The sequence below is a fragment of the Pagrus pagrus genome, assembly GCF_965226575.1.
Source record: "Pagrus pagrus genome assembly, chromosome: 1".
In the NCBI taxonomy this organism is placed as follows: domain Eukaryota; kingdom Metazoa; phylum Chordata; class Actinopteri; order Spariformes; family Sparidae; genus Pagrus; species Pagrus pagrus.
The window spans coordinates 6175649-6304894 of record NC_140185.1 but is presented as its reverse complement, the minus strand read 5'-3'; the positions used below and the strand labels follow the sequence as shown (position 1 = coordinate 6304894).

The 129246-nt window shown below is 40.5% G+C and overlaps 2 protein-coding genes across 6 annotated transcripts; one reads left to right on the top strand and one right to left on the bottom strand.

The window, feature by feature from the left end:
- Nucleotides 1-15475: 15475 nt before the first annotated feature.
- On the bottom strand, nucleotides 15476-51154 carry ctxnd1 (cortexin domain containing 1). Its single transcript, XM_084352816.1, has 2 exons — nucleotides 50922-51154; nucleotides 15476-19484 (listed from the first exon to the last, which is right to left on the bottom strand). Exon 2 carries the CDS (start codon nucleotides 19413-19415, stop codon nucleotides 19233-19235), a length of 183 nt encoding a protein of 60 aa, XP_084208942.1. The 5' UTR covers nucleotides 19416-19484; nucleotides 50922-51154; the 3' UTR covers nucleotides 15476-19232.
- An 8243-nt stretch (nucleotides 51155-59397) lies between these two features.
- Nucleotides 59398-127777, top strand: arnt2 (aryl-hydrocarbon receptor nuclear translocator 2). Of its 5 annotated transcripts, none has more exons than XM_084354169.1 (20): nucleotides 59398-59693; nucleotides 69613-69724; nucleotides 75716-75763; nucleotides 77340-77387; nucleotides 78568-78769; nucleotides 80170-80383; nucleotides 85561-85663; nucleotides 92107-92172; nucleotides 93282-93367; nucleotides 99551-99627; nucleotides 100910-101044; nucleotides 102903-102977; nucleotides 107720-107871; nucleotides 113580-113655; nucleotides 115160-115283; nucleotides 115444-115546; nucleotides 115681-115819; nucleotides 117661-117811; nucleotides 124503-124648; nucleotides 124782-127777. In XM_084354169.1, exons 1-20 carry the CDS (start codon nucleotides 59663-59665, stop codon nucleotides 124878-124880), a joined length of 2187 nt encoding a protein of 728 aa, XP_084210295.1. In that variant the 5' UTR covers nucleotides 59398-59662; the 3' UTR covers nucleotides 124881-127777. The 5 variants fall into 5 exon arrangements, with proteins under 5 accessions (XP_084210295.1, XP_084210294.1, XP_084210298.1 ...); XM_084354168.1 differs by having other exon boundaries at nucleotides 78556-78769; XM_084354170.1 differs by lacking the exon at nucleotides 59398-59693 and adding an exon at nucleotides 59840-60324 and having other exon boundaries at nucleotides 78556-78769.
- Nucleotides 127778-129246: the final 1469 nt, after the last annotated feature.

Below are 129246 nucleotides of genomic sequence, written 5' to 3'. Positions count from 1 at the left end.
CACACTGCTTTGTCACAACATGGTTGTACATCCATTGTCCTCGGTTTTCTGGTTTACCTTTGAACGATGTATATAGACTACTGCCACCTGGTGGTATGGGGAGGTATTTCTTCACACACAGTCGGTGTTGGTTGTAGTCTTTGTTGTGTGTTCAAGTGCAGCTTTTTGACACAGGCACATGAGACAACGGAACAGAACAGACGGCTTTCATTGCTGCTGGTTCTTTGAGATTATTCCGGCTGCAGTAATGATGCAGATGCAAAGCAACAGGCTGACTTACGTTTAAATAGTTACGAGATGATGAATAAATATTCACAATAATCACTGCCTGTGAAATTTGATGGAACTCTTCTTACTGAGGAGGCTGAGTTTTTCTGGCTCTACGTTATGGATACAGATGTGCTGTGATGAACTGTGAACTTACTAAAAGTCATCAGTGCTCCAAATGCAAATGTTATTGCTTCATCAGCCCAGTGAGAAGATAGTAGAGATGTATTTGCATGCATGTCTGAGTGCGTCAGGACCTTATTTGTATGTTCTCACTGCTTCCTGTCGGTATGGTACCGACATAAAAAGAGAATCTTTCAACTCAAATAATTCTGATCACCACTGTGTTATCTCACCACTACATCTGGAGAGTTGATGTTATAAATGGGACAGGTTTCATATTACATTTAGAGATAAACTACTACACTACGCTAAAATATACCAAGCCTGTCTCTGCAGCTGCAGTGTGGTGATGGCCATAAAAAGTTCCTAATTTTTGGACACAGAGTGTCACAAGTCCAGCCATAACACATTCATTTTGGCCATAGTTTTATTCTCTCTGCCAAACGAACTCCCATGATGTCCCAGATGCAGCCATCCCTCCTGCCCTACAGGAACACTTTTCCCACTGTTTCTACCACATGACCTTCCCCGCCCGCTCATCAACAGCTTTTCATTTCCCTTAATCAGCCCAGTAGTACATGTACAGTTTAATTGCATTAGCACTCCATCAGATTGTGTAGTTTGCATCTGCCCTAGCTTTCTTGGCCTTTCTATGATTCTGCCTACCTTCCTGAACTCCTGTTTCCTGGTTAGGTATATGTATGTATGGATGGATGGATGGATGTGTATGTAGTATATGTGTATATGTGTATGTCTGTGCGTGTGTATATATATATATATATATATACACGTCACAAACTGGCATGGTTCATCACGGCCCAGGAGAGCTTGCTTTACAGCGGGTGATTAAAACCACCAGAACATCACTGGTACCATATGCTGCCACCTGACAACAGATACAGAAGTATCTGCTGCCGTACCACCAGACTACAGAGCAGCTTCACTCCCCATGCTGAGACTCCTGAACTCATCCTCAACACTCCAAATAGATATCGCAGGACTCAAGGACTAAACCTTCATTTAATTTTTTAAACACCATTTGAAAATCTACCTTGGACTTTGTTTCATTCATTCACATAGTCACACACTTCAGCACAGGCACCAGGAACCATTTGGGGTTCAGGGCTGGGGATCGAACCACGACCTTCTGAGCCACGGCCGCCCAGATGGGCCTCCAGTAATATCAACACAGTGAAAGTGATTATAGCTCGCTAGCTGCCCATCTCATATCATTGTTAATCTGACATTGATTTAGCTAAGTTAGCTCTTACCTGACATGAAGTGGCAACAAGCACGCCCTGGATGACATAATGCCGATCTGATCTATGGTTACAAACAAACAAACAAACAAATGATGCTGACTGTGGTTTTGAAATGGGAAGGGAACAACAGTCCCTCATGTTGAAGTGTGATGTTTGCTGACTCCTCAGTCCAGTTACTGTGGCTGCTACAGAGCTTTGTCACTTGCTGCAACAACTGATGCTGTTTCGTTTCTTTAAAATAGTTCATAAAAAACTGCTCAAAATAATGTTGATACATCATCCTAAGTAACAAAAACTACTTCTTTTACACTTCATCTCTGTTATAAACTCCTGCAGACAGATAGACAAACATTTTTCCTACTGTTCCTGAATGAGTCTCTTCCTCACGTTTTCCTCTTTAGCAGTCCTGTTTCACAGCTCAGCAGGCTGCTTTGATGTCAGCATGCTGCCTGATGTTGTGGATGTTAACAGTGTATTTAATAATGTGTGCGCATTAAAAAGAGGTGAACTTTAAACTTCACCGGTGAATACTGGACCTGGTGCTGAAGTGCCTTAGCAGGCTTCCACACCAGACGTGCAGTGTGTGTATGTGTGTGTGTTTGTGAACGACAGCAGGTGGAATTCCCACTGTGAAGTGAAGCTGGCTCCCTGCAGGCTGTGAAGGTCGACAGGGGCAGAGGAGTGTGGGACGGAGGTAGAGATAAAAGCAGGAGTAAAACTCATTGAATTGGTAAAATGAGTCCTCTAAGATCAGCCTGCTGACTCTGGGTTGCTCTGTCAGCTGGTATTTGGATTATCTCATCCAACTGGCAAGGGAGAAGAACAACCATGTCTTATTGATGCAGCAGATAAGACACAAATCCACAGCTGATTTGGTGAGTCAGTGCCTTTACAGTTTCTTGGTTTTTTTTTCAAGGTTTTTAAAGGCATGTTCCATACTTTTAGTTATGGCTATGGTTCACTCTCATCACTCTCATAAACCTATTTTCCATTCACAGCTTTTAGTCATAAAGCTGTCATAAGCCCCTGTACAACAGACAAAGTTAGCAACTAGCTGGTGAACATATGTGGAGCATTTAGCAGCTACAGAGCCAGTCGAGCTAAAAGGAGAACGTATCCAAGACTTATTTTACTGATACATGAATGCTAATGTTGCTCTGACCTCATTTGCAACTTGCCACTTTGCCCATTAGCAAACAAAAAAACATGTATTAATGCAACCAAGAAGCTTTGACACCCAATTCAATTCAATTCAATTCAATTCAATTCAATTCAAAGGGGCTTTATTGGCATGAAAGTTTAACAATAATGTAGCCAAAGCATCTGTCCGACATAGCATAACAAAGAACAACACAAACACAACACCAAGATTGATTTACATTAATTATATATACAGTATATTCAGTGTGTGTGTGTTTGTGTGTGTGTGTGTGTGTGTGTGTGTGTGTGTGTGTGTGTGTGTGCGTGCGTGCGTGCGTGTGCGTGTGCCTGCCTGTGTGTGTGTGTGTGTGTGTGTGTGTTGGTCATTCACCTTCCCTCAGGTTGTGGCATGTTGACACATATTGGGCAGCAAGACATGCCCTGTCTCCTTCTCCCAGGAGTATTTTTAATTTTGATATGTCATTTAGTTCTTTGAAGTCTGAGATTACAGAGTTGAACTTGTTAAAATAAATGTTCCTCGTTTCGTTGAATGTTTTACATTGTAGGAGAAAGTGCATCTCTGTCTCAACCTCACCTGTCGAGCAGTGACCACATGTTCTGTTTTCTTTTGGTTGCCATGATTGTTTGTGTCTTCCTGTTTGGATTGTCAGTTTGTGGTCACTGAGCCTGTACTTAGTGAGGATCTGTCTCTGCTTTCTACCTCTGACGGTAGGGAGATATTCTGCTAATTCATAATCTCTTTTTAGGGCTAGATAACATTCTCATCTACTGTACTTTTAGTTTCTTCTTTCCAATGTTCCAGGTAGGTTTCTTGTGTTATAATTTGCTTTACTCTGATTGGTGTTTGGAGAGCAGTGTTGTTGTGAGGCTGGTCAGACTGTGTCTGAGAGGGGGCAGTTAGTCTCAGTACCAACTGACATAGGGGACTCTTTTCTGGGCTCAGCTCTTGAGTTTGGAGGGCTTTGGAGTGGAGGGTGTCTCAGGGGCTGGATTTCAGGTGGTAAAAAAAGTTGAGCGTTCTCTTTTGAATGTTAATTATCAGTTGGTTATCTGCCTAATTCTGCTCTACATGCATTTGTTGGTGTGTTTCTGTGTACGTGTAAAATGTATCTGCAGAATTCTGCATGTAAAGACTCTGTTGGATGTTTGTCCCAGTGGGTAGAGCTCTGATGACTGAGTGGACCCCATACTTCACTACTGTACAGCACAATGGGCTGGATGACACTATCACATATTTTAAGCCAGATTTTGACTGGAATTTGGAAATTCTAAAATTTTCTCTTAATTGCATGTAGGGCTCTTCGAGCTTTTTCTTTTAGTGCATTCACTGCCATGTTGAAACTCCCTGATGCTGTAATGGTTATACTAAGGTAGGTATAACTCATGCTACTGTATGTTCAATGATATGATTATTTATGGTAAATTGGTGTTTGTTCTCCTGACATCTGGGGCATTTTTGAAAGATCAGGACATTAGTTTTCTTCATGTTTACTGCCAGGGCCCAGTTCTGACAGCACTTATCTACTATGTCCAGCTGCTGCTGTAGTCCTTGTTCAGTAGGAGACAGTAGAACAAGGTCATCAGCATAAAACAGAGACTTCACCTCTTTCAAGGAGGGAGAGGCCAGGAGCAGCACATTGATCCAACTCAACAGCAAGTTCATTTATATACACGTTAAATAAAGTCGTACTGAAATTGCAACCCTGGCGTACACCTCTTCTTCATATTTTCCAAATACATTGATTTAACCAGATCGTATATTTTGCCCCCTATACCACAGTGTAGAAGCCTGTAATAGAGCCCTTCATGCCAAATAGAGTCGAAAGCTTTCTTGAAATCAATGAAACAAGTGAATATCTTACCATTTTTTGTTTGGTGTACGTTTGTTAATTAAAGTGTGGAGGGTATATACATGGTCGGTGGTGTGGTGTTTTGGGGGGAAGCCAATTTGACTTTTACTCAAGATGGAGTGTTCCTCAAGGAAATCTAGTATTCTTTTATTCAGAATACTACAGAATAATTTACCTAGACAGCTGCTGGCACATATGCCACGGTAATTATTAGGGTCTGATTTGTCCCCACTCTTATGAATGGGGAAACCCCGTCACCTCCTTGTGAGGCGGAGATGTTGAAAAAATGTAAATGCATTTGTCTCTCAAAGACCCTTCTTTAAACAATCGATGGCAAAGAAACACAGATTACTATCCTCTGCCACAGCGCCTTACTGAGTCCACATGATAACAACTCAGCCAGTTCCATTCAATGAGCTCAGAAAATCTAGTAAATGGACCTCAGATTGAGATTATTTTGTCATACTTACTGATTTCCACAGTCAAGAATGAACTTCCATGCTTGAATGTATTTCACCTGGTAGTGACAGTCTGTCCTGAAAACAGTGGAAGAGAAAGGTGAAGTGAGGAGAAGGTGAGAGCTCTACGCATGGTTACTGTACTGTGGCGGCAGCATCCTGCAGGTAATCGATGCTGTCCACTTGTTTGTGGACACAGAGAGGAGAGATTCAGTGTGAGGCTCTCTCTGAGGGCAGATCTGCTGATGCAGGAGCAACCTCAAAATATCTGATTAGAGAGTATTGATTTCCATTAATAACAGCAGAGAGGCCGGGGGTGGGCAGTGACCCAGGAGCGTTCTGAGGCTTAGCCCATAAGTGTTTGAATGAGTCTGGGGTCATGTGTCCATCAATAAATAATGTAATCTGAATGAAGTGCTATATGAAGACATTATTATTATTATTACTTCAAACACAATGTTAACTGTAAGAAACAGCTCTTGCCTCCTTTAAAATATATGAAACTAAAGTTTAAAGAACTATGTTTAATTATAACTACTATCAAAAGGTCATACTAGCCTGCAATCTTTTTTTTTTTTTGCTCCAAGTCTTTTTATTGATATTTATACATAGAGAGATAGTGTACAAAGTCAGAAGCATAGGTGGATAGAAATAATACAGTATAAGTATAAACATCACCCCCACCCCCTCGCTCCAACAGAGCCCCATCCCAGCAACAATATTACTGTACCATTCAACAACCTAGTATTGATTGAACTTGTATGCAACCACTTGTATTACATGCATCACTTACGTATCAAAATTACATATACAAAAAAAATGTATTAAAACAAAACAGTATGATACATAAGTAAATTAAAAAATCAGTAAGTAATCAAGAATGGTCCTTATGGGTTTCAATTTATACATAATACAGGATCAGTCATATAAAACACCAATATTAGTGACATCTAATTTCTCTATATAACTTAAAAAAGGTTTCCATGTATCATAAAATGTTTGAATACATCCTCTTGTAGAATAGCGAATCTTCTCTAATACCAAATGGTGTAGAAGGTCATTGATCCACATCTTAAAACTTAAGTAGTATTAATCGCCTAGCTATGAGAGATGCAAAAGCTATCATATTCTTTGCCTGGCGGTTAAGGTGCGTGTCTTGTGGAGTTATTCCAAATATGGCTGTGACGGCAGAAGGTTCTATAGGTACTTGTAAGACATCTGAAAAAGTTTTAATATTGACTGCCAGAAATTGTCTAGTTTCGAACAAAACCAGAACATATGTGAGAGGGTGGCTGGCATTTGCCTGCACCAGTCACAAATAGGATTGATGCTAGGTGTGAACTTTGCTAGTCTCACTTTAGACCAGTGAAGGCGATGCATAACCTTGAACTGGATAACTGTGTGTCGTAAGCAGATTGAAGAGGAATGTATTCTATCTAAAGCTCTTTCCCAGATCTCCTCAGGAAGTACGAACCCCAAGTCACCCTCCCATTGAATCTTTAATGATGTCAAAGGCTCCAGATTATATGTATTTAGTAAGGAGTATATTTTCCCAATAGTCCCTCTGGAACCTGAATTAAGCTTCAGAATGGAATTTAAGAGGGAGTTGGGTGGCTGGGACGGGAAGTGAATAAATAATGTTGATATAAAACTACGGAGCTGCAAAAATCTAAAAAAAAATGAGAATTAGGGATGTTAAATTTAAGCATTAATTGATCAAAGGATGCAAATGTATTATCATTCTCTATTGTGGCAACTCCTCTATTAGCCCATTCATGGAAAGCGCCGTCTATAATTGACGGCATGAAATGGTGATTTTTTTATTATAGGAGCACAAGTGGGCAGACCCCTGAGAGAAAAAGCTCGTCTGACCTGTGTCAGAATTCTAAAAGAGTGTTTCACAATTGGATTTAAGGTGAATTAAGATATAGATTCCAAAAGAGGAAGTTTTGAGCAAAGTAATGAAGGTAAAGAAGTATGAAGACAAGAGGAGCTTTCCATTCGTAACCACTCAGGGGTACTAGCCTGCAATTTGAATAAATTAAATTATCATTTTATTTCACTTCAATGATTTCAGCTAGCATACCTTTACTGACTAATATATTCAACCAGTAAAGCCAACAAAATTAGAAAAAAGTCACCAAGACTCACATTAGGATAGGTGAATTTAGTGAAGACTACAAAAGTTTAACCCAGCAAAATGTTCCATTCATTTAAACACATGTCTCACTTACAGTATACTGTTTTTCAGTTACATCGGTCAGCCTGACTCGGCACGGATTTGCATCTCCACCACAACTGGGCTTCCTGCTTGAATGTGTGTTTTAAACCAATGATGCACTTGTTCTGATATCGAAGAATCACCACTGACAAAGTGGCTCCGCTGATTCACTTACAAACACGTTTCATTTACGATAACTTCTTCACAATAAAAGCCCCTGTTATTTAGTCATTTAAAAGCTTTTATTATGAAGCAGCATTACAGGAAACATTATGTTTTCAGCAGCAGTGACTAAACATGGCTCCTAAAAACAGCTGAAAGTGAACACAATGAAACAGTCAAACACAGCAGATGTTTGAAAGAACAAACAGGAAGAGAGAAACTGAAGAGTTTCAGTTAGAAGCTACACACAAGCGCTGAACACACCGACTTTTAGAAACATCTTTCTCTCAGGTTTCCTGCACAGACATGAGTTGAGTTTCAATTACATATCCCAGTTCACTTTAAACCTACCAACACACTGAGGCAGAAACTTGTCCATCCCGAGGACAAAACACCCAGACATAAACAGAGTAATGTAGTTTATGCTGTTCAATGCAGCCAGGACTGCACAGATTTGTACATTGGGGAGACAAAACAAAACTTCTCCATAAACGAATGGCACAACACAGGAAGGCCAACTCCTCAGGTCAAGACTCTGCTGTAAACTTACATCTGAAGGAGAAAAATCATTCCTTTGAGGACAACAATGTGAACATCTTGTCCAGAGAAGACAGATGGTTTGAAAGAGGAGTAAAAGAATCAATCTATGTCAAACTGGAACAACCGTCTTTAAAAAGTTGAGGTGGCCGATGACATTATATAACACCCATCTACAATGCAGTACTGAGTTCCCTCTCCAGACATCTTAACAACCATTCACACCTGGGCTCACCTAGACTTAGCAACCCACATGACGACCGGTTGGGTCAGTGACCCACAATTGACCACAACAACTCTGAAGCTCAGAGTTCTGTCCTCTGTAAGGACACTCCCACACAGAGTTGAAAAGCCTGCAACTCCCCTCCAGTTAGTTAGAACTGAAGAAGCCTCTTGGATGAGAGGTGAACGTCTTCAAGAAACTGAAACACGTCCAGTTGCCAACGAAACAGCACCTAGATCTACCATGACATGGATGACTGAGAACCTTCATCAACATAGTCTAGTTTATGTTTTGTTGCTGTCATGTCTTTGTCTTTAGATTAGCAAATAAATGTTTCACTATAGAGTTGTTGTTTGTGGTTTCTGTACATTTTACAGTTCAGTAACTGAATTTAGTCACGCGATTTTGCTAATGCTTTACTTAAATTACAAATAATTATTCCCTCTGAATTAATATGTGTGTTAATAGACCCACTCTTACCTGATCAGCAAGAGGTTTCACTGTACTATTGTACTGACTATGAGTCATATCGCTGGTCGAGAGACTAACCTTGGACCTGAAGTATTTCAGTAATGCACAGAGAGGAAATTGATATTGATCTAAAAGGCAACTGACGTATTTTCCCGAAATGTCACAGAGTTTGTAGAAGTGGATGTTTAGACCCTCAGCCTTTACTTTAGTTAAGCTGTTTCAAAGCTTTGAAGAAGCCTTGCCAGTATAATCATCATGCACTTTCTCCTCTCCGAGACCCACAGGGATTTTAGACTTCACCCTTCCCTTCCTCCTGTTCTCCAGCACTCTCAGTGATTTGCTGTGGAGAATTTGAGAGGACAATTTCACACCTGAGAGGGAACCATGTGACAGATATCTTTGAGATAACAGCGGCAAGGCTCCTGAGTCACTGTGGCCTTGTCATTCACATTGAAGGGAGAGGTTTTCTAAGCCTTGATGGTGCAGAGTAAGTCAACCACACATCTGACATTCAAATCCATCATGGCATTCCAGAGGTGACTGTGGAAGTGACTGTGTCTAACACAACCACAAATTGTGAATGCAGACATTTAGCATCCATTTTACTTGGCCTACTTCCTGTGTTTAGCATGAAGCTTGTTAGATCCCAGTGTCCATCTTACAGTGAATGTAGTTAACTGGAACGAGTAAGTGCAAGTCCAACAACAGTAGGTGCAAGTCCAACAACACAAAAACCAAAAACAAAAGCTTAACAAAGTACAACCAAAAGCAACATTAAAACCAGTAAAAACACGAGGGGGACCTTTATCTGGTCTGTGTTCCAGATATAAATATGGTTTATTGGGCGCTCACACAGCAGCAAAGCTAACACTATTGATCCACACAGTGGAGAAGCTGAAATCAGCTTGTGATGAGCACAGAGAAAGGCAAGCAGCTATCAATACTTTTCAGTGTTCAGACGCAGCACATAAATGGGACTCTGCAATGAGAGCAGCTTTAAGCTTGTAATACACGCTATTAATAACTACAGTAGTATCTGTGTGTCCATGGATGAATGCCAATGGCCGCTGTAGCGTACTATCAGTGTTATGAAGGATGCTGTTCTCTGCATCATAGCGGAGGAAACAGCAGAGTAGTCGAAAGTGGGGCTCGGCAGCGGTCTATTTCTTCCTGTGGAAAATTCCTCATTTCTGAAGGGATGAGAGGGTGGGCTGCGCAGCATCTTCTCCCGATCAAAAAAGTGTTTACTGAGACATGACAGTCTGTGACTTGTCCAGCGAGGTTGAAGACTCTGGCCTAGGTTAAGTTTTAAACAAAATCTTTGTATGCTGCTTTTTAGCAACAACTGCACTGTAGGAAGCAGGTGCTCCCTGCTGCAACATGTTACAATGGGAAGAGCAACAAAAAGCAAAATGGAGCGGCACGTAAACTCTGACATCATGGCTCTTCCACCGGAGCTGAGGTGCTTTCAGGTGCGGCTCGTTAGGACACAGTTGTGCATTTTTTTTCTACATTTTTGACGGGGTGAATGTGAACAGCGGCAACAAGATGGTGATGATAATGCAGCTGGCATCATCACATTAAAAGTTCAACATCCACCTCACCTGGCCCCACTATAGTCCTGCACACTGTCGGCTCAGAACACAGTCTGCCTGTTGAGTTTGATCTGGGATCTCTGTAAAGATGTGGGCACAACAGTCTGCGAGTCCCATTTTGTCCATTTCCTTGTCCTGTGACCAGACATGAGCCAGGAGCAGCCTTAAACTAAGCTGTATCATCAAAGCTCTTATTCCGACTCTTTTCCTCCCTGGGGCGGTCTAGCAGGTCAGGTAGGCTGGTCGAAAGATGCTGTGGGCAGTGATGGTCTCAAAGTCCACTACTCAATCCAAAACACTTGCTTTCTTCTCCAATGCTGATGAATGCCATAGGCAGTACGTGTTTGAGTTTGTTTTCCAAGTGTAGGACTCCGTCAGGGCTGCCCCTTCTCTCCGATCCTGGTTGTGAAATTCATGGACGGGATCTCAAGGGGTAGTCATGGTAAGGAGAGTGTTCGGTTCGGGAATTTCATAATTGCATCACAGCCATGTGTGAAGTGGTCAGAAGGAGGGTCAGCAGCTCTAACCCCTTGATTCCACTGGGCACGTCTAGGCCACGGAGTTAGATCATTTCATCATTTGTCTGCTTTATGTGTGTTTATTGTTAATATTTCCGACCTTGTTGTGCTGTAGAGCCCGACTTGGCACACTGCTTTTATTTAGAAAATTGGCCGGACACTGCCTGTTCGCTGTCTGACTTCCTGTCTGGCTTGATCTGCTCTGTGCTAATTGACTCGGTTGTGGTCCACTTACTTCAAAAATAGACTTGGCACATATTCTCCCAGAGCAGAGCTGGGAGCCGCTTCTGGGACGCTGCTGAGACGTGCCATGGTGCAGTCAACAGAAACACAAGCATTGTCTAGAACAGCCACTATCAGCTCCGACAACCATATTGCAGCTGTTACGTGGCCATGACAGTCCCGGTGTAATCTGGGGGTAAGTCTGAGGCCATGGTTCTCTGCCGGAAAATGGTGGACTGCCCAGTCCAGTTGGGGGGTGAGCTCCTGCCCCAGGTGAAGGAGTTTAAATATCTTGGGGTCTTGTTCAGGAGTAATGGGAAAGTGGAGCATGAGATGGACGAGCTGTTTGGTGCGACGTCAGTAGTACTGCAGGCATTGCGCTGGACCGTCATGGCGAAGAGGGAGCTGAGCCAGAAGGCAAAACCTTTGATTTACCAGTCATCTACGTTTCAATCCTCACCTATGGTAATGACTGTGTGAATGTGCCTAATGGTGATGAACCTTTTCTTTGTTAAGGTGTTTGTCCCAGGTTTGATAACTGTGCTGGTTTTTTTCTGGATGAGGACAGTTGTAGCGCTGTACAGAATAATGGTTAAGTGTCTGAAAAAAATTACACAATCGTGTTGACACACTTTGGCAAGGTCTCTCTCTCTCTCTCTCTCTCTCTGGAGTGTCGTGAGATGACTTTTGTTGTGAATTGGTGCTATACAAATAAAGATTGATTGATTGAACTCCCATGATACCAACACTACGTACATTTTTTGTTTTGTCTTGATTGAGAGACCCCTAGAGGAAGAACTCACATGCTGAAATTGAAAAGTCATTATATTCAGGGAGTGTCGTCATCTTGTGTCATACAGTATTATACTGGACTACAAACAGCTGCATCATGCCATATTCATCAAAGTTGGTTTAACTAGAGAAGTCTCCACCACACACACACACACACACACACACACACACACTGACAGTTTCAGTAGGACAGGAATTCAGCCAATCATCACTTTCCTCAGACTTTTCAGTCAGTGGTCTCGGCTGCTGTTAAAGCACACTTTAACTAGACTTAGACTGTAAACTGTGCCACTGGTCAGATGATGCACAGCAACTTGTGTGGCCCTGCATCCCTGTTGAAGCACAGACCCAACCAACAGCCACAAATATCTGATACAGTGAGCACACATTTTTCAGAGTACCTTTCAAGAAAAAAAGCACAAACATAAATAACATGACAACAGAGCTGGCTACTTTTATACAGTATTCTAGCAAGCTAGTTTGCAACCATATTTATTTGAAAATCATTCACTGAATCATGTTGCCTCAGTTTCCTCCCTACCAATAAAAATGATAAAAATACATAACGGGACTGTGTGGCTGTTAATCCGAGGCCAGGAGGAAAGCAGTGGTTGTAACACAGTCAATAATTGACCAACTCTTCAGATGAAAATGAGAATTGATTTTGATGTTCTGCAGTTTAAATGATTTAATACAAGCATTACTTTAATGGCTGGCAGGCACATCTTTGATTTTCCTTTTAAACAACGTGACAGAAAAATGTGAAACAATAAATAATTTACAGATAAACAACAAGATGAATCAGAGTCCATTTATATTCGTCTCACAGACACAAAATGGCTAACTGTGATTTGCATATTAAAACAGCAAAGGAATAATGTCATGAATGACCTTATATAAACACAATGATATTCACAGCCTCTTTACTGAGCACATCTCAGAATAAATGAACACTAATCACACTCAGCTTCTGGATCTTTTTCCTAACACTTTCTGAAATGTGTCAAAAGGTTTAAAGGTACCACGTAGCACTATAGGTCATATGACACCTGTTTGGTTAGTATCTCATGCACACCTGATCATGCGGGTAACATGATACATGGTCTGGTCTATGGTTTCAAGACTGTAAAACTGATTTACACTTGGTGGTAGTAACATGCAAAGAATTGCAGCAATGCACCAACTAAGGCAGTGAAGGAGAAGTAAATGTTTTATAAAAAGTGAAATCCTGACTGGAAACATCACAAAGTGGCATGGTTCGTCACAGCCCAGGACAGGAAGGCTCAGACCAGAACATCACTGGTACCATCTACAGAGCATCAGTGACATCATTGAAGTGAGATGTCTGCACAGAGCCCAAAGATACTAAAAGACAACACCCACCCAGCCACAGTCTGTTCACCCTGCTGCCATCTGACAACAGGTACAGAAGTATCTGCTGCTGTACCACCAGACTACAGAGCAGCTTCACTCGCCACATTGTGAGACTTGTACAACCCTGTGTTGGAGGATGGTGAATAAACTGAACCTTGAAATCAGTCAACATGTTTATTAGGTCTTAAAGGCACACATACTGCATTTTGGTGAGAGAAAATGAATGTAAAATGTGTTAACAAAAATCTCTATTAAACCCATGCAGGAGAAGAACTGGACATCTGGAAGTCCCAGTAGTTTTCCTCAAGGACTATTTTAAAAAAACGGCACTCAGTAGAGCGCATACCTTCACCAAGGCTCAACAGTCCCCTTTAATTTAATATGGTCTAATCCAACATCAAACTCTAAAGCCCTGGAGCACTTGAAATTTTAAACCACCCATAACTGCTTAACCATGTGGTCAGGTGTTTTCGTTGACACAAGTGATGGAACTGTAATGCCACTGGCACACTGGCATATTAAGATTTGATGTGCTTGGTCTGGAGGCTTATTATTGACCTTGGAAATAACAGTATGACAAAAACTGATTTATCGAACAGAAGGCCCACTTACTGTAAGACTTGTGGAGCTGTCAGCTACATCTTGTGGGTTCATATGGTGATGGAGTTTGAGTAGTTGTCATTGAGATGGTTCAGCTGTTATCACATGACCAGCCCTGACATCAGAATAACATTTTGGCAATTTCCGTTTCTCCACAGAAGCTGATATTTCTCTCTCTCTCTCTCTCTCTTTCTCTCTCTCTCTCTCTCTCTCTCTGTATATGTATATATATGTATACATGTATATATATATATATATATATATATATATTCTCTCTATGGCTCTCTTCATGGAGATCAGGACTTGCAGTGAAATATTCACTCGGAGAGTGAGCAGCAAGATGTAAATGCCAGAGAGGTGTTAGTAGGCAGCACTCAAACACCCAGATGCATACTGAATGCTGTAAACGGTGCCCTGCGCCCCCTGGAGCATGCTCAACATGAGAGGAGGCCGACCTTTTAATAGACAGCAGGCTGCCAGCACAGAGCCAAGGTGAAGAAAGGAGAGAAACGGGACACACTTTAACTGTCGGGGCAAATTAAATCACTGTTTTACATTCCCACAATGTAGAACTCATTATCATAATATACTTTATGTACCTTGAACTTGACCTTCAAAGCCCTGTGGATGGGTGAATGTGGAGAATATGCCCTTGACTCTAAGCACAACTAGAGATTTTCATCTCTGTATCAACTGGCCTATTATGTGAGACAGAAGTTGATTTGAAAAGGCCTTGGGGCTGGCACACTGTTCCCTGTGGATCATCGCTGAATAAAATTTCATCAGGCTTTTGGTGTGACCCAATTACATTTCCAAAATAATGTGAGATTAGCTTCCAGTTTCATTCATGTTCTGCTAAAAAGCACACAGAAGACAGGTACTGTTTTGTAATTCACAACCATCTTTATTGTCCTGTAGTCCAGTCTGTTTTAGATGTGAAGCACCTCAAGGATCGAAAAAAGTCCTTACTCATCCACTCGTTTATTCATGTTACACAAGAAACATAGGCTGCAGATGAGACACTGAACACATGCTGCTGAATGCTTTACGTTGCCACTGAGTGCAGCAGGGTCGCGGTTACAATATGGCTACAAAGCAGCTCAGTCCTCTAAAATGAGGGTCTGTTCCTCAGCAGATACACTTCTAGCAGTATAAATATGTGTTTAAAGCTCATTTAGATGTGGGAACAGATGATTTGTAACCACAGTTTATTCAGTTAAAGGGTAACTCCACCAATTTTACACATTGAAGTGTGCTTACAGGTGTTGTAGAGTACTACTGCATATGTGAATAAAGTAGTATAAAGTCTTTTGTGGCTCCAGAGGAAGCTGCATGTAATCTGATAAACTGTCTCCAGTGATGTCACTCAGTAGCTAAGTTGCATTGTGGGTAATGTAGGCACCAGGTTATTAAAAGCAGTCCACTGGTTTAACATTACAGTCCTATGACACTGTTGGCTCGTCATGGACAGTTTAAAGCGGAGCACAGATATCCCCTTTTAAATCCACACATTCTTCTTTCTTTCCAAAGCCTGCTGCCTACATTACCCACAATACAACTTAGCCACTGAGTGACATCACTGGAGGCAATATATCAGATTACATTCAGCTTCCTCTGGAGCCACAAAAGGCTTTATACTAATATTTTCACATGTGCAGTATGTTTTTAAACACACCTGTAAACACTACCTTGTGAGGTAGCCGGATTTTAGAGATCATGTGATCTTGCAAATCCATCTCACCAGGCTTCAAGCTATGTGCTTGTGGCTGAATACACTGGCAGTGAGCCAATCAGCGTCCTTTAGGGAGGAGCTTTGTTTACAAGTGACGACCAGTGAGAGAAGTGACTGTTCGTTCGAAAACAAAAATGGCGGCTCCCCAAGAGCTTAGCACAGATGCTGCTACCGTCTTTTATCAGAACTGGAGAGTCTATTCTCTTAAAAGATCAAAAAACAGCAAAGAAGGCTTTTCTCCGTGGAGAGATGTTTTTTTCTTTTCTCGTCACTGACTTCTGTAAGAGTTTGATTTACCATCTGGCTCTGCTGGTGGTAGCACTGATCTGACTGGTTGAAGTCAGTCCATGACAGAGATAGATTTAGATAGATGAGTTATCCAATCACCTGCCAAGTATTTTTTGAAAATGTCTGTGCTTTTCCAAACAGCTTCTAGTGGTGCCTTCATTGTGAAACAAAACACAAACAAACAATTTTCACACTTTAATGTGAAAATTTGATGAAGTTTTCCTTTAAAAACTCGATCACACACTACTGTGAGCAGATCCGGTTTCTAACACATCATTCTCTCTCTGCTGCTAATAGCTGGAAACAAATAGCACTTGAAATGGTGATGCTACTAATGGTTTTTTACTCGCTCCATAATGGCAACTAAATTGTGAGTTCAGCTGTATGTGATGTACTCCTTCCAAGATGTTGACTGTAAAATGCAATTTTATCTTTTGACAAAACCTAAAGAGGATGAAGAGAAAGATATATTAGCAGTAACAGCAACCGAGCAGTAGTAGTACTCTGTCAAGACAATGTCAGTTACAAATTAAACAAATCAAAAAGGGATTTATATTCACAGTGGATTTGAGGCTTAAAAAACACAAGCTGCTCCAGCTAGAACGTAGACAGAGCATCAGAATAGTGTAGAGGAGAACAGAGCTGTGCAGGTAACCAGACTGTGGTGCAGCTGCGTCCAGAGGACATTACTTTTTACCCTTCTACAATCTGTGGTCCTGCTGAACTATACAGGGTGCTTCACCTCATTGTTATACAGCATATTAATCAGGTTATTTCACAGCCGCCACTCAATTTTTAAATCAAACGTATCAGTAATCTGCTGACTTCCACACTGACCCCCAGTCATCAACTTCCCTGTTGTTCCTTGATATCTGAAATCATTGGAATGGACTAAGCTATCTAACCCTGCTGCCTTCAGAGAAGCATAATGTGCCTTTTCCCATCCAAAATATTCATTTGTCCAAGGAAGGTAAGGGAAAGGGACCTGGGGGCTGATGTGGAACTCAGCACTGTGCCAAATGGCTCCGTGATTCGCTGTAAGCATAGGCACTTCATAACATGCAACTGACAGTCATTTCATAACTGATAAATGCTGTCTATGCAGATACATAAGTCAGACAGGTTCGATAACAGCAACAAGAACACTTCAGTTTGTTCCAGACTAATGACTGAGACAGGCAAAGCAAACAAGGCCCATTTATGTGTGTGTGTGTGTGTGTGAGAGAGAGAGAGAGAGCATTTTTTTTAACAACAGGAGACGACATGCTGTGTCAGTGGCTCATAATCAAGCATGAGTGCTACTGTAAAGGCTAGGAGGCTATAGATTGTCTGAGCGATAATGCTCAATAGGTATACTTAGACACTGAATCTCAAGCAAATAAAAGTCAATCAGGTCCTATAAGAAAGTCATAATTCTTTATAAAACATACAAAATCTGCCTTTGTGGCCTATAATGAAATCAACTGACAGACCTCCCTACATTTTAATGATATCACATGTGAATTAAAGGGACACTCCAGTAATTTGGTATCGCAGTGCCATGAACAGTAGCAGAGGCTCATATCCTGACTTTTAAACCCTAATATGGATCATGCTCCAAAATCCTCCCATAATGCAACTCAAAAGGGTCTATGGTGGGCCTATTTTCTCTGGTAAACCTTTCAAGCCCGTCCTCATCAGAAAAACAACTATTAGGTTGACTAGCTAGTGGGTAGCTGCTAGCTTCAGTGTGCCATTGAACTTTGGCTCTCTGTACAACTATTTTCAAAGTCTGTCTTCCACTCCTAACTGATTTTGACATGTAGAATCAGTGGAGCGCCCCTTTAAACTTGTCATGTCTTATGGCAATCATCAAGTTTTGCTTTTTGCAATAGTTAAGTGATGACAACACTGACCTATTCGAGTCTGATTGATGCCTCTGTTTCTTGTTGAGGCTTCATGCTAGCATGTTAGCATACACTGTGTGGTGTCTCCAGTTGTACAATAACACGCTCATGTATTTGTCTACACATACCGGCTAACTTGATCAAACAGGCCAAAGCATATGTAAATTCCATTAGAGGATAATTCTGGTTTCTCACAACTTGGCTGTATTTTAGTAGTGTTGGTCACCATTACTCTTCATATGAGCGCACCAATAACAAAAATGGTGGTGGTTCTTGTAGAAATGTCATGACAAGGTCTAACACGACAAGAAACACAAAGAATTAGGCGATCAGTCAGGTTTTAACAAGCTTCACCCAATTATCAAAACCTGTAAGGTCACTACAGAACTGAACCAGGAAGTCATTTTATCATTATTTTGTGTGATTCAGCATCTCTCCAGATCTCTGCAGTTAACTTGGTGTGTATGCTAATACTACTGAGCAGAGTAATAACCAAAACTAGGTTGTAATAAACCAGAATTATGTTTAAAGTCAGGCTAAAAAGTCACACCAACAATTTCAGACTACACATGACAACCTTTTTTTTTTTTTACTAATTTTCTCATGACAGGTTGTTGCCATATGGTCTGCTTGTAATTCTTTTTTTCCATTTTTATGTTCATCTTCTTCCAATTTGTCAGTCCGGTGTGTACGGATGTAAAGGGAAAGTGCGATCAGTAGAGGATGGCGCCAACTTGGTATTTCTGATTGTGTCAATTTGTCCGACGGGAATGTAAGGCGGCCATGGGGCTCCTGAAGACATCTCTAGGTAGATACAAAAAGCTTCTGTGCTTTACTCTGTAGTTGTAATAGTGTCACTCCATCAATGGCTTTGTTGGCAGACTGAATTCCAGCAGCTCCACACTTTCTTTCTCCTCCTCATCACACCATGTGTGGATAAAGCAATCCTTATGTGTCCATAGGTGTTGTATGTCCTCCTAATGTACATCTTACAAAATATGTAGGTTTCATGTTCATGCCTGGCTTGTTTGTATGTATGTCTCTCATCTGAACAAAAATGTTCTGCATAGTACCAGAGAGGGGTTTTCTACCTTCACCACAGCAGAGTGGTCTTTGGTACTATAAAGAACCCTTTCGCAGTATATTCACTGAAATGCTGTTTAAGAAAATATCAGGAGATGACTCTTCAAGCTGTACCGTAGAAAACCACTTTGCAATGTGTATTAAAACAGTATACATTTTGTGCCAGGAAAAGACATGTAGTCTTAAAGTGCTTCTTCATCATTTTAGAATAACTGAAGTGCTCTAAAGTGGTACTATTAAAAGACTATATTTATTTATTTGTTTTTTGGAAATTGAAATTGTGGGCTCATTAATTTTTCAAACCCTCGAAGAATCCTCCTTTTCTGTGTAGAGACTGCACTGATATGTCTTGTATGATTGCCTGGGGGAACGCATGTATACATGTAATGCATGTATGTTAGAGTGTGTCAGTCATCCAGGTGTTGTTCCTCCCATGTGGATGTTGGGATGGCGCTGTAGGGGTCCATGATGACCTTGGCGCAGCGGATGATCATTGCCACCAGCAGCAGGCAGAGGAAGGCGATGCAGGCCAGAGTCAGGCCCTGGTCCACGTCAACGAAGGCTGGCTCTGTAGTGCTCTCCACCTCCATGACTGCTGCTTTCTGCTGCTGCTGTCCTCAGACACGCCCACACACCCTGTTACCATCCTGAAGATCCGACTGGAGACACACACAGAGGAAGAGGATGGATGAGTTCAGTCATACATAAAAACACAAAACCCTCCTTCACCATAACAATAACCATCCATACCACCTGAAACTAAAAGGACTGTTCTTATGACTAATGAGATACTGCTCAGAAATGGATGAATTCAAACACAAGGCAGATGAGATGAAAACAAGATTCTATGAAAGAAATGACCAGCCATCTGCAATAGATAAAGCCTACAACTATACATTCACATCATCAAGAGCTGAGAAACTGAAACCTTAAGCCGCATCTGAAATAACCTTTACAATTGAATACAGTCACTCTCACCAGAAACTCCAGGACATAATCAACAAACACTGGCAGTGCAGAACCATCACTGTGTGAGATCACCAAATGTCCCCCATCCTAACACTTCGACGAGCATCATCAGAAACAACCTTGAACAGAGTTTACAACCTCCAAAACCTAATTACACTCTCTACAAAGAAAAAAGCCAGATGTGGAAAACACAGCCACTGCAACAATAGTGACACAAATGTATTTACCCATCCACACAATGGTAAGAATGCTCTTATAAAACAATTCATGAATTGCAGCACAACATTAGTCATCTACAAGCTTACCTGTCCCTGTGGACATACAAAGAGAGTGCTGGAACAACCAACCTCAGAACACAAAACAGCCATTCGGACAGGAAACATGCAGTATGCCAAACAAACTGGAGGACATGTTGTACAGTAACTCCTCCACCCAGAGGGGCCAGCCTACCAAAACCACTGTCTCAGAGAGAAATGTTTAACACGATGACACCTGCGGGACAAATATTGATTCCAGTTTTAAATGCTTTCAATGAACAAGTTCTTAGTTCATGTCATGGACTTTCTTGAAAAACAATTTTCTTGTCTACTCTGTCCTGAAGTGTGTGTGTGTGTGTGTGTGTGTGTGTGTGTGTGTGTGTGTGTGTGTGTGTGTGTGTGTTGCCTTCATCCCTCTGAACATTCAGCAGTTGCAACATATGATTTTGGTTTTGTACCACTATGTGAAACACAGTGGGAAGGCCCATCCTCTCAAAGACTAACTACTGTAACTTTTCTCCTTACAGTTCATGTAGCCTCTGGGCCAATACAACAACAAACATCACAGCAGTGTTTGTCACTCATCATCCACAGTGGTCGAAAATAACTAGGTAAATTTATTCAAGCACTGCACCTGCATACCTTCCACTCTGAAGCCAGCATTTTCTTTGATACTGGAAGTTTTTTTTAAATTCACAAATAAGTTCATGTAAAAACTGAACTGGAGCATGACAATGACTGAGCTAGCTCGGTGGAGATACCTTCCAATTAACAATCTCAAGAGAAGTTAGACCAAAAGCCAGTTAGAGAAACACATCATTATTGTAAGGAATCCTTCAATGGCAAACATTATGAACAGATTACAATGATTTTATTACTTGGCTAAATCTTCACTATATACGTGCTGGGTTGCTAAAACCTACGACCAGAGCGGAACGGAGCAACTTCTACTTCAAGCAAGGAAATATCAAGAGACCTGGATGTTCAGCTCAAGTGGTTAGAATTAAAGGGATTCTTTATTAACTGAGTAATCCAGAGGAGCTTGAAGTTGAAGCTCACAATACACCCTAACAAACTAAGCTAATGCAAAATTCTCCTTCAGACACACAAAAAAAACACCCAACGTGATGTGAATGCAGTACGATATACACCCCCTCCACCTCCCCCCTGCTGGGAAACATGAGCGGCTCAGAGTGTCTCTGTGGACACGAAGACAACAGCACATGCTCTCTGTGAGAAGCTCATCTGAAGACATAAAGGACCATCAATATTCAGAGTGCATGCAAGTGTGGGAAAGCTGAAGGAATTATTTTGTTTCATGGTGATTTCTCTTAACCAGAGAACTCTATAAATCCTTCCTCTGCTGCACAGAGATAAGCTCCACCACCCAGGCTACAGAACTACAGGACGTTGGGGAGGGGACAGGACAGAGGTGCTTTCACCTTCACTGCTGTTTTTTGCTCAGTTTGTCCTCCTGCTCTGTCGTGGCTTACAAAGAATAAACACAATTCAATACCTAAAGCAATGACTTGAGAATGAACCTGACCAGACTCTCTGGAGAGAATAGCTGAGAATGCTGAAAATAAGGGTTACTCTGTTATTTGTACAGGTTGTACAGCAAGCAGTGCTCTTGTTTGAAGCATACTGAGGTCTTTAGCAGATCTGTTTGATAGCCTGATTTGCTGTCCTAGCCCAGACCACACTGCCTACCTCGACCTGTGCAGACGGACACCTCACTCTGTGGCTGGCCCATGTGTGGTGCTGGTTGATGGTGAGTTGGCCTCAGCAAAGTGGCTGAATAAAGGCCGGAAGAACAGAGGTTCCTCAAACAGCCACAGCCCTGGAGTCTCCGCAGTGTCACACTTGATCTTAAACATCTGCCAAGCCTGCAGAACCGAGATGTAGAAAGGAGCCAATCCACTTAGGTCCATGTCCTCATGTTGTAGGAGAAACAGGTGTTTGTCGTAGTCCAGCCGTCCAGCTCTTCTCAGCAGCCAGCGAGCTGTGTCGCACCAGCTTGGGACACAGTCATGAAGGAGTTTTTGTGCTGTTCTGAGTCTGAAAGAAGCGATCTTAGTCCCTGTCCCCCTTCAGCCACAGGTAGATAGAGGGCAGATGCACGGATCCAGTGTTTTCCAGACCAACAAAAGTCCAGGATGGCTCTTTGGATGTCCTCTATCAGGCCTCTCGGTGGTGTCAGTGCTATTCATTTGTGCCAGAGGGTTGAGGCAACAAAATTATTGGCAACCAGAACTCTTCCCCTATATGACAATTGGGGTAGCAACCATTTCCAATTAGACAACCGAGCACACACTTTCTCCTTCACTCCCTCCCAATTCTTTTTCTTGAAACCCTCTGTGCCCTAAAAAACTCCCAACACCTTCAATCCATCTTTCCCCCATTGGAGTCCTCCAGGCAGACCTGTCATTGCCTGATGATTACCATGTCCAACCCACAAAGCTTTGCTTTTTGCCCAATTCACTCGTGCAGATAATGCCTTTTCATATAGGGACAGGGTGTCATTCAAAACCTGAACATCACCCTGGTTGGAGACAAAAATATTAACATCATCTGCATAGGCAGAAAGGGTAGGAAAACCACGCTCAGGCTTGAAAGTACCAGCCAGTGAGAGACCACCAAGTTGATCTCTCAGCCTGCACAGTAAAGGTTCAATAGCTTGGCTGTACAGCTGGCCCGAGATAGGACTGGGAAGCACCTTGTAGTCTGTACAAAGGAGGGCCACTGGCCTCCAGTTCTTAAGTAAGGCCAGGTCTCCTTTCTTTGGCAGCAGGGAAAGCACCGCACGCTGACAGGGAACAGGAAGAGATCCTGTTCTGAAACACTCTAAAAGAACACTGTGCAGTTCAGGTCCAAGAATATTCCAAAAGTGTTTTAAAAAAGTCAGTGGAAAGAACATCAATCCCTGGTGCCCTTTCCGATGCCATCTGGTTGACAGCAACCCTCAGTTCCTCCAAAGTCAGCTCAAAGTCCAGAGCAGCTTTCTATCCCTCACTAAGCTGTGGAAGTCCCTCCAGGAGCTCCTCACGACCCTCCATGCTGCATTGCTCTTCCCCAAAGAGATTGGTATAGAAGTCCATTGCATGGCTCCTCATCTCATCTGGACTGGTGGTCACTCTGCCTCCTGGCAGCTCAAGGCAGGTCATTTGTTTCCTCTGTGCCACCGTCCTCTCCAGGTTGAAAAAGAAAGAGGTTGGGGCATCCATGTCCTTCAGCTGAAGGAAACAAGACCTTACAAGAGCCCCCTTGGATCTGAGTCTCCCTGTAACTCCTCTTCCATGCTCTTTATGCTCGCTTCAAGTTCCTGAACTGTTGCTTTGATCTTAGCAGTTGAATTGGAGGTGTACTGCTACCTTTGCTTTCTGAAGTTTCCACCTTTGCCACAAACACTGAAAGTGCTGACAAAATGTGATGTCTTGCAGGAGCTTGTTGTTAAAAAGCCAGTAGGACTTAACCCTTTCACTTGGCGAGATGTTCAAAAGTAAATTAACAAAATGGTGGTCAGTGAAACCAACTGGGTATATGTGGCAGTGAATTAGTCTGGAGCTTAGGTTTTGGGAAATGTAGATCCTGTCTAGTAGTGCAGCACTGACCCTGTTGTTACTGACCCTCACTCATGTATATTGTCTGGACTGTGGATGTTTTACCCTCCATGTGTCTAATAGATCCAAATGTGTGATGATGTTATTGATGCTTTGGGCTGAGTGAGGATGAGGTTCCTCACTTGCCCTGTCTACAGTGAAATCTAATGTGCAGTTACAATCTCCACTGATGATGAGCTGGTCTTGATGATAGTTTCTCAGCTCATTTTTCATCAGGGTGCAGAAACTTACCCTTTCTGCTCCATGGTTTGGAGCATAAACATTGACAAAGTAGAACACATTGTTATGTATTTCTGCCTGTACAATGAGCAGCCGGCCCTTCACAACTTCAGTGGAGGATAAAACTGTTGCATTTGCTGTTGTTATAAACAAAACAGCTACTCCTGCACTGCAGTTGGTGCCATGACTGAGGACACATGGACCCTGCCACCATAAGCTCCAGTCTACTTCGTCTGCTTGATTTGAATGCGACCCCTGCAGGAACAACACATCTATATTTCTAATGAATTTATCAGTATCACTGAAATAATCACTCACTCTTACAGATTTTTTAAAGGTTTTATCCAGAAACTAATTTATTTCTTCCAGAGAGTAGAGATCTGTTGTCTTATTGGATGTTTCACCAACAGAGATGGTATCTGACTCAGAGTCATACTCCATATCATCTCCTTCCCCTGACACCTGGCTGCTGAACAAACCCAGTCCTCCAGCGATCTCACTGTTGTGTGTGTCTGCAAAACTTGTTAATGCTTCTTCTTCAACATGTTCTACCTGGGCTTCAGCAGCTGTGCACTGAGAGCTGCTCGGGTTTTCTGCAGCCACAGAAGCCTGCTGCCTCTCAGGCTGGCTCTCTTCCTCCCTGTCTATTTAATTATTTTTAGACCGTTCACCAGTAGGGCCAGACGCTCCCACAACACCGTCGTCAGCATTGGCTTCGGGGCTGTTGGGCCGCACCGCGGTGCCCCCGCCACGGGCCCGGCTTGAGACAGAGTCAGGAAGGGTTTAGGAGAGAGAGAGAGAGAGAGAGAGAGAGAGAGAGAGAGAGGGAAACAAAGACTCAGAGAAAAGCAAAAGAAAAGAGGAGAGGAGAAGAAAGGAGAGGAGAAGAATTTTCTGACTTTGACTGCATTCACAAAAAGATGTAAAGCCTCAAAACTGAGGTCTGTGGCGAAATGAAGATGATCAGGTTTAATAATATCACATCCATCACAAAGATCTTCTATTGAACTTCACAGTTGAGGTTCCTGGCTTGATGTAAGAATTTCATCATAGTTGGTAATAGCACAGAAAATTGGACTAAAGTTTTACTTTTCTAAGTTGAGACATCATCGTCATGAACATAAATGAAACCCTAACCATATGATAATTTCCCAACTGTACCAACTTAACGCACTGTATAACTACCATATATAATAATAAACTCATATATTATGAGCTCATGTGCAGTTGATGTACAGTTGTGATTGAGCGGGAATAACAGTGAAGTGTGTTCAGACTAAAACTGCATAACTCTGTAATTATTATAGTTCCTATAAATTGATATACTATAAATATATAACTATAACTATATGTTAGAGATATAAAGATATAAATTTCACCAGTAGTGTATTCAGTTTTGCAATGTCAAAAATGCACATTTTATAGAAAAATATGCCTGTGTCGATATTCAAACAGTACATGTGGCATAAATGGTTTTGGGTTACAGATGAATGATGATAAGATGCATGGAAGAAAAGAAGAGTGTGATGCAAAAGCAAACCAACACTAAAATGTTACCAGGATTTAACAATATTTAACTGTAATATTTCACAATAAATTACTGTCTTATCACTTTACAGGCTTTAACTGTAATAATCACAATATGATACTGTAATTTAGAATTTACTGTGAAATCAATGCAGACACAGTAAATTACTGTGAAAAACTGATAGCAGGATTTCACTTTTTTGGCTGTTAAGTCATTTCAAAGCTGTTTTTTGCCTCACAGAGAAGTAACTTCTATCTTTGGAAAGCTCAAATCATGTGTTTTCATTTAATGGTCTCCACATGTCGTCAGGAGGCATAGTGTGTGCGTTATTCGACCGAGAATATGGGTGTCTTCGCCAGGAATTAGCGTGGAAGTCAAAGTTAAAGTAAGCTAACGTTAGCCTTCAGCTGCAGCAACTAAGTCATTTCAAAGCCGTTTTCTCCGCAAAGCTTTGCCTCACAGACAAGTAACTTATATCTTTGGAAAGCTCAAATTATGTGCTTTCATTTTGTGGTCTTTGCATATCGATAGGTAAGTATATGATCTGTCACTAATTGCTCTCCATTCTTTTTCAGAGGCAGTTTAAACAACATGGACAGTGACCCGTGGAGCAGGCTGTTGAGGTAAAAAGAACACATACCCAAAGGGGCAAAAACTGTGTAATTAATCTGAGAAAATCAAGTGGTTCTCTTTTTGATATTGTACTTTGATCCACCACTGAATGTCTCATCAAACTAGCAAATGACATTTGGATCAAATTAAACTTATAGTCATGAATCACTACAAAGTTGGTATAGTTGATAGAACTTTTACCTCAACAATTTAGCAGCGATCCTTAAAGTATATTTATGTCTTTATGAACTGTATTTTAAGGTCTTTGTCCTTACAATGGAAGCCAATTCCAGGTTGATGGTAAAAAAAAAACAATACATGGGAAGTCTGAAAGTTACAGGAGTTGAGCAAACGTGTTGTTTTGTTCTCAGGATTTATTGACAGCATGCAATGCATCAAAAAGGGATAGTTTGTGAGTTATTTGTGAGTAATTTAGCTGATAATAATTGGATGCAAATATATGTTTTAATTAATTTTCATTATTTTTTTCTTTTTCTTTCATTCCAGCCAACATCCAGATCTCCGATCTCTGAAAACGATGTCCTTTAGTACGTTTTTATAGCCTAAATATTCACTGTAGCCTGTTAGCCTGTTAGCCTGCAGGCGCGCTCACGTGCGCACACACCCTCCATCTGAACTGCCAGCGTGTAAGCTCCCAGTCACTCCTGGGAGTCTCTTGTGTGTGTCGCTCACAGCAGGATGTAAATACCGGTCTGCAGCTGATGATCTCATCTTGCGCAGCATCCAGGAGCGAGCGTGAGCTTACGCTGGCAGTGTGTTATGTTAGGGCTTAATGTTCTCTAGCGTCAGGTGTGCAAGAGACAGTCAATTAGACCAATAACAATGGTCAGTGGGTGGGTCACAGTTTTCAAAGCATTCAATGTTGCAATAAAGCGTAGCCAATTTCCTGCTATCAATTAATCATGATTCAATATTGATTCGATTTAATATTGATTGATTGATTCATAGATTCAGTTAGCGATACCAAAGTATGATTTTGAGCTGTAATCTGATTACATAACTACCCCAGCCATGTAACACATCAATACTGTTATCAATATTGACATTAGACAGGGAATGAATATATCAGCACTTAATAGCTGAATCTGCTAATTAAAAATGAAAATTCATGTTCATTCATGTTCATGTTTATGTTCAGAAACAGCTCTAGTAAATTGTTGAATTTAATAGTTTTATAATTATTAAACAGTCAAATTTGCAATATTTTACAGTATTATTTAAATTGTAAATTTACAGTAAATTACCGGCTACTGAGTTGGATTACTTTTACAGTAAAAAAACTGAAATACAGGCAATTACATTAATTTACATACAGCAAGATACTGTAATTCTACAGCTACACACTGCTATATCAGAGTAATTCCATGGGCGTGGCAACTGTGAAGTTACAGTATATAGCTGTAGTTGCATTGTATTTTACTGTGAAATAATTACGGTACATTATTGTGAAACATGTGCAGTACATTTACTGTAAATTTACAGTGAAAACATTTTACAGTGAACAGTTACACAAAGGTGTGCATAATGTTTAACTGCTGAGCTCCCAAAACCATAGAGCTAAAGACTAAAGTCATAGAACTTTAGTTACAACTTATGATACAAGCTCCTCTTTACATAGCCCGATTTATTGCTTTTGATTGGACAATCAGAATACTTCCTAGCAACAAATCGGTCTGTCATTTTTAATGGTGCAACCTGATTGGGTTAATTATTAGTGTGAAACTATCTACTTACTGATGGATTTTTGGATATCCTGCACCACCAAACACCTAACCACTAGCTCAATCTATTAGCCTATGTGAACAGCCTTTGTTTTGATCCCCAGTTGAAATGGCAGCATGTACAACTACAGCTTTGAGAGGTCCATCTGGGTATGCAAACTAAGATGGCTGAGCTGTGGACAAACAAGCCAGCACTGTTCAGATTTTTAACTGATCTGTAGAAGCTCACATCCTCAACCATCTGTATGTTTGTTTTCACGACTAAGCCCAAAACCAAGCTCCATCACTGAGTGTCTAAAAATGGTTAATGTTGTTTTTATTTAGTCTAACTATGTATTCAGAAGCCTCAGAAGCTTTGATCACAAAATAAAGTTTGTGGTTTATCCAGCCAAATTTGATATTAACTCATTTTTGACACAGCTTACATAGATTAAAAAAATCAGCAGTAACTGTCTTGATTGGTATAATTATCACATAACCTATGTCTAATAGGCCTGCTGCTCTCTGTGGTAGGTGTGATTACATTCTGTACCTCACCCCCTACAGATTTTTCCCCTGCACCAACCTTAATTGCCCATGTGGATCAGTTGTGTCACACCATCTGATTGAAAGAAGCGTGCAAAAAGATTTTAAATTTTTCTGTGATTTGCTGTTCGGCATAAGCCGAGCCTCAGCATGTGCTCGTCACTGGAAGTGGAAGAGCCAGTGGACTGTCAGCTCTCTGGAAGCAGTAATACACCCCTGGATAGACTGTCATCACCATCATCACCAGTGAATACTGCACAATACATATTACTCTGAGTTTTTATTCAGTAGACTATCAGGCTGTTTACTGTCAAAGCGGACAGTCCAAACAGAGACCTCAATCAGACACATCCCATCTGATATTAATGCTGTATTATTACTGAGAAAACTCTGAAGCATTGTCTGCATCACAGGCACAGACAGGCAGTAATGTATGCACGAGAAAAAGACAAATCAGACGAGAAACAGAGCCACACGTGTCGTGGTGATCAATGGTAATGGCACTTCTATGGACTTCTAATTAAAGTGATGAATGGGCTTTATAATGCAGTGATTCTGCTCAGATCTCTGGCCTGGGACACATGGGACACTTCCAGTGACTTATAGGTTTGGCACAGAAAGCTTTTGGCTGGTAAGAAAATGATTTTTCTCTTTCTTGGGTGGTTTTGGTTGCTCTCAGGGCGTGTAGTCCCACAACACCATCTGACAGTCAAAGAGCAGCTGATCTTACTCTGAGACTTAAACTGCCTAAACCTCTGTGAATCACTGTTCAAGCCATAAAGACATCATCACTACCAGAGACCCCACAGCACACATAAGTTATCTGACCCAGTGTTACAATTAAAATATGTATTGATTAGAGCAGCTTTTAATAAAGGGTGTGAATATGTCTTCTACCACTGGGACCAGTACCTTTGCTCTCTCTCTCCCTTTCTTGAATCAGTTTTTAGTCTTTATGCTCTAATGGTAGATCATTTCAACATTCATTCAGCCAGTTATGTGGAACAGATTATTATGTGAATGTAGAATATTCGTCTCTGAAGATTTTGCAGTTTTGCAGTGATTTTCCCTTCTGTTGTCTCCTCAGGAGGAGAACTCTGCTTTAGTGTTTGATGCTGTGCAGAATGGTGCGTAGCTTCACCCCCTTTGCGGGGGCAAACCTAGCGAGGGCGTAGTCCATTAATTTGTGGTGTTCGGAGTGCTGATGATGAATGAAACACTCTGTTATTGCAGAACATATATCTGAATTTGAATAGACAGTGGGAAAATATGACTTAATGCTTTCATAAGCACTGTACTCAGACATCCTCTGAAACTGATGTATCAGTAATCTCATCTGACTTTCTCACTCAGTACCAGAGAGAGTCCACCCTACTAAATGCAGCGAGGCGTGCTGAACTGCTCCATTGTGATATCTTTAATATTCTTCAGATGATGTTGGTTGTTTTTCTTTTTTGTTGTTGTTGTTTTTGGTCTTCTGGTTCATTTCCAGCCTGTTCTCTCTCCCACCTTGTGAAATACAGCAGCCTGCTCACTGTCCCCATGCTTCTAAGTTTGACGCTGTAGTTACCCCTCTAGTGTCACTTCTTCAAGCGCCCCTCTGGTGCAGTACAATAAAGAGTGAGATGGGTGGTGAGTCATACATTGGACTTTCCCTCTGGAGACCAGATTAATGTCCCATTTGTGACCAAGAGTCAAGGCTGATTTGTTTTTAAGTCATGTTACATAAGTCAGTTCACGTACGTATGTGACGTATGTCAGTCCTTAACCTACAGTAACTTACCTATGTTACTGTTGAAGCTTGAAGCTGAGTGCTGTTGCCTGAGATAAATGCAGTCTGTCTGTGTTATCACTTAAGCTGTAATATATGGTGACATCCAGCCAACAGTCCTCCTATAATTGACTGGGGTGATTAACAGGCAGCAATCATGGTAAGTACTTGAACTCAAACACGCACACACACACACACACACACACACACACACACACACACACACACACACACACATACACGGTGATAAAGTCCCTTCTCTGGAAGTGGAGGATAGAGATTGTATGAGCAGGCGACAGAGAGTCAGAGCTGTAAATAAAGGGTGACTTTGGGGACGTAGTTGATGCGGCTGTGAAACTGTTCTTCAGACCACATTCAGTTGAGAGTATCGAGATATTCCACTAAAGTAGAAGACAGAATTCAACAAAGAGGTCAAAAAGTATGAATAAATAAATTCATGAATTAATGTGTTCCTACTTCTGGTCCTCATTATGACCTCAAGTACACACCTGTAAAGTTTCATGACTGTATCTTTCACAGCTGTGATTTCATCACGCTGACAAAATCTGTCCACAGACAGCCAGACAGACAGACAGACAGACAGACAGAGGGACAGGAAGACAGACAGACCACATCTGTGTTGGTTGATGCTTCAGTAGGTGTCTTCAGGACCGCACTGTGACCTGATGACACAAACTCAGGACGCTGTCTCAGTGAGACATCTCAAGTGCGCTACCTGAGTACTTTATGTGAGTAAATATAATTAGGTACATTCCACCCCTGCAAGCCTACAGTATAGTACAGGAAATCAAAATCAAATAAAACCCATCTGTTTGTAGCAGCTCTGTGAGGTAGAGGTAACCATCACAAATCTAATGCTGAATCAAATAGTTTCCTTTAGTGCAGCCGAGCCGAGATTCATTCACTGAGTATGCGCTTCATTTCTTTTCAATCTTAGCTCTTTATTATCAGCAACACCGAGCGATCACATCAGCATTCATATCACTGAGGCGTCACATCTGTTGTCTTCAGTTCAATAATACAGTACCTACTGTAAGTCCTGTATGTTGTTGGAGACGTTTCAGTCAGTTTTACAGAAAACCAACAACAGCAACACAGAATGCTTTTGTGGCTTTCAGTAAACACCCTGAGCTGACAAGGAAGCGTGTAGTCACCAGTGAGGGGAGCTCCATTGCATAAAGCCACTGACTGGGTCAGTTTTGTACATTACTGCTGAATATTTTCAAGTTTTTCTGCAGCTGATCATTTCGGGTGAAAATCAATAAACACTAGCTTGAAACTTGTTTTAGATAGATAACCTAACAAATGATCCCTTTTACTACATCATTTATCCATCTACTGCTGAACCTCTTCAGGGTTTGTTACAGCTGCATATGACTACTGCTGTCTGTGCTTTGTATGCACAGTATGCCAAGTAGGGTGTGAGGTCCCCAGAGTGAGACTGGTCCCAGACTCACTGACATCCTCCAGATTCTATTGGAGCAGCGCCCTGCTCTCCAATGCTATTTGAGATTTAATTCAGGGGACACATTACATATTTCAGTCTGTGATTTAACCCTCCTATTATGTTTCGAGTCAGTTTGACCCATTTTCACTTTTGAGTGGAAGTTTTCTCTTTCTGTGACATTCTTTGACTCTACTCATTGAGGGGTAGAACATGGACACACTGATGTGTTGTGGAAGTATGTACCTAATTCATATGCTGGAAGCTCAGTTTGACCTAGATGCTTACGAGAACAGAATGGAGGATGAAACATGTTTCTGAACGTAGACAAACATTAAAGAAGGGACATGCAGAGATGTTAGCTGCTCCTTTTATATTTGTGGTGGTCGCAACAGAGCTATTAAGTTGTATACAGACGCAGCCCCTTCCATTGATTTTGGGGGCTTTTCAATAATCAGTGGTTCACTGATGTGTGGCCAAAAGAGCTGTCATTCTTGCCAGCTATTGTTTCTTCTACTGCTCTAATGCAAATGTACCCAGTTGTTATAGCTTGTCTTCTGTAGGGTTAACATTGGTCAAGGAAACAACAAGGAAACAACAACAATCCTGTTTTTTTGTGACAATGAGGCAACTGTCAATATCATTAACAAAGGGCACTCCACGGTCCAATTGTAATTTGTAAGGCGCCGTACGTGGTCATCTGTGATGTAGGTAAGTTCATTATTCGAGCAGCTCATATTCCAGGCTTAGATAATAAAACTGCTGATTCTTTGTCCCGGTTTTAATTTCAGAAATTTCGCCAACTGTGCAGAGGCAGCACCATCCAGCATGACCTGCCCTCCATTCATTAAAGCTGTGCTAGATTGAACACGACCCTGCAAACCTATATGCTCTAATAAAAATTAATGTTTCTATTAAAGGACTTGTTGCAGGTATACAATTCAATCTGCGCTGTTTGGATCCATCCACCAACAGCCTGCTCGAAAATCCATCCATTCATCTCCTGCTAAATGGCCTTAAGAGAGCGAAGCCACAAGTTAACGATACTCGTCTCCCCTTTACTCTCCTACTCGTTAGAAATTTGATCACATATTTAAGTGGCAGGTGCTTTGGTCCCTATACAGACGTACTACTAGAAACTGTCTTCCTCGCAGCTTTTTATGGGTTTCTCAGAGGTGGCGAGTTCACAACACACACACAATCTTTTCATCCTTTGCATGACCTCACTATAACTGATGTAACAATTAACCTTCACCACTCTATATTTAAAACACTCAAACACTGATAGGGATAGGAAAGGAACGTCAATTTTAATTTCTGTGTCTAATTCTCCTTTTTATCATCTATGACTCGCTATCTGAGAAGCCAACCTCAAGCCAGCCAACAAAAGCCTCTCTTTGCCACAGAGGAGGGAAAACCGATGTCCTGAGCTTGGTTTGTTTTTCTCGCCTTCGCCTCTTCTGCCAATCCTGTGGGCTCCCACCAGACCGCTGCACTGCTCAGTCTCTCCGCATAGGAGTAGCAACAACTGCAGCATCTGTAGCTCCCATGTCAACGCTCATGGCTATGGGCCGATGGTCATCACCTGCCAATGAGCGTTACCTTCGGCTCGAGGCTCAAGCTATCTTTGATGCTAAAAAAGCTATGAGTGCTGGGTTCTCTGTATTAACTCACTCACTATGTTACTTCAACAAGTGTCATGACTGCATGTCATTTTAGATTTACAGGTGTTCCTACTTGCAAGCCAGCACACATCACCTGATGGATCAGCTGGTTCATCAGCTGATTCCCTTCTATGCATCAAATTGTCTAATCTCACACAGGGCGCCTTATTTAAACTGCTTTAGCCTGCCTACCTTTACCTCTGCAGCGTCTCCTTTTCATGCTGTGTCTGACTAATCAATGCAATGTCTGTTGTCATTGATGCCTGCTCTGCTCTGTTTCCTGTTGGGGGTCTTTGCTACTGCTCTCCCTGCCCAAGGCGTTCAACGTATGCACGTGGAAGGGCAGGGAGGTCCCAGAACAGAGCCATACTGCCAAATACATGTGAATGGAAATAAAGTTTCTTTGCCTAAAAGTGGTGACTGAACTGTCAAAATAGCAGTTTGTAAAAAAGAAAAAAAGGCTTTTGTTGCAGAACACTGTGTTGTACAATGATTAATAAAATGTGAATAATGTCTGTGTGATCATTTACCTCTTTGTGAGTGTATTTAAACCTGCAGGAACACAACGGATATCATCTTAATGCAGGAGGGTGTCTCTGTGCCCCTCCATCTGCTTGTGTTAGACAGATGTTAACTGTGCAGGCTTCTGTTGTGTGTTGGGACTGAGTCACATGATGAACGACCCGGGGACTAGTTTTGTTTAGTGAAAACACACACACACACACACACACACACACACACACACACACATACGTATATAACTTGTTGACTGGTGACACTCGGAGCAGGGTGCTGTTGTGAATGTTGTTTGGTTTGGACCTGTGAAGTCAGAGGTTTTTACATTCCTAAATCATACGTACTGTTTTATTGATGTGAATTTTGAATTCATATGCTCTTATTTATCTACGTATATATATCGTGTGTCTGTTTGGTGCACCTCTCCACATCCACAAGGCTGTTTGCCTTGCAGAAAATAATGAAGAGTTCGAACTGTTTTGTTTGACAGAATATATTGATCAGGTCTGTCAATGCATTTGTAAATGTAATGTTTGTAATTTGGTCTGAGAACCAAGAAAATGCAGTTCTGCAAAACTGTAAAAGGTTCAGATTGGTACGTGCCTTCATTTGGAGAAATGTCAAATGGAAAGTAACTGATATCAAATGTGGTTCAAAGTCCACCCCAGCCCGTCTCCTGTGGGTACTGCAGTAATCTGCTCCCTCCCCCTCTGCTTCTGTGAGTCACAGGGTCGGAAAATGTGTGTCCTGCACCCCCATTCATCACAGCCCATCTGCCAGCCCGGGGAGAGGAAAAGAAATAAATAGGGAGGCCCCAAATAAGTGAAAAGCTGAGAGGGAAATATGGAAATATGCCCACTCTGCCTCAGAATACCGGGGAGGAAAGAGAACAGGTCTGGGAGTAGACTGGAGGAGAGTAAGACTGACAGCACTGTGTTTGTACAGCAGCAAACTCTTTATGAGACGCAGCAAATAAACCTGAATATGAGCACAAAATGTGTTATGATAGAGTTCAGGATGATTGGAGGGTAGCAAGGATTTGTTATGGATTCTCACTGATGGGTAAACTCAGAGTCTGGCAGGTGATCAATCATCAAGTATCCATTAAAAATATAATTCTGGTGATATTCTATATTTTTCCTTGACGTCAGCAAATCCTACATGTAGACCTAAAGCACTGAATGTATCTGAGTAACATACAAATATTGTGAGCTTATCAAAGCCTGATATATGTTACTCCTCTGTTCTGCATTGCTGTTTAAAGAGTCTTGCTATTATCTTCAGTAGGAACCAGTGGGCTGAGAGCTGCACACAGGCCACACACTGTTGGTGAATGAATGAATGAATGATTTTTTTTAAATGTATGTGCATACAACTATGCCCATGCCTAACAGGTTTATTGTTCATCCTCAAACATAATACAAAAATAAATAAAAACTATTTATCACAATCAGCATACATAGCAAACATACTGGCCAACATCAACCGCCACAGGGGAAACACCAGCTCTCAACTGTGAAAAGAGCTTTGGATCTTTGGTTATGGTCACGGGCATGGGATTTATATCGTAGTCCTGAAGGTCAAAACACAATAACATTTGAAATGTGGAAGTCTGAAAAGCATGCTTGAAAGAAGTGACAAACAAGAAGTGTCATCCAACCCTTTCTGTAATCTGAAATGTTGTGTTTTCTTGAAATGTCCCCAGGGCCACCGTAGATTCACAGTAAGAAAAATATAGAATACATTAAAGGTCCAGTTTGTAAGACTCATCACCAACTGAAAGCGTCAGTATTTGAGGAATTGGAAATGAGACTCAAAAATCATCTTTCTCACAAGTTAGACCTTCGATTTAGAAAGCACTAATTTAGCAGTGCATTCAAACTCAAAACAGAAATCACAGGATGTCATCAAAACTGGATGAAACTGTGTTTTGTCTTGCTGTTGTTGTTGTTGTTTTCAGAAGACAGGCGTGAGATGGAGTGTGGGGGTGTAGAGGTGCACTGTATGGAAAGGTGGATTCTCAGTCAGGCCAGTGACTCTGACTTCTGAATGTTAGCCTTTTATTAAGTTAACGTTTCCTTAAAAAACATACAAAACAGAGTCCACACACATTTATTACCTCCACCTCCTACTGTTGACTTGTGTTTCTGTCCAACACCTATAATGTTTTACTGTTTTTGGATGTGTGCGCTTTTCATTCCTTGAAAATATGCCCATTGATTTTATTTTGTTATCGGCCAAGTGGCCATTAATGCTCTAGCAGGACAAGTGGACTGAGTTTAGTTTCACACCCACAAACATCCTCGCTTACAGTAAGGCAATAAGAAGGAATTTCTAAACATGTCTAAATGATAAACAGAAGTGTGGTGGGACACGCGTGAATGAGAATAAGAAGTCTACGGCTTTTGGTGAGACACAGCCCACATCTGCTGTATTTAGCACATTCACTGACTCCTCATTGTGTTTGGCCGAGCCAGATGGGAAGAGAGCAAAGTATGAGCAGAGCTGGTTTCATTCCCCCCCTGCCCTCCCTCCTGCCCTCCCTCCTGCCCTCCCCTCCTGCCCACTCTGTGTTTGCTCTGCACTCCAGGGACCATCGCAGTGGGCCTTTCACTCAGCCTCTCTCTTTTCTTCTTCAGGCTGAACACAGTTGAAGTGGAAGCTGGTGAAGCAAATGACAAAGGCGGCCCTGTAATTCCCACAAACGAGGCTTCAGTGGAAAGGCCACAGTAATTCAGTCCAGCAGGAGCACAGAGAAGATTATATAGTTACAGGGAGGTCTGCAGCTCTGCAGCCTCCTCATGCCTCAGTGCTGCCTCTCAAGTTGCAGGTTATCTGACTGAAATGACGACCGGGCTGTGGCGCTCCTCTTTACCACATTCTCATTATTACAACTTATTGGCTCATCATTGAAGGAACAGTTCTGTTTATTTAAACTTGGATCTTTTTCTCGTAGTCCTGGCCATTGATCATAACAATTGTACAAATGATACACATTGTACACTGAGGTCTGAGAACATGGTGACATCACTAAAACATAGTCTTCAAATGTTGTTCGGTGATCTGACAAGCACTTTATTTAAAGCATTCTGAAGGCTTAAAACAAATAAGCTTATTCACAACCATTGTAGAATTAACAACTTCATGACAAACAGGCCAGGAGTTCAGGATCCAGAAATCCAGCAGCTCCCTCTGGGCAGGTAAAAAATAAACTGCTGCCACCTTCTGCTCCAGGAAATGGCCCAGTTTAAACAAAGATCTATGTGGTGCAGCAGACCTGAGGAGCTCTGCGGAGCTACTGAGACAGAGACAGACCGACAGAGAGAGAGACAGACAGCAAACAGTGACATTCAACAAACACATGATGTACAGACTCAGGCATGTTACAGAACACACAGCCCTCCCCCACATTTTGATCCACTCTAGACCGAAACACATTTGTTGCCAGGGCCCCATGTAACACCCTCCACTGCAGATCCCCTGACCTCTTAGGCAGAGGGAGCTTATACAGCACCCTCCACCTAAACCCTGCCATTGTCTGTCCGTCAAGGTAGCGCTCCCACTGATGCTCCCTGACCTCCTTCATTACTGCAAAGTTCCTAACCTTCGCTAATGCTGCATACAAAACGTTCCCCTTTACACCCTCAAAAAACCCCAGACTCAGAAAGGCAAAGGACAGCAGCTTTCTGTCAACCTCAGCACCGGGAAAATTGGAGGCTCCACCCCCCTCGCCTGACTGAAGGAGCCCAGCGCTGATGGAGACAGAGTCCTCTGTAGCCTCTCCAGCAGGCCCACAGGTGGATTTAGAACCACCGGCTTGTGCCACAGTGAAGAAGCCAACAAATTGCTGATTATCAGTGTCTGACTCCGGAAGGAGAACTAAGAGAAGATCCATCTCCACTTTGCCAGCCTGGTGGTTTTGTCTTGCCGTTTTGACAAGGTCCCCTCCCAGTTGCTACTGACCCAGCCTTCTGAGCCCAAGTACACCCCTAACACCTTCAGCCGCTCCATACCCCCTGGTAGCTATGGGACCTCTGACTGCCTCCACCCCCCACACACAACAGCACCCCACTCTTCCCCCAGTTCAGTTGAAGCGCACCCACTACTGCCTGCAGGTCTTGGTCATTTTTAACCAGTACATCGTAACATCGTCTGCATAGGCTGAGACTACAATAGGGATCTTCAACCCTAACTCTAACCCCTCCACCCTGAACCTTCCTACGTAGCAAGGCTAGCAAAGACTCAATGGTCACTGTATATAGTTGCCCTGACAATGGACAGCCCTGCTGAATCCTCCTGCCTAAAGGCCCCAGCTACCTTCACTAGACATGAGGCCCCAGCATAGAGCATCTTTGCCCCAGCAACAAAACGTTCCCCTGCTCCAAAAGCATGTAAAGTCTTAAACAGGTACCCATGGTCCAACCTGTCAAAGGCCTTCTCCTGATGTCACTGAGATCCTCCTTCTTAGGTAGCAGAGTAAGGACTGCCCTGCAACAGAGTGGTAGCTCCCCTACACTCCACCACCACCTCATACCAGTCTGGGCCCAGAACTGACCAGAAGCTTTTATAGAAATCAGCCGGCAGACCATCCACAACTGGGGAACGCCCATACTCCATCTGTGCCACTGCCTAACTCAACTCCTGGAAGGTGACAGGGGAGTCCACTCCACTCCTTTGGGTTGAGGAGAGTTGTGGTAAACCCTCCAGTAATTCCTCAGCACACGCTGGATCACAGTCCTCTGCTACATACAGTGCCTTATTAAAGTCCACAGCCCCCTCCCTCATTTCAGACAGTTCACATGTAACCCACCCATAAGGCAGACGCAAGCAGTGCATGTGCTCCCCCTGTCATTTTTCAAGTCCAAAAAAGAAGGTAGGTGCATCCATTTTATTCAACATTGAGAATATAACCTTTAAAAGAGCCCTCTTATTATCAGTAGACACAACAATAGACTGGTTAGGGCACAGTTGTCCCCTGCAGTATTTTCAGACCACCGTATGGGCCAGTGTCTCTTCAATATTTCCCCAGGATGTAGGCACTCTGTATACTGGAAATTCAACGTGAGGCTTTTGCAAGATGCCCATTTTTGCTCTTGTTTTAAAGATGTTTGGGTGGTGTGGAGAGAACGGAAGGAGGAGTTTGAGTTGCTCAGGTTATAGTGGGATGTGGGAAAGTGCCAAATCAGACATTTTTGTCAGCTGTATACAGCGTCAGCGACCACCAGTCTGCCCTCTCTGGACCCCAGCCTGCCTTCTCCCCAGTACAGGTGGCACCCCAGGCATCCCTATGCTTTTCTTCATCTTCCTCTTTCTCCCTTCAACCTCAGTCCACACATCCTCCTCCAGAGCCTCTGCCTGCTCCCCCTGACCATCCTCACACACACTGTCTCCTGTTGTGGACTGCCCACTTACCTCTCCCTCCCCTGCTACAGGCCCCTGACTCTCCTGAGCTCCATCAGAGGACTGACCTGCAGCATTACTGTCTCGGTCACTGTAGCATCTTTCTCCCTCCTGGGGCAGGCCAACCTCTCATGATCGATTTCCCCACACTCAAAACAATGCAAACTCTTGGACATTGCATACACAATAAGCACTTCCACCATGTTTAACATAGAAGCTGACATTAAGTGTCTGCTGGGGAGATTTAAGATACATCAACACTTGTCTCCTCACAGATCTGGGCTTCTACACTTCTACACAGAGAGATCAGCTTAAAACCACTTGCAAACTTACCAAAGTGAGACTCATCCTAAACGGAGGAACATTGGACACAATTACCCGCGTGTCAGTTGCTGCAAGTGGAGAGACAGCCAGCAGTTTCTCCTTCACTACCACGCCGCTGACTAAAAGCCAATTCACCGAACTTCAGGAATACAACCAACTCCTTATTCATCCGTGAAGTACAAAACAAAGCAGCCGCTTCCATCGCGTGACAGACAGAGAGAGAGAGACACACACACAGAGACACAGAGAGAGAAAGACAGACAGAGATAAAGAGACAGACAGAGAGAGAGACACACACACAGAGAGAGAGAGAGACAGAGAGAGATAAAGAGACAGACAGAGACAGACAGACAGACAGACAGACAGAGACACACACAGAGAGAGAGAGATAAAGAGAAAGACAGAGACAGAGAAAGACAGACAGACAGACAGACAGACAGACAGAGGGAGAGAGACAGACAGACAGACAGACAGACAGAGGGAGAGAGACAGACAGACAGAGAGACAGAAAGAGAGAGAATTTGAATTTTAAAAATACCTTATTTATATTTCATTCTATTAACACAAGTTTTACTGTTATCAAAAAATGACATCAGAACTAATTCATACAAAAACCCAAAACAAACAGAAAAGAAAAGCCAAGGGAAATAGATCAGAAATTTAGAACCAAAGCGTTCTCTCTGACTGAACACAGCACATCTTTCACACCCCAATTGTTCACAAACACTTCTATCTTTTTTGTAAGAATGTAAAACTCAAACCCTGAGCTGAGCTGCAAGCAGCCCAGTCAGCATCAGAGCCACATCCTCCGACCCCTCACACAGTTTTTCCCTGTTTCCCAAACAGTTAATTTGGCCAGCCTTGAAATGACATTTATTAGTGTGTACATTCTTTTTCTTTGCAGAGTAATGAGGACCATAGAGAAAAAAGCCAAAAAGAAAAATGTATTCCTAAACCCTGAAACCATGACTGCAGTTGGATTAATAGTCTAACCACTCTGGAACACTGAATAAACAGATGGTGTATCATTTCTGTCTGCGAGCAGAAAGGACAGCCGTCCTCTGTGCCAGGATCAAGGTGCACCAAGTACCTGTATGTAGCTATGATCGGGCGGTTTGTACAGGGACCGCCAGCAGCCCCCCGGGGATGATCCATTGCTAAAAAACTCATTCCACCTCGACACATTTACCTCCACCAGGGAATGTAAGTTTGAAACCCTCATGCTGATAAGCTGCTCTCTTCCCCAGAGACTCAAAGTCGCCCAACACTGGGGTCTTTAGAGACAGCAAGATGTCCCTTCGCTTCTTGCCACTGTCCCACAGCAGAGAGACAGTCAGGGAAGGAAAGACATACTCATATTCATCATCCCATTGGTCAGCTAGAGTACAGTCTTCTACAGCAAATGCTCTGAGGACTTCTGGCAGGGAGGCACAGACCTCCTCCACTATCTTGACCAGCAATCTGTTGGACCTGATGTGGAGCAGTTCAGCTAGATGAGGGATGAAGGTTTTCATGAGATAACCCAGCTTAGCATAGCCAGCATCTCTCAGTGAGAGAGTTTCCAAACAGAGGCTCCTCAAAGAGCCACATCCCTGGTGTCTACATTAATATTCAAAGAGCCGGCGCTCACTTTATGCATAAAAAAAAGAGAGAGAGAGGGATGATACAAACAGGTAGAGGGAAAAGAAAGAGGAAGATCACCCAGTGCAACACATTCATCATGACCTTACTTATGAAGTCTTAACCTTTGTGAACCTTTCCTCTAGTCTTGAGCATCTTTCTGAGACTGTTTTTACAGCTTCATCTAACAAATCAACACCAACTACTTTCTGTAAAATGAACACGCTTTTCAAAAAGTTTTCTGCATCTGGAAAAAACTCATACTTTCACAGATTTTCCAAAAGTGTCATGCAGCGTGTACAGATCTGTCTGCAACAGAGACACAGTCAGAGTCACTGTCGTACTCCATCTCTTCCTCCTTATCATTAGCAGCATCACACTCAGTAACAGAAGGTTGTCCCCCTCTCAGCTTTGCACCAGCAGCCTGACTCTGGTGAGATTCATCGGTCGGCTCTTTTTCTGCTGCTTTCCCCACTAACTTTCTGTGCTCCTGCTGCCTGTGCTTCCTCTGCTCCTTTCCTTTCTTCTCTGCCTGAATCAGCTTGCTGTTCCCTGGCCTGCCTGTCTGTCTGCCCGCTGTGTCCCTCTTCTCCTCTTCTTGGGAATGAACCGGAGAAACACCTGAAACGGTGATCCGGGTGGAGGGCATGGCGAGCGGGGAAACCTGCAGACCACCGCTGTTCAGAGAGACGCCGCTCACTATTAACTCAGCCACGAAACGCTCCTCCTTCAGGAAAACAACCACACCTTTGTTCATTCTGGAGGCATAAGACAGGTTGGCCACCTCTATCGGAACAGGTGGGTCAGGTTGAACCTGAACTCCATGTCTGATAGACGTCCCCGAGGACGCCATCCCTGCCATGAAAAGACGGCTCCCTGTCCGCCATAACACCCACCAACAATAACCACAAATCACTACAAAACAAACAATAAACACAGCAGGAGAAAAATCACAAACACTCAAGGAAGTTCACCACGCTCTCCACCACCAAACTCCCAGCATGCACACAGGAAGAGAGAGAGAGAGAGAGACAGACAGAGAGAAGAGAGAGACCACAGCCAGGCCATTGAGCAGTCCAGTATGACACCAGGAGGTGTAATAGACCCTCTGATCCACTAGTGGATACTGTGTCAGTGTCACACTGTGACTTGCCATGAAAAGTACACGTAGCGTATGAAGGTGCAGTCCCAGCACAGAGTCATAACTATGGGAGCAAAGGACAAACTTTATGAGAGAAGGACAGTGTGTGCAGGGAGGCTGGACAGGTAGGTCACACACAGGACTTTCACCTGGAGACCAGGGTTTGTTTCCTGTGTGAAACCAACAGTCAAAACTGACTGTTTTGAGGAATTGATACTAAGACACGCTGCTGTTCTGTCACTGTGCCGCACTCAGACCAGTATCAGTCAGACTGAAATTGAAATGTTAGAGTTTGTGGTATGTTTTCAAACTGCCAACTAAGAAAGCAAGACATGACAATGATGATGCTTAAGCACAGGAACAGCTCCATTAGATAGCTGGTCGAGGCTAAGCTAAGTCTGTTAAAAGAATAACTCACAAAAGAAAACCAAAGTCCTGAGATCAATAATCTGTGAGGTGGTTAATAGTGCGTATGTCAGGAGCGCTCTCTCCAGACAGGAAGCAGCTAATTAAGCAGTTATTTTGGTAGCTTTGCTTACCCTAGCCCCTGAAATACTGTCACACATGATGGACGTCAGTGAATTCGTCACTAAGCTTTGATCTGTCAGAATGACTCATCCAGTGACACACACACACACACACACACGGAGTGGGGTGGAGCAGCGACCAGTGGCTGTGACGTACTGCATCAGTTCACCTCGACACTGCAGAGGAGCTCTCTTGTAGCATTCTTTTACAGTAAGAGCTTTATGAAATAATAAAATAGTGAATGGGGTGAAAATGGAATCACATCTTGATTGGACTGTTGTAATAATGACTTTGTTTGTGTACAAAAGTTACAGTTATACTCTGATTATCCATACAAGGACACAAACTTTAAAAGTATCACTTTAGAATGTGGTTTCAAGTGTCTTCGTCAGCTGAGCAGCATGCCCAGGTTAGAAACACAGTATCTTCATTACATTAGATGGTTTTAAACAGCCTTTAGCTTTTTAGTGTCCCAGTTCAGAACTGGGTCCATCTTTGGAGACATGAAGACTCAGCAGCACCAACATCACTTTCAATACATTTGACAACAACATTTGTTGGCTGCCAAAAAGAACAAACAGTGGAGTGTATGTCTGGACCTGGTATTGATAGTCTCATTGTGCATCATCAGTGATCAATGTTAACTAACATATTACAGTGACGCTTTGTACATGTGATATATCTACAAGAATGTACAGGAATAAAGTGACTCCATGGATACTGGACACCTTGTTTAACATTATCCCTCATAGAGAAAAAGAAGAGAAGAAAAAACAGAACAAGAAAAGGAAGAACAAGAACAACAACAACAAGAGAAGAATTAGAAGAAGAAGAAGAAGAAGAAAAGAAGAACAACAAAAAAAGAAGAAGAAGAAGAAGAGAAGAAGAAGAGAAGAACAACAAAAAAAGAAGAAGAAGCAGAAGAAGAAGAAGAAGAGAAGAAGAAGAAGAGGAAGAAGAAGAAGAAGAGAAGAAGAAGAAGGCAGGGCCCTGCTGTGCTCTGTTAACACATTGTGCTGAGTCATGAAATATTGAGGTCAATCTGGTCTTAAACTGTCATCAGGACAGCCAGAAGGGACAGACAGATATTTAGAAATACCAGACAGAAACTTGAAACACATTGGATTTAAAATGAAAATATTGCTGCAAGATTTTAGTTGAGCTCTGAGGGTCTCCACATCACGTAAATAGTGCCTCTAAATGTAGGGCTATGTTGAAAAGTAACTCGTTCATACAATGTGTCATCCAGCCATGGCTGCTTCAACGCTCTAACCTCTACACAGGTGCAGTTCAGTGAAACAAAGTATGTGAAACAGAAGAATTTACAATTCAAATTTGAAGAAATACAGTGAAAGTTTGATTTACTGCTTGAAAATGTTGTTGTTTTCTCTCCTTGCATAACACAGTCATTTAGGGATCTTGAGGTAAACTTGACCTGACCACATGCTGTGTTGTGTATTCACATTCGCAGTAAATATCACTTGGTCTGTGTCTTGCAGGAACTCTAAAAGCTGTATGGATGAGGGCAATCATTTCTAAATAGGCCACTGATCCTGATGGAGTGGCACTGCGTGTCTGCCAGCAGTTCTCTCAACTCCCACTATCATCACTGATGACCCTGGACATCCCTCCTCACCACAGGCAAACAAATCTCCCTGACCCCAGCAGATAGCCGCTCAACATGTTGTGAAAGTCACTGACGCCTCACCACAAGCACCAACACTATGGCAACTATGGTATTTGTAGTATTACTACTACGATATCTACCTCGGAGGCAGTCTGTTTCATGCAGTTTTTACACCAAAATTAGCGTGTATATTAATGTTTTTTGAATGCGAGTGGACCCATTGCACTGCAAAAAGTGTAAATCTTACCAAGTATATTTGTCTAATTGTTGACAATGCTATTTTCACTTATTTAGATATTTAGATATTTTACTTACTACAAACTACAAATAGCTTATCATTCATTTTTGTTTTATTTATATATTTTTGAAGTGACATTTTTTCCAGTGTAAAAATAGGCAATTAACTTCTGTCCCATTTCCAGTAAGTGACATTGCCTTCCTGTTATTTTTCTAGTGTGTCACATTTAACGTCACTAATGCACCAAAAAACAGGGAACGGTAGGAAGCAGCATAGAGGTCAATGCCAATATTATGGTGGGTACTGCTTTATTTCTTTTACTTTAGTCTTTCTTGACGTTTAAGCGCTGCTTGAACAGACACGGATTGAAAGGTTACACACCAACATCCTAATCTTCAACACACTCATTGTCACTGTGTTTCAGCCCCAGCTATGATTGACTTTAATGGTAGGACGCGCACATTTTTGCCCATTTTCTGGCAACATGCTATGATGTGCGTTGAAGTTAAGGAAGTTGGCACAAGATACATTTCTGTTTGTCCCCTCTCAAGCAGCACTTGACCATTGTTCAGTTGCACTGAGCTTGAAAGGCTGAAATGAAAGATACAAATAAGTAATTTTTTACGGCCAGTTGCTTGATAAGTACTGCGCATGTCCAACACTCAACAGAGATGAGAAAGAAGCATGACGTCTCACTGCTCAGCTACTTCAATCATCAGCCCTCGAAAAAACGATGTGGCATTCAAAGTCTGACAACTAAAGAGATCCTTCACTGGATATCACTAAAAATGAGAAATTTCCTGCACTACAACCCACAAAGCAATGTTAAAGACCAAGCAACAGTAAAGTAGTAGAAGGTAGTGTCTTCAGCAACCTATATGTGTCATGGTTTTAGTTGTGGTTTTGTTATTTCCTGTTTTATTTTGGAGTTCTATCTTTATGTATCCTGTTTTGCTTTCCATTTCCTCCCTTTGTGTTCTTTTTTCTTTGTTCACCTGTGCTATTAGTGATTCAGCCCATTTGTATATAGTCCCTGTGCTCCCTACTGTCTTTGTGAGTTAATCTGTTCAGTTTCCCGTTCTGTTCTGTTCCTGTATCTCCCGGTTTCATCTCTCCGTTGTGTCTTTCTGGATTTTTCTGTGTCATTCCTGGTTTGTTCCCTTGCCTGTTGATTTAGTTGGAAACACTCAAAAAAAAACAAAAAAAAACAAAGGAGGTGTACAGGCGAGCCTTCATTGTGGTGCTGTTGCAGAATCTATGTCTGAAAACGGCTTATGAGTGAGTACTAGTTTTAATGTCTCCTAGATGCAGTATATGAGGTGTTTGATCTGCTGCTTTCTACTGTTCCCTTTCCTGGTGCAGTTGTGATGTGGATTATGACACACCAGGAAAAAAAACAGAGGCAAGCAGCTTTACCCACATTTAATTAACCCCACATATACATGCTAATTTTGGTGTAAAAATGGTACTGCAGACATTTGACATGGGAATGAATGCTGACTGTACCCTTTTCAAGTGAACATTGAAATAGTGACAAATGACAGTTTATCACAGCATGTTAATCAAACGGCACCACATCCATCATATCAAACATCGAGCACTAAATGGATCAGATCCCAGTTCGAGCAACAGCAGCTGTAACATCTAGTCCTGTGTCAACAAACATGATGAATATCCTGCTACATACTCAATCCATGTCAGAGTTGGAAAGGTTCATATTTGTAGTTTATTTAATACCTCATTCTACATTTCCACCACTAGAAGCTCACAGTGATGGTATTTCTAACCACTGCCTTTTACACTGGATTCAATAAAACAGGTTCAACATTTTACCTCTGCTGACATCATGATAGATGGTGGAGTGTTTTTTGTAGTATTTTCTCCACACCATACTTTACTGCATAGGCCTCATCTGTCTCTGTGCCAACTCCCTCAACCAAGATATTAAGACTTTTATTGTTTCAGCAATTTATTGGTTGAAATTGTGAATGTGATGAAGTGTAATATTTCAGTGGAATTGAAGGCTAAGGTTGGCCTCTGGAACGGCTTACAGTCTTTCTATGCAGACATACACTTCCACAAAAATATGGGTAAATTCTAAAGCTGATAATCAGGGAAACCATGTAATTCATGTTTTTAACACGATTTCCCTACTGTTTCAGATAAGATTGCACTGTGAGAAACTCAGAGAAGACAAAGTGCACTAAGGTGAGACTCTTTGTTGATTCTGTACCTGGAGAATAAAACTTAGATGATGACAAAGATCTTCTGAAACAAACATAGATGAACATAGCATAGTTCTGGATGTATACAAGATAAGATAATCCTTTATTAGTCCTACAACAGGGAAGTTTACATTCTTACAGCAGCAAAGGGTATAGCAAAAATAGAAAGCATCAATTAAAACAGGAGTAAAAAATATGTAAAAAAAAAAATATATATAGAAATTAAAAGTAAAATAGCAGTAGAAACAATATAAATAAGAAACAAAACTCCTAAAATATTCACACCATTGAACACTGAAATGCAGAAATTGCATTTTTGGATAATGAGTTTGCACAGTTTGAAGTCGATTTTGGTGTGTGTGTGTGTGTGTGTGTGTGTGTGTGTGTGTGTGTGTGTGTGTGTGTGTGTGTGGTCTACCCGGAGCAGTGCTGGTTGTACAGTCTGAGGGTGAAGCATCCTGTCGCTGTAGGAGCTCTCCAGTGCTCCCAGAGTGTCCTGCATAGGTTGGGTGCCGTTTCTATGACTGTGCCTCTCTGACCACTCCATAAAAAATGGCTGATGCCCCAACCAAGTCAAAACGGCCCCCTGCGCTCCAAGGGACATGAGTGTCCTCAGCAGGTAGAATCTGCGTTCACCTTTCTTGTAAAGTGTATTAGAGTTGTCTGTCCAGTCCAGTTTATTGTTCAGGTGAAAACCCAGGTAGTCTTAGAGTAAGGGGGGGACAACCATGGTTGCAGACAACCATGTCTGACTCAAAGTCTCGGGCCCTCACATAGTGTGGTCGGCTGGTGAGGTAGTCCAGGATCCAGGATGATAGGTGGTGGTCCCATCCTGAGTGCTCCAACTTGTCCCTCAGAAGCACAGGCTGTATGGTATTGAAAGCACTGGAGAATTGGACTGGAGAAAAAAAAAACATGATTCTCGCAGTGCTCCCAGGCTTTTCCAGGAGAGAGAGAGAGAGAGCTCTGTGTAGGAGGAAGATGGTGGCGTCGTCCACCCTCTCTCCCAGTCTTCTGCTGCTCCCCTGGGGATCCCTCATCCACCGGAGACGAAGAGGTTGGCAACAAGACGGACATACTAAATCAGGGCATCAGATTAATTTAAAGGGTACGAGTCATAATGTGGCTAAAGAGAACTGTGGTGATTTAGTATTGTATCTACCCTGCATAAAGTTGGGGGACTCACAGGAGACAAAAAGAATGGCCAATTCAAAGCAGCAGGCACAGAGAACCTAACATGGGCCAAGCTCCAAAAACACTGAATCCTACATCATCATGGAACTCTTTTCTGTTGACCCTCATGTACAGTATTTTTAACGCCACATACCCAGTGTGTCTTAAGGCTTTCTGTTATAAACCTTAATAGATTCTCCAAGGCTATACTAAGGTACCCTTGATGACATCACTATGACATCCAAGTTATATTCTCACACTTGACACAGCTCCTCCACAGCCATAAAGACATAACAGACAGAATTGCCCATGACCAGTGAACTGATCCTGATGTCTACTGAAGGATTCTGGGATTTAATGAACATCGCCACCTCTACGGGTTGTTAGTGTGGCTTAACAAAAGGTAGTTTAACTTTAATGACATTTAAAAAGAATAGGGTATTTATATCAAACCTAACATCTCTTGGCAGCGCTGAATGATGACTTTCACTGTTGGTACGTGCTTTATCTTTGTACCAAACACAAACTAGAAAAGACAGTCTGTTTCGAATGTCCTGTTTGAGGTCAGGGTTGGACTTCCCCTGAACCAGTGCATTCATCATTATGAACTAAAATCAAATGGGATAGTACTGAACTGCTAGGATAGGAGCAGATAACAGAAAACTATTGGTCCTCACTCTCAGTCTCTATCCACTTCTCTAACCTCCTGCTAAAGCCAGCATGTTCCCTTTATAAAAGCTTTAAATGAAACAGAGAGAGGAAAACTAAAGTGCAGACACAGCAATGATAAAACTGTTGTATTCAAGCCCTGTCATTCAAAATGGGCTGCCACTGTTACAGTGGCTTCAGTCATCTTTTTATTCAAGCTGTCTTGTAGAATGTAAGTCAGGTTCAGCTCTGCTCTGCATTATATTGAAAATCTCCAGGCCATGTCCATACTAGTAACATGAATGTAGCAAATTCCCAGGGGTCAGAACTTTTCCCAACGTGAAAAAACACAGTGTTCTTATTCATTTGAATGGAGGCAGTCCAGTGACGGAGTGGGGCTGGGAACACTGAAGCAATGTCGTCTGGCAAAAAAGTTTAAACTTTTGCTGCAAGGTGACTTCATCTGGCAAAGTGCTGCATGGGCCAATCACATGTAAGCACACATTTCTAACCAAAGACAAAACAGTTGCTTCTATGATCATTTTCAAGAATCGTACAACTTTGTTTGCACATTACAAACTGTTGTTCAGTGTTTTGCATCTGACAAGGCATCTTTTGCTCTGACTGGACTTCCTGGATCATATGTCAATGTCTCATCAGGAAACAACATGCCAAACACCAACACAGTCTCCTGCATCATTAGAACAGGGCTGTTTTGGTCTCAGTTCCTGCTAAGGGGTAAAACAGTCAGTTTCTGCCTCATGCTGCCCTCATCAGAAAGACATCACAGTAAGTCGACCGTGACAGCAGGTAATTATGATCCATAGTGATGTTTGTTGTGAGGCAGTGACATCTAATGGCCATAGAAATTATTACAGCAGCAAAGGAGGAAGTCAGGTGCAGTTAAATGAAGGACAATGAAGTCCGCATAAGGAGAGGGTTGGGGTAGATGGTTGGGATAAACAAGCTTATGTCCAGTGTGAAACCAAAAGTCAGCGGCTAGTTATTTTAACTAAGCAACGTACGTCACACAATGGGGAGGCCGATAAGAGTATTGAAAGTGAGATTTATGAGGAACGTGGATAGATGGATGGTATCATTTTTCTACAGCCATTACTCTTTGCAATCAGGATTTATTTCAGAATGATAAGTAGAAGCAAAACGTATGTCTATTGGTAGGATCAAATGATCTTATGGCTCTGTGGCAGCAGAGAGGAGATGTTTGCAGTGATGAATCTGCAGAGAACTATTACCTGGCTGATTGGTCCAGTCTCAGTGCTGTCATCAAACCTTGTTTACAACAGTAACAGGCAGCTGTTTTCACTGAAAAAGCTCCAACAAACAAGCTGCCTAGCACCAAACAGCAGACAGAAGGGGTAGCTGGTGGAGCATTCAATGGTTAAAGCCTCAGATTTTTCGGAGACCAAACCCGGGCTCAAAGGGGAATGGATGGTGGACACAAACCAGCCTCCAGATGAATGCCAAATATGTCAGTGACACGGTGACAGTTTGTCCCACTGCCACCAGATGAGCAAATATACCACTACTACTATCACTACTACTGCTACTACTGCTACTGCTACTGCTACTGCTACCACTACTGCTACTACTACTACTACTACTGCTACTGGTACTACTCCTACTACAACTACTGCTACTACTACTGCTACTGCTAATAATAATAGTTATAATAATAATTATAATAATAATAGTAATAAAAATAACAATGACGGGTCATTTTTGAAGGCAATGACAAATGTAATTTTTATAATAATAATGAAAATGACCATTTGCTGTAACTAAATGTATAACATTTAACACATATTCGTTGTTTTCACTCAAGCTGAACACTCCAGGTTTTCCAGGTTGAGAATATACAGTAATGTATTTCTGATGTCCCAGTGGCACTGAGCAATCAGCAGAAAGTTGCCTGAAGATACCACTCTGAATCAAGCATCTCCCCCCCCATCAACATTTTGCTGATCCAATCCGGATTTCAACAGAATAGGAAATTTACTTGTAGTTCTACTTTTGATTCCACAAAACTGCAAAAATCTAAGAATGTAAAAACACTTCTATCCGAACATTATACACACTTGTGAAAGCGGCTAAGATATCTGCTAGAAAATCCTCACACAGACACTTAAGAACATCAGTGACTGTAATCATCCAGCACATCCTGTATCACACCATGCACAGACAGACGGAGAACTGTTGCCTGTGCAGTGCAGAGAAGGAAAGAGAGCCAGCGAGGCAGAGAGAGAAGAATCTGAGGGCTTCTTACCTGCTTCCCTCACATCCTGCACGGCTGCTGAAGGTAGGACGGCTCCCGGTCTGCACTGAGGGACCGCTTCGAAAGAGAGCGAGGAGAGGGAGGCAGGTGAGGAGTCGAGGGAGGGTGGCAAGTTAATGGGAAGGCTGGCTGGAGGGAGGGCAGATGTGAGGAAAGGGGCAGATGGATGAAGCGTGGGGGGAAAAGAGTCACTAGTGGCTGCTGCATCCCCTCTCTGCATACTGAGCCCCACAAAGCGAGCAGAGCAGAGTGCCGCACACATCCCTGCTCCTGCTCTACTCTCACTCTGTGTGTGCAGCTGCCTGTTTGTGGTCACAAGAAAGATGCAGCAAGTGTGTCGGGCATCCAGCCGGGGCTGTGAAATACCTCAGTGAAACGTGTGTTGCCTTGTTCTTGTACAAAATTAAATGTCAATAGAATAGAGAGATAAGTAGCCCCATGTGGTTCATCTTGACTTCTATGAGGTGGTAATTGAAATGATACTCTCAATTTAGGGTTAAGATTAGAATGAAGGTTAGGTTTAATTAGAGTAAAGGTTAAAGCTTCATTAAAGGAGAAGTCTGCCTATACACTATATCAGTGGTTCTCAACCCCCTTTCCAGTCCAATACTGCCCCCCCAAAGAACAGATTAGATTTAAATGGACAGCAATGAGCTCAGTTGTTATTACATTAATGTGAAGTTACACTCTTCTTACCATCAGCCATCAGACTGCACAACAAATACACAGTATGTTTTACACATTAATGAGAACTGTACAGGAATATGTATACAGATCCATCTAGTGTATTTAGCATTTCTACTCTATTGTACTTTATCTATTTATTTGAGTATATACTTATTTTATTCTATTGTATATTTCTCTTAGTCAACTCCTACCTCACACTCCTAATTCTGTACAATTTTGTTTTTACACTGCACTCCCTTTTGCTGCTGTGCCAGATTGAATTTCTCCTATGGGAGATCAATAAAGGTACTTATAGGTAATTGTGTCTTATCTTATCTTATTGTCTTATCTTACATTCAGAGATTTCTTTTTTAAAATTGATTTTACTCATAATCATGACAACTGTAGCTTAAAAAGTAATGAGATCTACTGATTATTTTGTGTAAGTGACATTGACTTTTTAGATTTAACTTGACCTATGACCTGATTATATCTGGTTGTGTAGTAAAATAATTTTACTTTACATACATGTATAACATGTCTTGTAGTATGGTTTGACATGTAATACATGTATTCTATTTATTTTACTTTTAGTTTTCTATTTTGATTTAGAATTTAAATAATGAAATTCGAAAATATCCTCCATACAGAGGATGCTTCGAGCACTCTAAAACTGGAACAGGGAATTTCTAAATATCTATTTCTGCCTGAATGTATGAACCATATCTTAAGGCTAAACAAGCAGTGGACTAATGGTTACACTTAATTGTTAACTCATGTTTGTATAGTTAATGATAGATGCACAATATATATCAGCCCAATAAATTATCGTCCCGTTAATGGAAAATTGACATTATCAGTTATCGGCTTATATTGACATTATAGCCAATAAACAGAACCGATAATACAAAGCCAAACTGCTTTAGTTATCTTAACAAGTCTAGAGCTGCTGCAACTGTGTAGAGCCACGCAATGTAGACAAGACACAAATGTCGTCGCTGGAGTGGGCATTGTTTTTCAAGTTCAGAAGAAGACAACACAATCGTAACTTGTGTTCCCAAGTGTTCAGAAAGGAGGGAAAAAGTCTATGTGTTTAACATAATACATTTTATTAGAGCTATGAATAATAAATCATCCATCTTTGCCTACTACATCTTAGCCTTTTTACTCTCAGGGGTGCATACACTACAGGTACTGAACTTATTTTTAAAATACAAAAATGTAAAATTATGATTGGTTATCGGTATGGGCATGAGAACAGGTAATTATCGGTATCAGCTAAAAAATTCATATCGTGCATCCCTAGTTAACGATGTGACACACCCGAGGTGGATGAGGAAATGAGGAATGACCTACGAGCTCAACAGTCCTGGCATTTCTCCGCCTGTATGCAAGTGAAGCACCTTAGTTAGATCTTGGAAACGATTTCTCGTGTTTCCACCTGCACATGCAGAAGACTTGTTGCAGTAGTGACAATGAGCATTGTCCTTATCAGCTTTAGTGAAGTTTATCAAGAATTTTGAATATACACTGTCATCAGAGCATGTCTGCATGTGTGTAACGTGGAGGAGAGTAAAGGTGGAAAGCTCCTAAAGCGTCACACTCAGGGATCGACTCTTCTCGACTGGCAGGCAGGCTACTGCTACTGCTAACATGAGTTGTTCAAAAACCTTCTTTTTAAACTCTGTGTACACAAACAATGTTCTCAATGCTCGTGTTCATGTGTAAAGTCCCTGGTGATACTACGAGCAAAATTTCATGTTGTGTCGAGTCTTCTTAGTGTTTTAAAAATAGCGATTTTGATGCTAATGTTGCCCCAAGCATGCAATTGAAAATGATTTTGACCCGAAAACGAAACTACGGTAAATCTTAAAAGTGTCTTTTTCGTTGTAATTATGCTTTTACACAAAGGTTTGACTCAGGGACATTCACAAAAAAAGCCTAGGTTGCATTTTGGCGAGAGTTACACTTTAAGTACACAGTCAGCACGTTAGTTACTGTATACAGACACAAACAAGTCAGATAGAATAAAATAGACTAAATAAACTAAAAAAGATATTTACAATATTTACATGAGGTGCAAAGTAGCATTGAGGTAGGTTGAGTTGTGCATTAATAGACAGCATCAAGTTAGTGGCAGCAGCAAGTTAGTGAATACATCACACTATCTGTCTAACTGAAGAATACAAAATACTACTAAAAAGGCAATGTGCAGGAACTATGTATTTATTCCCTGCATTGTGGAGTCAGTTTCCCAGAATTTTACATGTTCTGAGATGAAACAATGTATAAAAAGTGTCTCAGCCGAGTGCCTATTTATCACACACACTTACTGCAACTTGTCCATGTGCCATCATTTCAACTGACAAAAGGCCAAACTGTCAGTAAGCAGAACAGTTTATAAGAAGGAAACAACTACGGCTCACTAAATTTTTATCAATAAGTTTACAGAAGTTTACATCATAAGGACTTAGAAGGTGGTGACTAGCAGTGACTAGCGAGTCTGTTCAGAGTGCCTGAAAGAGATTGACATTTGGCTCCAGCGTATCGATAATTGTCTTGCTTGAGGAAGCGACAGGATACATTGTCATTACAATATTTTGTCCAACACCTCTTGTCAAAGACTTGTTTCTTCAGGAGGAACCAATGGACTTTGAGCTGAGAGCCAAAGATAGGTAGGGGAAATCTGAAAGTACTGGGCGGACTAACACGTTGTTGGTGAGGGTATTTTTTATGGAATCTGTTGACAATAAAATAACAGATTTAAAATAAAACTTGGTGTAGACCAAAAGAGAGCTAAAATGAATATTGACCTTAAAATTAAGCACAACTCTACATCTGCTGCATGTAAGATACAGTTTGCTGACATGTTGGTTACTTCAGGGGCCCCAAAAGCTCCACACTTACTACATGTTCTCTAGTTGTTGCTAATTCAATTGAAAATGTGTTAGCCCTGTGATGAACTGGCGAATTATCCAGGGTGTACCCCTCCACTCGCCCAATGTCAGCTGGAATCGGTTCCAGCCCCCCCGTGACCCTGAAAAGAATAAGTGGTTTCAGATAATGGATGGATGGAATATTACCATTTCGTTTATTATTAATCAGTCATATATTATTATACAGAGTTATACGTTATTATAGAGTTATATATTATCATACATAGTTATACAGACTTACATATTATTATACAGTTATATATTATCATACAGTTATATATTATTATACAGAGTTATATATAATCATAGAGATATATTAACGTACAGAGTTATATATTACCATAAAGTTATATATTATTATACAGAGTTATATATTACGATTAAGTTATATATTATTATACAGAGTTATATATTATCAAATAGAGCTATATATTATAGTGTTATTTATTATCATACAGTTATATATTATTATACAGAATCACATATTATCATCCAGAGTTATATATTATTATACAGAGTCATGTATAATTATTCAGTCATATAACATGATACAGTTATATATTATTATACAGAGTTATATATTATCATACAGAGTTATATATTACCATACAGTTATATATAATTATACAGTTATATATTATCATCCAGAGTTACATATTATTGCACAGAGTTTTATATTATTATACAGTCATCTATTATTATACAGTTATATATTACCATACAGAGATATTTAACACACAGAGTCATATATTACCATGCAGTTATTATATTATTATACAAGGTTATATATTATCATACAGTTATATATTATAGTGTTATATATTATCATACAGTTATATATTATTATACAGAGTTATATACTATAGTGTTATATATTATCATACAGTTACATATTATTTTTCAGAGTTATATATTATCATACAGAGTAATATATTATAGTGTTATATATTATCATAAAGTTATATATTATTTAAAAGTTAGATTATCATACAGAGTTATATATTATTATACATAGTTATATATTATTATACAGAGTCATCTGTTATTATACAGAGTAATATATTACCATACAGAGATATATTAACACACAGAGTTATATACTACCATGCAGTTATATGTTATTATACAGAGTTATGGATTATCATACAGTTATATATCATTATGCAGAGTTATATATTATAGTGTTATATATTATCATACAGTTATATATTATTATACAGAATTATATATCATAGTGTTATATATTATCATACAGTTTTAAATTATTTTACAGTGTTATATATTGTCATACAGTTATATATTATTTTACAGTTATATATTATTATACAGAGTTACATATTATTATACAGAGTTATATATTATTATACAGTCATATATTATTATACAGTTATATATTAGTATGCAGAGTTATATATTATTATGGAGAGTAATATATTATTATACAGTTATATATTATTATACAGAATCATATATTATTTTACATTGTTATTTATTATTTTGCAGAGTTATAGATTATCATACAGAGTTATAGATTATTTAACATAGTTATATATTATCATACAGAGATATATTAATTGACAGAGTTATATATTATCATAGAGTTATACATCATCATCCAGAGTTACATATTATTATACAGAGTTATATATTATTATACAGAGTCATCTGTTATTATACAGTCATATATTATTATACAGTTATATATTATTATACAGAGTTATATATTATTATGGAGAGTGATATATTATTATACAATTATATATTATTATACAATGTTATATATTATTATGGAGAGTGATATATTATTATACAATTATATATTATTATACAATGTTATATATTATCATGATTATACAGAATCATATATTATCTTACAGAGTTATACATCATCATAGAGTTATACATTTATACAGAGTTGTATATTACCATACAGAGATATATTAACACACAGAGTTATATATTACGCTATCCCTATTATTTTACAGTTATTTATTATTATACAGAGTTATATTATCATACAGAGTCATATATTTGTATGCAGTTATATACTATTATACAGTTATATATTATCATACAGAGTTATACATTATAATACAGATCCATCTATTATTATACAGTCAAATATTATTATACACAGTTATATATTATTATACAGTCATCTATTATTATACAGTCATCTATTATTTAACAGTTATATATTATTATACAGAGTCATATATTACTATACAGTTAAATGTTGTTAGAGTTATTGATTATTAATCATTCATATTATTATACAGAATTATATATTATTATACAGAGTCAAACAGTATATTATTATACAGTTATATATGATTTAACAGAGTCATATATTATCTTACAGAGTTATATAACTATGATGATGTATAACTCTGTATGATAATATATAACTCTGTATGATGATATATATTATCATACAGAGTTATAAATCATCATTCAGAGTTAAATATTATTTAACAGAGTCATATATTATCTTACAGAGTTATATAACTGTATGACGATATATATTATCATACAGAGTTATATATTATAAAGTTATACATCATCATACAGAGTTATATATCATCAAACAGAGTAATACATCATTATAAAGAGTTATATATTAACATACAGAGTTATATGTTATCCCACAGGCCTATATATTATTATACAAAGTTATATATTAACAACCAGTTATATATTAGCATACAGAGTTATAGATTGTAGTGTTATATATTACCATACAGTTATATAGTATAATACAGAGTAATATATTATCATACAGAGTTACCTATTATTATACAGAGTTATCCATTATTATACAGAGTCATATAGTATTATACAGAGTTATGTTTTATTATACAGTCATCTATTATTATACAGTCATATATAATTATACACAGTTATATATTATTATACAGAATTATATATGATTATACAGAGTCATATATTATTTTACAGTTATATATCATTATACAGTTATATATATTATACAGAGTCATATATTATTATGCAGTTATACATATTAGACAGTTATATATTATTTAACAGAGTCATATATTATTATTATATTATTATATAACTGTATGATGATGTTTAACTCTGTATGATAATATATAACTCTGTATAATAATATATAACTCTGTATGATAATATATAACACTGTATGATGATATATTATATTATGTTACAGTTATATAGTAGTATACAGAGTTATGTATTATTATTGAGTTATACATCATCATACAGAGTTATATATTATCCTGTAGGGATATATATTATTAAACAAAGTTTATATATATATATATATATATATATATATATACACGCACAAACATATATATACATCCAGGGTTTTTTTTTATTATCATACAGTTAAAGATTATAGTATTATATATTATCATACATTTATATAGTATTATACTGAGTCAGATATTATCATACAGAGTCATATATTATCACAGTTATATATTATTATACAAAGTCATATATTACCATACAGTTATATATTATTATACAAAGTCATATATTATCATGAAGTTATATATAATCATAGTTATATATTATTATACACAGTCATTTATTATCATACAGTAATATATTATTATACAGAGCCGTATATTATTATACAGTTATACATTATTATACACAGTTATATATCATCATACAGTTATATATTATTATATAGAGCCATATATTATTATACAGGTATATATTATTATACAGTCATATATTATCATACAGTTAAATATACTATTTTACAGAGCCATATATTATTATACAGTTATATGTTATGATACAGAGTCATATATTATCATACAGTTATATACTATTATACAGAGTTATTTATTATATAAACATATCAACAAATCCAGCTGAAAATGCCACTGCAAACTCTATACACCAGGTTTTCTTCTGCTTGGTATTGGTGTTCTTTTCATGTAGAAAAATTCATGTATATTTAGAACTAAATATTAAATTGTGGAACCATTTTGTAACCCTTTATAGAGAGTTTGTAAGTTGTGATTACTTTATTAATTGTCAACGGATATTTCACTAATACTGCCCAGAAAATGTTCAGGCCAAGTGTCAACTGTGTTTATCAGTGATGCTTTTTTGCTTTTAAATTCTTCTGGAGGCCGCTATAGTGGGCCACAGAAACAAACATATGATGATCCAATAAAATATGATGCATTGTAATGGATTAAACCCCAGCAGTAGACCTATAGCCAACAGCAGTGAGATATTGCATACCTGGTAATGCATTTATTACCGTATCATTATGAAACTAATATATATTATATATACTAATATATGATATATAATAATATATAACTGACTGAGGCCATTATAATGACTACTTTTGATTCTTTTAGTGCATTTTGCTGATTAAACGTCATGAGTTAACTCATATTTCAATGCAGGACCTTTACCAGTGATGGACACTTTTATAAACTACTTTACACAGAAGGTTTGTATTAAAATGACTTACACTTTTATGAGACATATTGCAACATGTAGACCTACTTAATTACTGTCATTTATTTATGTAGGATGATTCTGCTACTGATGCTCCCTTGAGCAAGGGGTTAATGAACTCTACTCCAGCAGCTCATCACCAGCAGGTAGGGGTATGATCCACAGCAGGGCAGCTTCAGTAGCAGGAGGAGGAGCAGTCGGTATGAATATAGTCCACACACCATATTTGAAAGTGAAAATATGTCAACACAAACAACTGCACAAACAAGCAGCCTCAGTCGGACCACTCCGGCATCCTAACGTTCACACATTTACTACATTACATCCATCACTGCACCAGTCACACTGTATAACATTAATTTATTCAAGCAACCCTAAAATCTCGCGGTGCTACCATTCAGACATCTTGCATTTTATTAAGTCTGGTGTTGGGGAACATTTTTCCTGAAACACACCGCGCACACCGCACAGCAGCAGGCTTTTGTCACGCTCTTGATCCAGATCAGTTTGCTCCGTGTTAGCGGATGTGAGGCGGTTGGACCGAGCCTCGCGTGCCAATCCCGCGGAGTTTACGCCGTCTCTCACGGGGCTCTCGAGCCGTATTGTGCGTCATCTCCATCGCTGCCGTTTTTTATTTTTCTCCGCCGAGGAAACATGGCAACTCCCGCCGCGGTCAACCCGTCCGGTAAGTCAGTGCACGGTGTGTTATTGTGGCCGAAGCTGAATGTGTGTGAATGTTATCTAGAAGTGAGAAAAAAAGGAAGCAGCTTTTGTTGAGACTGTTGCTGAAGAGGGCTGAAGCGCCGACAGGCCGCCGAAGCCTGGCTCCAGCATCCATCCCCTTCCCCCACTCAACAACACCGCTATTCTTTACAGCTTTGCGACCAATTTCTACGGCCGAGCGTGAACGCGACCTGCTTGTTGTGGAAGTGTCTGCACCATTGCCTCTTTAGATTCGTCTTTGTGTCCCTGTATTTCGGTGAAGCTAGGCTAATGCGTTCATTTCGCCGACGCTTCGCCTCCGTCGCTGTGATACAAAAGGTTATTTCGCTCATCGTTGCCGCACGGTAACGTTACAGCACTGCCCTTCATGTGTTGTGTCCGAGGCACTTCAACATTGGTGGTCTAAAAAGGGAAGCGGGCTGACAGCGCTTATCTCTGGATTTCTCTGTTCCTCGCCTGTTGAATCCTTCCTGCACAGAAAAGGCTTTCTGTCCCCTGGTATGAGCTGCTGTCACGACCACAGCCAAATGCTAAACCCTATTTAAAAATCCGCCGATGTTAAAAAACGTTGTGGCATATCCTGCTGGCTGGAGGTACGTACCGGAGACATCATGACTCAAACATTTCACAATTCACTTTCAAATCATTCTAATCTCCCGCACAGCCGATATCACACCAAGTCACTTGTATTAAAATAATAACTAAACTTTGGGACTTCGTGCCCCTGGTGTTGACTCGGTCCTTCGCCTCGGTGGGCAGTAGAGACTTGTCTGAATCAGTAATAGAAGTTGTGAGATTTGATCGTAGTACGTGATCCTTGCTGGGTCACATATAAGCCGATTTACTAGATTCGATGTCAATATGTAATAAGTCTTATTTACTTACTCTGTGTGCTATGTACGTTTCCGGGTAAACAAAGGAAGTGTGAATTGTTAAATGTTTAAACAGAGTCTGGCGTGATGTGATGTTCGCCGTTGCTAATGTGAATGCATTAGAACAGTTCCCTACTGAGTTAAATTTAAATCTGCGTGCCTGAATAAAGTCACAGTTCCCTCCAGATTAGAGGGAGTAACTATAGTACATAGAGTTTGACAAACATACCAGTTTATTGTCTTTACTTTGGTCCTAATGAGCTTGACAATTAGGTAGTTTTCAAAGAATGCAGTTAATATAGCCTTAGTCAACTGCTTTGGCAATGTATTAAATTCATTTCAGTTGAATCAAGTAATTGTACAAAATGTACGGTAGCAGTTGCATGTTGCTTCATGTGTATGTGCCATAAAGTTGTTATAATTCTGCATTATAATCATTATTCCACAATTGCACTCCAAATAGGACTGAATAGGTATTAGGTTTAAAGAAGATAACACCAAAATGATCTGTCTAAACCAGGGAAGTAATTATTCTCATGTAAACGACCTCCATATGAAAACAGGTCAACCATACTCTACCTCGCGCTCTGTGTCACTTCATTGGCAATGTAAATGAAAAGGGAATATAAATAAAGAATTGGGTGGTTATTAGCACCTTGGCTGCATACAGAGTGTTGAGATGGGGTGTTGTTGGAATGAACAATGAACAGATGAGAAAATAACCCTGTCAGATAAAAGAAGGGCACTGTGAGAAGACAAAACGAAACCCTCCTCTTTGTCCTGTTTAAAGTCATTGCTGATGATAGTCGGACCGTGTGTGGAAGCAGCAACACATCCTCCAGGCCAGGGACAAACCTACTGCTTTATTATCCCCTGCATCAGATGCTTGTTGTAATGTAATGACCCAATGATGTTTGGCGGAAGCGTGCAGTGAGAGCTACGTGCAGCTCCTCTATCCGGTGATGACACCCAGTTAGAATTAAGTCATGCCTAATGCTGCTGCTGTTTCTGCTGTAGTCAGAGGACAAAGTTGGCCTGCTGATCTGTGATCAGCCTTACTGTTTCCTCTGGCATGGCACCACAGTCAGGTGCATTGACCTCAGACCAGATACCCAGGGATGTGGGAATGCTGTGTCACTGCAGGATTATCTCCAGCTGGCCGTCACCCAGATCCAATTGGTGTAAGAGCATGTGAAACATGACAAGTGAAATGATCTAATGAGGGCTGCGTGTTTAGAGAGGACAAATAATACAGGTCAAACTGCAGTATTGATAGAAAACTGTCAAATACTAAAAGTAAAGATTTGTCCAGTATTTTTTTGCCAGTCAACAGAAAATTAATCCACAACTATTTTGACCGATTAATTATAAAAATCACTAGGAAGCCCAGTATTCTCTGATTCCTATTTTTTATTTGTGAGGATTTTCTGCTTTTCTCTATTCTTTCACATTGCCTTGGGTTCTGGGAAAAAATGCAATGTGCATTTTAACAATTTTCTGACATTCTACTGACTAAATAATCAGTTGATTAATCGGAGAGAAAATCAACAGATGCATTGGAAATGAAAATGATCAATTAATTGTTACCTGCAGTCCATAGTTTTGTCAGTTTTCTAGTGTTTTTTTTTTTTACCTAGGCACAGTAGTGGTTTGAACATTTTAGGAGCTCAGTTCATTTGTTTAAGTTACAGAAAAGGATTTTGTTTAAAAATGTGTTAAACTTTGTCTAAATTTGTATTGTAAAAAGACAGTTTTGTTACTCTCTTGGCTGACACATGGCAATATCGATTATCTGTGTCAAGCTTAAATCGGCTGATATATAGTCGTGCTAGGACTTGTAATAGGCCACAATGTATTTGGCAATTAAGCATTACCAACCATATGTGATGACATAGTCATATGGTCATTACTAATATATTGCCTTTTTCCCCAAAGTATTTGTTTGTTTCTTTGGTTTGTGTTTGAGTGCATTCGCACAGTGAGATTAGCACTTAAGTTGTTCTTGAATTGACAAACGCATCAATACGTCAGTAATTCAATGTATTACTGTTAGAATGGCCCATGTTGTGTTCATGTGTGATGCTGTTTAACCTTAATGATTTCACCACTTTTAACTAAATTGGTTGGTTTAAAGATATGACCAGAATCTGAGTTTAAAACATTTGAGTGTGAAGAAACAAACCTGAAGCTGTTATGTCAAAGATGTCAGTGAACTGTGTTGCAGAGATATTTATTGAAGTTAGCATGCTAACCAGCTAGCCCTGGTCGTCAGGTCATGTTACATGATACCATGACAAGAAGTGATAGTCTGAAGGCCCCCCTGTTTCAGATAGGAGGTATAAGAGGCTTGAGTTCGCTACTTAGTCCAATAAGGAACAGGAAGGAATTAATATTTTTATACCTATTTTCTAGGGCTGTGCTAAATAATCGATATCGCAATATATCGCTATATTTATTTTGGCAATGTACTGCATCTGTTTGCAGCTCCAAAAATTGATATTTTGAAAGAAATTATTCATGTTTTAAACAAGTTGTGAATTGCTTACAACCACCGCTCCTGTAGATTTCCCAGTACAGCTAGTTGCCTCAAATTGCTGGGTGCCATTTCCAGCAGAGTGAATAAGTCAGTCAGAGAAGCAGGAAGCAGCATGGCTGACATGGCTGACATAATAGGGTACATTCACATGAAATCCGGTGGTGCAGCGAATAGCTGCTCGAGCCTGTGGCACAGGCACAAGCCTGTGGCGAAACCACTGGATTTCATGTGAATGTACCCTATTTTGAAGGGGTGTGGGTGTGAAATTTTGAATTAGATTGTTTTGCCTCAATTTGTCCGCTGAATTATCAATATAATGTGATGTGATCTAGTAAGACTACCCAGATTGTACAAAGCAGCTCTATTATTACATTTCCAGTGACCTATGTGGGATATCGCAATATATTGTGATATAACATGATATAATTGTATCGTGACGTCCCTGCCAATACCCAGCCCTACTATTTTCCTAATCAAACAATAAAATACATCTGTGTGATTTTCTGAAATCAAGTTTCTCTCTTTAACCAAACTTACTAAAACAGTCTTGGTATGTCTTCCACAATCACCTCTGGCTTGGTCCTCAAATCCTTGAAAATGTTCTGGCTCTCACTGATGTCCGACCTTCTCTCTCTACTCTGCCACTGTACGCCTCTCATGTCTCCTCTCTCGTCCCCGGAGTCATAGTCCCAGTCTGGTGTTCACCCGAGTCCACTGGGAGGCTGCTGAGCCTGATTGAGCCGTTGCTATTGCTAGCGGCAGCTCATCCTGTGATTCGAAGTTGCAGTCCAGAAAGACTCCCGTCAGCTTACAGGGTGACTTAGCTGCATGGCTAACCTAGCTAACTTGCTAACGGAAGCTAGACCCTGTTGCCAAAGATAGCTAAAGCAAGAGTACAGCGGTTAAAATTAAAATTGAAGCAGTTCGGTTAGTCAGACTAAAGTCCAAATACACAACCCTAACCCTAACCCTGAAATGTATAATGTGTGAATCCAGAAAGTGCAACTGCCTAACCATGTGTGGGTTTTTAAAAGGAGAAATGATTCTTGATGAACAGATTACATACAAACAGGAAAACATATTAAGACTAGAGGTGTAGAAATGTCTAATGTCTAATAATAAGATAAATTGCAATGCAGACGTGGAAGATTCTGCATCGATGCAGAGACAGAGCATAATTGGGAGTCTACAGCTTGTGTTGATTGTTGATTGTCTGGCCTCAGCTGGACAATAAAGTTTTGTTGCGATGTTTCTCCCATGCTTTGAATTGTGGGCGGACATCAGCCTAACATTACTTATGTAGGAGGTATGTCAGAGGTAGGTAGAGATCATCTGAGAGTGATTCAAAAAAACTTGTAGTATTTTTTAAAACGGACATCTTTGGTCACATTGCTGGGAAGCACAAGCTGGATGAGACTTTTTTTTTGTTAGACAACAATTACTAATCACGTTAGCCATTTTCACTTGAAGCTAACATCTGTAGCCGTAAATAATAACTGTTACAGCAAGCCCAGCTAATCAGCCAAGATCTGAGGAGGCACTGTCAACTTTGCCATCCAACTCAGAGAGGTGTGTGCAGCAGAGTCATTAAATGCCTTATCTTAAAGCTGTTATTGTAGATTACAACAAATGTGTAAGTCACTGCAGATGAATCAATGTTTTGTTTTTGTTTATGTATTGAAAAGATGCAGCTTTTATTTTGTAGACTGTTGTAGTCTGATTATTGGAAGGACTTAATGAATAAAAGGGGAATTTAACTGAACGAAAAGTAGCGATGTGCAGTAATGTAGATCATTGAGTATACCATACACTGAGATGCATCGCGATGCAATGAGAATCGTTTTGCATTGACAGCTGAATTGTAATCGAATTGTGAGGCCGGTGAAGAGTCACACCTCTATTTAAGACAGGTTTAAATTCACAGGTCAGTATTTGTTCAATAGATTAATCGAGTAGTGAGATCCTAGTTATTTTGCATACAGTTCCATTTAGTTGGTTAAGTTTTTTGAACAATGTCTCTTTGTATTTGTATAAGTATCCTTCATAGAGAGTATTAATTGTACTTTTTGAATGGTAAATGTCCTGAGGCTGTTTGATAGACTTGGTGTTTGGGGAGAAGACTGGAGGGAAGGGGGAAAGGCTGACAGGGAAGAAAGAGAAGAGGAACAACCTTGTCTGATTGAGAGCAGTGATTGAAAAGGAGAAAGTATGCAACATTCCCTCTGGTCTCCCAACGGGCTCATTAATGCATTTGACCTCAGGGCTTTTAGCTTTGGCTGTCTGAAGATGTATACAGTATGTGACTGAGTTAAAACCAGGCTTCTGATCGACTGTAGCTGTGTCTTTAAGACACTGCACCAAAGAAAACTAGAAACATGCATGCCATGCATTCAAAGGAACAGAGAGATTATCAGCTTGTCCTTATAAATGATGTGATTTTATGTTAAGCACTTTGTGTTGCATTTTATGCCTGAGTTGTAAACACATTTAGTTCTTGATACCAACAGCAAGCAGCAAGTATTAGAAGCTGTCAAGTAGGGATGTGCCCTATTATGTCATTTACGATAATATACATCTTATTTTGATAAAAAAAAATTGTATATGGCATATAAATATGTTATTGTGACGTGTTAAAGTCTTTACATCATGGCTCTTTATATGCAGCAAGACACATGAGAGCACATTGAAATGAAGAGAGAAAATTGATGAGCAGAATCATTCAACTCAAAACAATACCCATCCCTTGTGTCGGCTAGTCAAGCAACTCAGCCATGGCTGAGTAGATTAACTGAAAATAATGCTGGACATACAATGTATTACCACAAATGCATCAGGAGATGGGATGAAATGCATGCATTCAACCCACATGAGGCGAAGATGTATAGATAGGCCCTAGTAAAGAATACTGTAGGTGTTTGCAGTACACTGTTAATTTGGAATGCAAATGAAATTTGTTTAGGAACTTATAAGCTTAATTGAAAATTCTTGTAGAATTGGACCCTTGGAACTGGTTCTTATTTGGAACCAGTACTTGATGCCCAACTCTACAGACGAGACTACAACATGAAGAGGTGTATTGCAAGTGTTAAGCTATCATTTCAGAGTCAAACAGAATATGTGTGTGAGGTATCATTTAAGAGGGATCTGATCAACTAGTTAAGGGATTTCATTGAATCGTGACCATGGAGTCTTTACAGATATGGAATTGTAGGAAATTATTTATTCATTCATTCACATATCCTCACGTGTTGTTAAATCAGGAGATGGAGGATGAGGAGTGGTGATATTAAACATTAAAAATGCTCTTTTGCAAATCTTCAAAGCATCAAAGCAGCAGCAGCTTCAGTTGTCCGTCTTTGAACAGGACATATTTGGGCACAGTAGTATTGGGTGCAGGTCACCCATGTTCTGGCGGCGACAGAAGCCAACACACAATCACCGTAGCTATGCACATAAAGTGGAAGAAAATGAACATGAAGTGTATTTTTATGCTTCAGGTTGCGTTTTTGCGTCTATTGTGTGGGTAAAACACAAGCCATTCCTTGTCCTGTGTAGACAGCTGAATTGTTATAAATAGAGTAGTGTGAGACACATATCGGATGAACAGCTGACTGCCTCCTGTTTAGAAATGCCGTAACAGTTATGTGCAGTTATATATGATTAGCTCGTTGCCCCAAATCATATTTGACAGGACAGTTTTAAAGTGTTTTTTGGGATTTTTTAGGTTTTGACATTAGAATGGTGTCTGGAAATAACGACAGGAAGAGATGAAGGTCACTCTGACCTCATAAAACACATTTTTGGCTGTTTCGCAGCAGTTCATATGACAACTATGACAAAAGTTTGCACAAATGTCCAATAGCACAAAATGATGAAATGAAGTAATTTCATATTGAAAAGGTCAAAGGTCACTGTGACATCATTTTCTGGAAAAAAAAGAAAAAGCTCAGGAGCAGCAACATGACCGGAGGTATGCAACGGCGGGGCAGTGATTCTAATTTTTACATGTATTTGACACAAAAGTTGATGACAGCCAAGCAGAGACACAGGAGGAGAAATCTCTCATTTATCTATTATTTTGGCTTCAGTGTTCTTATAATTTAGCAGGAATGTTGATGCTGGCCCAGGTGTGACAACGGTGAAGTGTAATAGTGTGCCTGTTGAGACTCCTGTCAGTCACAACATAACAGTGGCACCACTGCGCTCTGAAACCCATTATTTCAATTGGCTCGCACCTCACCACAAAGGATTTTTGTTCTCATTGCAGCCAGGTTGATCTTTGGGTGCAGCCAGCGGTGAGCACAGCTCACACTGTGTTGTGTCTAAAAAGGCCCAAAAGGCAGCAATGTGTGAGTGCTGTTCCTGCCAGGCTGAATGACCACACTGATTGTCGGAGGAGGCTGTCTCTTAATCAGATTACACTGGTTTAGAGCCTTGTGTTACTCATTCCTATTTCATGAATAAATGATGGAAGCCATGCACTGCAGAATGAGTGTGTGTGTGTTTCTCTGGGTTGAATGCACACTGTATCAAATATTAACTATGTTACTTGGTGCACTGGGGCATACCGGAGGGTTTGTTTGGCCTATCCATTCCATCGAGCTGAATGAGTGAGTGAGTGAGTGAGTGAATAGAGCGGAGAGATGGAGTGGAAAACAGCTAGGCAAACAGAATGGATTTGTGGATGAACGAGGAGCAAAGTAATGCAGTGCCAGTAAGAGAGAAAGAGAGGTAAATATGAGAGGAAGATGGAGGCTGAATTGGCACGTAGTATGATTCCTCTCAGCCATAATGACATGCAGCACAGTGGCTTCATATTCAATGGAACAACAAGTATGTATTGACTGGCTTCATAACAGAATGCAAGCTTTGTGAAGGGCCTGTGTAGGAAAATGTGTGTTTCTAAAACAGCATCAGATAGAACTTGATATCCAGGCTGCTAACTAGAGCCTCCAGCTACAGCTACACTATGTAGGTCTGTGTACATTGATTTCTCCATAGATCCCAGTTTTCACAGTACTAGCCCAAGTTTATGTTTTATAATACTTTGAAGTGCTAACAGTGCAACTAGGGATGTTAATGATTTGATCAATCGATTAGTGGCCATTTAACCGAATTTAACCAATTTAAAATGTCTTAATCGACAATCAGAGGCGGGCACGGATACATCAAAAAGTAATTTACAATAACAGATTACAGATACTTGTTTTTTTTTTAATATGTCCAAATAAAACACAAATACTGGTATGAGAAAATACTGTATATTTAATCAGTATACAAGTATTTTGTAAAGAAATGTCTCTTCAGTATTGGATGAGTTTTGTTGCAAGGTGTTGAACAGTGACAGACAGAAGCTCCATAATTAAGATGAAGTCATTATTTTGTGTTATTTGTTTCATCACACAGGTAACTTTATGTTTACTATATCTGTTCTTTTAACTCCTAATGTAGCCGACTCTGATTTACATCAAACATAGATCATGTCAGTGGTTAAAACTGTTTTCTAAAGGAAAAATGTTACATAAATGTTACAACATATTTCATATATTATTAATGATTAATCGATAATCGATTGTTCAGGCAGCCGACTATCGACTGAAGAAATGACTTAAAATTGGCATCCCAAGTTCAAACTCATCCCTGTATGTTATGTCAATGCTCCAGAGTAACCAGTTAGCCTCGCTGATCGACAGATAATTCTTAATTAGTCATTGGAGCCCGAACAAAACATTGGTTGGTCAGTGTTATCGACCAGTATCGGCCTGTCACGGATTTAACAGTATCGGCATATATGTTGTTGACATCAGCCGATATGAAAACTTTTTGGTTTTAAAGAAGACAGTGCAGAAATCGATGATTGATGGTTTATAATTATAACATTATAAGTGTTTCAGTAATGATACCAAAACAATCTGTTTTCTAATACAATCCATGTTTTCATATTTTGTCTGAAACATTGTGCATTGGGCAGCACGATGGAGCAGTGGTTAGTGCTGTTGCCTCACAGCAAGAAGGTCCTGGGTTAGAGACCCGATTGGGGCATGGCCCTTTCTGTGTAGAGTGCCTGCATGGGTTCTCCATCCAACATAGGTGCAAATGCGAGTCCAAATGGTTGATTATCTGTATATGTCAGATAAACTGGCGGCTTGTTCAGGTCGTACCCCGCTGCTCGCCCAATAAGATTAGAGATAAGATAAGATAGTCCTTTATTAGACCCACAACGGGGAAATTAGCAATTTTACAGCAGCAAAGGGGATAGCAAAAACAGAGAGCTGTTAGTCAGTCAACGTCAGCTGCAGTTGGCTCCAGCCCACCTGCAACCCCGTAAAGGCAAATTTATACATGTTTGAATAAAAACTGTATTAATCATCTATTCACATCTATTTCAATGGGAAAACACTGCAATTTATTATTGGTAGTTTTTAGGTGACGGACAATAGTGCTAACTCTCATGTTACTGTTGTATCTTCCAGAGATGGCCAGTGAGTTGCCTGGGACAGTAGCCATGCCAGGAGGAGTTGGCGCCGGCCAGGTCAGGATGGGAGGAACCGTGCCAGGCCGTGGGGGCAAGAGGAGATCGGGAGGGTGAGTATCTGACCTGTTGTGGAAATTAACCACTAAAAATAAATGTTTTTAAAAATCTGTATTTTTATAGGGGGATCTGAAAATAACTACCAACTCTCCCCAGAAGCTGATCAGTTTTAGTTTGGGTAAACTTTCATGTTAGCTACTAACAGTTTAAACAGTAGCATTTAGATGCAGTCTCATTATTGTGTATCTCAGTCTTAATAGAGCATTGGAAGGAACATGTCAGGCATTCATATCATCATGTTGTGTGTGAAGCAGCTAGAGAGAGCTTGATCACAAAAGCAACAACGATCATGGGGATGGGCCTGTGTTTGCGTGCAAAAAAACTGAAATGGAGATGATTGAACTATTTTCCATGTGGCTACAAATAAACATGTGTACCACGTTCTGATTGGTTAATGTTACTGAACATGTCAGTCACCACTGGTGGAGACGTTGTTAGGCAGGAGAGGGCAGCACATGTACAGTATACAGGGTTCCCGCGGGGTCTTAAAAAGTCTTAAAAGCATTGAATTTATGAATTTGGAAATAATACCTTAAAAAGACTTGAAAAAGTCTTGAATTTTGATATCTGGGTCTTAAATTTTGTGCTGTATGTAACTTCTCCGTATCGCATTTTTCGTCAAAAGTTTCATTTGCATGGATTAAAGTCCTCCGTCGCTAAGATGGATTTCCGTCATTCAAACTTGTGAGATCAATGTAGATCGGAGGAGAACTGTTGGCTGATGTTTATTGACAGATTGTCACACTCTACAGCCAATGGTATCGTTAACAGCGTGTGCTCACCTGACCAATGACAGTGTAGAGACCCACACGGGGCGGGATCTCAACACGGAGCGGTGCTAAAGTTTAGCTGCTTAGCTAGCAGGGACTCGTCGCGCTGCTACGTTATCAGCTGAGTTTAGTCAGCACGTGAGAGCTCGTCTGACACGGAGAGTCTCCTGTTGTGTGCTACATGTGTGAAATAACAACTATAGTCTGGACTTTGTCTGCAGTGTATCTGTGTAAACGGCTTCATTCAGCGTCTCTCCCTCCCCTCTGGCACCGTGAGTTACCATGGTTACAGGACCGCCCTGAAACTTTATAATGATGATCAATAAGAAGTGTTTGGTCAGTTTGACTGTACAGAGTCATGAATGTTGCCTGATTGTAGCTCAGTGCTGAAATCTTGTATTATAACATAGAACAAAGCCTCAGAGCTTCTTTATTAACAGTATGTTAGTGATGACAGAAAGTGGGAACTCGCCGTCAGACTGACAAGGCTGCAAAAGTTGCTGTTTGTATGATGTATTTTTCTGTTAAACGATAAGAGGCTCACTGTAAACAATATTATTAATAATAATTAATGATGATGATGATGATGATGAGAAGAAGTAGAAAAATAGCATACTGAAAAGTTCTGTAGATGGTTGTAGATGATTATTTGAAAGAGTAAAACCTGAGAGAAGCTTGGCAAAAAAAAGGCACAGATTGATTTCATAGATTGAAAATTACATTGAAAAGACAAAAACATTTTAACTGTGTATAGAACAGCTGTTCAGATCATACTCCTGTAAAACACTGTCAAATATTTAAACTTGATGTCTGCATTAGAGAACATGGTGTGGGGTGAGGCTGTAAATCTCAAACTTATTTTTTTAGCACGTGTCAAGTAAAATGCCCTGTAACATGTTTCACAAATTACAAATTGGGAATATGACTTGGCTACAGCTCGAAAAAACATTTCAGTCAAAAGATTTTTTTTTGCTTTAATCCATGCATTTGTCAACCACTATTATTTTGATCAAAGAACGTAAATAAAGAGCGGCGGAAACATAGACTGTATGGACGGAACCAATAATAGCGAACGCAACGCAACCCAAGTGAAATTGCTCAGAACGCTAGATTTACGCCAGTAAATCACATTGAGACATCTCTTTTGAGTACTGTGGACGTCTTTTGTTTGTTAAATAAATGAACACTCCGAAATTCAAGGATTTCATTCTTTTTTGCCGCTAGGGCCGTGAAATAGGCAGAAAAATAGGTATTAATTTTTTATATGAATGGTCTTAAAAAGGTCTTAAAAAGTCTTAAATTTAACTTGAAGAAACCTGTAGGAACCCTGAGTATATATCTTCATGGTTTCTATTTTATTTATTCTCATAGCACTAGCTTGATGAGCAGGAAGAGCTGAATGTAGACGATAGCCTCCAAAAGTATTTTAATTCCCAGATTTATATGCAATATGACAAGGTGCTACTGAAATAAAACCTAGAAAGACTGACTGACATGTGATGTGCATTGTTACTGGAAATATGACTCATGATATACTGGTTAGAACTGAAATGACTTTTTTGTTATTACAGAGAGTAAAGTAAAGAAAAAAGGTACTGTTGCGTACCGGTCTCGAATTCCAGTTACCAGTATTGGAACCAGTATCGGTTCCAATGTGAACAGTACCCAACCCTACTGCTGTATGAGTGATTGATAGAGTTTTAAAGATGTCTTTGTCTACTTGTGTCCTTGTGGACTTTGTGGAAATCCTTCACTGAGGCCTGTAAATCATCCTGATTTCTCAAGATTCAGGTACAGCATTAAGTCCGTTAGACAATGTTTGGCTGTCATGTTGCCAGAAAAGTGGCGTCCAGTGGAGTGCCAGTCCACATCAATGTTTTGGACGATTACAGAACATGTGGATTAATGTGGCAGATAGAACTTGCTACAAATGATTGTCCAGTTTGTCCACACCGTTAATTACAAGTGATCAGATCAGATTTTTGTGTCCAGACATCACCAACCTATCTGCATAGTTGCTGTGGTAATGACGTAGGCGTCAGTAACTGCGTTCTCTGGGGATGCAGCTTTCCAACACAGAAGAATGAGAAATGGAGATTCATTATCTCTGTCGAGGAGGAACTTATTTCAGCGTGATTCTGTGGACTGCTGTTCTCTGTGTTGTCCTCCATCCTGCTCTGCTAGTAGCAGCCTGGATTCTGCTCAGATGCTCTGATGCACTTCTGTGACTCTGGATTTGATGTTGTCATTGTGCGTCACATTGTGAATGACACAAAAGACACTTTGAAATCTGATATGAGCGGCCAGAGCGTCCGGACTGAGACACATCTGTCGAACTCTGATTTGAATCACATTTCAAACCACCTCCAAATGTGGTTCAGATTTGATTTGCAAAAATAACATTTTATGTGGTTTTCTGCTGTCCAGACTTCCTAAAACCAATCGGGATACAATCTGGACATACCAAAAACAGATTTGGGTGGTAGCTTTATTTTATGACTCAGATTCTAATAAGATTTTGTTTCACTCATGGATAAAAGGGATAAAAAGATGCATGTAAAAAGAAAAATCGCATAAACCATTGTTGGAAGGGGCTTAGATGTCAGAATTTAGTTGTGAAGGCCAGCTTCACTGTAATTGTGTACGTGATAAGAACTCAACTTCATTAAATAACTCAGCGTTGAAGCGCCAATCCTGACAATATTGTTTTCTCCCACATGGCAAAAGGGTGAGCTGATCCCAACAGTCTATTCATTCACGATTGTTTTGGTGTGTCAGCAGGAGTAAATAGTGGATGTAGAGCTTTTAGAAAGTGACCTCAAAACTCCATCGTGAATGGAACTCTGTTTGACGTATAAATGGAGTTTTCAGATTCTGCATCAGTGTGTGAACATTAGGACTGAGGACTAAGGTTTATAAACAGGGGGGCTGCTTTTCAGTGTTTGTGTGTGTATGGGGGCAGTGTACATGAGTTCAGTACCTTGTTAATCCAATCCTCAGGGGTCAAAGCAATGCATTTAACTCATGCACATGCATTAGGCCTACATAAACATGAATAAATAATACAGACCGGGATCTTGGCAAGTGTGTGTAGATGAGCCAGGTTGTAGCTAAAGATCCTAAGACAACAACAGACACACTGCTCCCATGGTGCATGAGGCCATCAGGTAGATCATGCATACAGACTGAGTAGAGACACAGCAGCCTATATGAGGGGGAGGGGAGGTTGGTAAACACACTATACGGTGCGTTTAGATGCCCTGAAGTAACCAGCAGGCGTTCTCCTGTAAGTGTAATGTAAACAATAAACCCGGCTTCTGTCATCTGGGTAGCAGATTAAGGAAACCCGATTTCCCTGCTAGCTTTCTCCTGCAGAACTTAAGTTTCTCTTCCATGTATATGTGTAACCACCAGGTCTCCAGACAGCTTGTATATCACTTATCTATCTTCTTGTATGCGTGTGCACGACTGAAGCAAGACTGGACAGTCAGAGTAACAGCTGAGCAAAGTATAGAGGAAGATATCATCACATGGAGCGATGTGTCCTTGGATTTAGATTAACTTCATCCGACGTCCACTGAAACTAAAAGAAGTAGCCTGTCGGAGTCTAAAGAAATGAAGTTTCCACTCTTAAACTTTTGACTATTCGTGAAATGATGACACTGAAAGTGTTTTGAGATTCACTCCCTGTCCTGTCACTTGTCCAACACACATACATGCACAGACATACACACACACTAAGTCAGCCTCTTAAGTTAACCTCAATTGATAAGTGTGTTTGTGAAATTCAGATACATTTGCGTCGTGAAGGAAAGCTCCTCTCTGTCTCTGTCTGTCCTCACTACACCATGAGCCATGCTTTCAAAAGAAGGTCAATGGTCAAAGGGATAAATCTGATTCCAGATCTGCTGCATGTAGAGACAAGAAGCAAGGCAACAGCTGCAAGTAGAGAGGGGCTGTTTTCCTTAATGAAGAGTACAACACATTAATGTGCTATGATATCTGTGATTATATAGTCTTGCTGAATGGATGAAAAGGGAAAACCAGGCTGGTGAGGAGAGCAAGAAAACAGGAGGGAAAACAGAACAGTGGAAACACAGCAGAGAACACCACAAAAATCTAGAAAGCACATAAAACGAAACTTAAATGGCAGGACCATGACAGCACCAGTGCACTAATCAAAACCTTGTTTTATTTTTTAATTTAACAATTCTGTGTTCTAAATTTGAGAGTAATAGTCCTTGTGTGTGCACACAGAAAAAGTCTTTGTTGGGTGTAATTGAATGTAGATAACTATACAAGGAAGTGAGGGCCCTGTCATTTGTCCTGAGTTTCAGTTGGAGCAGTGGTGATGATATTACTGCTACTGATATTAAGAATATTTGAGTTAAACAGCCAAACAAAGTAAGAGTGAGACATGGTAGCTGGTCAGTGAGCTTCTCCATAAACTCTGAACCTCTCAACAAGTGGCTTTATAACAGTCACCCAGTCGGATGGTTTCTTTGTACATTTCTATGTTAATAGTGCTGTCTACATGAGGACAATGTATGCAGAGGCACGAACAGGGCGTGCACTGCGCCGCTCCATGTCACGCTGCTCGGCCTTCTATTTCCATCACCCTGTTCTGTTTCCATTACAGTCAGGTTTGCAGTTTATTGTACAAGACTGCATTTGTAAAATGTTACAGCTATGCAGTTATACTGCAGTGCTCTTTGTACGGTGAAGACACATCTGTTCATAATGTTCTTCAAGGCAAGTTTGTTCATCTCAAAATAATGTAGAAACAATTCCTTTGCTACCAGATTTGCTGTTGTACTGTTGTGTCTATTGTATGCTGGCTCCTAAATATTTTTTTCTGATGCATTGATGTTGGCTTTAGGCCCACCATCATGACACCATAGCCAACTGTTGTCACAGGGAAATGATTTTAAACTTGGTGCCACAGTGGTTTGAACCGAGTGGTAGGGAAACGTGAAGACTCATCACTTCATTAACTCTGTAATTAGGAGCCATCCACTGCTGGCCACATAAACACATTGAACCGCTTTATTTGTCAGCAGACTCAACTTGTAACGTTGCAGCAGCAGAACCAAAGAGGAAGAATTCTGCTGCTGTCTGCTGCCTACAGTTATCACTGTGGATATTGATGACAGCGTGCTGTCAGCTGTCCGTCTAATCCAAAGTGTAACTGTGTGTCCTGTGGTTGTTTCTCAGAATGGACTTTGATGACGAAGACGGAGAGGGACCCAGCAAATTTTCAAGGTGAGACCACGGAAAGCAGATAGCAGCGGTCCTGTCTGACATGTTTTAGAACTAGTTCACAAAGTCACATAGTTCCTGTTTAAGGGTATCTGCAGGTAATATCAATTATAAAACATCAAACATGTTAAAATAACCAGAAGCCGCAGTCATTTAATTCAAAAATAGGATAGTAATATGGTGTGCATGCATCTTCAAAACGTCTTTAAAAAATCCAAATTTGTCTTTGAGAGTCCTGCAGATACTCCTGCATGTTTATTACACTGACTGTTGCGTGGACACCTCATAACATTTTATTTCTCCATCAAAATTACAGCACTGTGTTGTGTTATACTTTTTTTAAAGAGGGACTTGAGTCTTTCTCTCACTGCATCTCAAACGTCCTCTCACATTTAATTTATCTCAACTTGTTTTCCTTTTCTTCCTTCTCATATTGTGTAGTGTGTAAGTGTGTAGGATGTACAGTGGGTGCTTTATGTCTGAGCTGACAACAGTGGATTTGTTGCTGCCAGGTTGAGTAGTGACAGTGGGGAGGAGGAGCTGCTCTCTGCTGAACACAGGAGGAACTGCACTCTAAATAATGGACAGAAAAGCTTCATATTCATACTGTGAAAGGGTTGCCACTGTACATACACTTAGATGCTGTTACCACAAAATAGATACTTCATCGCAGTCTACCATAGCTGCTTCTCAGTCAGTGACATACAGTGACTCACAGCTGCACAGAGACGGAATAAAGTAAAGAAGGAAGTGTAGACTCACAGTGTTTGAGGGGTTTGGGGGGGGGGGAAGTTGTTGTGATGCACTTTATAGGCCGCAACATTAGCATAGTGTAAAGACAGCTGAAAGGGACACACAACAGGACTCTCCATTACACCGACTGTGTGAAAACCCCAGTCTGCAAAATCAGCAGGATATCATAGATTATATAAGTTAAGTAAGTAAAGTCAGGAGTGACTGCTTCCTCTTCCAGCTAGTATCCCTGTACTGTAATGGACAGGTAAAAGGAAAAATAGTGCTTTTCTTGCAGTGTGGGTCTTTTTTTATTTAGTTATGGTTACGTTTACTATTGGTTGAAATCTGCAACAGTTATTGTATGTCAACAGGTTATCAAAGTTATTGTAAGGGGTTTAAACCACTTACATTACCAAATGTCCATTCAGATACCGACAATCACAATTTAATGTGTTTGTTTCAAACTTGTCAGACTGCCTGACCCTCTGTGTTGCTGCTTGACTCACTTCACTGTTGTAAAGTCAAGATCAGTGATGTCACCTGCTGAGTTTGGGAGTTGTGTGACCACAACACTAAAATTAAAACCCAGAATGTAAGAAAAACTTAATGTGTCCTTATTCAGAGGTAGAACAGAAACCCTTCATCACTGCACCAGTTACACCAGCCACTGTTTGGTCCATTTTTGCCCATGTTGTTACCATCACAGTTTGAACCATCTACTCAAATGCATTACTATGTGGCATCCATGGCATGTGAGGAATATGGACAGTGAAGTTGCTACATAATGGTTTTCCTCTGTTTATATGTATATCATGTTACATACTGTGTCCTCTCTTCTCTGTAGGTATGATGATGATCACATTCCTGGTGGAGATAAGGAGAGATATGCCAGGTAGGCCTAGCCAACTGGGGCCACAGAGGATTTTCCATTGACTCAGGGATCAACAGACTGTACAACCTGCACACCTCTTGGTTGTTATCAGACCACAATTAGCTTTTTTGTCAGTATATGTTATAGCTTTCAGGACCAACCCAATTTTTCATAATAAGCAGAGCGGGATTGGCTGAGTTAGCTAAACTCACCAGCTGATGTTGTTTTATCAGATGTCTGATGGACAGGGGAGTTGCCAAAAATCTGTGTCGATATAGACGTTAAATACCACAATCTCAGTTTATCATCTGAACCATCACCATCCAGAGAAAACACTCCCTGTGTCAAAAACCAGCAATTAGAGACAAGAGCAGCTCAAAAGAATCATCTGCGAAGAATGGACCAACATTTATCTACAGATTTATGTATCATCAATGCCCAGGAGGATCCAATCTGTCATAACAAATAAATGCGGACATGCAATTCCAGAAATGGAATACCTCCTATCAAGGTGTGCTGATTTTTGTTGCAGTTGGTTCTTAAATGTGAACCTTTTGTTACAGTTGAATTAGTGCAACATTCCTTTCGTTCAAATCAATTTGCGTCATTCTTCCTGAGGTGTTCAGGGTGTAATAATTTTTTGTGTCAATGTGTCCGCTGCTTCCTGCCTGATGGAGCTGCTCACAAAACTACAAGAGTTCCATTTGGATATTTCGCCGTGATATGAAGAGAATGCATTGACGACTTGAGACCTCAGTGAAAGTGTCAGTTTGCATATTAACAGGTCTGCAGGGCACATATAAAGAAACAGTAGGAGTCTATAAAAGTATTTTTTGGCATAACCTTACGTGTCCCTCCTGGCCCTTTTTTTAAGGAAATACCCCACAATCGAAGTAAAATCTCTCTCTGACTGACCTGCAACAAATCTCAATCCCAGAAATGCATCTCAAAATACAAAAAAATAGCAGTTGACATGCAGTTTCATTCAAATATGAAATAACATATTATTCATGATTAACTAAAAACAGATTGTATTTTGCAGTTTAACCAAACTTATGGTGAAGCAAAGTCAGACAGACACCTTGATCAGATGCATCATAGCTGTTCATCACCTGTTCAAGCGAGGCTGGCCATTGAATCCCAGCCTGTACCCTCCCCGAGTGTCTAACTGCCCTTCTCTCTGTTTTAGAGAGAACCACAGTGAGATTGAGCGACGCCGACGTAACAAAATGACCCAATACATCACTGAGCTGTCGGACATGGTCCCAACCTGCAGCGCCCTGGCCCGCAAACCTGATAAGCTGACCATCCTGCGTATGGCGGTCTCCCATATGAAATCCATGAGGGGCACTGGCAACACGTCCACTGATGGGGCCTACAAGCCCTCCTTCCTCACTGAACAGGTACTGTACTGTCAGAGACACAGAGCTCTATCATAGAGGTCAGACTAATAGAAAACATATTCATCATCTTTTCACTTTTTTTCACTTTATTTTTTACCGCATTGAATCACAGCAGCATCAACAGAAATGTACATTAAATCAAATTCAAAACAAGTCTACAGTCTGCACATAGATGTAAATGTGGACGCACTCAGTTTGGAGGGTCATCTGCAGATTCCAACATGAAGTGGTTAATGATGATATGTTTAAGATTTCTGTCTAAAAACGGCTCGACCTTTGTTCTATACGTTGTTATGTTGCGTACTTACATAATCCCAAATGTTTCTAACAATGTTCAAACTGAGTAATCCACACGTTTGCTCAAGGTAACAGTGTGTTTCAAGTGGTTTCCTGTTGCTGTAACATCCAAGAGAGAGTTAGAGAGTGAGGAAGGAAGTTGGTGAACGTGACAAAATGTTGTGCGCAATGATGATCACATGCTGCTCAGTCTGTTTTTTTTGTGAGAGTCCCCTAACACAGAGATTACATAATCAGATACTGTGTGATTAAATGGTCTTCCAGGTTTTTGAAACTCAAGATATAATGTTTACATGTGCAGCTGATATCTAGGATACATGACAAAGCCAGTCTTAACCGGCATACTAGTGTGCATGTTTTTCTGCACACGTTTGACAATCTGTATCTGTATTTCTTTGTCATTTACAAGTATATGCAACACTCAGCTCTTCCAGGGGAACAGTCTCTGAAGGGACAAAATCTTCTCCCTGCCTTCTGTTCAGTTGTTGCAGTGGTGGTAAACTGTATTCTCATAAAACATCAAAGCTTCACAATAAGAGCACACCAATAACAGCACAAGCTCTAATGCATCCTCATACAAAAGGGAGCCCGGATTTAGTACTGTGCATGTTGAAAGTGGACTTGACTCATCGTGGAGCAGTCAGTGACCTACTGAGTGACCAAAGCTGTTCACTATGTGCCTCCTCGGAGGTTTCTGGGAAACTGTAACAATTTTTTCCCTTGGAAAACCTGTAAAATTCTTCCCTGTGTGGATCACTACCTACTAATCTAGAGAGCGGTTTTGAGACACACCCTGAGACACATCAGAGCTTTATGTCCTCATTTGTGATGATCAAATGCATTGAAGTCCATATCCAGCGTGTAATTAACAGCCCGTTCTGTTACAAGCTCAGTGTCAGTCTTCTTTTAACACACTCGGGTTTTGAGTTGAAGATAATGGAGGTACATTGCTCTGTCAACATTATCTGACTATTACACTTGTTTGTAATTAAGACTAATTAGTGAATGTTGTACAGCTTTCAGCTGATTCTTAAAAGGCTACCTCGTACATTTGTACTCCCTCCTCATGTCTGTGTGTAAATGTGCCCTTCTGCTCCCTGTAGGAACTGAAGCATCTGATCCTGGAGGCGGCGGACGGCTTCCTGTTTGTGGTTGCTGCAGAGACGGGCCGAGTGATCTACGTGTCGGACTCTGTGACACCGGTGCTGAACCATACCCAGTCTGAGTGGTTTGGCAGCACTCTGTATGAACAGGTCCACCCTGATGATGTGGACAAGCTGAGGGAACAGCTCAGTACTTCAGAAAACTCCATGACAGGTAGAGGACGTACTGTCACTAAGAATTCTCTGTCAGCTCTACATTCTGTTCTTCTCTTTTTTTGATCATTATGGGTTTATAACCACCTGTCAGTCACACAAGTACCACCATTCAAACTGTGCTCACTCTGCACACACAGATTATTTTAAATATTTCATTGATTATCAGGGTAATATTGTGAATCACAATTATGTTGGACAGGATAATCGTTACATAACAATAATGATGATGATACATTTTATTCATAAAGTGCAATTCATGATACTCAAAGACACTTTACATTATGCCAATTTAAAAGGAAACAACACATTAAGAACAAGTGGAAGAAGAAATCAAAGATTAAAAGCAGTAAAGCTGGGTTTAAAGAGAGTTCCAGAGGGAGGGGGCAGCTACGTAGGATCTGTCAGGTTCGGTGCCTGGTTCTGATTGGTGGAGACAGGAGGTTGGCATCAGAAGAGTGCAGGCTGTGGGAGGGAGTGTGACGGTGGAGCAGGTTGATGAGGGGTGATGTGGTCACGAGAGTGGGTGAGGAGGCGAGCAGCAGAGTTCTGGATGTACTGGAGTTTATTTAGGACTTTGGATGATGTGCCACATAGAATGCAGATGCAGTAGTCGATTCTGGAGTTTCAGCACCAGAGGAGGAGAGTGATGGCCGGAGACGAGCTATCTGTGTACATGAAATACAAACAGTTTACTGATGAAAGAGGCCAGTCCAGACTCTTGGTTTTAAAGAATGAAAAACGTAATTAGAACAAATTATCTATCACAGTGTGATAATAGATCAGTTCCTCTCTAGGTGGCTGTTAGATTCAGCAGGAAGAGCAAACAAAATTAGACTTCAGAAATTGTAACCCAAAGGCAATATTAGAAATGTTATTCTGCAGTCAGCACTGATCGTGGTCAGCTGCTTTAAGATGCTGTGAGCTGAATCTTCTACCTGCTCACAGCTAATCTCACCTGGATACAGCTCAATCTGATGGTCATTTCAGGTTGAAATGACCACAGGAGAATAAACTGAATTGTCTTGATAATTAATCTTGATTAATGTAATGGCAGTCAGTCATTAATAAGTCGTGTACACTGTGGACTGGACCACCGTACGTCCCACCACAGGGTGGTAATCATTAACACTAGACACAGCAGACTTTAAGGTATAGGAACAAACGATGATGGCTGTCTTGAGGCGGGACGGAACCGTCTCCTGTGAGTGTGAGATGTTAAAAATGTCAAGAATAACATTGGCTAGCTGATCGGCACATGTTATTGTACACAGCCAGGTATATTATGAGCATGAAATATGTTCAGCTCATCTGGCAGCGTGGCCTCACACATGATGGGGGCGCTCCTGCTTGTGTAGCCTATAGCCTTTGTGATCACAACATCATCAACACATTTGCTGATATGTGATGTTACTGAATATGTTTATACTTCAGGACTGAGTGACCGCATCTTTGAACATTTGCCGGTCTGTATACTCAAAACAGTCCTTTAGGGCTGCTGTAAATGGAATTGTTTTTCTGTTGTGCTTTTTCCAGTCTACTCTACAACACTTGTCACTCATTCATACACACATTCATACGCTGATGCCATGCAAGGTGCCCACCTGCTTAACAGGAGCAAATTGGGGTTCAGTATCTTGCACAGGGATACTTCGACGTGGATCTGGGGATCAAACCAGCAACCTTCCAATGACTGGACGACCGCCCTACCTCCTGAGCTACAGCTGCTCACTGTAGCTTCATCTGTCCACACTTTTAACTGATGGTTTGAGCCTCTTTATCAGCTAAAGGTGAAACTGTTTAAAATGTAAACATTTCATACATGCTCATAGTGCTCACTAGAGGGCAGTATTGTCCTGTTAAACCCTCCACATTCCTCTACATGGCACTCTGGTGGCTCCACAGCATGTCAGTGGATCCTGTGTGTTTGTATTTGAATCTGACCCCAGAGGCCCTGTGAAGCACACTGAATACCCAGCAATGGCATGTAATCCACATAACACAGTAATCTCCGTGTAGAGCTGTGACGGAAAATACACACGAGTATACACAAGCACATACACAGCCTTTGAAGTGAGTTCAGTTTCCTTCAGTGGAACTAAAGCAGTATGTTTTGGAGACTTTTTCCCTCTGCTGCTGCTCACTGTTTGAACTGTGTTTGTGCGTCTGTTGCTGTTGGACTGCATGTTTTTTCACATGAAGTGGAAGAACTGAACAACAGTCATCAGCCAGAACTGGAACAAGTGATTGTTTCCTGCACGCCAGTTGTTGCTGTCTGTAGTTCAATGTGGGAATAATCAGAGATCCATTCTGGAATGTTGTGGTGATGATCTGTCCAGTCCATCAGATACATATCATTGATAACATTGATATTTGCTTCTAATATTTTGGCAATATAACGATACGATAGTATTATTGTGATATGAGACTATGTGTCTTATTATTATTGTGTTGTATCGTGATATTACATCAGTGTTGTCTTTTCCTGGTTTTAAAGGCTTGTTACAGTAAAGTGATGTCATTCTCTCAACTTACCAAACTGTTCTACTTGTTCTAGTACTTTCCTTTACTTAGTCACTTCAACTTCACTTCCAAAGTACTGATGATAACTGAACAGAAATCTCACTGTGTTCATATTTTGTAGCAATACTCATCCTTACATTATTGTTGCAATATCGAGATGTTTGGGCAAAAATATTGTGATTAGATATGAAACTGAATGTTTGTGGCTTCACAGGGAGTTGACTGAGGTCTCTGTTCAGTGTGGGCAAAGTCATTGTAGGCAAACGCTCAAAAAGTTTGCTGACTTTGCCCTAAAATAATACAATTTTAATTGCAATCTCAATATTGTTCATTTAATTTGTAATAAGATATTTTCCTCATATTGTGAAACTTTAAAAGACATTATACAGCAGCAAAACATGACTAATAACAGATGCTGATTTGAATTTGGTTTAAAATATCCCAAGACACAGAGATTAGCGTGTTGTTTTTGTTTCCTGTGCTCTTTAAACAAAGTGTTGCTGATGTAATCTGGTCTGTTATGTGTTTATCATGCTCATCAGCCTTCTCTTCTCTATGGGCATCTGCTTCGAACAACATCAGCACACTCTTGTGTTCGCGTGCGAAGTTCCAGTCGGCTTCATATTTATCGGATACTGAGAATTCCTGTTCCATCTGGAAAAGATCAGCCCTGTTCTAATGATGATGGAGACTGATTGTGCAGGTTATAGTGGCAGAGCCAAGCTGTGGGGTCGCACCTTCCTTTTCTCCTCCACCCTGCACAAGCTCAACCTTAAAAGAAGCCTTAATCCTAAACCAAACCACTTTAACCATGAGATGAATGAACACAGGTACTCTCAGGGGTCTATAAAGGAGTAGTTCTGTGCTCCTTGGCAAAATTATGCTAATTGAATTCACAATAAGTGCCAGTTACAAAATGGTTAATAAGTATTTATCATAATTAAGGGTTATTTGTTGTAAAACACTGCATTTCCTGTATGACCTGTGCTATACAAATCAAGTTTATTATTAAGTTTCACTGTCTAAAATTGAAACAGGAAGTCAAGCCTTAAAGGGTCATAGTGAACCCTCTGTGCTGTTGAGAGCTCAGTGTTGGGGCAGCTTTCCTCTGGCAGCTCCAGCGATCAGCTGTCTTCACAGGAATTTCTCTCATTTCATCTCTGCCTCAGTGCTGGTAAAGAGAATCAGCTGAGGAAATGACTGTGTAGTTAGCTCACACAAATGGCAGTTTGATGTTAGTTACACTCTGATAAAAGTTCATTAAAATCCTACCTCTGATAAGAAGTGTGATGCAGTTTGGTTGAATATTGTAGAATTTATACTATAATGTGAAGGAGCCTACCCACAGCTTAGTCTGACTGGACATTTTAATAGAGTCTGAACAGGGATGGGTATAGGGAGCTATGTTTTGGAGCCCTGAACAATCTGGCTTTAGAGCACAAATTGAGTTAATGGCAGATAAATCAGATATTTAGGATGAGGATCTCTGCGTGTGACAGTGAAAATCTGGCTGTGTTCTACAGTGACAGCATCAGTCAGTCATGGTGACTCTGTGGTGCACTGCATGTTCTGGACAGCTGGCCAAAGTGCTTTTCGTTATGGACACGGTCCCTAGAAAATGATTTTATTTTATTTTAATGACTGATTTTATTCTTCGCTATCACAGCCAAAAGCATAAATGTGAGACACATAACAGCCACAACAAAGTTATTTTTAATCTAAAATAAAAAACTGAATTCAGTTCCAGATTCTGAAAGGCTTTTTATGAATACCAGCACATCATTAACTCAAAACTTATCAAAACAGCTAAAGATAGTGTCCAGAAGGGACGGCTTATAAACAGATTGAACCTGGACTTAATAAAGTAGTAATGTGGATCGGAACACTTCTGATGTGTGCTGGAACACACAATATTTTCCTGCTGTAGCGGACATCATGGAAGACTCTACCAGGCTAAAAACATACATATGAGTCAAACTCTCACTGGTTTGCTTGTAGAATGTAAAATCTCCATCACAGAGTATGGTATGCTGACTAATGATTAAAGAGACAATGGCCAACTGATTGTACATATTTAGTATTGTATGTGTTTTTTGGCTAATAGATGACAATGCACCTATGATTTGTTTAAAAATGCAAACTGCAATGGTCATTCAATTCCTAAATATGTGTTTTGAATTTACTTTGCAACAGTGCACACATATGTATAAGAACATAAGCACAAACACAGATGTCAGTGTTTGTTGTCCAGTGGGAAAAAACATTATTCGTTATCATTGGCTATGCAGAGCCAAAATGACTCGTCCTGTTTCTTTTACTAAAATAAGTTGATCTCAGATTTCTACCCTCATAAGAATCTAAAAATACAGATGATCGGCCAGCTCAGACAGAACAATCAGAGCAGTGGTGTAACACTACAGAGCTTCAATTGACTGGATTGTGCTTTCTTATCGTTTCATGTTCCTGATTACGTGTGTACAGAAGAGAAACTGTTGAACTTGAATTGGTGTCTGCACATTAACCCATACAAGAGCATTTGTACCTCTTTCTGGTTTGTAAAAAAAAAAAAAAACAACTCTTTACTGGTGTGTGTTGATGTTATCTGTGCACTTGTGCTGCCTGTTTTAATTTAATCTGCCGTTTGTTTGTTAACAGGACGGATTCTGGATCTGAAGACAGGCACAGTGAAGAAGGAAGGACAACAGTCCTCCATGAGGATGTGCATGGGCTCCCGACGCTCCTTCATCTGCCGCATGAGGTGTGTGTGACTCAGTAGCTTTGTGTATGTTTTTTTCTTCAATGAATCTGGCCATGATTGAGCTGTCCAACTTTCTGAAGTCACGAAGACAAGTTAAATTATCTTTATAGTTAGTATGTGTTACTCAAACACAAGCCACTACATTTCCTAAATTTCAGAATGTTGCAATACTTAAATTACTCAACCTTATAATGTTCTTTTTACACAATAAATCATTAAATCTTTTGTCAGGGATATATGTCTGGTCATACATTTAGGCATACATGTAGTGTTACACCATTTTTCATTTAAGATAGATTTTTGTTGTGTGAAGCTCATAATAATGATGAGTATGCTCAATTCACGAGCAGGGACATCACCACCAATGAGATGTACACGATTGAGGTGGAATACGAGTACGATGTTGAAGAAGGCAATTGAGTATGAGTGCAATGTTGAAAAAGTGTTGAGCGGCCGTGATGTGGGGAAGGCTTCGCTAAGGAACAACGGCAGCTCCTGGGCTGGCAGACCCCCTATAAGAAAGAGAGAGACAGAGAGAGAGAAAGACAGAAGAAGGGAAGGGAGGGTGGGGCACGAGAAACAAGAAAGGCAGGCATGGAGCGCGGTCCTGCTCCTAAACCTCAGCTAAAACTCATTTTCCAGCATTGCTTATCATAATCATTGTGTCAGTAATACATTCAGATAATGACTCATCAAAATGAATTAGATGTGGCTAAAATGAAGCATGTTGGAGCCTCTATAAGGTCTCTTCAGTTTTTTAACAGAGAATATGAATCAATTGACATGCAAACAAGCTGAACTGGTTCACAGTGGTAAACAGCAGGGGTTGAAGCAGTGACAGACAGTCAGCAGCATGGAGCTCACAGAGTGACAGCCATTAAACTTTTCTTTCTTTCAGCTGCTGCACACACAGAACAATCAAGAGTCATGCTGAGCTGGTTCTACTTAGCCCCTATAGACCGTTTCACCGGAGTGTTTCATATGTGATTAATTGTAGCGTTCAGGCTATTATATCCATAATTAATCATAATATGTAGACCTTTGTAGAGGTATCAAAGTGAGGCAGAGGAGAGACCGAGATGAAGTCGCTCACAGAGGTAAAATGTAGTGTGGAGAGTGTTTCCTTTAGCTTCCTATTTATCCTGTAACATGTTGACTGAAACCAAACTGTACCCATCCAGCTGACATGACATCTGTTTTCTACATCAGCTCATTATCAACTACGTCACTCCCCGCCGCAGTTTCCTCAACATCTGAGTCATTTTGTCTCTCTGGGCACACACATTGTTAGCTACATCATCTAAAGCTACTGGGTTAAACTCAGACTGGTTGTGTGTTTAGATCTGTATAGTTAGATTATTGTTGTAATTATGTGCATCTAGTATACAGGGATGAATTGTTGAACCTGTTGATATGACTCAATCTAGGTAGGTTGGACAGTTACTGCACCTCTTCACATTTATTGAAGGTTATATTTGTAAGCGTTTCATCAGGTTGCTGGTGTAACCCCAACTACAGTTTCTATGGTTACTATGGTTTACATCACTGCATCTAGCTGTATTTTGATGAAATTAAGTAAAGTTAGCCTACACTTTTAAATGCTTTGCCCTGTCAGCCTGGAAAAAAATGATTTGCCAATGGGTATGTTAGGATGAATTAATGTTACATACATACATATGGCAGCAGTGTTGTTCCAGAAGCTTATCACTATTTCAGTACTGACCAATCAGGAACCGGAACCAATTCATTGCTGGTCGTCAAAACCCATCACTTATTATGAAAAAGTAAATTGTTGCGCTTTAAGGATTTGTTGGCTTAATGTGGAGGAGAGGTTTTTAAAGTACAGTAGTAAGAAAAGCTCCAGAGCAGCTTCTAAAGGACCTCACAGTGAGATTATTTTAGCCCTTTGACACTGGAACCAACTCAGTGATAGCCATCAATAATACATTTAACGATACATGTATAGTTAATTAAACTTTAATCAATAGTTATTTAACTGTTCACAAACAGTGTTATGTTTTATAAAGATCTGTAACTTTATTCTGTCTATCCAAATAATGTTTATAGATTAACCATAGTAATTACTAACAGTTTACAAAGTAATATAAACATCTGGTGCAACTTTACAATAAAATATTGCTTAATAAATGGTTTATAAATAATTTCATTACATGGAAGTAACTGCAAACTCAAGTTTAATTAACTAAACATTTACAATTTTATTTTAAAAAAATGGTTATTATTAAGTCTTTTAAGTCTTTTTCCAAGTTCATGAATCAACGTTTAGTCTTGTAGATATATAGAAAACAATGTCCCCAAAATTTTAACCTCACATTTTTGGTATTAGTACACTTTGGGACTCCTACTGGAACCTTAGAATTGTTTGAATGAAGTGTGTTTGCACAGCTTGACTTGACTCAAGATACAGATTCATTTTTAATGTCCTTGATTACACTGATTATATTTAATGACTGGCCTCAAGATGATTAGCTGAGGTGTTGATATCTCATAGAGGGCTGTAATCCTTGACTTTGAATGAGACATTTCTCTCCGTGCTGAGTTGACATGTACTAGAATCGAATAAAGTTCGACTGTGCTTGACAGGAAAATTCTTGTTCTCTAACGGTGGCTTAGAACCTATACAGCTGTGACAGTGTGCACGCACCAGGTTACTTAATACCACACAGCAGTAGTACAATATATGACGCATACCTGCTTTTTAATTTGAGATGTTCATGGAGCCGTAACCTATTTCACACCGCATGAGCTTCAAGCCATATGTCTTTCTATCCTGACGTGACAGCATTCGTATTTCTGCTCACCAGAGGTTGTTGGTGAAATGATTGATGTTTCCATACTTCATAGATAATTAGACTTAGCAGGCCTGCCATCTACATTCTAATAATTATTGCTCTCAGTTGGACATCACCTCATCTCCACTCCATAGTGTCTGACCCTGTAAAAATCCAGTTTCTCACCAAATTTGTCTTTTTCCTTCAATGTCAGAATATCACGCAGTTTGCCCCAAAGGCCTCGTTACTCGTTGGCTACAAACTACATCAAAGCAGCTTTGACAGCTTCAAGGGCTTGAATAGCTAATGTTTAGTTTAACAAAATAACACACCTTTTCAATTTTTTTATGGCACGCTGCGGTTGTGTTCGTGCACGAGTACGTAGAATCACCAGGGGGTTGCCTGAGCCTAGGTTTGTCTGGATCTGTCACAAAGGCCTGTGAATTGCACGAGAGCCACAGTGTGTCATGTTGGGAGGAATTTGTTGGACTGGCATGTTCTTCTGTTCTGTTGCTATTCCAGGCTCTGCATAATTCAAACAACATGCTGCTGGGACACGGAAAGAGACTGCAGACAAACAGAGAAACTCAACTAGTTCTGTGACACAGAGGAACACAGAGGAACACAGCCTGATCAGCAGACTAACGTTTCAGGGAAGCAATTATTAGATCCAGGCAGGCTTATGTAATGTTTAGCCACAGGACCGGCCTTTCCACTGAAAAACACCCACTGACTACACCGCTCAAGGAAATTCAGCTGGAATGATTGTTCAGCTGAAAAAATTGCCTGAAAAAACCCCAAAAAACTCACTCGAATGGGTGGTCTATGGACAGAGGATGTTGTACACTGTACTGTAAAGTCCCCTGCGGCAAAGGGCATTTGTGATTGTGGTTTATATAAACAAAACTGACTTGACCTAAAATTGACATGGAGCTGAGGTGGAGAGGATGAACAGTTTCTGGGAGTCAGCATCACAGAGAACCTATCATGGTCATCACACATCACCACCCTGGTAAACAACTCTGAGAAACAGCTTCATTTCTTAAGATGGTTCAATTCCTGTGCCAAGTTTTGAGCAATACAAAGCATCCTGACTGGAAACATCACAACCTTGGCATGGTTCATCACGGCCCAAGACAGGAAGGCTCTCCTGGGGTGATATAAACCAACAGAACATCCCTGGTACCATCTACATGGTTCAGTTCAGCTCAGCTGGTTACACATTAGAAAGGTTATTTCTGCATCTCCACAGCCAAAAGTTGTGGATGGTACCAAAATAACTGTTCTGTGCCATCCTGTTTTTTTCATGACACTTCTGCTGAGGTACCTAGCACACTGATCCAATACTCAAAGCTGGAGTTACAACACTGCAGACAGCTGATTAGTCCGTCGGAACAGCAAGAGTCGTCTTGTTATCTGTGTTCAAAAGTAGAATTTCCCAAACTTGTGTTTTTTTCAGCATTATTTTGTCCTGCTGTCTACAGTCTCTTCTCAAGCAAAGAGAAACTGTATGGTTGTTTATTCCTCGTAATAAACAGCCAAACGTGTGTGTTGTGTGTAGTGAGTATGTGGTCGAACAGTGGAGAGAGAGAGTAGCAGAAAAAAAGAGGTGAAAGCGAGTGATAACTGATCCCTTTTTTCCCTCTGCTCCAGTTTATAAAAGGTAAAGGTTCATTTGTTGTCATTTTACAACACCAAGGTTGTAGAACCAGTTTAAGTTTAGTCCCTTTATGCTACATCACAGAAAAAGGACAAACTATTTTATAGAATGGAGTGCAGATGATGAATCAGACAGTTTGAGGAGTGAAGCTCCTCTGTAGTCTTCTGGTGGTACAGCAGCAGATACTTCTGTACCTGTTGTCAGATGGCAGCAGGGTGAACAGACTGTGGCTGGGTGGGTGTTGTCTTTTAGTATCTTTGGGCTCTGTGCAGACATCTCACTTCACTGATGTCACTGATGCTCTGTAGATGGTACCAGTGATGGTAACGGGTGGTTTTAATAACACAAGACTGTTCACCCGGCTGCTGCCTTGCAAGCAATACATAAGTATCCAGCTTCTTTCCTCAGACTCCTCAACTCATCCTCAACACTCCACCATGAATACTTGCTTTTGGTCATGAGCAACGTTAAATGTTTGTGTTTGTTCTACAACCCTGTGTTTCAGGATGATAAATAAATGAGCACTGAATGTAGGTCTATAAAAGGTTTGTCTGTGTTCCAGCTGTTGTAGTAACATTAGTACAGGGATCCCTGTGTTCAGTCTGTGTGCTACCTGGTGGATTTGCAGGATGTAACGGAGGAGCAGGCAGAGCAGACTCTCTGCTCTTCTCATAACTCACTGATCACTGAAAATGTCTTGACTTCATTCAGACCACATTGTGTAAAACAAGTCCTGCTGCTGATTATCAAACGACTGAGCTGCTTGCATTCCTCCTGTCCTGACTGTGGCCGACTGAGTCGTTTTCTTCCACTTTTTTCAAAAATGAAAGTTATAATTTTTCAAGACCATGTGACATGGCTGACTGTAAAGCGAATGTATGATGTATTAACCAATGAGTCATTGTCGCCTGAGGTGAAACAGGTCCTGATGTATTTAATTGTTAGATGACAGTGGAGCTATGGAGTGTTTCTCTCACAACTTTAACTGTAGGATGCTGTACCTTTTTTTCAAACTGACAGAACATGTATAAAAGTGGGTTTAAGGCAACAGTTTTATAATGCACACTGCTAGCAGACTAGTGGAGCAAGAATAAGTCTTTAATCTAGTTTTTAAGTAGTAAATATCACCTATGATGTGTCTTTTTGAGGAGATCCCTCTTGATTCAATACCATGTGCTCCCAGAGTATTAGAACAGAAACTGATCTCACAGTGTCCACACGATGTAAATGAATCCAGAGTGACACATTTTATGTAACCCATCCAACTACAACAAAATTTAAGTCACACTTTATGTTTCAGTTTCAGATATCGCCATGTACTTGTCTGGAATCATTTTACTGCCTTTTTTACTGTCGTGCTTTGAACGTGGCATTTCACCTCTGTTGGGGAAAAAGAGATCTTATAAAAGTAATTCTTTAAGAAAATAAACAGCTCTTGTTCCCTGGACACATATCTTTCTTTTTTTCAGTGTTTGGTGTATTTGAATCAGATTCCTCACTACCATAAAATTAGACCACCAAGTAAAGAACCATTCTATTTTTTTATATATATATATTCTTAATGAAACAATATCACATTATTTTGAGGTATTACATTTAAACCTGTAATCACCAAAACTGCAGCACACTGCAGTGTGTGACACTCAGATTTGGGAGGAAATTGTATTAAGGCAGCAGAATAATGCAGCACAAAGAAAAACAAATGAGATGGTAAATTCTGTCTCTGCAGCACAAATGGAACCAAAGACACCAACTAAAGAAGAACGACCGTCCTCTTAGTGAAACAATAAGAGACTGTGTGTGAGGTCTGGGGTCGAGATACAACACTTTATAAAACAGAGGGGATCATTTTATCTGTGTCAGTATATGGTGGAAATTGTCAAGCAGTTGTGTCTGTGCTGCCTCCGACTGTGATTAACAGCCACTTATTGGCACCATGTACCACTTGAGTGTAATTTATGCTGTTGTATTTCTTTTGTTTCTGTGTGCAGGTGCGGTAGTGCTCCTCTGGATCACATCTCCCTAAACCGTCTGTCTAACATGAGGAAGAGATACAGGTACAGCAACTTCTTCTCTAACCATGTTATGACCCACTGTAATTAATTTCTGCCTCACCCTCGCTCTGTCTCTGTCTCTCCTCATCCATTATGCACAAAATCAATTTAGTACATCACAAAACGAGAAAATGAGACCATTTGTAACGAGTCAGTCTATAAAAAGGAAAAAGAAAAAAATTATCCCTTGGTAATGATCATCAGATCATTAGTCTGTCCACGCTAACTGCTTTAAGTAAATTAGTATCAAATGTTTAATATACATGATGTCAGCACATAGACACAATGACATTTCTGCCCATGCTGAATAACATGCCCAAAAGAAGTTGTAAAATGAATCACTTGGCATTATTTTAATGCATCGCTGTTTACCAGCAATGCCAAAGATGTCTTTCACACACCCAACTTCAAATGTCATGCAAGCATTACAGCTCTGTCATGACTCTCCTGTCATATTTAAAGTGGAAATGGACAACTTTTCAACTTTCCTCCACCTAGCGATTCCCTGTGGTATTACTGTTGGTGGAGCTGTCAAAAAGACAGCGTTAGCTGCAGTAAAGCAGCGGGTTGTATTAATAAGTAGGCATGTTTTGTTGCTTACTGATCTAGTAGAAAGAATGCTGGTTTTGTACTGTGACCATTCCGATAGTGAGGAAGAACATGTCAAAGGTGGAACAGACTTTGACACAACACCAGAGCGCTCTTGAACCAATGAATATCCGTCCATTCACTTGTTATACCTCGGTTTCTATCACTCTCCCTCTTCACCTCCTTTGCCTCCTCCATCAGCGGGCTTCTTTCTCTTTTGCAGTGTAGAGTTTCCACAGTTATTCCAGTTGTTAGCATAGAGAAAGCGACACTTATGTCATTTTTCCGACAGCCAATATACTGTGCACTTAGTATTTACGTCAGAATCTTCCGGTATAGTTAGAGCCATTGAAACATACACAGAGGGGGTGTAAACAAACACAAACACATCATTTGGATATGTGGTCTGGTAGGTAGATTGCTTTTCAAAGAAACTTTGAACATGCACCATGGCTCGTTGCAATTCTGACTCTGTGTGCGTGTGTGTGTGTGTGTGTGTGTGTGTGTGTGTGTTTGATGGACAGGAATGGCCTTGGACCCTCTAAAGAAGGAGAGGCTCAGTATTCTGTGGTGCATTGCACCGGCTACATCAAAGCGTGGCCACCTGCAGGTAAATAAACACACACACTTGACATCCTTGTCTCCATCCCCGCTGAACCCAAACCTCCCTGCCAGAGTAAGTGTGGCTGAGTCTAAACTAAAGCAGCTGCGAACTCTGCACAGCTCTGGATCAGGACCTGGATTAAGCCACAGATCCTCAACAGGCCGTGTGGTTCTGGGATCCATCCAGGGTATGTGAGAGAAGCAGCGGGCTTTAGTGCAGCGTTTTTGAAAGTCTGTGTTCTCTTTTGATGTAAGACTCTCATTAGCCTGTGTTCAGAAACAGAGCAAAGCAAACATTTCACATCTTTGTCTTTGTGTGAATGACTGCTGGAGTGTTTTTGCAGTCTGTCTTCTGGCTGATGGATTTCCCAACTGACAGTACGGATGTTTTCTGTAACAACAAGCCTGTGTGTGTAGTGAGTCTCCCCTACCAGGAACTTCCCAGGAACCCCAGGTGTTCCTCTTACTCTGCTCTCATGTCAGGAAGTGGAGTCATACGGCTCAGCATATGTGCAAGTTTTTCCCTCTGACTGAAACATCAGCTTTCATAGCCTGCGTCTAAATATCACTTCATGTTCTTCAATGTGACTGCAGGGCAGCGTTCACCACATCTGTTCTGGAGAGAAACTGGAGTGGAATTTGCAAAAATTGCAGCTTTGATTCAACTTAACACATTGTGATCCCATCCACACCCTGAAATTAGGTCTGAAGATAGCCAGTCAAAAATGATCTTTGTAAGTTGGAAAGGTTTGTGGTTTGCACCTCTATGATGACCAGCAGCTGTGGTCAGACAGAATACACATTTGTTACAGTGGAATCCAATACTGACACTGTTTCACTGAGATAAATAATGTCTGAAGCTCTCCTACACTCCGTCCCAGCTTTTTACTGACCTGCAGACAGAAATCCAAACCCTCATCTGAAGCCCCGAGAGGTCGTACTAAGAAGGAGGTTTGACAAACTGTAGCCAGACTATCTTTGCAATAACTCGCTCATCAGAATCTGAAACCATAATCAAAGCTGATGAGTGTCATATCAGTGGTTATCCAAATTCTTTGTTAACCCCAGTTTTCTTCCATACAGTCTGTGTGTGTTCCGTTAAAAGGAGATGTGTCATTTGCCTATTCTTTCACCGAAAAATGTGTGTGCCGCCTACCTCCTTCAAGAGGAACAGGTTTGAAGAATTTAAAACAACTTTACACCACTGTTACTGCTGATTGTGTAAATTTGTAAGTTATTATATTGGTTTTTGCCTCTCAATGCTCCCTCAATGTCTGCCATTTATGGGGTTAATATCACCTAAAGCAAACCAGTGTTGTACTTACATTAGCAGTAGTTTCATTTGGTGACGTTACTAACGTACTGCTCAGCATATACAACATATTCCTTCAGCTGAGGATCTATGTTGCTCATAGAGAACATCACCAGGAAACTCTCAATATAACGTCCTCTGGACAAGATTAGCTGTGCAGCATCAGTTGCTATGGTGATGTAGCCAGGTTAAAAGAGAGCTACATTCATGATACAAAAAACTCTGGCTTTAGGCTCAACATAGCTCACCAACGCATTGATCTCCCTTTGTAGGTCACTCCTTTGGACAAAAAAACTATATTTAAGTTATTTCCTACTTTCCTACTTATTCACATTCCCCTACTGATCTGTATGTGCTGAGAGGAACTCTTCTTTTGTTCAACAGTCTCAACATATTCAAGCCTAGTCGCTTTCCTTAAAACCTCTCTGAAGACCGAAGCCTGAGGATATTCCCCCACAAAAACATCCAAACTAAAGAGTGTTATGTGCGTGTCCAAAGCATGATCCATCTTTTTCCTCTGTGCCATGAAGCTCCTCGTCAATGAGCCACACTGTTGCACTGGCTGACATGTTCCTTCATTACCATGAACGCACACACTTAGTTTATTTTGACCCAATCCCACATTAATTGGGATCACATACCCTGCTCTGGAAATAAGTTAGTCGAGCAACAGATGTGGATTCATCTGTCGCTGAAAATAGTCCTGAACAAATGCACCATTTTTCCTTTCAGAGGACAGCTGTTTAAGGAAATAAAAGGCCTTTGAGCTGCTTTTAAAGATTTACCTCATCAGTAGGAACCAATGACCTTTGAGCTGAGAGACCCGGACAGAATAGGGAAGTCAGAAAATATTGACAGATAGACTAAAAGACTTGGTTTGGATCTTAGGAGTAGTTGACAATGAGAAAAAACTAAAACGGCACAGAAACATTTCATACTGTACTCCAAATATCAGCTGAAACTTTCCTGCGTCATTCATCCAAACTGTGTTTTTTAGATTTAACTTTCGGATATGTTCAAAGGGAAATCTCAGCCTCAACCCATCTGTCAGTATAACTATGGTACAAAGTGAATCTGAAGAACACCAGCTCTGACAACGCACAAGGCCTCAGATGCACTCTCTGACTTCAACACACACACATTTTGCAGTGTTTACAAAGGCAGGGATTGGAATGCACCCCCTCGGTCTGAAAAAGGGATGGCTAGAAGGCTGATGTGGTAAAGTGGAACTGAACAACATCAACTAAAACATTGAGATCACGCTGGAATATCTCCTGGTAGAATACAAAAACACTCACATACACCATATGTGTTTTGGAATTACTGACAGATGGTTCACTTCCTTGGACTAAAAATACTCCTTTGGAATGTTCTGCAGACAAAACTGCTGGCAAATGGTCATCCGGCGACACACGCACACACACACTCATAAATTACAGATGGATAGCAGAGCGACAGCGATTCGGCTGCTGCTGACTGAACTCTGTAGAGGTGAGGAATGCAGCCCCAAATGAGAACAGAGTCCTGTTTTTTATTGTTCTGTGCAGATGAGCTGATGGAGGCCTATCTGTAATTACTGTATATTAAACAGCAGCCAGCTAAATACAAATGTGATTACACACCTTTTATATATTTTGATAGACTCTTTCCTGTGGCCTTTAGATTGGCTGTGTTAGCCAATGTTGGCTTAGTTTCTCTTGGATTATCAGATCAGCAGCTCTTTACCTGAGCTGAACACTGATTTTATTGATGAGAATCATGCCGACCTTTGCGAAGTTGCTGCTAACGATAAATCTACATTCAAATCAAACTTTTCACTGGAAGCCCTTTACTTTGAAAGGCAGCTACAGGGAGTTCATCAGGGAGAACATCTAATACTATTAAAACGTGTCCTGTGGAAACTTCTGTTTACATTCACTAGGACTTCCAGACATGCTAAATGCATTTCCTTCCACATAAAAACATTGGCAAAGGTGATTTTAGAGTTCAAGACACAGCGAAGGTAGAATCAAGTTTATTGGCTCTGTATGTTGTGATGTTTATTCTCTCGTGTTATGAGTAAAAGGAAACCATTTTCGTGATCATAATGGTGGTATGGATGTTAAGATAACAGACAAACAGAAAAATCAATAATGACAGCAGAAACAAACAAGCCTGCTTTTTTTAGTTGCTATGGCAACACACAAACATGACGTAACTTATGATCATTATTAGTGAAAGCTTAACATTAAGAACACACTCTAAAACTGATGTGACGCAATCAGATAGAGAGACGTGTCACTCAGTCCGCTCTGATTGTACAGTGGTAATACAGAGTGACAGCAGTACAGAGTGAAGTAGCTTCCCAAAGACAGGATCAAATTTGATTGGCTTTATTTAAGCCAATACCAAAACCTTGATATATGCTCTGATTGGTTCATTTCCAATGGTAGCCTTTGGCTCAGGACATCTGTGCTGAAACCACTAGAGAGTACCGTCACCAAGTTGCCCAACAAGAAACCAAATTAAATGTTTTTTTGTACTGATCACTGATCAAGTATCATTAACTGGAATATAAATATCAACTCAACAATCCCAAAAATGGCGTGGGAGGGTGAGAGAAGGAGTCAACACGCAGCTAGACGTCATGTGTTTGCTCCCACAGCTATAACAGTAAACAAATATGTGCATTACTGACATGTCACCGTTAATCTGAAAGAAAGTCGCCCCCACCTGACCTAAACAGTTTTGTATCCAGATATAAATTTGTGCTTCACATAAAATCTCCTTTTTTTTATGGTGAAAAATCATTCAAATATACTATCATACACAGTGGAGAAGTCCCGTCCTGTCGACACTAAAAAGACTCTTGGCTGTCAGTCACATCATAGCAGATGGCCAGCTGGAGCAGCGTTCCTACTTGGCCTTTTTTTCTTGTTGTTTGTTTTGTGTTTACTGAGCTTTTAACATCCTGACAGTTTTCTCCCTCAATGATTTTGTGTTTTTTAATCATTGGTGGTGTAGTGGATAGCATAGCTGCATTCCAAGCAGTTGACCAGGGTTTGGTTCCCTGCCAACACAGCTGTCTTTAATGGGGCGGCGGACATCTCTCCATATATTAACGCATGTGTGTTTTTCTGATCTGTGTGTGTAAATTAACAAGAGAGTGAAAACATTTAAATTTCCGCAAGAGGGATTGATAAAGCATGACTTCTTTCATTTTCTTCTTCGTTTGCTAGCAAATTTCTATGTTTGTTGGCACCAACCTTAGATCGGTGAAATAGCAGGAGGAAGGACCGGGCTGGGCTTGGTGCTTGGGGCCTTTTTATTTCATTGGACATATGCCTCTCTGTAATATAATAGAATGCATCTACATGCAGTGAGAGGGATGAAGCAGCAGACCACCGTGAGCCTGTTCTCTTTTTCTTATTTTTTACATGTTTTATAGATTAGGCTAAATTATAGACTACACAGTGCATGGGTAATTCTAAGTGCATTTCCAAATGTTTCTAAATAAACTCAATAATATCTCATTAGAAACAAATCTAAAATGTCAATAAATGAAATTATATTCCTGACATCAAAATCAGTGAGTGAAGTTTAGAAAGAATGAAGAACATGGTTCAGTATCAGATCCTTCCTCCTCTCCTCCTGTGCTGCTGCTTAGCTGTTAGCGGCTGAGCTTGTGACTGGACAGACACAGCAGATTAAAATATTGCGCTTTTATGTTCACTTTTAAGCAGGTTGAACAGGTGTATTGATTACGTTTAGGCTTTTTACTTGTGAAAGTTTTATTGCACTTACTTTCAGTAACTATGAGCGTAGTTCGTCTTTGACTGCACCGCATGTGTATATATGTGTGTGCAGCACTGACACACAGAGCAGGGCAGAGCGAGATTCTGCATCTACTAGATGCCAAGTTGGCATCAAAAAACTGATCCGCAGAGATCTTCTCTTCTCCAAAATAAACGGACCTGATTAAATCAGTAAAAACACAAAAACGCAGTTTCATGTTAAAAATCAGCGTCTCTCTGACAGACACAGGACGTCAGGGGGGGAAAGTAGGCGGCTGGAAATGCTTTAATGTCCGGCCGGAAAACCCTGGTGTGTGTGTGTGTGTGTGTGTGTGTGTGTGTCAGTATGATAACAACAGAAGATAGATATTGGCAGCTATTTGTTGTGAGCTAACTGAATCGTCACTATCACATCATCATGCTGCAGAATATGTAAAGGACCATTTGAAGTTTTGCATTGTGGGTCCAGACAGGAACAGCTCCGATTTTAAACTACTTATCGGATTTTCAACAAAAACATGTTGCATGAGCATTTGTTTGCCTTAATACGAGGATGAAATGAATTATAGTGTGTGAAATGTGATTTACATAAACCTCAACCCAGCTTTAGTTGGAAATGCAACATGAACGTGGACTCAGTCAGCGACAGATAGCTGGATGTGTATAATGTCATCGTGACCGAAAATCTGTTTGATGGGAGACGTGTCATCAGTATGGAACAGATCTGTCTGTTTGTGTCTTTGTTTCTCCTCCTCTCTTATTGAATTATTTGTGTTTGACAGAGAGGAGCAAGTTTGAGTGTTTCTGGTGTTGTTGCTGCAATCTATCTTGCTCTGTGGAGGCCTAATGGTGAAAACATGACTTATAAATCATTGTAGAGGAGCAGTGGCCATGTCAGCCAGTAGATTACCTCTCACTGCTGCAAAGTTCAAATAGCAAATGGAAAAATGAGTGGTTACACTTTATGAGAAATGTCTGTTACATGGCATTCATGCTCTCTGTCCCCCCCTCTCTTTCTCTGCCTCTCTCTCTCTGCCTCTCTCTCTCTCCTTCACTCTCCCTCTCTCTCTCTCTCTCTCTCTCTCTCTCTCTCTCTCTCTCTCAGGTATGACTATACCAGATGAAGACACAGAGGCAGGTCAGACTGGAAAATACTGCCTAGTGGCCATCGGAAGACTGCAGGTATGTGGTGGCACACAGTTGAACCACTTTGTTTGCACAATGAACCACTAAGCTGTAACCCTTTTCACACACAGACTCCACATTATTGCCGCAACAAATACTCAGCTCAGAGGCGTGACGATGCACATCCTAACGTTGACATCCGTGTGTTGTTGTTTTTTTTTTTTACATATTTCCCCCCGTGTCCACCGCAGTAGTATCCGCGAGTATCGCCGCATGATTCCCGCACTGAAAGGGCAATGTGAATGGGGTTTTTTCCTTGTATCAGTTTGTCCACTGAAGCTTTTCAAACCCCTGCTCCAGCATCATTCACTTCCCCTCTGTTCCTCTGTATGCTCAGTATGTTTCAAACATTTATCATTTCAACGCTTCAACACACAAGGTTAAATATGCTGCTTCCATCTGAGCTGCCGAGCTTCAAAGAGAGAGATAGCTGGACACGCTGTAAATGAAGTCATGTTTTAAAGAGACCGAGCCTGACCACACAAATCGAGTGGAGAAGTGGATTTGCTGCAGGAGCAGTTCAAAGAGTTTCTCTGATTTGATTTGATGTGATTTGATTTATTCCTGCTGAGAAAACTTGTCACTTTTGGAATCGATCATAACAAAAACACAGTGTTGTTACCGAAAAGATTTTGGTTTAGCCCAAATAATGAGAATTAGGGGTAGACCAGTTATCGGCCCTGGCTGATTATCGGATCAATACTCTGAATACTATTTATCTCAGATTGCCTATAAAATAAACTAATTTAGACTGTGCTACTTTGGCTCTGATGCAACATCCTCTCACACATCCTCTCTCTGATTGGTAACACGTCACAATTAATAGCCCATAAACACTGAATATTCTGAATCTGCAAAGTAACTAGTAACTAAACTTATCAGATAAATGTTGTGGAGAGGAAGTGTAAAGCAGCATGTAAAGTACCTTAAAATTGTTCTTCAGAACAGTATTTGAATAAATTGTACACCGGTTGTTTGAAATTTTGACACAAGGATTTTAATTTTCACTGTGAAACGGTTTTCAGACTCCTCGATTTCTAATAATCGGTATCAGCCCTGAAAAAGCCATATCGTTACCTCTAGTGGAAATGGTTTCAGACTGTTCTGTCGTTGGGTCTTGGACTGATTAAGCATACTTGTGGTGCTTGTGGTTAACAGACTCAACAGCAACTTAGTGTACAAAACACTGGTATACTGGTGTTGCATTATTCATTGCTAAACGCTCCATTTCTTGAATATCTTTGTGATGTATTCTAAATCTGAGTGTGTCCTCCCTCAGGTGACCAGCTCTCCGGTCTCTATGGATATGAACGGCCTGTCGGTGCCCACAGAGTTCCTGTCACGTCACAACTCGGATGGTGTCATCACTTTCGTCGACCCACGCTGCATCAACGTCATTGGTTATCAGCCTCAGGTTAGTCATTCAAGATGGAGATTGTAGTGTTATCATCTGTTTTTCAGTTTCATGCAAAGAAAATTTGCGTTGCCCTTTCAACACATTCAGCAATAAGTTGCCAGCATTGAACTTGCTTTCTATTTGAGTGTGTGTCTTTAATTTACTACGGCGGCACAGAAAAGCAGACTTCATTTGAAAGAGGATTATATTATACAACAATACAAACTACTATTTGTTCAGATTTTAGTAAGAAGCCTCTGTTTTCTCATCTGCTCCTGTGCATTTGTTGTCAATGCCAACTCAACACTTTCTCGTGTTTACGTGATATCTTGATTTATTCAGTATAATGTCAGTATAAAAAGTATCATTTCCACAACACTAGTTCCATCAGTACCACAGCAGGGTCAGGTCATACTCACCAATCTGTTGCTCAAACAGAAAAGTGTTTTCATTTGGACTATTTTGCATTGCTGCTATCGTTCAGTGAAAGTCGACACCTCTTGCATATGATAAGACATCCAGCTACTCAAATACATCATCCCTCCCCTTCCTGATAGGCTTGTGAAACATCTACTGGAAGTGTAATGATTCACTCTCAGTGGCTTAGTAGTGATCGGAAGAATAATAAAATAGAATCAATTGGAATGAAAATAATATTTTTGTAAAAAAGACATACTGAGAGTGGCAGACTGGGGCATATGATATGATTGGATGTTCTTGAATTACTGCTGTACAAATATGCATAATGTTGAATTCACCATCTGAGCTCTCAGGGTAATTTCACTCCCCATCAGTGTTTCTAAGCAGACCTTTATTAGTGATCATAGTAATCTTGTCATAGTGAAATAAGACTTGTTCCAAAATCTATCACTGCTTAAACCAAAGATGAAAAAAATGAAGAAAACTGCCTGGTTCCCCGACATGACCACCTGCCAGTTTTTACAGCTTCATATGTGAGTCACAAACACTTGTTTTCAATGACTTTGACCTTCAACCTTAAGATAATTCACGAAGGCTCTGTTGCGGTTCTCTAGTCACGCTATGCTGTCAGATTAACTTCTCATGTTCCACATGAGGAGCAAATTCATGACTTAGCAAAACTTAACATTATCAGCTCCACACACGAGGTGCTGTGTTGACAGTGGAAATAAGCAGACGAGGATGAAAAACATTTGTTGCCTGCGCTGGTACGTCGAACACATTCCTGTGGTCAGTCAGCTCGTGCCTTTGTTGACTGATTCTCCATTACTCAACAAGAAACAGACTCAGAGTTGTTTTTCTGCTACATTATAACAAACACATCCTGTTTAGACAAGCAACTTTAACTTGACATTTATTATTAATGCAGACCCTTTGTATCTTACTGTAACACATTTATCACACTTTTCAAATGAGATCATCTGCATTACAACATTAGTTCTAACCTTTAAGGGAAAGGTTTGCACACAGTGAATCAGTTTCCCACCTCAGCTTACCTGCATTTATTATCGTGAGGAACTGATTTTAATTTCAAAATCAGAGGAGAACAAAGTACTGTGTTTGAACTCACAGTGGTTAATTTACCTCACCGTGGCATTCAGATCTAATGTCCACAATACAATGCAGCTTCATCTGTTATCAGCATTAGTCTGTTGCTCCAGTTGTATCATTGATTCAGAAGTTGTTTCATGTACAGTACACTCTAAACATACCAGTCTTTGCTCAACTAATTAGTACCACTATTACTTATACTTCTGACTTCTAACACATTGCAGGTGTTTCTGTAGGATGCAATAGACTGTATGAAATATGACATAACAGATTGTTTAGTAGGTTAAACCAACCCTTTATTTCACAGGGTGAATTCATGTTAACTGACTGTTTTTCTGTCTTATAGGACCTGCTGGGGAAAGATATTCTGGAGTTCTGTCATCCTGAGGACCAGAGTCACTTGAGAGAAAGTTTTCAACAGGTAAGACCAGACTGAAAATAATAAAGCCAAACAAATGTATTTGCCACACAGACACACACAAAACCAGTAAGTATGCGAGTAAAACTTAGATAAGGGTCCAAACATGCTACAAGGAGAGCAACCTATGTAGTCCTGGGCCATGAGCCTTGATTTAATGGAACAACTTTAATGAGCAAGTTTCAAACTTATGGAACTGCCTCAATTCAATACTGATGTTTCTATAAGCTCAAAAAAATTAAGGGAACACTTAATCGTCACAGTATAACACCAAGTCAGTTAAACTTCAGGGATATCAATCTGTCCACATAGGAAGCACAAGTGATCCTTTGTGCGAGGAGGAACCCGAGGAGCACTGCCAGAGCCCTACAAAATGACCTCCAGTAGGCTACTGGTGTGCATGTTTCTGACCAAACTGTCAGAAACAGACTCCATGAGGGTGGCATGAGGGCCCGACATTCTCTCGTGGGACCTGCTCACAGCCCAGCACCATGCAGCTCGATTGGCATTTGCGAGAGAACACCAGAATTGGCAGGTCCATCATTGGTGCCCTGTTCTCTTCACAGATGAGCGCAGGTTCACACTGAGCACACGTAACAGGCGTGTAAGAGTCTGGAGATGTCATGGTGAAAGTAGTGCTGCCTGTAACATCATCCAGCATGACCAGTTTGCCGGTGGGTCAGTTATGGTCTGGGGACACGTATCCTTGGAGGGTCGCATAGACCTCCACGTCATAGTCAATGGTACCCTGACTGCTGTGAGGTACCGGGATGAAATCCTCAGAGGGATTTCACACCTTATGCTGGGCCCTGGGTTCCTCCTGGTGCAGGACAGTGCCCGACCTCATGTGGCCAGAGTGTGTAGGCAGTTCCTGGATGACGAAGGCATTGATGCCATTGACTGGCCCCCTTGTTCCACTGACCTAAATCTAATTGAGCACCTATGGGATGTTATGTATCTGTGCATCAGACGCCACCAAGTACCACCAGAGACTGTCCAGGATCCCTGATGCCCTGATCCAGGTCTGGGAGGAGATCCCCAGGCCACCATCTGCAGACTCATCAGAAGCGTGCACAGAAGTTCTCGGGACTGCATACAGGCACGCGGGGGCCAAATCACACAAAATGATGCTGTTTTAAAATAGTTTTTCTTAATGCCTCTCACCCGGTCAGATTACGTGCAAAATCTTAAGTTCCTTGTAGTAGCTAACAGCACTATTGGACACAATATTAAGATGATTTGTCACTATTATATTTCACTCTCCAGTAAATAACATTACTAATGGGTACAGTGATGCTGTGAGTGAAGAACTGCTGTCAAGTCAGGTGTATCATCACATTGCATCTAAATAAGCTCCTGATGCACCAAGGTTAATGTCCTTCTCAATGCCAGCCAAATGTTTAAGGTGCTGCTTAAATTCTGTGGTCACTGATGTGAGTACAGTCACACATTCCCTCATTTTCACAGAAATGCTGGCGTTGGGAAATGTGGGAGTTGAAAAGTGCATACTACTGCCATCACTGATTTATCTCTAGAAAAAAGCTGAAGCTGGATAGAGAAGTTTGTGTATGAGGAAGAAAGCACAATGGAAGATTTCATTTTTAGTCATACTATATCTTGATTAAGCAGATTCATTGTGTAGCACTTTGAAGGTACTTTATATAGTCATAAATGATTCGATACAAGATATATTTAAGATGATTTAAGAGATTGTAGTTCAAGTTCAAACCCAGAAAAAGTAAAGGTTTGGGGGAGGCAATATATGGTCAGAACTAATTGATCTTCTATCAATCTTTAAAATGATGGATAAAAAACAGTATTGAAAGACAGACAGACTGAGACACTTATAATCAAAGATGCTTCATTTATTACAAGCTGTAAAGGTAAAAAAAAAGTGGATCCAGTATTTTTATTTAAATGTTCAATTCAGATCAGACACAACAGTAAAACTACCGACAGATCAGACACAACAGTAAAACTATCGACACAACAGTAAAACTACCGACAGATCAGACGCAACAGTAAAACTACCGACAGATCAGACACAACAGTAAAACTATCGACACAACAGTAAAACTACCGACAGATCAGACGCAACAGTAAAACTACCGACAGATCAGACACAACAGTAAAACTATCGACACAACAGTAAAACTACCGACAGATCAGACACAACAGTAAAACTACCGACACAACAGTAAAACTACCGACAGATCAGACACAACAGTAAAACTACCGACAGATCAGACACAACAGTAAAACTACCGACAGATCAGACACAACAGTAAAACTATCGACACAACAGTAAAACTACCGACAGATCAGACACAACAGTAAAACTACCAACAGATCAGACACAACAGTAAAACTACCGACAGATCAGACACAACAGTAAAACTACAGACCGATCAGACACAACAGTAAAACTACCGACAGATCAGACACAACATTAAAACTACTGACAGATCAGATATCTATACTGTATACACTGATGATATACAGTATAGCCTGTAAAACGTCACACATCTCTCTGCAGGTTCATGGTTAATTTGACCAGGAATGTTTTCCTCTTCTGCTCACGGTGGAAACCTTTGCCTTTCATCCAGCCCATACACAAATACACACACACACACAATCCATCAGCACTTTTGTTATTCAAGTATATTCCACAAGTGGTTGTCTCTTAGACAAGCTACCCTTCATCATAGTGTTTCATTTTGGTTTGACTGACAGTGCTGACAGGCTGAATGATTAGGTTCACTGATTATGTTTTGTGCATACGTCTGCAAGTATTTAGCCTTCTCAATCAACAACAGAGATCAGTCTGATTAGAACTGGGTCAACTGCACTTCTATTACTTTGTCTAATACTCACCACTTGAATAGGTGATTAAAAAAATCTATTTGATCTATGTCTCTATTTAATTTGATCTGGGTATCTATGAATTGAAAGATCTGTGTAGTTGTTTTATTTTAATTTGATACCTTTCTGGTTTATTTGATCTGGTTTTCATGATAATAATAATAAACTTTATTTATAAAGCACCTTTCAAAACCAGAGTTACAAATTGCTTCACAGGCAGACACTGAAATACACGAGATAAACAGGTAGATAAAAGTCAGGTATATTAAGAAATTAAAATAACCACAATAAAAAAATGTTAAAAGTGATGATGATGTTTTAAGTGATTATTTAAAGGTGGACACAGACTTGGCTAATCTGAGATCCTCTGGCAGTGAATTCCAAAGTTTTGGGGCCTGAACTGCGAAAGCCCAATCGCCCTTTGTAACAAGGCGTGATTCAGGAACAGACAGAAGGTTCCTGCCAGAGGACCTCAAACAGCGATCAGGCTTGTAAAAAATTAAAAGATCACAAATGTAAGGTGGTGTCTGACCATGTAGGGCTTTAAAAAAAAAGCAATACAATCTTAAAATCAATTCTAAAACTAAGTGGTAACCAGTGAAGGTCAGCAAGAGTTGGGGTTATGTGTTCACTCCTGCTAGAGCGAGTTAAAATCCGAGCAGTAGCATTTTGAATTAACTGAAGCCTATGAATGTTTCAGTACATTACAGTAGCCGAGTCTTGAGGTTATGAATGCATGAATAACCTTTAATAAATCTGAAAAAGAGCGAAAGGGTGTAACCTTAGAGATCAGTCTAAGCTGATAGAAACAAGACTGCACAACTTTCGACACCTGAGCATTAAAAGAGAGACCTGAGTCAAAAACCACGCCACGGTCTAGGCCTCTTCTTTTATATGGATAGACAAATGGCCAAAACCAGACATAAATTGGTGGATGTCCTTCCGAGAGCTGGAGGGAATTTATATAATTACTTCTGTCTTAGAGTTGTTCAGACTAAGAAAGTTTGAGACATCCAGCATTTGCTGTCATTCAGACAAGACAATATGGAAGACGTTACTACAAGGTGTCAGCAGGACATAAAGGTGTCATCAGCATAGCAATGGTAATTAATGTTGTATTTGCCGAATATCTGACCCAGTGGGAGTAAGTGGTTATCTGTTCTGTAGTCTGTTCAGAGACACCAGTATCCATCCTATTTATCAGCAAAACAGCAACATCCTGACCTCTTTGCTGAACTTAACCAGAGGAACATTCGCCTTTCCATCCTCTCCTTGTCTCCTCTGTCATCTCTTCTGTTTGTGTGGACTGAAAAGTTCTCCGTGTCTGTGATCAGCCTCAGCAGTCATTTTAGGTCTATTTCACACTGGAAGAAGTGCAGTGCTTTCATTTCTCAGACAGTCAGACAGTCAGAGAGGAAAAGTATTGGTACCGGCAGCCTGCCACAGAAGATGTATGATACAGCAGAAACCATGATTATATGATAGCCCAACCCAAAACTTAGAAACCAGGGCTACTAAAATGATTTTGAACAGCTGCTTTAAGATTCTTTCTCCATCCAGATGAAAGTACTTGTACTTGTTGACAAGTTGTAAAACTGAAATGGAATAAACTACTCAGTGTTCTTGGTTCAGGGGAGATTGCTTTGCTAAAATCGTTTAATTTAGACTTGATTACAACATGGCTAATTGAATGTTTGACTCTCAGGCGAACACACTGGAAATTGTCAACAACAACTCTGAAGAGGATTGTAACCGGATGAAATATACATAAAGCTGTTGTCACATTAGTTTCAATCTCTGCTACTCTTACCTTCATAATCTGCTGGATAATAAAGGCATGTTGGAAACAGTAATATTAACTAGAAGTTTTCTTCCTTCTGCAGGTGGTGAAGTTGAAGGGTCAGGTTTTGTCGGTCATGTATCGTTTCCGAATGAAGAACAGGGAGTGGATGTTGATCCGAACCAGCAGCTTCACCTTCCAGAACCCATACTCTGATGAGATCGAGTACATCATCTGCACCAACACCAATGTCAAGTAGGTTCTTCATACTCACCCACACAACATTTTCTATTTAGTATAATTGGTACTGTAGGCATATTTTTATAAGTCACTGAAGGTCTTGTGCTCTCATTGCGTGATATAATTTTCATCATATGTTTAATGTCCACTTTTCTATATATTCGCTTGCTGATGATAAATCACTTCATTCAAATTTATAATTTTTAATTTACTTGTTTTAATTAAAGGCTGGCTTTTTTGGACTCCAAGGTAGACTATGCACAGAATGTTAAGCAGTAACTCAGCTTTGTTCAGCCTCATACTGTATGCATAAAACAACATTGGCCGACTAGCCAAGGAAGCTAAGCTAAGAAAACTGTGTATAAAGACGGCATGACAAAGAAACACTGCTGCCATAAATTTAACCAAGTCTCTTGGGTTCTCCTAACTAAGCTGGTTTAAGAAGAAAATAGTGTCTGAGGGGACACGCCACTTAATTGTTCTCTCTGGTGCATCACAATGTTGCGATACTCAGGAATTAGTTGTCGATGGCCGTCCCCCAACAGCAATGCATTGTCCATTGGCCCAACCCCAATTCCTAAGGTGTTTTTAGCCACTGGCATTGTACCTAAAATGTGTTTCATTTTACACATAGGGACTAATTTAACAGCACCATAATATCTGTGCCAGTAAACTATTTATTATTTACATGAGATAAGTAAAACAGAAGTAAAAGAAAAATGTTTCTTTTTAAGAAATCATTTTAGCAATATAATTTTAAAGCTTGTCTTATGTGGCTCATTACCTTGGGCTTAAGTCCTCAACCTGGGGTTTGAGCTGGTGTTAGTCCAGGTTAGATGTTGGTAGTGAGCTGAAAAAGACATTGTCAGGTACTCTATGTACTCCAAAAGATGTGTGTCACCATTAACGCACGTTCGTGTTGGGGGATTAACCAACCAATATATTAGTTGGCCGCTATTATCGATGTTTGGGATAATTTGTAGTTATTATATTCTCAGTGAAGTTTGTTGTTTTAGTGACTGATTTTATACAATAAAGTTTATTTTTATTTTCCTTAAAAACATCCTTTTTCTGTTACATATCTGTCACAAGTCGTTGATGAATACATTTGAGGGATCATTGCAAAAATGTGTATATTGGCCGACTGAATTATTTACTCCCTAATATCAGTATCAGCATCAGCCCCAAAAATGTAGTATCTGTCAGGCGCTGAAAGGTTGACTGATGATTATTCATCCATAAATGATTAAAAAAGTAAAAGGGGCCTTCACAGGAGAAGCAAAAAAAACAGAAGTGAAATAAATAAAAAAGCCAGCCTTCATACAGAGTTCATCTGAATAAATCAAACAATATATAAAATACATTTAGAATGAGGTTTTATAATGGTAAACATATTGATGTATTTTAGTGGATACTGATTTATTTAGATATGCACTTTATTTCATCCATCTATTAATTAATTCATATTTTTCATATATTATTTATTTTATTATTATTTTATTATATTTTTTATATCACTAATATAGTTATGATCCCATTTGTCTTCGATAGTCAATTTCTGAGAGGTAAAACCAAACAGAGCTGTCTGTCTGCACGTTGGATCACAGTGGTTAGTTTATTTATTGTTGTAGCAGAACATGAGATTCCTGTACAGCCAGTGGCATGCAGAGGTGTTTGGCAGTAGGGGGCAGTGGTGTCACCGTTGAGTAAGTCACCAGTTAAGAAGGGGACTTATGTGCATACATTGGGTGAATGGGCACATCTTTTCATCTGGGCACTGGTCATCATGGACTGAGACGCTGACAGATTCACACTGTCACACTACTGGAAATAGTCAGTGTCTCTCAGTCTTCACCTGCTGACATCCATGTCCTCTTCCTCCTACCAGTGCTCTCAGCTGTCATCACTGGATTACCAATGTAAACATACAGCTAATAGCTGTCAGTCGTGTGTGTGTGTGTGTGTGTGTGTGTGTGTGTGTGTGTGTGTGTGTGTGTGTTACAGGTACATGAGTCAGCAGCACCCTGGGGCTGAAGTGGCAGCCAGAATATTAACAGAAATGTGTTGGATTTATGAGGTCACTATAAGAAAAAATGGATCTCGTTTATCAGAATCCTGCAAAATTCAGAAGCAGAGGACTCTCCTCAGCTCCTCACAGCAGGGTGAATACCTGTGTGTCGCCTGTGTGTGCATACATAGATATATGTAGTGTTCATATGGGAACACAGTAGGCAATCCCCTTGTACTGTTGAGATTGTGCATTAATAAACAGCATGAGCAAGAGCAGCTCAGTATGCGCAGTGAGCCTCTGTGTGGTGTTTACATATTTTGCAAATGCTCAGTGAGTGATGCACACTGAATTCATCTATCACAACTATAGTGATAGAAGTGCACGATAATGGTAATGATATTGGTGATGAGGTATGAGCTGAACATGATGCATATTATTAATTATGATTTCAGTTCTGTTTCCTTTGTAAATTGTCTGCAAGATAATCACCCAATTTCTCTTTTTGGAGTTGTGATACATGTTAAGCGATTCATCTTTAGAAGCAAACAGTTTCTGTATTAATACAGCAGAGAGACAATATAATGGGCAATTGTGTGATGTTTCATCACATCTGCTGTGATAAGTGCAGTTATAATATCTTGTTGTACATTTTCCTAGATTGCCCTGAAAATTGTCAGACCTTCCATCTGGTCTTTTCAGTAAGAAATATAATTTTAACTGCAGTGTTAAAAACCGCAGTGTTGTTCTTATTTTGAACGTGAAATTGATTTCAATTTCAAATGAATTCTACACATGCCCAGGGAGAGCGATGTGAAATGATATCAGTCGTCTGGTCCCTGCTGCTCTCACAGCATATCCATTTAAGTTTAATCCCTAATGATGGCACAAATGTCACTTCAACTGCCAAAGTATAGTCAGACTCTCTCGCCTGTTAAACTCCTCAGTCAGATATAGTTTGGTTGCCTAATGGAATGATACACCAAGCCAGTCCAATCAGTGAAATGGTCTGTAGCTAGCTGTTGATTTGACTGCGTGTAGAGTGTGGTGAATAGAACTGCTCATGTGCCTAGTGCCTCCTCCATTTTATCTCTGTGCTGCAGCTGATCACAGGCCATCGAAGCCATGACTGGCAAACTTTTGCCATCTCTGAGCATAAAATAAGCCTTTGCAGAAGCTCATTTCCAGCTGATATTGCTGGAAGGACTGTGTGGAGAACGAGTTGATGAACCTGCTGTGGCAGCAGGCTCCTCTGGCCTCACTGCTTTGAGTCAAATCACATCTATGTGCATGTTGGAATGAGCATGGCATTATGTATATATATGGACAAACTAACTCATACATTCACATACACAGACACTGCCATTGTAGCAGTGGCACAGCCACCATATTTAATATTGTGTGTTTAGATTCATACAGTTTAGTGTATTGCGTGGGCCTTAGAGTCATCATGGCACACAAAGAAAGGAAGAAATTAAGAAAAAAATGTTTTTAACCACATTTTAAAGTAATTTTTCAAGGTTCGACATTATTTGATGCTTTTTCTGTGTCACTACATTGTGGAATTGAGTTGAAATGGAAGCTAGATAGCCACATTAAAATGTTGAACAAGGCTGTCCAGGCTCAGGTAAAACCTGTTTGATGTCTCCACTGCGTGCCATTTTTACTACATACTCACTAGAAATGAATATTTTACTATTATTATTAATACACACATTTATCATTGTACGTGCACAATCTGTGATGTTTGCTCACAAAATAAACTCTTATAACTCCAGGATACCTGCCTGGGCTTATAAAAATGTAATGTAATTATGAACATATATGTATGAGCAGCAACAGCTGATCAATAATACGTTTTTATTTTTCTCTCCTGGTTGAAATTCTCCACCTCTTCCATCCATCCTGCCCTGTCTATTCTTTATTCTCTTTATTTAACTGTGGTGTAGGAGTTTTATTTCAGTTTTTCTTGACTGTGTATTATTAAAATAATTACACCTGTGTGGGTTTGACAGCAGCAGCAGTCTTGTTCTCTTTGTAGCCTCATGGTTGATAAGAGCTGACACTGAGCAGACCTCAGAAAAATCATCACAAATTGTTCGAGAAGTTTCACAGCTGTGTGACTTTTGTTGTCTTTCACAGCTCAGTGGCACCCTGCGTTAACGCACCAGAAATGTTGAAATTGTTGTCGTGCTTGTAGAAACTTAGCCCAGTGCAAGTTACAGCAGGGGGAACTGTGTAGCCTGTCTGCTTTTCTTCTCTTCCGTCTCCTTCACTTCCCTTCAATATTTTTTAAGAGCAGCGCCTGTATTAAGTATATTTTGGTGAATACTTAATATTTAATGTGCTTCAGAAATAGTCTGAGAGGTGTTGTTTCTCTGAATTTATTAACTCTTGAATAATAAATTCAGAGGCTGGTTGATTTGTTGGATTTCATTATATGATAGGGTGTTTGTGTTTTGGGGCGAACAGCCACTGATGTCACATGTGCAATTATTCAATAAATCATTGATTCTCTGTGTCTACTTCTGCATGTAGGCCAAATAATACACTGCTCAAACAAATTAAAACACTGACTCAAAGTGTCACTTTAATCACACATCCGATCTTGATGAATGAATTATTCAAGTTGAAAATCTTTACTGATGTACATTGTTCAATTAGTTGAGAACAAAATGATGCAACAACGGTCAGTGGAAACCAAAATCATCAACCCATTGAGGGCTGGATTCAAAATCACACTGCAAATCAAAGTAAATAGTCAGTGCCATCCTGGAGGAGCCGGACTACCTGTGCAACCTGATTGGGCTGCAGGTACAGCCTCATGCTACCAGTAGTGACAAGGACACCAGCAGAACACAAAACTAGGGAAGAATCAGTCAAGAAGAATGAGGAGAGAGCAATTGTCTGTGGCCACCACATGGAAATCCATCCCCTTTTTGGGGGTTGTCCTGTTTTTGCCTCTCCATTGCACCTGTTGTCACTTTGTATTTGCGCCAAAGCAGGTGAAACTGATTCACGATCACTTGTGCTTCCTAAATGGACAGTTTGATATCCCTGAAGTTTAACTGACTTGGTGTTATACCGTTCCCTTAATTTTTTTGAGCAGTGTATATCAACAGCATTGAAAGGAAAGCACGGAGAGGGGAAGCTTTTAAACTAAACAAATAGCCCACTATAATTTTTTATAGTAATATGGGTTATATACCATAGCCCATATAATATTAAAGAGTCTGCAGTAAGAGCTCTTCATTTCCACATGTTGACTGTTTTGGTCTTGAAGTACACTGAAGTGATCCAAAGCTTTTACAGCAGCGGGGTATCTTATTCCTGAAACCTTTCACATAAACGTTCTTCCAGCCTATTGCATTCAAAACAGGCTGTGTAAGCGAGGTCTTTTCAAATGAATGAATTCTCAGGTTCAGTTTGTGTCCCCACTAACACATGGAGTGTGAGATTGAGTTGGATCAGTACAGCCATGGTAGTAATGCTGGTGTTGCACTAGTGTCAATGCATCTGAAAACTGCCTGAAATGTCTCCAGCTGAAGTAGGACTGATAAATCTTCTTGGTTTATTGTTGTGTCAGAGGGTATTTCAGCACCTCCTGCCCCAACATACAATTTGTATCTGCACAAGTTATATGTAAATGTAAGTAGATTGTGTCAGTTTGTAGTCTGAGGTGCTGATGCTGTATATGGTGTGTTGTGTTTTGCAGGCAGCTACAGCAGCAGCAGCAGGCAGAACTGGAGGTTCACCAGAGAGACGGACTGACTGCCTACGACCTTTCCCAGGTAACCCTCTGCTTCAGAACCAAGACTAACACTAGCTGGATAGAAATGGAAGCGTCTCACTATCGGCTTTATCACTGCCATAACAACGTTAATCACTGCCATAACAAAGAGAGAAGATAACTCTGGCACACATGAGAATGACGATGAGAGGGCCATTAATCAAAAATACACATATTTAGAGTGCTTATGGTGCGGGTGCTAGATAAACTGACTGGTTAAAGAGGGGTTCACAAAATAGTAGAAAGTTAAATAACTTTGCAGAATTACCGCTGTGCACAGACAATATTCACAAGCCAGTTGGGCCCACAAATCTGTGTGCACAGTCTGTGAAAGTCTGTGCTGCATGTCAGCTGGTGCTCAGAGGAGTGAGTCCATGCAGTGAGAGTTCAGTAACCTACTGCATCATACTGAAGGCATAGCTCACAAGCTCCTTCAAAGAAAACAGAAACAAAAATGAAATAAATCCAAAGACCAGCAGTTCTTGAGGTCCTTCAAAAAACTGTGAATAAATTTGAAGGCAGATGCCAAAAAAAACACACCCCTGTGATGTCTGGAGATATCTACCGAGTCCAGAGGTGTTGTCCTCTTTAGATGTATCCTCTCTCAGTCCGCTGGCCAACATTAACTCCAGCTGCTTAACCAGCCAGCTAAAGTTTCACTGATGAGTTGAACATGGCACAGTAAGAGCTGCTGTGGCAGTGTTGCAGTTACTGAACACAACCCCTCACTGTCTGCTCCCATGTTAAAGTTCACTCACTGTCAACTCTTCCCCACCAGGCTACCGTCGTTCCCTTCATTCGTTATTCCTCAGTTTTTTTTCGTTTTTTTTCTTAATCGCCCCACAATTGGCTGTTAGTTTTCAAAACTCTGATATATACCGCATCTTAAAATCATAAACATCTTCTTTAATGACAGCATGGTAGAATATACCCATTCAGATACCAAAAGGCTGTACTGTTCTTCTAAGGGCTTTTTTTTCACAATTTAATGTATGTAAAGCAGATTCAGTATATAAAATAGTAAAACTGCACAAACATCATACAAATACCTGTAATACACCAGGGTATTACAGACAGATGCCTCCAGACAGACATTTTAATTGAAACAGTTGGACATGATTATTAGATAACAAATGTTTAATGGCCATGTGTTAATGTACAGCAGCGGTTCATGTAAATGGATATACAGAAAATAACTTTTTGTCCTTTCATGTGATGTTTCACAACCGCAGGACCATTATTCATCAAGTGTGTCAGAGTAGGAAGTCCTAGTTGGCAAAAACAAAATCCAATGTCGTTTCTTTCCTTTTTGCTCATCGACTTGGCAAAAATCTGACCCTGTTTATTGACATGAGAAGTATTTGGATGGAATCCCAGTGTGTGAGACATCTGTTTTACTCGTGTCTATGCAGATGAGTGGATTGTTTGTGTTCAAGTCAAATCATCCCTAACATCAGCCCTCTTCTCCTCCTAACCCCTTAACCCCGCTTCACCCCCACCCTCAGGTGCCTGTGGCCAGCGTCAGCAGTGGAGTCCATGAGACAGCGAAGAACATCGACAAGACAGAAGCCCTGTTCTCCCAAGAAAGAGACCCCCGCTTTGCTGAGATGTACACCAGCATCTCTGGCTGTAAGACACACAGATACACAAACATCTGACTACATCTCATGAATATGTCTTACTCTGTATCAGCTGTCTCCTCTCTGTTGTTTCTATCATGCTGACCCTGGTGTGTGTGTGTGTGTGTGTGTGTGTGTGTGTGTGTGTGTGTGTGTGTGTGTGTGTGTAGCGGGAGATAAGAAGATGATGGTTCCCTCCTCTACAGCTGGAGGACAGCAGCTCTACTCACAGAGCTCTCCCTTCCAGCAGGGACACTCTGGCAAAAGCTTCAGGTACATGTCAGTGATGTGTGTTAGTGCGTGTAATGCTGAGCAGGTCACATCCAGAACTCACTCGGTTAGACTTCTGCTGTGATAGCAGAGTGTCAGACTGAGCTTCATGTTTCACTCTATGTTTGTGCGCACAGTTCGTCTGTGATCCACGTCCCTGGCGTCAACGACATCCAGCCATCAGGCTCGTCCAATCAGAATCTAGCTCAGATCACCAGACAGCTCAACCCAGGCCAGGTGGCATGGTCAGGCAACCGACCCCCCTTCTCTGGACAGGTAACACACACACACACAAACTAACATATACACACAAACAGTGTTTATTACACAAGCGAACCCTTGCCAAACTGATTTTTTCTGCTCATCTGGTGCCCGCTAACAGATGGACTTATTTGCCACATTTTATGTGTGTGTGCGTGTATCACAATATTGCTAGGAGGGAAAATGTGCCGAGCATATGTTTTTTAACAGGCTCATCTGTCCTGAAGACACACTGCTGCACTGGTCAGGTCATTCCAGTGGACTGACTTCTTTGTTGTTCAGGAACCTCCGAATGCATCACAATTACTTGAGCCAGATGATGAGTTGAAAAGAAGGCTGAATGTTTTCAGCACCTCTAAACACAGCAGACATGAATTACTAACAAACAGGTTAAGCTGCCGTTCAGCAGTGCAGTTGCCCAACATTGGAAAAGCCTGTTTGACCAAACTATTTTCCAGGGCACAAAGTTGTTTTGGAAGAATGAAAGAAGACTCAACACAAAGTTATCAGGTTGTGTTTGAACCATTACAAGCTGCCAAAATGTATAATAGGCTGATGTTCTTGAAACAGATGGGTTATTGAATTACATGAGTAAAGTAAAGAAACATCAGTCTGGGGGGTCGTTGGAATATTGTGTCTACACAAACACATGGGATTGTCTCAGATAATCGTATAGGTTTTATGTTAGGAACACGTCTTTCAATTATTTCAACTTTGTTATTAAGAAAATGTATGTACAGTATATGTATGTATCTATTGTTTGGCACGGCGGCAGTTCTACAATACACACGAACCCCCAATGCTGTTGCCATGGAGAACCATCCAGTCAGAAATTCAGTTACTTAATCCAACCAAAGTTAACTCCACAACAAATAAATAAATGTAAACATATTTAATTTGCAAATGATAAAATGAGTTCTCTCAACAGCACACCTGCTGTTAGTCGTGCTTCTGGCAGAATTCTGAGCTCCTTAAACGGACGTTTCTTGTTGAAATGCACCGTGGGAGCCGTCGTTAACTTTGTACAACAAAATTCTTTGCTGATGTGAAAAATGAATTGCAGTTTTAAGTGCATATTCTGAATGGTGCTGCTTGCGTTGCTGTGCAATGACTTTTTAAACATGATTGTCGAGATAAGATTGTATCAAATAAAAGGAAAATCCAATCTGTATTTTTCAACCTGGCTCTCACCCTCATAATTTACAGCCTGACAGTGACTGTGTTCAGTCAGAGTACAGCACTGTTAACAAAACACAGCTCCCTTAATCATTTCCACTGGAGATCTGTGTTGACTCACGGAGGGCTTTGGCCAAACACGGAGGGTTGCCCTGCCAAACACTTGTCCAGTGTTCGTAAATCAAATTTGCACAACCACACATTGCTGGTAAATGACATGCGTTCTCAAAGTGTTTTGAATCACTGTTTAATATTTTGGCCTGACATGACACACTTCCTCTAACGCACTCCCTTTTGTTTTTTTTTAAGGCAGCCATGTTTTTTATCGTGAACACTTCTCGTCCTGTTACACAAATACAGTAGCTGCATCAAGCTCATGCAAACAGCCAAGTGTCATTTTGTAACTAGGCCTACTCGTGGAAATCCCACATGTTGGCAGTTTTCATGTGTACAAGAATGGGTTGTCACTCATTTGTATTTGAAAAGAGAAAAGAAAAGGGTCTTCGCTCATTTCACATCTAATCAACAGATAAATAAGTACTCACAGTTTGTCTTCTGGAAACTGTACTGACCTGTGAATGCTGCATTGTATTATAGATTGTATAACACTGAAGCTTGAGTTGACTGTGCAGTTCCAACCCTGATATGCTGTATATGTAACCAGTCTCTGTGCTCTCCAGTCCAGTAAAGCCCAGTCCAGTCCATTTGGTATTGGTTCCGGCCACAGCTACCAGACTGACCCGGCCTCCTACAGTCCCCTGTCGTCCCCAGCCACTTCCTCTCCCAGCGGCAACGCCTACTCAGGACTGACAAACCGCAGCACAGCATTTGGTGAGCTCTCATTTATCACTGGGTCAACTATTTTAACACACACACACAAACACACAAACACACACACCTGTATGGTGCAAAACATGAAGTCTCTGTGTGTCTTTCTCTCTGCAAACGCAGTCAATCATATAAACACTGGAGCAATCACAGCACAAGTCCTGTTGTTATCAAGGTGGGCTTGACAATAGCATTGAAACCAACAGCACCATATTAATCAGAATACATTTAACTTTACTGTATATCGCAATTCTGCAAATGTTCACAAAATTGGATTAATGTAGTTGTTGTTGTTTGGACGTGTAAAACAAATACTTGAGCAACGCATTTTTTGAGCTTCCTTGGAATCTTAGAATAATTCATCTAGTCAAGAGAATTTAAAATCACAGCAGCCAGTCATTTAATGATAATGACATCCTCACTCAAACCTTTTAATGAGGTCTGCCTTGCTGGTTACATTTGTATGTAAATGATCAAACCATGAGAAATTCATGCAGCAACAGCACTCTTTTGGTATACAATGGAGAACAGTATATCCATACAGTACAGTACAGTATACAGTCATTCCTCTATGTTGTGCTCTATCTGGAGGACAGAGGTGAGTTGAAATTAAAAGTTGTTTGACCCACAGCATACTGTACAGCTGAGGTAGCAGAGAAACCAAAGAGTAAAGAGACACTATTGTTTCAAGACAGAGATGAATATTGTTGCAGAGGCCTCTGCATTGTTGACACCATTACAGGAAGAAAACATGATACACAGGCTGCGGTGCGTCTTCTCGACAGGTAATATACTCTCAGCAGATAAACTCAGCTTCTCAGATTTACAGTATGAACCTTATTCTGTTATAAACTCAGCAGCCTTGTGTGTGTTCGTCGCTCGACAGGGCAGCGAGTCACCAAGCCTTATCCAACAACAGATAATGTTACAAGATATCACAATGTGCAGTCCATTGCTACAGTCAGAGTCTGTATATAGACTAACCAGCCAGCTGATTTATGTAGTGTTTTTACAAGTGACAACACCATTACTGGCTCAGTTCATCTGAAGGTATTTTCAGTTACAGTGAAGCAGAGATGTGATATATGCTGTAGAGTTAAAAGCATTGTCACAAGTGTACCTGTGGAAGCTCTGATATCTGTGTTGTAGTATTTTTTCCCATATTAAATTCACAGTGTTGTAATCTCTGAACTATCCAAAATGCTTCCACTTCTCCTGTCCAAGTGAAGGTCAGTAAAGCTCCTTCAGTAAGTTGGATATATTCTATATGTCAAAAGGGTTGAGATACACAGTAATGAAGCCCCTGCATCAACAGCTTAGTGTGCTGCTGAGCTCAGAAAGATCCCTTAACATTAGCTGTTTGCTGTGAGCATTGCACTCACATGATTCATTCCGTATGCAATGACGGTCTCCATACAGTGTGTATTTAAATATAATGAATAATGATCAGAGCTTTATAAAGAATAAAGAGAAGCTTGCTGTTGGCTCCAGCTAAGTCCGGGTTACAGTTGGCATGTATTTGATTTAATTAGGAAAATCATTTCCCTGCTTTCAAGGCTTACTGGCTTATTTTTGTCCTGGTCCAGAGGTAATTACATGGATGGGGAAGCAAAGCAGACGAAGCCAAAGTCACTTGTTAATGGTTCCATCCTCTAATAATGTACATCATTCTGTATGGCCTTCAAAGCTTTTTTCTCACCTCACACTGCATTAGCAGCCGTTTTTTTAGTGTCATGAATAACACAGCAAGGTTGCATCTGAGTGCTTCTATACACTGCTTCATAAAAGCTTCTTTTCCACCAACAAACTGCCACAAAACGCTGTGTCAGATTGCCTTCATTGAGTTGTCGGCGTGCTGGAGTATTCTCACAAAATGGCAAAAAGCTTGGTATCATTAAATTCCTGTTCAAATGGTGCCTGCTTAGAAGGCTAATAGCAGTATTAGAGAGTGCCTTGTTGTGGTCGACCACAGGCTGTGAGCTGCTGGGAGTCAACATTATTCAGATTACCATGCGCGGTTATGTATGACGGTCTTTAAGTTAACTTGCTAACAGCCTCGCTAGAGCAGTCAGAGGTAAAAAGTTGAGCAGTAGCACAGTATGGAAACGTTTGCTGCAGAAAGGCACCAAAGCCTGTGTTGCCTGTTGCTGTACCATATTAAGAACAACGGCCTGCTGCCATGTCTGAGGATGGTTGCAACCAAAGATCACGTTGCTGCTAGCTGGTGGTAGAAAGAGTGACGTGCTGGTCTGAGGAGATATGCTGTCAGTCAGTATGTTAGAGGGTGAGGGAGTCAAAGAGCTAGTTCGGCACCTCGAGTCCAAGTTATGACATCGGCAGCTACTGTGATGAAACACATTGAAACACTTTGAGAGGAAGAAGGATGAGCTAAAAGTCAACCTAGCCAGGGCAGACAAGCTAACGTTCTGCACCTTCATCAGTGCTGACTGGGAGATGCAGTCCAGTGTGCTCCCTTCTCCTGCACTGACACAGCGACAAAACAGTGTCCAGTTATGTGAGAGCGGTGCGTTGGAGCTCAGTGGGTTTTTTTCTTAATAATGAACTGGTTTGTCACCGCAAAAGCAAAAAAAACTGGAACTGACATCCCTGCATGGCACACTACAGAATCAGATACACGTCAGCACTGTGTTTACACACTGACTTGCACACAAAGAGGAAAATTAGGGGTCTGCATTAGGGGTAATGCATACACTAGGGCTTGGCAATGTAATACATATTGTTCTTGTGATATGAGACTAAACATGGTCTTTTTGGATATAGTAAAATACCAATCATCCCTACAATATTGTTGAAATATTGATATCAAAGTAGTTGTTCACAAACATTGTGATATTTGATTTTGTCACCCAGTCCTACAAATAATAGAATAATCCATTTAGTCAGTGTTCAATAAATGAATTGGTATTGACCGTCACTGTGATGTCACTTGGGTATCAGGTGGCACTGGAGACGACAGAAAGCCTGTGTTACAAACTGAGGCTGAGGAGGTTTTAGGATGTAACCAAACGTAACCTTACTTCATGTACATTTGTTACACAAGCATTTACAGATGTGTTGTTGAAGACTAATCATATCATCAGTGTCGAGCATTTAATGTTCCATCACAAACCTTAAAAAGTCAATATCTGTCTTATCCCCAGAGGACACTTTACTCCTGGAGATATCAGCATGTCATGTTCTACACATACTGTACATGTTGTACACATACATGGTCTACACATACATGGTCTACACATACTGTGCATGTTCTACAAATACATGTTGTACACATACTGTACATGTTGTACACATACATGGTCTACACATACATGGTCTACACATACTGTGCATGTTCTACAAATACATGTTGTACACATACTGTACATGTTGTGCACATACATGGTCTACACATACTGTGCATGTTCTACAAATACATGTTGTACACATACTGTACATGTTGTACACATACATGGTCTACACATACTGTACATGTTGTACACATACTGTACATGTTGTACACATACATATTGTACACATACTGTACATGTTCTACACACACATGGTCTACACATACTGTACATGTTGTACACATACATGTTGTACACATACTGTACATGTTCTACACATACATATTGTACACATACTGTACATGTTCTACACACACATGGTCTACACATACTGTACATGTTCTACACATACATGTTGTACACGTACTGTACATGTTCTACACATACTGTACATGTTCTACACATACATGTTGTACACATACTGTACATGTTGTACACATACTGTACATGTACAGTTATGGGAATAATGATCGGTGCTGTTTCAGACCTAATGAATCAATTATCTGAGAAAATAATCAGCAGATTAATCAGTAATTAAGTAATTTCTGCAATTATGGTTGAAAGTGAGATTATGTTGACGGCACTTGTGGACACATTTCACTCTGAACCAAAATGGTGGAGCAACCTACATACCGACATCTTGTTTTGTCCGAGCCATGGCGCTGGTTAGCAGCTACAAATGAATCGTGAGCAGAAGAGGCTGAGAATACTTTAGTGTGTGTTCAGTCAGTGACGGCTCATCAGCCGGCTGCTCAGGACTCCTGCTGCTTGTTGTCCACATGGCTGTAGGAGTGAAGCATGTCCAGCATGCACTGCTACTTGATGGCCTTTTAATGGACACACACATTAGCCAAATGGATGATCTCTCTCTCTCTGCTGCCATTATTTCCTCTCTTTTGTTCTCTCTGGCTGACTCTCTGAGTTTGATTCTTATATAACATCTATTTCTGCTCACTCTGTTGTTCTCTCGCTCTTTCCTCCTTCTCCTGTCACACCATCTGAAGGATGCTGTCAGTCACAGCCAGTGCCATTCATGTACCCTGTTGTTGCATTTGTTTTTATTATTCACTTACGATAAGCTCTTGTTTTTCCTTATCTTGTCTGCTTTCCACTTCATGTACACACAGGCGGCCTGCTGTGTGTTTGGTTAATTACTTTTCCGTCCGTATTTTTTGTGTGTGCTCTCTCTCTCTCTCTCCCTCCATCAGCGGCTGTTGTAGCTGCTCGGAGATGAGATGAGCATTTTGTTTATTATTGTGAAACAGTAAGAATGTTCCTCTGCAGGGAGAGGCAGACAGCTTATCAATCTGCTTTGCTATAATGCACTCAGTAGACGCTCAAAACAGCTTTGTAGGGGAAATGTGTGTATGCGTGTGCATATTTGTATATTCATATTTTGTGAAGAAGCGTGTAGCTGCTGCATTGTCAGCAGGGAATGTAGTTGTTGGTGCATGAGTGACAGACATTGTAAGTCATTTAGCTCATTCTGCTTCCGTATTGTGCTGATATAGACTACAAAAACAACTTTTTTTCTGATACAGACAGCAGCAAAAGATGCCATGTTGAGGTGTCAGGTGCCAGGGTCATGATTCCAATTCTCAATGGAAAATTGATCTAAATGAGCTTTCAATTTCAACCATGGAAATCAAAAGCGGGACTGGTGATTTTTACATTATATGTTTTGTTGTTTTTGTGTGTTTTTTGTTGTTCATTGCAGGTTGGTATTTGTTGTTGTGTTTTTGGTGTTGAATATTCGATGGAGCCTCTTCTAGCAAGAGAAATATCATCCTTTACAGGAAGAGATATTTCTAATAGCCCTGTCATAACTTTTACTGCCAGTGTGGGAGAAAAACATCTGTAACTTCTCTGTTTACTTCAACACTCACCTCCCTCCCACGTCTGGTGAACTGAAGTTCAACAACATCTGTTTATAGTACAGAGTGTGAGCTGTGACAGTTAGATAGAGCTCCATCATCAACTTAAAAACATCATGCTACCAGATACTGCACTGGGAAATATTAGAGAATGAGCATCCGTCAGCTACTCAGTTGATGTGTCGAAGATGGTTTGTTGTAGTTTTAAACAAGTGTTGTTATAAAACTTAGTAAGTATGTTTGAAACTTAGATCTAAATATTCAAATCACTCAGTCAATTTTATCTCCAGCCAGTGCTGATCTCATCAATGTTTGGCATTGTTGCTTTATAAAGGACTCTTTATCATTGGAGATAAATCTATTATCAAACTTGGCTAATATTTTCTGTTGATTAACTTGTTGCTTAATCAACTAATCATTTCAACACCGAGTTTGGAAGAAAAAATATTTTCATTATCATTATTTTGTTAAAACAGAAAACAAAGGTGAAACTTTCACTAAATTAAGAAGTTTTCTTCATTGTAGACAAACAAAAACTGTGCACACAAACTATATACTTCTACACATACTCACAATTAACACACCCTCACTACCAAAACTCTTAAATCACCTGAAAGTAAAAGGAAAAAAGCTTCCAGTAACCTCGGCTGTTTTGGAGAAATTGAGCAACATGGAGACAAACGGGAAGAGGAGGAGAGAGCAGGAGGATAAGAAAGGCGGCCTGATATTTCTAATCGTTGTTTCTAAGTCCACGAACTTTGATTTGAATTCACCCTAACCCACAATGCTGCCGAGTCAAACAGAAAAATGTGCATTGTATTCTATTCTGAGCCAGTGATTACTTCAGTGTCATATTTATATGATGCTGTATTTTAGGACACTATGGCAACAGTCTTTACACAGCATGCACAGCACCACAGTGTCCTAAAGGTGCTACTGATAACATTCAGCCAGTAAATGAGGCGTTCCATCTCCCTCCTTCCATCGCATTCACACCACAACACCGCTGTTGTTCCAGTCACCTGTCCTTTCAAGTGGTTGCCAGTTTGTTGCACTCGTAACGTTGCTAATGCTAGCTAATGGTAGGTCAGTACAGGCACCAACGGCGTCATACTATCGTTGCATTAGTCAGCCGCCACTGTACACAATGATCAAGTAATAAGTGGGCTAGCATTCCATATCTGTGACCCTCGTTAAATATTGGTCATAATGATTATGGGTTAACACAAAGAATGATCAGCCTGATGCTATTATCAGTTGGAGAAGCCGCGTGTACCGAGTGAAGAATTGAATTCATAATAAAGCAAAATTAAAAGTCATTTCAAATACAATTGTCCTGTTGCTCTTTCCGTGTTGATAGCGTCATCTGACCAAATTATGTCAAAGAAATGAAGTTAAAGTTTGAATTTCTTTGGACCTCTTTCTATGAAGAGCTGCTCTCATGTACGAGTGTGATCCTGTGTGTGTCTCCAGATGTGTCGGGGGAGAGCAGTCAGAGTGGAGCCCAGTTCCAGGGTCGTCCCAGTGAGGTCTGGTCCCAGTGGCAGAACCAGCATCACTCCCAGCAGGCCGGGGAGCAGCACACACACCCCAACCCCAGCCAGACAGAAGTCTTCCAGGTAACACACACACTGAGACACACTGCTGTAGTGTGTGTCCAGCTGCTGGCTGCTGCCCAGTGTACACATTTATGTGATATGTGTCCTTAGCAACCCACTGACCTGGCAACCCCCTCCCCCTGTGTGTCTGCAGGACATGTTACCCATGGCTGGAGATCCCACCCAGGGCACAGCCAACTACAACATCGAGGACTTCGCTGACCTCGGCATGTTCCCACCCTTCTCTGAGTAACCATCTCTCTCCCTCTCAGAACTGGACTGAACTGCATTCATCTCTCATGTTGTCTCATTTTTCTATATTGCTGACTCACCAACACACAGCTCATGTGCAGCACGGTGAATGTCTGGGTGCACACACACACAAACACACAGTCCACTAATGTTTCCACAGTATGTACCTGTGAGCATACACATACCTCATCGCTGCAAAGAGGAAGTCTGCTGTCAGATGGAAGGAACGTCAGTCGACCTGGACGAGCCCTTTGTCTGTCCTCACCGTGATGGACACTGTCTGGAGCTCTTTGGACAAATGGTGGAGTGTTTGACGTTCAGCTCTCTGCAGTCAGCAGCGGTTTGACCAGAGGAGGTCAGTCAGGTGATTAAAGCTGTAACTCTTACAGATCAGTATCAGTATTTTTTACCTAGATTTGAGTCTGAAATCCACCAAGAAGCAACATCCTCATGACATCGTTTGACCAAAAGGTTTGACTGTGCCAACTGCACATACACTACACCCAGAGACATACACAACATGTCTATGTCCACAGCTCTAGAGTGTGTCAGAGGTTGTTCTCAGGATTGAATGATTACATCTGAACAAAAGGTTCAACAGACAGAGAAGGAAACGTGGTGACTGCTCCTCCACTGCTGCCCTTTTCAACTACAAGTTATGCCTTAGTGCACTATATGTCAGCCATGACACTTGTAGAATGAGTCCCTTCACAGGATTGACACAAAGTGTTGTCTGAAGTTAAACACAAGTGTGTCTGCAGTTTGTGGACTACTGAAACTGAAGTGAATTACTGCTGTAAATCTGACCTGAATATTCATTATTCACCTAACAGGAAATATGTTGTATGTAGACAATTTAACATTTTAGTGTTTGAGCCCAGACATCAAAGTACTCATGTCGCCTCATGTCTCCGGTCTCTTAGCCAACAAGCTGCACTCGAACATACCGCGCGGACTACAGCCGATGGCAAGATAGGCTGTACGTTCTGCGTCTGCATTAAAGGAAATAACTCTCCATACCAGCAGGCAGCAGTTATTAATCATTCAAAAAGGGAAGACGGGAAGGTACAGACCATTGTCCTGATAAAGCAGCAGTTACACATGAAGAACATTACACATTATCTAATGAGTCACAAGCCGCTCTCACTAACATAGCTACTTCTCTTCAAGAATAGTTCTGATAAAAAGTGTCAAACGGCCGTGGTGAAGAGGCGGAGCTGAACAATAAGGAGAAACTGCACTAAATGGGTGAAATCATGGACATTACAGCAACAGGATAAAGGGCTTTCCATTCTTTCTCACTTTCTCCTGCTGTGCACTGAGTCGCTGAGCTGAACAGTCGGCCAGTGCCAACAGAGTGGAACACAGTTCTACTGCACAGAGTCTTCACATTTAGTTTTCGTGTAAAAAGATGAAGTAACACCGTAGTGATTAATCGTCACTTATCTGCAGAGGAATTTAGGCCTAAACTGTTCCACAAAAGTTACCCCCATGCTGTCAGAGTTGTTGCTCAACTGTGACTGAGGAGATCATTGTTGCAGAACACCGTCTGACTCTGTGCATGGTGAGAATTTTGTATTTTTTAAGAAGGTGCTGAGAGAACACACCGGGCCTGTAGAGCAGAGTGAGTGTGAGCGGCACATCGTCACATGGAGGTCTCGACAGTTACTGAGCTCACACAGGTTCATCATCAGGCACTGTGTTCATAACACATGCTGGCTCATACATTTGACCTGCCTGCTTCATCAGCCAGTAGCTGTCACAGCTCACGTGTCAGTACATGATGTGACAAAGAGGCTGCTTTAGTGTCATTATGGGATGTTATCAGTGCCAAATGAAGAGCAGGTCTGCTTTATGTTCAGGCAAAGTTCAACAGTCATGTTATCATCCATTCATGAGTAACCGTATGAGTCTGCTCTATACTGTGTGTGTACATGTGCACATAACTGAGCTAACACAGGACAATCTGGCCGCTGGTGTCAGTCTGACAGCGGGACCAGTCGGACCAATACAGCAGTAGCTGACCAATCACCTCCTCTGGTAGTTCCTGCAGTGACTGTAGAGAGCAGTCCACGACACTGTTGATGTACATGCCACAAGGTCCCAGCACTACACCTTCCCACAGACACACAGTGCGATGTATGTGACGCCATCTGCCGGCTGCAGCCTCCTGCACACCATCGCTGACTCTGCCAAACATCAGCAGGTGGAGAGAAGCTGCTCCTCTCCACCTGCTGCTGTCCTCACTCTCCCCATCAACCTTATTGTGTAACCTATATGTAGTGACGCCCTGATGCAGGTATAGAAGGATTCTATGTATACATTAAAAAAAAAAAAAACTCATCGCAGACAGTTGCTAAGCTAAGGCTTAAAGTGCACTTCATGAAGCTAACTGCTAATCTCACCAGCCTGCTTTAAAGGGAAAAACCGCCATACCGTCCAAGCAAAGCGCAGTATTTACTAGTGTATTAGGTGTTCTTCAGCTCTGGCTACTTGACTTTATTTCTTTATAATCTTTTCAACTCTTAAGAGACTGAATAATACTTTCTAGCGGGGGAGCTTTTACATGATAGATTGTATAATGTCTCTGACAGACGGATGGGAGAACCTTGAACAGACATCAGAGTCCTTTTGCTAAAGATCTCAAATCGATGTTTTTTTTGTAAATAATGTGATTTTTATGTCGACTCGTGTTACTTTCACACAGTACGTGTTTTTTGTGTAGGTTTTAATGATATTGTGTGCAATGTGAGTACATATTTAACTATTGGTATTTAGTTAGTCTGTTAATTGTACATTGAGTTCTAGACCTGTATAAATTGTGTAAATGTGACCCATTATTTTTGTGTAACAAATTGTGCTTGTGACAATAAATTCTTATTGGTTACGTGGCTTCCATTCAAAGTTTTCAGCCTTCATTATTCACTCATGCATCAAAATCCTTCATTCTGATGCTCTTTGTGTTAGAAAAAAAAAAAAGAAAAGAAGTAAAACTGTGTGGAAACAGGACTTACTCTGTTGAACACTACAAGCTGAGTCACATTGTGAGGTGGTGAAGTGCCCTCCTCTGTGTCCTCTGTGTGTGCACAGATTAAGATTTAACCAACAACAGTATGATCATTTTATAGTGTCTGTTACACTAACCAGCTGTGTGTACAGTAGTTAAAACTAGCTGCACCTTGACAAACTACAACATGAACATTCTGCCTGCATGTTGAAGCATCAGTATGGACACATTACATCTTATGATGTATAACACAGGAGCCATTTTTCTTATTAATGTATGGAAAGTGTTTTTACACATTAAAGCCTGTTTACATGTTTCGGGCAGTACTACTGTATAAGTTACTGAAGTAACATGTAATGGAGTATTTTCACTTGGTGGTATTGCTGCTTTTATCTGTATTAACTGACTTCCGACCACTTTAGGTCTGTGGAAACCAGTTGTGAACATAACACAGACACCACCTATTTACATGTTCAGCAGTTATGGAGCAACATTTTCATTCATGATCATGTCATTTGGAGCCATGTTTCTGACTACCTGCTGAATTTAAGTCCAGTATTCACTCTCTTTATTTTGTGTTTGGTCTTTAATAACTCCTGAGGGAAATAAGCTGTTCAGCTGCTAAACACTCCCAGCTACTCTCTGACTGCTGTTAGGTGCTGAGCAGGTAGTGAGCAGTGGGTCAACACAACACAAACACAATGAGAACAAACCAAAACAGACAGCTAAAGTGAGCATAAACTGAGTTTATGAGCTGAAACTCAGTGTAAAGCTCAGATCAGTTACTGACGCTGTATAGATAGATCGTAGCTCACTGACAGCGCTGATGAGTTGTAGGTTGTGAAAGATTCCTCAGGCTGGTGTTCATCAGTTTGACAGCTGTGTTGTCTCTTTGGTCTCCTCCACACTGACCTTTTACAGACAAACAGAGATGTGAACATGAAGTCATGAACTGACAGCTAACTCACTGATAGGTTTGGTTTTAGTGATGTCATTGTACATTATCAGAGCTACATGGATCCATGTAGGGAAATCATGTTCCAGCAACTGACAGCCGGCTGTGCAGCACTTTACTGAGGCTGATGTGTTGCTGTGATATGAGAGACTTGAGTCCAGACCAAACCCTGGCCACATCTGCCATAGATAAAATAAATGATGATGAAGAACAGATGAAGAGGTGTCTTGTACTCTAATACCATGTGAGGATAGTTATCGTTGCAGTGTGGTCATCACATTACACTCATTTATAAATGAGGAAGAACTGTTTGAATGTTTTTTCAGCATTCCCTCAGTGGACCAAATAACGTCTTACCTTTTGAGTTTCTGGACGAAAACCATCTGTTGACAATTTATCAGATTG

Excerpts from the sequence above, each read along its gene's own strand:
- arnt2 (XM_084354168.1), top strand. The coding sequence starts at position 59,663 with ATGGCAACTCCCGCCGCGGTCAACCCGTCCG. Across the intron at positions 115,547-115,680 it reads CACTCTGGCAAAAGCTTCAG|TTCGTCTGTGATCCACGTCC; the intron begins GTACATGTCAGT and ends TTGTGCGCACAG. Across the intron at positions 115,820-117,660 it reads GACCCCCCTTCTCTGGACAG|TCCAGTAAAGCCCAGTCCAG; the intron begins GTAACACACACA and ends TGTGCTCTCCAG.
- ctxnd1 (XM_084352816.1), bottom strand. The coding sequence starts at position 19,415 with ATGGAGGTGGAGAGCACTACAGAGCCAGCCTTCGTTGACGTGGACCAG.